General features: G+C 43.9%; 1 protein-coding gene across 1 annotated transcript; it reads right to left on the reverse strand.

Annotated features, from left to right (window-relative positions):
• Positions 1-26,516: 26,516 nt before the first annotated feature.
• On the reverse strand, positions 26,517-103,893 carry LOC115461927 (very long-chain acyl-CoA synthetase-like). The gene is made up of 3 exons (XM_030191981.1): positions 103,340-103,893; positions 41,737-41,946; positions 26,517-26,737 (listed from the first exon to the last, which is right to left on the reverse strand). Exons 1-3 carry the CDS (start codon positions 103,815-103,817, stop codon positions 26,517-26,519), a joined length of 909 nt encoding a protein of 302 aa, XP_030047841.1. The 5' UTR covers positions 103,818-103,893.
• Between the last annotated feature and the right edge of the window lie 18,607 nt (positions 103,894-122,500).

Below are 122,500 nucleotides of genomic sequence, written 5' to 3' on the forward strand. Positions count from 1 at the left end.
GGCAGAAAAAGACCTGCACGGTCCATCCAGTCTGCCCAACAAGATAATTCATATGTGCTACTTTTTGTGTATACCTTACCTTGATTTGTATCACTGTCTTTTCAGGGCACAGACCGTATAAGTCTGCTCAGCACTAACCCCCCCTTCCAACACCAGCCCCGCCTCTGCCATCCAATCTCCGCTAAGCTCCTGAGGATCCCTTCCTTCCGAACAGGATTCCTTTATGTTTATCCCACGCATGTTTGAATTCCGTTACTGTTTTCATCTCTACCACCTCCCGCAGAGGGCATTCCAAGCATCCACCACTCTCTCCGTGAAAAAATACTTCCTAACATTTTTTCTTGAGTCTGCCCCCCTTCAATCTCATTTCATGTCCTCTCGTTCTACCTGCCTTCCCATCTCCGGAAAAGGTTCGTTTGCGGATTAATACCTTTCAAATATTTGAATGTCTGTATCATATCACCCTTGTTTCTCCTTTCCTCCAGGGTATACATGTTCAGGTCAGCAAGTCTCTCCTCATACGTCTTGTAACGCAAATCCCATACCATTCTCGTAGCTTTTCTTTGCACCGCTTCAATTCTTTTTACATCCTTAGCAAGATACGGCCTCCAAACTGAACACAATACTCCACGTGGGGCCTCACCAATGACTTATACAGGTGGCATTAAAAACCTTTTTTCTTCTGCTGGTCACACCTCTCTCTATACAGCCTAGCAACCTTCTAGTTACGGCCACTGCCTTGTCACACTGTTTCGTCACCTTCAGATCCTCAGATACTATCACCCCAAGATCCCTCTCCCCGTCCGTACCTATCAGACTCACCCCGCCTAACACATAAGTCTCCCGGGGATTTCTACTCCCTAAGTGCATCACTTTTGGCATTTCTTCGAATGAATTTTAATTGCCAAATCTTAGACCATTCTGCTAGCTTCCTGAGATCTTTTTCATGTTTTCCACTCCCTCCTGGGTGTCCACTCTGTTGGCAAATAGGCAAACTTTACCTTCTAACCCTTCGGCAATGTCCACTCACAATATATTGAACAGAATCGGCCCCAGCACTGATCCCTGAGGTCCCTCCATTACTCACCTTTCCCCTGCTCCAAGCGAATTCCATTCACCACCATCCTCTGGCGTCTGTCCGTCAACCAGTTCCTAATCCAGTTCACCACTTCGGGTCCTATCTTCAGCCCGTCCAGTTTATTTAGAGCCTCCTGTGGGAACCGTGTCAAAAGCTTTGCTGAAATCTAAGTAGATTGCGTCTATAGCTCGTCCCTGATTCAGTTCTCCGGTCACCCAATCAAAGAATCAATGAGATTCGTATGGCACGATTTCCCTTTGGTAAAACCATGTTATCTCGGATCTTGCAACTTATTGGTTTCCAGGAAATTCACTATCCTTCCTTCAGCATCACTTCCATTACTTTTCCAATAATCGAGGTGAGGCTTACCGGCCTGTAGTTTCCAGCTTCTTCCCTATCGCCACTTTTGTGAAGAGGGACCACATCCGCCGTTCTCCAATCCCTCGGAACCTCTCCCGTCTGCAAGGATTTATTAAACAAATCTTTAAGAGACCCGCCAGAACCTCTCTGAGCTCCCTCAATATCCTGGGGTGGATCCCGTCCGGTCCCATGGCTTTTGTCCACCCTTTAGATAAATTTTGAAGTTGTTTATACACCACTCTCTTCCGTGAACGGTGCTATATCCACTCCATTCTCATTTGTACTTTTGCCAGTCCATCGCGGTCCTTCTCCAGGATTTTCTTCTGTGAAACAGAACAGTAGTATCTATTTATCAAATTTGCTTTTTCTTCATCATTATCCACATAGCAGTTCAAAGTATCTTTTAGTCTCACAATTCCATTTTTAGTCATTCTCCTTTCACCAATACCTGAAGAAAGTTTTGTCACCCCTCCTTACATTTCTAGCCATTTGTTCTTCCGCTTGCACTTTTGCCAGACGTATCTCTCTCTTGGCTTCTTTCAGTTTCATCCGGTATTCTTCCCCGTGTTCTTCTTCTTGAGTTTTTCTGTATATCTGGAACGCCAACTCTTTAGCCTTTATTTTCTCACCACTTGCTTGGAGAACCATATCGGTTTCCTTTTTCTCTTGCTTTTATTTACTTTCCTTACATAAAGGTTTGTGGCCCTATTTATAGCTTCTTTCAGTCTGGACCACTGTCCTTCCACTTCTCGTATGTCCTCCCAGCCCATCAGCTCCTTCCTTAGTATTCCCCCATTTTACTAAAGTCAGCACGCTTGAAGTCCAGGACTTTGAGTTTTGAGTGGCCGCCCTCCACTTCAGCTGTCATATCAAACCAAACCGTTTGATGGTCACTGCTGCCGAGGTGGGAACCCACTCGGACATTTGACACGCTATCCCCATTTGTGAGCATCAGATCCAGCGTCGCTCCTCCCTCATGGGTTCAGTCACTATTTGTCTGAGCAGAGCACTTTGAAAAGCATCCATGATCTCTCTACTTCTTTCCGATTCCGCAGCTGGAACCTTCCAATTTACATCCGGCAGATTGAAATCTCCCAGCAACAGCACCTCTCTCTTCTTTCCCAACTTTTGAATATCTGCGATCAGGTATTTGTAATCCTGATTCTACTGCATGAAAATACACTGTAAGAAATGTAGAACTGGTCTGACCTGAAGATTCCCGTCCAGCCTTTGAGACATACCTAAAAGCACTCTGTGGGAAGAGATCAGACAGGGCAGGGGATTGTTGGATTCCGTTTTTATAATAACATAGCCTAATTTTTAGTGGTGCAACCTTGAGATCCAAGTCAGGTTTCAAACCCTGCCTCAGAGAATGCAATGTAAACCCTGAGCAAGTCACACAAACTTCTGTACTGAAATTCAAACAGACAACGGGCCTTTAGCTCAATAATTAATCTGATTTAGTACAAACTATCAGATTCTGGGAATAACATAAATATTTTCTTTTTTTCAAATATTTGTTTCTCCTTTCCAACCACTGAAATCTGAGGTTAAAGGGATACTGTGATCTGAAGACTGTGCACTTGTGTTTACAACTGTGAAATAGCAAAGAGACCTGGGTGTTAATGTCGCAATATTTACCTCCTCGGTTGAGGAAGTCCCTACTGAACTGCTAATCTGACCTCATAACTACTTACACTAGCTATACAGCTGGTATAAATACTTGCATTTAGATTGCTTTAAAAATGCATAAATTGTAGTATTTCATAATTTACACATGTACTGGTCAATATGTGTGGAGGAGTGGCCTAGTGGTTAGGGTGGTGGACTTTGGTCCTGGGGAACTGAGGAACTGAGTTCGATTCCCGGCACAGGCAGCTCCTTATGACTCTGGGCAAGTCACTTAACCCTCCATTGCCTGCCGCATTGAGCCTGCCATGAGTGGGAAAGCGCGGGGTACAAATGTAACAAAAAAAATATGAAAAACTAGTAAAAAAGGCCCGTTTCTGTCAGAAATGAAACGGGCGCTAGCAAGGTCTTCCTCGGAGTGTGTGTGTGTGAGAGAGAGAACGAGACAGAGAGGGGCATAATTGAACGAAAACGCCTATCTCCATGGGCGTTTATCTCCGAGAACGGGTCCGTGAAGGGGCGGACCGAACCGTATTTTGGGAAAAAATAGACGCCCATGTTTTATTCAACAATGTGTGAGCTGGGCGTTTTTTGTTTTTCAGCGATAATGGAAAATGAAAGCGCCCAGCTCAAAAACGAATAAATCCAAGACATTTATTCGTGGGAGGGGCCAGGATTCGTAGTGCACTGGTCCCCCTCACATGCCAGGACATCAACCGGGCACCCCTAGGGGGCACTTTTACAAAAACCAAAAAAACAGGTAAAGAGCTCCCAGGTGCATAGCACCCTTCCCTTGTGTGTTGAGCCCCCCAAATCCCCCTCAAAACCCACTGCCCCAAGTCTACACCATTACTATAGCCCTAAGGGGTGAAGGGGGGCACCTACATGTGGGTACAGTGGGTTTGGGGGGGTTGGACGACTAATAAGCATTAAGCAGCACAATTGTAACAGGTAGGGGGGATGGGCCTGGGTCCACCTGCCTGAAGTCCACTGCACCCCCTAACAACTCCTCCAGTGACCTGCATACTGCTGCCAGGGAGCTGGGTATGACATTTGAGGGTGACCCTCCCTCTCCCCTGCCCCCCTGCAGCGACCCTCCTCTCCCCCTGCCCCCCCCCCTGCAGCCACCCATGTCCAGTGACTCTCCTTTCACCCTGCAGCCACACATGTGCAGCGTCCCTCCTCTCCCCCTGCCCCCCCTGCAGCCACCTATGCCCAGCAGCCCAACTCTCCCGCTGCAGCCACACATGTGCAGCGTCCCTCCTGTCTCCCCTGCTCCCCCTGCAGCCACCCATCTGGTCTCAGGACCCCCTCCCCACCTCCCTCTCCCCCCTCCAGCCATCCATGTCCAGCGACCCTCCTCTCCCCCTGCCAAACCATGTCCAGCGACCCCTCCCCCCCTGCTCCCCCTCGGCACATCACCCAAGCCTTTCCCCCCTCGAAGCACATCAACAACCCCCCCCCCCCCCCACCTGGGCATATAACCCCCTCGCCACCCGCAGCTGCCAATGGTAAACGCTGTCTGGCTGCTGCTGCTTCTCCTGTTCAGCAGCAGCGGCCGCTACAAAAAGAAAAAACCCCATACACTCCTCCGGGGTCTTACTCCAGGGGCAGTGACGTGGAGGCGAGACGAGGAGCGGCTGCAGAGCTGACAGCCAATGCCTGATGGCTGTCTGCCGTGCCACGCTTCAGGTTTAAAACATTTATGTTTTTTTTTTCTTTTTGTAGCGGCCGCTGTTGCTCAACAGGAGAAGCAGCAGCGGCCGGACAGGGTTACCATTGTCAGCTGGGGGTTGATGTGCCCCGGGAGGGGGGGGGGGGGAAGGGACTTGGGTGATGCGCGGGGGGGGGGGGGTGTTTGTCCTGCGGTGCCCGCGCTTGTCCTGTTGCAGGGAGCAGCGCACTGACAGCTGATCCCAGGCAGGGGAGGAGTAGGGAAACACGCTGGGAATCAGCTGTCAGTTATGTCAGCCTGGCTACAGAGCCTAGCTCAGCAACTGCAGAAGCCACGGACACAGGCAGCTACTTTAGAACGTTGGTGGTGAGAATTATTATATAGGATGATTTAACTGGCCAGTTAAATCATTTTTCATATTGACCAGTACATGTGTAAATTATGAAATACTACAATCTGTTTTGAAAATGAGCCGAAAAATCACATAAATAATACAGCTTCCAATTATAACACAACCAAGTCTACTAACGAAAAATACTACATGATAAAAGACAATAACAACAGAGAACTAGTCCCATCCTTTCATACTCCCTTATACAGATGTCTCCTAATCAGATCCCACTTATGCACATGCATTGTGAAATTTAAAAGCCTTAAGCTGACTTTTCTAAAAATGAGATAAGAATCAATGTTACATAAATCAACAGGTAAAGCTGTGGAGAGATCTGGGCCTTTGATTTTTTTTCTTAAATTTTATTTTTTTGCAAAGGTTTCTCTAGACACAGGGGACTTTTGTTAATCCATAAGCATAGTTGAGTAAACACTTTGCTTTTCACCTGGAGTATAAAGTTTCGTATTGTTTTGAAACTCAGGTTTAATCATTGACAGAAGGGATTATTTTTTTGTTTGGATTTTTTTTTCTTAACGTATGCAGCATGCTTAGACTTTTATTAAATAGGAAATTGTCAGGCCTGGTACAATGGGAGTTTGAAAATCTCTAAGAGCTATGTGTGGCTGGTCTCTCACTAAGAGGTGGGGGTGACCCTAGGGCAGTGGTGTGCTGGAGCCAGCTCGCAAGAGCAGGTTGTTAAATTTATTGGCATCTTGCGAGCCGGTTGTTGCGAGCCGGCTTGCCTCTCCTCCCCCCACCTGCGAGCTGCAGGCTCCCCCCGCTCCGCAGGTCGTCCATCATCTCTTGTCTGCCCTCAGCTCCCCGATAGCCCTCGTTCCTTCCTGCCGCTGCCCTGCCTTTAAATATTGTATTTTTCCTTGAGTCGTGGCGCCAGCATTGAAAGCAGCAGGCTCAGCTCGGCTCCACCCTTCCCTCGCATGGGTCCGCCCTTGCGGAAACAGGAAATACATCAGAAGAGGGCGGAACCATGTGAGGGAAGGCTGGAGCCGAGCCTGCTGCTTTCAATGCTGGCGCCGCGACTCGAGGAAAAATACAATATTTAAAGGCAGGGCGTCGGCAGGAAGGAAACGAGGGCTATCGGGGAACTGAGGGCAGACAGGAGATGATGGACAACCTGCGGAGCGGGGGAGCCTGAAGCTCGTGGGTGGGGGGAGGAGAGGCAAGCCGGCTCGTAAACAACTGGCTTGCAAGATGCCAATAAATTTAACAACCGGCTCTTGCGAGCCAGTGCAAGCCGGCTCCAGCACACCACTGCCCTAGGGTCACCCCCACCCCTTAGTGAGAGACCAGCCACACATAGCTCTTAGAGATTTTCAAACTCCCATTGTACCAGGCCTGACAATTTCCTATTTAATAAAAGTCTAAGCATACTGCATACGTTCAGAAAGAAAAAAAAAACCCAAACAAAAAAATAATCCCTTCTGTCAATGATTAAACCTGAGTTTCAAAACAATACGAAACTTTATACTCCAGGTGAAAAGCAAAGTGTTTACTCAACAGGAGATGATGGATGACCTGGGGAGAGGGGAATCGGGGGGGGGGGGGGGGGGGCTGGAAGAAGGCAGGAAATGTCTGGCGTTCAGTAGAGAAGGGGCTAGAAGGGAGATGGTTGACAGGGGCTGTTAGGGGGGGAGGCTGGAAGGAGATGGTTAACATGGGTGGATGGAGGGGAGGGCAGGGGAGAGAAGGGGGTTGCTGGACATGGGTGGATGGAGGGGATGGCAGGGGGGAGAGGAGGGTTGCTGGACATGGGTGGATGGAGGGGAGGGCATAAGAGTTGCTGGACATGGGTGGATGGAGGGGAGAGCAGAGGAGAGTTGCTGGACATGGGTGGATGGAGGAGAGGGCAGGGGGAAGAGGAGGGTTGCTGGACATGGGTGGGTGGAGGGGAGGGCAGGGGAGAGGAGGGTAGCTGGACATGGATGGAGGAGAGGGAAGGGAGAGAGAAGAAATGCTGGACATGGATGGAGGGGAGGGAAGAGTGAGGAAGGAGATGAGGAAAAAGGAAGAGAGGAGAAAAACTGCACATGGATGAAAAAAATAGGCAGAAGCTGGATCCACTGGACAGTCAAGTCTGTGGAGGACCCAGTTTTTACTTACGGATGTAGGGCAAGACATGAAGAAGAAAGGCGGAAAGTAAAGAAATAAATGGAAAGGAAGCCCTGGAAATGGAGTTAAGAGGACAGATAGCAGCAGAATCGGATACTGGGCCAGCATGATCAGAAAAACAAAGTCACCAGACAACAAAGGTAGAAAAAAACTCATTTTATTTTCATTATAGTGTTTGGAATATGTCCACTTTGAGAATCAGGTGCTCAACATTAAAAGTTTATATTTATTTACTTATTTATGGCATTTTATCCCACTTTAAACATGAATTAGATTGGAACCTGGGATCATTTTAATTTTTTTTTCCTGGAGTAATGCATTGCCCCCCACCCCGGCTCACTCCCCGGCTTATAGCCAGCTCTGCAATTTTGGGGGGGGGGGGGCCCAGAGGTGGACCGGGGAGAGAGCCTGTTGATAAACATTTACCAGCACACCACTGCCCTAGGGGTCCTACAAAAAAAAAAAATTAAAGGCGTGCCTGATGCCTTAAAAAAGGAGAAAATAGTAAACCAGCAAACCAGTGCACAAAACAATGTAAAATGTCCTGGTGGATGACAGAGGTAAAGCAGAAAGCTGATGCTTAAGGGAAGAAAAAGACAAACTTTGAAAAAGCAACTGTACACTAGGGGACTTGTCTAAATAAATCTCCATTTTTTGGTGATCCACGGTTCATAAGATGAAAAGCTCAAAAGCATGATCAAAGACAAAGTAGCTCAAAAGTTCAATATAGAACTCAGAGTCTTTGGGCCTAGCACTCCTCTAGTTCTCTTCTTCCTCTATGAGTCCCAAGGCAAGTATCTCAGTCTTTTCTACTCTTAGCAGATCTGATTCTCTTTCTGTAAGAAACCCACATCTTCAGACAGCCTGGTCAATAAGACAATACCAAAATGCCTTTTAATTATTTGAGATTACAGAGTGATAGATCTCTAAAATGGAGATATGAAAAATCGGGATTATTTGCTTTCTACACCAAGAAGGCAAGTAGGAAGGGTTTTAACCGAATTTCTCAAGCTGTCACTACTGCTGCTTCTCATCCACCAGATTAGCAGCGGTAGCGGTAAGCAAAAGCAGGAAGATTGCAGGGTCTCTAAGATACCCATGGCTGCCGATCCCGCCCCTTTGACGTCACTTCCAGATCTGGAACAGAGTCGGCAGGCCACGAGTAGGTAAGGCCCCACGATTTGGTTTATTATTATTTTTTCTTCTGATAGTTTGAAGCGGGAGGACAAGCAGTAGCATTTAGGGGGGGGGGGGATCCGGTAAAAAGGATAGAGCAGAGAGGGGATTGAAGAAAGGGCAGAGACAGAGAGGGCACAGAGAGGGGGAGAGAGGGAGGGCAGACCCCGGATGGAAGGGAGAGAAGGTAAAATTATGTATAATCATACCTGATAATTTTCTTTCCATTAATCATAGCTGATCAATCCATAGACTGGTGGGTTGTGTCCATCTACCAGCAGGTGGAGATAGAGAGCAAACTTTTGCCTCCCTATATGTGGTCATGTGCTGCCGGAAACTCCTCAGTATGTCAATATCAAAGCTCCATCCGCAGGACTAAGCACTTAGAGAATTACACCCACGAAGGGACACTCTGCCCAGCTCACCACCGCCGAAACGGGGGAGGGGAATTAACCCAGCTCATCCCCACACAAGTGGGGGAGGGGAATCCGTCCAGCTCATCCCCGCGGAGCGGGGGAGGGACACCACACCCGCCGATGCGGGGGGATCTGGCTTATCCTGCAACCGCAACCGCGGGAGGAGCTGACTGACCCTAACACCGCCGAAGCGGGAGGGGTACAAGCTGCCCTACAGCCGCACGAAGCGGGAGGGAGTGCCGGCAGAATTTTAAGTCTCAATCCAGCCCCGTAAAACGGAGGGGAGAGGAATGCAGCAGCTCACTGTAACACAAACTCGTCTCAACTCTTGAAGAATCCAAGTGAAAAAACTTGAACACGAAGTCTTTCTGAAGTAACTGAAGACTAAACTTGAACCTGAAATGCAACCAGAATAAAAACAGTACAGATATCTGGGAGGGGCTATGGATTGATCAGCTATGATTAATGGAAAGAAAATTATCAGGTATGATTATACATAATTTTACCTTCCATATCATCAAGCTGATCAATCCATAGACTGGTGGGATGTACCGAAGCAGTACTCACCCAGGGCGGGACATAGAAATCCCTGACCTCAACACTGAAGCTCCAAACCGGGCCTCCGCCCGTGCAGCCACAGTCAAACGGTAATGCTTGGAGAATGTATGAGCCGAAGCCCAAGTTGCCGCCTTGCATATCTCTTCCAAGGAGACGGATCCGGCCTCTGCCATCGAGGTCGCCTGAGCTCTCGTGGAGTGAGCCTTCAGCTGGATAGGCGGAACCTTCCCCGCGGCCACATAAGCCGCTGCAATGGCTTCCTTGACCCATCTTGCCACTGTAGGCTTAGCAGCCTGCAGACCCTTACGAGGACCTGCAAACAGGACAAAAAGATGATCCGATTTCCGGAAATCATTGGTCACTTCCAAGTATCTGATGATGACTCGTCTCACATCCAGATATTTAAGAGCAGAGTACTCCTCTGGGTAGTCCTCCCTACGAAAGGAAGGGAGACAGAGCTGCTGATTCACATGGAAGCGAGAAACAATCTTGGGCAGGAAGGAAGGCACTGTGCGAATAGACACTCCTGCCTCAGTGAACTGCAGAAAAGGCTCTCGACATGAGAGCGCCTGGAGCTCGGAAACTCTTCTGGCTGAAGTGATAGCCACCAAAAAGACTGCTTTCAACGTCAGGTCTTTCAGAGATGCCCTCGACAAGGGTTCAAAAGGCGGCTTCTGCAATGCTCTTAGCACCAGGTTGAGATTCCACGCAGGCACCACTGAGTGCAGAGGAGGGCGCAGGTGATTAACCCCCTTGAGAAAGCGCACCACATCTGGCTGTGAAGCCAGGGAAGCACCCTTCAGGCGGCCCCTGAAGCAAGCCAGAGCCGCTACCTGGACTTTAAGGGAACTGAGCGACAGGCCTTTCTCCAGACCTTCTTGCAGGAACGCCAACACTGAAGAAATTGGAGCAGTGAAGGGAGAAAGTGAGCCTGCTTCACACCACGCTGCAAAGATACGCCAAACCCTGGCGTAAGCAGTAGAAGTAGAGCGCTTCCTCGCTCTCAGCATGGTGGCGATGACCTTGTCTGAGAAGCCCTTCTTCCTCAGACGCTGCCGCTCAATAGCCAGGCCGTAAGACCAAAGGGGGAGGGATCCTCCATCACCACGGGACCCTGATGTAACAGGCCCTGCTCCACTGGCAGTCGCAGAGGATCGTCCACTGAGAGCCTGATCAAGTCCGCATACCAGGGACGCCTGGGCCAATCCGGACCCACCAGGATTACCCTGCCGGGATGCTTTGCCACCCGGTCTAGCACCCTGCCCAACATGGGCCAGGGCGGGAACACATAGAGGAGCTCTTGTGTCGGCCACTGTTGGAGAAGAGCATCTACTCCCAGGGATCGAGGGTCCTGTCCTCTGCTGAAGAAGCGCGGCACTTGGCAATTGGCCGATGACGCCATCAGATCTAGGCTCGGCTGGCCCCAGCGCTTCGTGATGTCCAAGAACGCCTGAGCAGATAGCTGCCACTCTCCGGGCTCCAAGGTATGGCGACTGAGAAAGTCCGCCTTGACATTCATGACTCCGGCAATGTGGGCCGCTGAAAGCTGCTCCAGGTTCGCTTCCACCCACTGGCAAAGATACATAGCCTCCTTGGCTAGAGGGGCGCTCTTGGTACCTCCCTGGCGGTTGACATAGGCCGCAGCCGTGGCATTGTCCGACAGGACCCGTACAGGCTTCCACACCAGTACCGGGATGAACTCCAAAAGCGCCAACCGAATGGCTCCGAGTTCCAGGAGGTTGATAGACCACTTTGCCTCTGCAGGAGACCAGAGCCCCTGCGCTGTCCTTCCCAAGCAGTGGGCTCCCCAGCCCGACAAAGAGGCGTCCGTCGTGACGACAATCCACTCTGGGGTCACCAGAGGCATTCCCGCAGACAATTTGTCTGTCTGCATCCACCAGCTCAGCGCCTTGCGCACTGCTGGGTCCAAGGGAAGTCGCACAGCATAATCCTCCGACATCGGAGTCCAGCGCTGCAGCAAGGAGTGTTGAAGTGGTCTCATATGAGCCCTGGCCCAGGGCACTACTTCCATCGTGGCCGTCATAGAGCCCAACAGCTGCACATAGTCCCAAGCCCGGAGAGGAGAGGCTCCCAGGAACTGGTCCACCTGAGCCTGAAGTTTGACAATCCGATTGTCTGGCAGGAACACTCTGCCCACTTGGGTGTCGAATCGAACTCCCAGGTACTCCAGGGACTGAGTCGGGCGCAGCTGGCTCTTCTCCCAGTTGATGATCCATCCCAGGGAGCTCAAAAGAGCAACTACCCGGTCCACAGCTTTGCCGCACTCTGCATAAGAGGGGGCTCGGATCAACCAGTCGTCCAGATAAGGATGGACTTGTACCCCTTCCTTTCGTAGGAAGGCCGCGATGACCACCATTACTTTGGAAAAGGTCCGCGGAGCAGTAGCCAACCCGAATGGGAGGGCTCTGAACTGGAAGTGTCGTCCCAGGACTGCAAAACGCAGAAAGCGTTGATGAGGAGGCCAGATGGGAATATGCAGGTACGCTTCCTTGATGTCCAAGGAAGCCAAGAACTCTCCTGCCTTCACTGCCGCTATAACAGAGCGGAGAGTCTCCATGCGAAAGTGCCGCACTTTCAAGGCCCGATTGACCCCTTTGAGGTCGAGGATAGGCCGGACAGAACCTCCTTTCTTTGGTACCACAAAGTAAATGGAGTACGTCCCTTGCCAAGCTGACTTTCTGGCACAGGAACGACCGCGCCCAGGCGGATCAGATTGTCCAAGGTCTGCTGCACTGCCACAGCTTTGACCGGAGACTTGCAGGGAGAGAGTACAAACCCGTCTTTTAAGGGTCGGCAGAACTCTAGCTTGTAGCCGTCTCTGATGACTTCCAGCACCCACGCGTCTGAAGTTATTGTGGTCCACTCGCCCAGAAACGAGGACAGCCGTCCTCCAATCTGCACTGGGGCGTGGACCAAGGCCCCGTCATTGGGTACGAGACCCTGGGGGAGGACCGGAGTGAGCACCTCCGGGACGGCGGTCTCTGCGAAAGGAATGCTGCTTGGGGGAGAAATTCCTCTTGAAGGAAGAGGGGGCAGAGGAACCCGACTTGCCCGGGCGGTACCGACGGGCTTCCTGCAACCGTCCTCTGGAGGTACCGGGACGAGTACTAGCCCGAGCCCTGACCTCTGGTAATTTCTTGCCCTTAGACGTGCCGAGATCGGTCACGATTTTGTCCAGCTCGACCCCAAAGAGCAGCTTGCCTTTAAAAGGCAATCTAGCCAGGCGGGATTTAGAGGCGTGGTCAGCAGACCAATGTTTCAGCCAAAGCCACCGCCGCGCAGAGATTGTCTGAGCCATGCCTTTAGCTGAGACCCTCAAGACATCATACAGCAAGTCTGCCAAATAGGCTAAGCCCGATTCCAGGGCCGGCCAATCAGCCCTCAAGGAATGATCCGAGGGGGAAGCCCGCTGCACCATAGTCAGGCACGCCCTGGCCACATAGGAGCCGCAAACTGAGGCCTGCAAACTTAAAGCAGCCGCCTCAAAGGACGACCTTAAGGCCGCCTCCAATCTTCTGTCTTGGGCGTCCTTTAGGGCCGTGCCACCTTCCACCGGCAATGCCGTTTTCTTAGTCACCGCAGTGATTAAAGAATCCACGGTAGGCCACAGATAGGCCTCACGTTCACTTACAGCCAAAGGATAGAGGCAGGACATAGCCCTAGCCACTTTAAGGCTCGCTTCTGGGACATCCCATTGAGCCGAAATTAAGGTGTGCATGGCATCATGCACGTGGAAGGTTCTAGGCGGGCGCTTCGTCCCCAGCATAATGGCAGAGCCAACAGGGGCTGAGGGAGAGACGTCCTCCGGAGAGGAAATCTTCAAAGTGTCCATGGCCTGTAACAACAGGTTGGGCAAATCCTCTGGGCTAAAAAGCCGCGCTGCAGAGGGGTCATCCGCTCCATCCGAGCGGGGATCCGTCTCCTCCAAGGAATCCGCAAAGGACCGTTGGGAGACCTCAGACACGCTGCCCTCATCTACATCGGAGGAGACAAAGTCCTCCAAGGCCTGGGAATCAACCCGAGGGCGTTTACCTCTGGGAACCTCAACCTCTTTACCAGACGAGGGAGCAGGGGCAGCGTTTTGCATGAGGAAAGCCTGATGCAGCAGCAAAACAAACTCGGGGGAGAAACCCCCCAGACTGTGCACTTCCGCAGCCTGGGCAACAGCCCTAGACGCACCCTCAACCGGCGCTCGCAAGAGCGGGGGAGAGACATGCTGCGCATCCAAAATGGCGTCCGGCGCGACACTCCGCGAAGGAGCCGCGCGGGAAGAACGGCGCTTAAGTTTAGCCGCTTTTGTGCCGTCGCCCAAATTAAGGGCGTTCATGGCATTAATGTCTCCAACCTCAAGTGCGGCCCACGAAGAAGCCATCCGAGCCGCGTGGCCGGCCAAGATGGCGGAGGCGAGGAGCGGGGGATGGGCGTTTATGGCGGGAAAAACCGCCACGCCGGAGGAAGGACCGGGACATTCATCGGCCACGAAACTGTCACCCAACAAGGGCGAATCAGGCTGTAAGACCCCCGCATCCCCTCTAGAAGCGCTCAAGCGATCCGGGGAGCGACCCTTTGCGCCCTCGCCCTCCGACGCCATATGCCACGAGGAGAAGAATCGGGGAACCCCCTGCCCGCTATAAAAAGGTAAAAATTACCTGCTGTCCGCTCCGAGCTGTAACGAACTGGTGTCCCAGTGAGTAGCTGCAATGAACGTTTAAATAAACGTCGAAATAAACGCCTTTAAGGACGTTTAAAAATTTTTTTTTTTTTTTTTAACGGAGCCAGCGGGAGGGGGGAGAAAAGGAGGGACCTGGCACCACCAGGTTTGCACTTGCTCAAAAGAGCCCTCAACCCCAGGCACTCAACAAAACCTAAAAATTAGGCTTGGAGGCCTAGCCAGAGCTGCTGCTGTGTGTGACCACCACCTGCTGAGATAGAGAACATACTGGGGAGTTTCCGGCAGCACATGACCACATATAGGGAGGCAAAAGTTTGCTCTCTATCTCCACCTGCTGGTAGATGGACACAACCCACCAGTCTATGGATTGATCAGCTTGATGATATGGAAAGGGCAGATGGTGGATGGAAGGGGCAGAGAGAGAGAGAAAGAGAGGTAGAGAGGGAAGACCCTGGGTGGAAGGGAGAGAAAGGACAGATGGTGGATGGAAGGGGCAGAGAGAGAGAGAGAGAGAGAGAGAGAGAGTGGGGGGGGGGGGAACATATCCTGGATGGAAGGGAGAAAGAGGGAGAGAGAGCAAACCCTGGATGGATGGATGGGAGAGAAAGGGCACATGGTAGATGGAAGGGGCACAGAGAGAAAGGGCACATCCTGGATGGAAGGGAGAGGAAGGGCAGATGGTGGATGGAAGGGGCAGAGACAGAGATAGGACAGATCCTGGATGGAAGGAAGAGGGCGGGATGGCAGACCATGGATGGATGAGAGAGAGAAAGGGCAGAGAGAGAAAGAGCAGACACTTGATGGAAGGGAGAGAAATGGCAGAGGTTGGAAGGGCAGAGACAAAGAGGGCAGATCCAGGATGGAAGTGAGAGAGAGGGCATACAGTGGTTGGAAGGGGGAGAGAGAGGACAGACAAGGGCATACAGCAGATGGAATGGACAGAGACAGAGAGAGCAGACACTGGATGGAAGGAAAAGAGGCGGCAGATAGTGGTTGGAAGGGAAAGAGGGCTGATGCTGGATGGAGGTGGCAGAAAGAGAGAGGGCAGACACTGGATTGCAGGGGCAGGGAGAGAGAGAAGGCAGACACTGGATGGAAGGGGCAGATGGTGGATAGAAGGGAGAGAGTGAAGAGAAGATGAGGAAAGCAGAAACCAGTGACAGCAAAGGTAGATAAAATATTTTTTATTTTTTCTGCTTTAGGTTATTTTATTTATTTATTTGTAGCATTTGTATCCCACATTTTCCCACCAATTTGCAGGCTCAATGTGGCTTACATTTGCCATAATGGCGGTTGCCATTTCCGGGTAACAGAATTACAAATGGTATTACGTTAAGGTGCATACATACATGGTAACAAACATGGAACATAAAATAAATGGAACAGATCATGGTATGTATATACACCATGTGCATACAAACATGGTAAAGAAGAATAAATTATGGTAGTGCATGAAGGTTCCTGAGTAATAAATTGGATTGTAACATACATTAGGTCATCGAATATAGAGAGACCCTATTCAAAGTATTATTGTAGCTGTGTTAATACATGTTTATAAATAGAAAATGGAAATAAGGTAATTTTTTATTGCACTAATTTTAATACATTTTGACTAATGTTCTGAGACCAAAACCCCCTTCCTCAGGTCAGGACAGGATACTGTAATAGCAGTATACTGTATTGACCTGCGGAAGGAGGTTTTGGCCTCAAAGCTTATCAATAGAAATCAAACAAAATAAAACATGGAAAAGAAAATAAGATGATACCTTTTTTATTGGACATAACTTAATACATTTCTTGATTAGCTTTCGAAGGTTGCCCTTCTTCCTCAGATCGGAAATAAGCAAATGTGCTAGCTGACAGTGTATATAAGTGAAAATATTCAAGGTCAGACTGTCATAGTAATGCTTGAATGTTTTCACTTATATACACTGTCAGCTAGCACATTTGCTTATTTCCGATCTGAGGAAGAAGGGCAACCTTCGAAAGCTAATCAAGAAATGTATTAAGTTATGTCCAATAAAAAAGGTATCATCTTATTTTCTTTTCCATGTTTTATTTTGTTTGATTTCTATTGATAACCTTAAGAGTGGACTAACACGGCTACCACACAGGCCTCAAAGCTAAATGTATTAGTCCAATAAAAAGGTACTGTTTTCCTTATTTGTTTTATTTCTATTTGTTAATTTGTAAAGTGGGGATTGGTATTTGCTCGTTTTTTCAAATTTACATCTGCTCTTTATATTTTGCACAATACTAGGGGTCATACATCACTATCACTGTTTCTGTGGTGTTGAATTGTATGCAGACTCCGGCTTCTTGGGGGTTCAGTTTAATTTTTGTCTAAATATTTCTATTGTTAGTTTATATTTTATTTAAAATTTGCTATACTGCTAATGCTCACTAGCAGGTCTCAGCGTTCACAATGATTAAAACCAGTTTGTGGTTACTTATTCTATAGTGGATAGGGTGTATCTGTGTTTGTGAAAAAGACATGGTTTTCTGTTGGCACTGACTATGCAGGATCGATGTTCTGTACTATTCTGGCTGGTTTAGTTTTACAATAGATGTTTGATGTTCTACTGCTCACTGCAATGTTTAGGATGCTGCCTTTTCCTAGGTACACTCTTGTGGTGACACATAGAAGTTACTGCTTAAGATATGGTAGAATTGCTCTGTAGGTCCTGAATGACATTTGTTGTGTTTTGTATTCTCAGTATGTATAATACTGGATTTTGGAGGGGGGTGTTAAAAAGTGATTGGCCCCGGGAGTCAAATACCCTAGGTACGCCACTGGAGCCATGGCTGCGTCAGTGGCTCATTTAAAGTCAGCCTCCACTGAAGAGATTTGCAAGGCTGCAACGTGGTTGTCAGTCCACACATTCACATCTCACTACTGCCTTCAGCAGGATACCCAACGCCACAGTCAGTTTGGGCAGTCGGTGCTGCAGAATCTGTTCGGTGTTTAGAATCCAACGCCACCCTCCTAGGCCCATTTCTGTTCTGTTCTAGGCTCACTCTCACTTAGTTGTGTTTCTTTTTAGGTCAATCTATATTATGTCCTCGCCGTTGTGAGGCCCAATTGACCAATCTTTCTTATTTTGAGTGAGCCTGGGGGCTAGGGATAACCCATGTGTAAGAATATTTGAGCCTGCTTGTCCTCGGAGAAAATGAGGATACATATCTGTAGTAGGTATTCTCCGAGGACAAGCAGGCTCAATATTCTTACAACCCTCCCTCCTTCCCGTTGGAGTTGTTTCACTTATATTGTTTTGCTTTTTATTAAACTGGTCACTGCACGTTCGTGTCGCGGGCGGGAAACCGCCCACGCGTGCGTGGTGGGTCGCCCACACACGGCGGAACGTTTGGGAAGTTTCTCCAGCTTTAAAGTTTCTTCCGTCTCATGGGCCGTTGCGGATGACGACCCATGTGTAAGAATATTGAGCCTGCTGTCCTCGGAGAATACCTTCTACAGGTATGTATCCTCATTTTACCCAGTGAACAGAGTTTCCGGGGAGGAATGTAGGGAGAGATGAGAGTGGAGAGGTACTGAGGCGCTGCAGAGTGAATGCACTGATTACTGCCTGGTTAGCACCACACACCAGAAAAATTCCAGCGTGCTTAGTGGACACACGTAAAAAATGAAATTACCACCCCGGCCATGCAGTAGCCGGGCAGTAGTTAAAAATTGACGCTCATAGGACACATGTACGTGGTTTAGTAAAAGGGCCCCTAAATGTGCACGTCTGACCTGTTACACAAGTGTTCTATGAAGTAAACTAGGCATCTGCTTTCCTTTATATGATAGGCAGATAGGCACCTTCCTTGCATCTAAATCTAAGCACCCCTTCACAGAATTGCCCTTGCAATATATTATATAATGCTGTGACTCCAAAAAGGTATTTTCAGGGCCAGTCTGACCCTAGGTAGTCTAAGCATCTGCCTAGAACAGCACAATTTAGGGTCGGTGCTGGAGCAGCAGTTGGTTACAATCAGCAAGAATTAATGTGGCCAGCACATACACAAGGCCACTGCTTCTTGCTCCCTTCAAAAAGAAAAAAGTTTGGAGGAGACTGGACACTGCAGGCCTTGAGGACACAGACGTGCACGGTCCTAAGCTGTCTGTACTGACTCATGTTTAAGTGCCACAAAGTCTAGGTAGATTTGGCAACAGTGGCACAGAAGCAACAACCACAAGAGGTGAGGGCCAACCCAGCAGGAGTAAGGGAGGAGGAAATGTTTGATACCTGGACAGGGGGGAGGATAAGAGAAGAGGAGATAAAATACTGGACACCTGTGAGGGAGGGTTTAGAGCACTATGGGATGGATTTTCAGACCCCGAGAAGTGGCTGGCTAAGATAGGTAAATTTTCAGTCACAATAGGCTACAATTAAAAATTATCCTAACTGTACACTTGGTTGGCTTTTGAATGGGAACCATTTTAATCCTTTGCTGAACTTCAACGAGAGTCTGCATTACCCCAAACAAAGAGTTCCCCCTGGATACAACTGCCGCATGGATAAATGGACATTTATGCACTGTTTGTGTGTGACAGGAGCATTCATTATAGAATTACAAACATGTAAAATATTAATGGGTCACACTGGCATATAAACATCTTTGTTATGAAGTAGCAACATAGATGTTTATGTGGTTGAACATAAGCATTTACACCAGATATTTTAGAACTAGAAATGTTTATTTCCCCTATTACATTAGTTCCCGACCCTGGTCCTAGAGACACCCCAGCCAGCAGGTTTTCAGTATATCCACAATGAATATTTATAAAATAGATTTACATGTAGAGGAGGCAGTGTAAGCAAATCTCTCTCATGAATATTCATTGTGGGTATCATGAAAACCTAACTGGCTGGGGTGCATCTAGGACCAGGTTTGGGAACCACTGCCCTAAGCTGTCACAGAGCCTGAGATACCCTCAACCACTGGGGGGCGACCTCCTCTAATTCCTCCAGTGGAGCTCTGCTCATCAAGAGCATTTTCCTGAAATCTAGATGGTTCCGGGTAGTAGCTATAAAACCTGATGTTGATCTTTCTGGACACAGATATACATTCCCCTTCTGAAATGGGGAATATACATTTTTTGGCCCACACTAATCCTATCCAAAACACATCCAGACCAGGCCCCCTTGTCACATGCATGTCTTAGAGTTTTAGACATATATATGCTTGATCTTTGCACGGAGGGCTACAAAATTGTTCACTGGGACAGGAAAGACAAAAGAGGTGGCAGCCTAGCCCTCATATACCGTTCACATCTCATAGTAGAATCCTGCACTGACCTCCTTTCCCCATCACTTGAAATTGCTGCAGTTAGCATTCATCACAGTTCACTCCGCAAACATCTGGTCTGTGTTCTATTCTACAGGCCTCCAACTAATTGGCATAATAATCAAACCGATCTCTTGGACTTTATATCTACTATCTGAACTGCCAACCCAAATAGCATCATATTGGGCGACCTTAATCTTCACCTTGATAATCACAACTCTCCAGAAACACTCCAATTTTTAGATTTCCTCCACCTCTGGAACTTGAAGTGTCCGGATGCTTGCCCTTCCCATTCCAAAGGACACACATTAGATCTCTTCTCCTATAAATTTCTAGATGACACCAATTTCCTCCTAAATGATATCCGTTGGATTGAAACGGCCTGGTCCGATCACTACAAGCTTCAATTCACCTTGAGCTGGTAAAGCTCGGGCTTGCATCAGCCCAGTCCAATCCGCACATACAACTCAAGAGGTGTAATAGACATTACACTGTTCTGGAATTCAGTGTATAGCAATGACTGGGCAGTGCAAGCCGATTCTGCCCTCTATCTCAGTGCCTGAGACAACAGATGTAGGAGTGTTCTGGATACTATTGCACCCATGCGACTCAAAACTTCCTATGTCCATAGCGCTACGCCTTGGTTTTCTTCAGAGCTAAAAACCTTGAAAACAAACACGGAAGCTTGAACGAGCATGGCGCAAACAGAAGTCAGATCAAGCGTTGGAAGCTTGGAAATCCTGCCACCGCAAATATAATTATGGCACCAAGAAAGCAAAACACCTTTATTTTTCCATGAAATTAAAATCTGCAGTAAATGATAGCAAAAAGCTAAACCATCTCTTGAACTCTTTTCTTGCCAATAAGCTGGAGACCACCCAAGACGAGCTTCCTTCAGCAGATCTGCTTGCTACTTATTTCAACGAGAAAATACGCATTCTTAGATCTACACTATCTAGTTCCCCCACAGCTGTGGACGATTTCCTAGGCACATTGGATCCATGCACTGATTACTGCCCAGCCGACTGCACGTGGACTGCCTTTAGTAGCATTCTTGCAGATGACGTTTCAAAAGCACTACTAAAGTTCTCTAACAAGTACTGTGGTCTGGACGTCTGCCCTAGCAACCTTTTAAAAGCGGCTCCAAAGCGCTTCATCACTGACCTGACTTCTTATCTAAATTATATGATGAAACAGGGCATCTTCTCCCCTGAGCATGGCAGTATACTTCTCGCACTCATTCCAAAGAATCCAAAGATCAAAGCCGATGTAGTTTCAAATTATCGACCAGTGGCGTCTATATCATTGATTATCAAAGTAATGGAAAGCATGGTAAATACTCAGTTAAATGAATTCCTGGAGACCTTTGATATTCTCCATTACTCACAGTCAGGATTCCGTGCCCAGTATAGCACTGAAACAGTCCTAGTTACCGCCCTGTCAAATTTTAAATGGGAGATATCTGTGGGAAAATAATATTACTGCTGCAGTTCGATATTTCTAGGGCGTTAAATATTGTGGACCATAATATCCTGCTACATCTATTAGATACCTTAGGCATCGGAGGGAGTGTGCTACATTGGTTTAAGGGTTTCCTGTCTTCAAGAACATACCAGGTCAAAGCCACGCTGGCTTTTTCCACTCCCTGGAAAGCCTCATGTGGGGTCCCCCAAGGCTCGCCTCTTTCACCAACACTATTCAATATCATACTGTTTCCCCTAGCAAACGCACTAGTTAACCTAGGCTTAAATCCATTTATCTATGCAGAAGACATAACCATCTACATCCCCGTCCATTCCTCATTGGCTGAAATCACAGATTTGATCGAAGCGAGTTTTTCCGTCATGGATCTGTGGGCAAAGGTGTTTATTTATTTATTTATTTGTAGCATTTGTATCCCACATTTTCCCACCGATTTGCAGGCTCAATGTGGCTTACATTTGCCATAATGGCGATTGCCATTTCCAGGTAGCAGAATTACAAAAGGCATTGCATTAAGGTGCATACATACATGGTAAAGAAGAATTCGTTATGGTATTGCATATTAGTTCTTGAGTGAAAGATTGGATTGTAATATACATTAGGACATCGACTATAGAGAGACCATAATCAACATAAGGCTTAAAGTGGTACTGCTTGATCATTCTTAACAAAGAGGTTATTCATTCAAGTGAAAAAGAGTTCGGTTTTCTAGTTCTTGTGCATTCTTATTATTTAGTATTTAGGATGGATGTTATTGGTATGCCTTCTTGAACAGTTCAGTTTTCAGTAGCCTTCTGAAGATAGTTAGGTCTTGCGTTGTTTTTATGGCCTTCGGTAGTGCGTTCCATAGTTGTGTGCAGATGTAGGAGAAACTGGTTGCGTATGTGGATTTATATTTTAGCCCTTTACAATTGGGATAGTGGAGATTGAGGAATGAGCGTGCTGATCTTTTTGCGTTCCTAGTAGGCAAGTCTATAAGTTCTGACATATAGGCCAGGGCTTCCCCGTGAACGATTTTGTGGACCAGGGTGAAAACTTTAAATGCAATTCGTTCTTTTAATGGGAGCCAGTGTAATTTTTCTCTTAGGGGCTTGGCGCTTTCGTATTTCGCTTTCCCAAATATGAGTGGCTGCTGTGTTTTGGGCAGTTTGAAGCTTCTTAATGATTTGTTCTTTACAACTGGCATAAATAGCATTGCAGTAGTCTAGATGGCTTAGTACCATTGATTGTACTAGGCTGCGGAATATTTCCCTTGGAAGAAAAGTTTGATCCTTTTAAGTTTCCACATTGAGTAGAACATTTTCTTTGCGGTATTTTTCGCATGGTCTTTGTGTGAGATTTCGGTCAATTGTGACTCCCAGAATTTTCAGACTGCCTGAGACCGGAAGGGTGTAGTCTGGGATGTTTATAGTATTGGGCTTGTTTGTGTTATATTGTGAGGATAGGATGAGACATTGTGTCTTTTCTGCGTTTAGCTTTAGTTGGAATGACTCCGCCCATGAGTTCATTATTTGGAGGCTGTGTTTGATTTCATTTGTGATTTGTGTTTGAATGGGATGTATATCGTGACATCGTCTGCATAGATGTACGGGTTGAGTCCTTGGTTGGATAGCGATTTGGCTAAAGGTGTCATCATTAAGTTAAAAAGAGTTGGTGAGAGCGGTGATCCTTGTGGTACTCCGCATTCAGGTTTCCATGGTGTCGATGTTTTTGAGTTTGAAATCACTTGATATGTTCTTGTTGTTAAGAAGCCTTGAAACCAATTTAGTACGTTTCCTCCAATCCCGAAGTAGTCTAGGATGTTCGAGAGTATTTGGTGGCTAACCATGTCGAACGCGCTTGACATGTCAAATTGTAAGAGCAGTACATTGTTCCTGGTTGCAATCAATTGTTTGAATTCAGTTATGAGGGTGGTTAGCACGGTTTCAGTGCTATGGTTGGATTGAAATCCTGACTGTGACTCGTGCAGTATTGTGAATTTGTTTAGGTAATTGATAAGTTGCTTGGTTACCATACTTTCCATTAGTTTGAATATCAGGGGGATGGGATGCTACTGGTCGATAGTTGGATGTGTCATCTAATTTTTTCTTTAAATCTTTGGGTTTAAGTTAAACAAAGAGAAGACTCAGTATCTTGTCCTCTCGTCCCTCCATATCAAATTCTCTTCAAGCACCCTTGTCATCAAAGACCAGTCACTTCCTATCTCAAAGAGCCTCCGGCTTCTAGGTGTTGAGCTGGACCCTCATCTGCAACTGGACCTGCATGTGCAAGCGGTCACCAAGAGGATGTTCTATGCAATGTGGAGGCTACAGCGTATTAGATTCTGTCTCACCAGAGAGCTCTTCCGCACTCTCGTTCACTGGCTAGTCCTGTCTCACCTAGATTACTGTAGTGGGATATATGCGGGCTGTCAGGAGCATTTACTGAGAAAGTTCCAAACTGCCCAGAATACTGCTTCGAGACTCATCTTGGGAAAATTGCGCCTGGTTCATGCGCAGCCTCTGTGTCTCAACCTACACTGGCTACCAGTGAAAGAACGAATCGCTTTCAAGATCTGCACAATAACTCATAAAATACTCTACGGATTAGCTCCGGAATATATGATTCCTTTAATAGATCTACCACCATGAAATGCCATAAAAACATCTCGCTCCTATCTCCAACTACATTACCCAACTTGTAGGGGTGTCAAATACAAGCTTTTTTTTTGCCTCGTCTTTCCACTACTCCAGCCAGAAGAATTGGAACGCTCTACCTTTGCATTTGAGATCGCAAGCTGATCACCATCTTTTCAAGAATTTGCTGAAAACGTTCCTATTCGAAAAAACATACTCCATCATTAACTCTGCTGTTTAGTCATTATCATTGTTGCTTGTGTTATCTCCTTACTCTTCAGAAGCAATCATGTATTGTACTTTTCTTCATTTTATAATTCATGTAAGCCACATTGTGCCTGCATTTGTGGGAAAATGTGGGGTAGAAATGAACCATAAATAAATTAATAAATAAATATATCCCAGCTTTGTGATAAAAAAAGACCCCCCCCCCCCCCCCCAAACACACATACAAAGAAGCAAAACAAAAAAAAAAGGAAGCATGGGGGAAGACCAATCTAGTTCCAATACAAGGGCAATCGTTTACTGACATATGCACAGCAAACTTGACACAAGCAACTCGTTGCAGCTCAGTTCTGAGTTCCTTCACCGCAGTATACTGATGGTATAACTTGGCAATCTTGTTTTGAATTGTTTAATGTTTCACCATTGTTATTCATTGGACTAATTTGTCTTGACTTCTGAGGCAGGCACACCTATGCACCAAAATGCAGGACTGCATCAAGTCTGCTGTGTATACTTCAATAAATGATTGCCCTTGTGTTGGAACTACCCTTCCGAAAGCTGCTGAAAACTTACCTCTTCAAACAGGCCTATCCAAACTAATCCACACCACCAACATTATCCATACCTCAATCCTTCCCCCACATCTCTTCCTCTTGTCCTACTCTGTACAACTCAGGGATACTCTGGGATACTCAGGGATACTCTGTCCTACTCTGTACAACTATGTTATCTCAGGGATACTTTGTAACCAGACATTGTAAGCCGCACTGAACCTGCTATTGAGCAGGAAAGAGCGGGGTATAAATGCTACAAACAAACAAACAAACAAATAAATAAATAAATAAATATACAGTGTTGAATATGTCTAGTAGCACTATAGAAATGATTAGTAGTAGTAATAGTAATACGTAGCTGAGCAGAAAAGACATCCGACTATGTTTAGGTTAATTTTTATATATGTATAAATCAGAAACTCTAATAGTTCAACAAAAACTTAAGAAACTGTTTTGTTTTGCTTTTTTGATTGTTTGAAGATAAGTTGCACGATAAAAGTATTGCATTGACCAGGAAGTTGTATCGAAGGTCTTCATACACGTCAAGCAACTGGATTAAGCTTACTCCTCAAGCTAAGTAACAGCTTTACATTTCTTTGCAATTTAAAGAAAAACTTTGAACAGCCCTTATTAGGAGGAGGCAGGGCGTGCTATGATGTCTATGGGGTGTTTTACTTCTTGACTCCTGAGTCTATGTATATACACCAAAATAACTGAGCACATATCATTAATATTTTATTTATTTTATTTATTTTGTGATTGTTTAGTTTTGATTTTATTGAACTATTAGAGTTTCTGATTTATACATATGCGATATATAAGGAAACTGAATTTAACGAAACCCCGATTATTACATTGATATAGGTTAATTTTCAGCCACAACCTAGACAAGAGAAAATGAACGCAAAACTACCTTTGTCAGCTGATTGTTTAGTGGCTTCCTTAAAACTCATTTTCTCGTACATCTGGAACAGTTGCTACTAATACTGGAAGCTATATAGACCCCTGGATTCTATATAAGTTTTCCAAAGTTGGGTGCGCAGGGCACATGTGCTTGTAAATTAATTAGTTAATGAGGTCTCAACGATCAATAAGTGGCGCATTGACTGGCATCAATTTGGATTTGCACACACATTTGGCCTAGTTGTTATTCTTTAACATCTGTGCCTAAATTTTATAGCGCACAACCCAAAATGGGGCGTGCCCATGGGAGGAAAATGGGAGGGTCAGGGGCATTTCAAAAATTTTGGTGCAGTGTTACAGAATACCAGGGTTATGCACCCAACTTGCATGAAAGGATATACACCAGGTTTCTGCAGGCTTAAGCCTTGCACCCAAAGTTGGGCATGAGAATCTGTGCTAACGCTATTCTATAAAGGATGTTCAGCCCACAGCATCCTTTATAGAACAGCACAGCGCGGATTTTTCCCGGCACCTAATTTTGAGCCTCATTTACTGAATCTGCCACAAAATGGAGTACACATAGTTTATATAAAATGATCAGATGCAAGGTAAAAAATCTTTTATTGTATGAGTACTTATTACTTGTTGGTTTTTCTCTTTAATAGAGTTTTTTTGCACGGGTATCTTATCAGTCTAGATAAAGAAAAAAGAAAAAAAGGACCATTGATAGGATTAGCTCTATTTACAACTTTGGCATTCTTTTGTAATAAAAGGGCTCATTCACCTGAAGATGCATTGAGGTCCAGTTAATTGAAGTTTAAACATTAAGGCAACCACACGCTGTGAGAACAATATTTGAGTTGCTCTTGGTATAACCCTTATAGAAGTAGAATACCATGCCATATTTTGTATTGTTGTTCGAATATTTTTACTGCTCTAATTGCCTCCTGCTCATGTTTGATCTATTCTTACCGTACACCACCTTGAGTAAATTCCTTCATAAATAAACATAAATAAATGTTGTTCTCCACCTTGGCCCAGAGAGATTATAATTTAATAAACCATAACTTACTCCTCCAGGAATAAACAACTAACTCCTTAGGCTAGACAGGAAGATTCTTTCAACAAAAGTCCGTATTCCCTCCCATCTAATTGTCACAAAAAACAATCCTCCCCCCACAACAGCTCATTCAGAGCCTCTTTCCCTAGACCCGAGCAGGACAACTGGTTCTCCTGGAGCCCACCCTTGCAGAATCTGTACTGGTTTTCCTGAATGTCCCCCTATACGCTAGCAGAAGGGATGCAAAAGTTCACCTACCACCAACATGGCTCACTGGTGCTGTCAACCAAGATGGCATAAATCTATGAATTTAAAGTATGCACTAAAATTTTGAAAAGTCATACCTTTGTCAATACATCCATGGATTCCAATCATGAGGGCAGCACTGTGATACAGCGGCAGGGGAGTATATACAATGTCCTCTGAGGTGACACCGCTTGCTTCAAACAGGCCACAAGCTAATGACAGACGTCTGTAAGTTATCACCGCAGCCTTTGGAAGACCTGTTAAAAAAAAAAAATTATCCAGCACTATTTAACATGAAAATACAGCAAACTTAAATGTTTAAATTTCAAAGCAGGCAAAACACTCAAGCAACTGATCGATATACATACTTCACTACGTGATACCTACAGGTGAGATTCAAGTGCACATGTACTGAGTTTGTGTGTCCCTCCCAAAAAATATAACAAGGATTGCTGCTATAATAGCTGGGGTACCAAGGGAAGCAACAGGCCTGCACATCAGCTCTGGAAAAAGCCTGGGTAGGTATTGATGGGCTAGAAGCTGGGATGTGGAGGAAGGTGAAGCATGTGAAAATATAGGGCCCTGATTACTAAGTTGCACTAGCGTTTTTAGCACATGCTAAAAATTAGTGGACGCTAACCATGTAGATGCCTATAGGAATATTATGGGCATCTACACGGTTAAAAACACTAACACACCTCTAGCGCAGCCTAGTAAACAGGGCCCAAAGTGACTCCCAGATGGGCAAAGGATTTAACAGGGATACTAGCATAAATTCAGATTTCTGCATTTCATTTAAAGTTAAGAGGGACTAGTACTAATTGATTTTTCCAAATTAAAAAGGGCAAAATACAAGGTTAGGTGTGGAACAGGGTGAACCATAGGAGTCATGGTCATCCCAAATTTTATCCCACCCAACATCAACAACACAGATGCTCAGGGAGTATTGCACTACCTCCGAGTCCTTGGATATTTAATTTAGTCTATTAACTTTTGGGTCGATATTCAAGGTGATTTAACCACCAGAAGCAGGTCCTGGCTGATTAAATTGTCTGTTCAGGGCTATCTGTGAGTTTTTAGTGGCAATTAATCCAGTGGCGTAGCTAGGGGGAGGGTCTTAGAGGCCCAGGCCCCCCAATCCTGATGGTCAGTCAAGTGCCTGTGTTTTAGGCACTACTGGCTGCACTCCAATTCCCTGCACCTCTGTCCTTCACCGCTCCTTACACCGCTATTCCGCTCCCTGCATCTCTGTCCTTCAATTTTAGGGGCCACCAATAGCGTCAGTGAGGCAACCACTCTGCCATCAGTAGCCCGGAAGCTTTTCCTATGCTACAATTTCTTGTCCCGCCTAGGTGGGACGCTGCAACAGAGGAAGAGCTTCCGGGGCTGTGTAAGACAGTGTGTTTACCTTGCTGACACTGCCGGCGGCCCAGAAAATTGAAGAAGGTCAGCGATGCAGGGAGCAGTGAAGGACAGTGGTACAGGAAGCCAGAACAGGAGATGTCAAAAAGCTGAAACCAGTTAGGTTGGTCTCCCTTTCCCTCTCCTCCATTCACCCAAAACAAAACAAGCAAACCTATGAGCAACTCTATCCACGTTGTCGTCCTTTATTGTTGGTAACATTTTTATTTGATTTTGCTTATATTTTCAAACCTCCTGGCTTTGCAGCATGCAGATGTACACAGGGAAGTATTGAGTAATTAGTTCTAAATTGTAAATCATTGTGTCATTTGGAGGGGCTGGTTATAGAGACCGCATGTATTCGAGCAGAGATTTTTTTCACCTAGTAAAGGGTCATCAAAACAGACATCATGTTATGAGAATCAGGTGTTTAACAATCAGACTTGCTATTTATAAGTACAATTTAAAAAATAATTAATTAAGTTGAAACTTGGGAGCACTTAACATCTTTTTTTTTCCTGTGCCCCCATCAAAAGAAAAAGACAGCATGTGGGAACTTGCTCCTTTTGTTTTCTGGATTGCAGTGGTATATTATAAAAATGCACTTGCCTTTTTTATTAATACTATTTCACAGAGAGGTATTGAATAATGAGGGAAGGGATTCCCTTCATGCAGAAGTTTTGTCCAAAGTCAGTCTGAATGTGGCAACATTGTCCAGTTCAGCACACTGTTAGCCACCATGTTCATACAAAGTTAATTATATTCAGGGGAAAATAAATCTGTTGGTGCAGGCTGCTTGCTATGTGAATATTCCATCACTGTTTCATTATTGCTACCAAGTATTAAATATTAAGGGCATTTGCTTTAAACTTTGTTCTAATTCGTTTATCCAGTCCTTACATGTATGTATGGTTTTGCTTTTTTAAACCCAAAGGTGAACTCTAAGGCTGGTTAAACAATTAGGTGTAAACTGTGTTGTTTCTGACTACTTGTTTTGGACTGCTTTGGGTCTTGATGATCTGTATATCTGCTGTCTAGAATTTTGGAAGATGGAAATGAGAAAATAAAAGTTAAACTTCGGATATACTGTGTAGAAGTTGTTGTTTGCTTTTGCAATGTGTGTATAGGATGCCTGTTCTGGTATGTGCATGCTAGTACATATGGCTACGATTCCTGAACATGCGGCAACATTAAAGGACAGACTTTTAAATGTCCAGTTGGGTATATATATGCTAATCTCAACTTTGTTAAAAGTTAAATGTTTCAGACATATCTATATATTTGCTCCCATGATATAACTGAATTCTATTATTCTATCTCGCTGTATTTTCAAATGTAAGCCACATTGAACCCGAGTTTGCTTGGGATAATGTGGGGTATAAATGTTAAAAAATTTTAAAAAAATCCTTTATCCTCCACCTTTTAAGACACTGCCTATCCAGCAGGATGGTGATGGCACAAGGAAAGCAAGTTTGGTCTAGTGAAGACTAACTCAAAATAACCTATTCCTTAGTTGGACTCTGGTATTACCATATTGAGAATGCAACCATACCAAGCTTCCGTGGTTATGTTCCACTAATAAGATGGCTGGAGTCACTGGGCTCATTTTCAAAGCACTTAAAGTTCCACAGCTTACTATGTAACTTTGTAAGTCTAAGTGCTTTGAAAATACAGCTCACTGTTGCCCCACAAGTTTTTAACTTTTCTTGGGTATCCAGATAATTTATTAGTGGGTTTTATTTTGGGGTAGAAAGTGATCTTGTATTTTGCTTCCTACAGTAGATAATCCCTTTTTATTTTTATGTCTTCTATGATATGATGTACTGCTTATAGAGAATGTGATTTCTACTATAATGGTTATGGGATAATGCAACTTCATTTAAAAATGTCAGTGCTTCCAAGGTTTCCATAAGTGTGCATGTTGTTTACGGCAGTTAGAAAAAGGCCTTTTTAAAAATGGGGCAGTAAATGGCTGTGCGCTAATATTAAAATTAGTGCACGGCTATTTATTGCCTGAGCCATTACTGCCACCTATTTAGAAGGTGATAAGGGTTCACGTGCTACTTGCGGCAATGTGGCTGTGCTGCCGATTACCATGGGAAACTGCGTGTGCGAACTTCGGAACTACCGCCGGGTGCCCGTGCTACCCCGGCGGTAGGGTTGATTTGGCACATGCTACCCCCGTGCAGTAGCCCTACTGTGGCATAATAAAAGGGCTCCTAAATGCTGAATATTGGACAACTGGCTATGCATTAGCCGGCTCTACAAAACCAGATATTCAATGCTGAAGCCCAGACAGGACCAGGCATTGAAGTCAGCAAATGATTACGTACCGCTGGCTATAGAACCCTTTAATAAATTCCCTTATTCCATCCTCCAGCTATTAGTTTCTCCCATTTTTATGTTCTTTGGAGGGTTGGTGGGTAACTACATCCTTTTATTAACAAGAACACTTTATTTATAACATTCTCTTTCATCAAATGCCCAAGAGGATGTGCAGCAATCGATAAAATAATAAAACAGCAGCAACATCAAATCAGTAATAACAACAATAGCAATAAAATAATCAATTAATGCTAGTATACACAAATTAGTTAAAACAAAATTAAATAACATTAAAAGCATAAATGATATAAACAGCCTGTTCATCAAAAAGAAATATAATTAAAATTAGCTACTATATACTTGCAGGAAAAGAATAGTTGCTTCCCAATAACAGGGGTTCTCTGTAAACAGCAAGACTAATTAGACACATTCAGAGCCGATGTCATCTAATGGCTTTAAAACAGATAGTGCTCTCAGAGCTCAGAAAGTCCTGGATGCAGAGACCTACTTTCAGTCTATACTTAAATTGACAGTTCCCTGGGCTGATGCAACGGTATGTGTATCTGATTTCCTGCTCTTTTTGGAGAATCCTTGTTAAAGGTAAGCAATTTTATTTATTTATTTATTGGGTTTATTTATTGGGATTTATTAACTGCCTTTATGGAGAGATTCACCCATGGAGGTGTACAGCAGGTACATTTTAACATAAAACTTACAATGTTGTTAACAGCATTTTGCTTTCTCTGACAACAAAAGGGATGAAATCAGCCACAATCATAGGCAATCCCAAAGCTGAGTGACACAAACATCCCACTGGGAAGGTACTTGGGAACAACCCAGAGCACATGCATTAAGAAGAAATATACTCCTGGTGCAGCAAACATTCTGCAGTGTTTTATTGACACCACACACTTTTTAAAATTGCTGTAATTTGCATGCCATTAGTTTACTGCTGAGTGTAAAAGATTTTTTAGTGCACAGGTTAGAGTAACAATCACTGTCCCAATGTACCACTTACTGCATCAAGGCCTTATTTTTTACTTTTTGAAAAAAAAATTGTATTCCTTTACAATTTAATAAACCAAGTGAAAACTTACAGCAAATGGAGCAAAATTGCTTATCTACTCTAGTCCACAATACAAAGGAACTCCAAATAGTAAAGAAAAAAAAAGAAAAGAAAAGAAAAAAGTGGCAGGAACACCAATTTCCAGCTTATCCATAATACAATAGGTAACATGATAATAGGGGAGCTCATTACAGGGGACTCCATCGGTCTACTGGCAGGGACAAATGTAGATACATGAGAAGGGTCAGGGAAAATGTACTTCTTGTCATTAAACTTAATTATATACTTAAGGCCTGGTTGTTTAAAGCAAGTGGGGAAAGCATGTGCAGCATGACTCATGCAATTCTTTCCAATCCCTTTGCATGTGTGTGTGCAAGTGGACCTGTTCTGTGTGTGTCTTTCAATTGGAAGACACAGGGAAGGGGTGGGTGTGTGTGTGTGGGAGGGGGTGGGGAGTTGAGCAGTGTAGCACCCAACCATTCTGTTCATTTGGAAGGAGTAAACAAATTAACCCAAGTGAGACAATATATGAAAGTATTAGATATCTCAAAGGAACAATGTTACAGTTTAATCACAAGATGCTACTGTCCCACAGACAGGGCTGGATTAACACCATTTTGGGCCCTAGGCAAAATAATAGAACAGGAGGGTAACAGAAGAAGTGGTTTATTACAAGTTTCCCGACATGGCCACGTTTCACCCTCAGGCTGCGTCAGGGGTAAAAAAAAACTAATAGGGGTAAAAAGCAAAGTGAACCCCTAAAAGTAGTCATACAACCACCTAAAAAAATACAAAATAAAATAAATAAATAAAATCTCACAATGCTTGGCCTCAATTGCCGTCTTTTATGCACATTCAATGATCTAAAAATATTGAAATTAATATTCACTTTGTTAAAAAGTAAGAATCAGTGGGTTTCCATGTTCTAATAGATAGCAACTCAAATCAATAGAAATCAATACAAAGTACCTAAAAACATCATACTGTTCTATGACAATCACATATATCCTGATGATGATATCATTAAAAAGAACTCCACTGATAAAGAGCACTGCATTACATGCCAGTTGTGCTGAGTGGGATTGCTAAATTCTTTGTAATGAGAAAATCATTAGGGTTTATTATGTATGCATATCCACCCATTCAAATAGCAGCATAAAGCACTGGATTGCCTGTGAGTTTGGCTGAGCGCCTCTGAATCAGTATTGCTACATCCACTGCAAAGTTTTTTTAATGACACAAGTATCAGGGTAAGCACGTTTGGTGCGTTGCAACAGCACAATTTCAACTGATGTTTGTACATTCAAACAACAGTAATGAGTGCTGGATTGCCTGTGAGTTGTGATCAGTTTTTTTCATGGCCACTATGGAGTTCTTTTTAATGATATCATCATCAGGATATATGTGATTGTCATAGAACAGTATGATGTTTTTAGGTACTTTGTATTGATTTCTATTGATTTGAGTTGCTATCTATTAGAACATGGAAACCCACTGATTCTTACTTTTTAACAAAGTGAATATTAATTTCAATATTTTTAGATCATTGAATGTGCATAAAAGACGGCAATTGAGGCCAAGCATTGTGAGATTTTATTTATTTATTTTATTTTGTATTTTTTTAGGTGGTTGTATGACTACTTTTAGGGGTTCACTTTGCTTTTTACCCCTATTAGTTTTTTTTTTTACCCCTGACGCAGCCTGAGGGCGAAACGTGGCCACTTCGGGTAACTTGTAATAAACCACTTCTTCTGTTACCCTCCTGTTCTATTTTTTTTTTTGTCTTTTTTGATCTGCTTTTGTTTTCTTTTGATTTGCTATTTCTGTGGCAGATCTTTGCCTTTTTTTGTTTCTGTCCCCTAGGCAAAATATACATTTGTGGGCTCTTACTATGTACCTCCATTTGGTGGAAGAATGTGGCCAAGGAAAATTGTGCACAAGATAATATTGTCCTCCTAAAAGTTAAATTGTTACTGAAATTGTATTTTGCTGCTTTATAGAGAATTGAGTATCTTGTCTCATTAATAAAACCCCTGTTGGTAACAGTGAAAACAGGCACCACACATCTTTCCTTGGTAACTCAATCTAATTTACTGTCCCTGTGGCTTTATTTTTCATTTTCTGCTGGCATGTACCTTAGTGAAGACACACTAATGTATTGGAACTGGTGCCTAGCAACTCTTTAATCTTCTAACCCTCTTCTCTATTGTAGATCCCCTATGGGTGAGGTTTTAAAAGCAGATGGTAAAAGGATTCAATCATGGTGGTAAGGTTCCCATGCTAAACACTCACCAATTAGGGGAAATACAGGAAAAATAAGAAAATTCTATATCATATATGGTAAGTAGCGTGCAATTCAAGATATTAGATGAATTTCCTTTGATGTTTCAGATTTTTTTAAAGAATGACAATACTGCACACTGTACTTTAGATTAAAATGATTCAAATGATTTATTGCACAAGATGCTTCCTTTTAAAATGCAATAAATATTGGTTATAAATATATTAAGGAACAGCTGTATTAAAACTGATTTTTGGATATGCAATTTATATCTCTCTAATAGTCTCTATGACCCTTTTCCTTTAGCTATAGAAAAGTATAAAAGGATATTTTTGTAGACTTTGCTATGATAGTTTTCTTTTCCCTTTTCCTTCTTTCCTCTTCAAACGGTGGGTACCATGAGGAGATGTGTGGCGCAATGACCCCTGGCCAGGGAGCAGGAACCAGGAACAGGGATACCTACTACACTACGCTTTAACAAATCAATAAACCCTAAACTCTAACTAACAGTCTGATTCAATTAGGTCTGTGATAACACTCCCTATCTACCTTCCAGAAAAAAAAACATATAATTAGGAATCCCTAGTCTTTCCCTCCCATGGTTGACAAATACAAGGAGTGTTGAGAGTAATTTTCTTTAAACTGGCCGAGAACATAAAAATTACCTGGGATTAACATAAATAACTCCCAGCAATACGAAATATACACTGCCGCCTGAATACGGTGCAGTCAATGTTCTCTCATAGGTGATTACCTATTCATGGTCACTGGGAATTTTTATACTTTTAAATCTCCTTCCCAGACCATTTAGATTTGAAGGAATATTTGAAAACAATATAGTCAGCGTTTATGCTGAGGTCTCACATATAACACTTTATTAAATCCACCCGTTTCACCAGCTCATTTACACATTAACAGTCTGGCAGGGTTTATGTTCATTGCCTTTCCACACCACTTCTCAGTCAGCTCAGGCCTCTCTAAAGCCCCTAAACCACGTCAGGCTTTTAGTTTAAGTACTAAGTCTTACTCATTCACTCCACACTCCTTCATGTCATTTAAAATACTCTCAGAACTGTTCTAAAACAGATTTGGTGTGACATCTGAGCCCAGAGCATTTACACAGGTCTGCCCAGTGTCTCACTCACCTCCCAGCAAGCCGTTACCAAGGCAATCAGGTCTCAGCTTGCTCAGCTGTTCTCCCAGAGTGATGTCACTTTAGAACCCTCTCCCCAGCTCTAGCCCTCAGCACGAGTCCAACACTCCAAATTCCCCCAGCACACAAACCCTGCATTTAAAAATTAATTAACACCAATTTCAAACATATACACATAACAAGCTTTTTTTAATTAATGGTAATATTAGTACCTGAGTGTCCCTTGAGCCCCAAAAATCCACTGGACCCCGGAGCAGGTAAACCCCTATAAAGGGGCACTGATAATTTTAATTTTTTTTTATTACCCCATCTACACTATTATATATCCATTCCTAAACTTCCATCCTTTTGGGGGCTGGTAACCACTTGTTGTTCAGGCATATTTTCAAGGCCGGTCTTCATGCCAGTAAGCATCTTTCTAAGCCTCCCTTCTCCATAAAAGAGTGCATTTCTGACATGCAAAGCCTACCCCAACTTCTCCCTGTACCAACGTGTGGATTCTTTAATTTTACTGCATAGCCATGTTTTGGCGTAAAAAGAAAACTGATTTTTCAGCTTATTCTGAGGGTGCCACACACACGCACACTATTCTAGATGTAGACAACCCCACTCTGTTTAAGCAATGTGTAGTATCCTCTGGGCCTAACCCTTGGACCCTTGGTGTAGCTGATGACATCATCACCACCTCTGATATTGAAACCAAATTAGAAAAGTACTGTTCCTTATATTCAGTTAAGTCAGAGCGTACGAGAAATGCTGCTTGTCTTTGGTTAATGGGGGCCATATGTAAGAAAATATTTAAAGGGTGTGCAGAATTGAAAGAGAAATTACAATCCAAAGAGAGAGAATGTATGGAAATAGATAAAGAAAAGGAGTTTTTATGCACAATAACTACTTGCTTAAGTTATCAAGCAGATTCTCTAAAACAGCAAGTCCAACAACAGGTAGCCTAAGAAAATCAAATGCAGACCCAAATTTCAGCTTTGGAAATACAAGCAAGCCAGGTTCCAGGCTTGAAACACTTAGTAAGACAGTTAACACTGCAGATTCCCACCCTAGGTGAAGATGCTGATCATACACATTGTCACAGGGAGATACAAGCCTTAAAACAAAAACTGCAGGATTCTCGCCTGCAGGTCTCACCTATTATAGGCCTCCCATATACCCCTCAGGACACATCGACAGCCACAGCTAACCTTGTGTCTGCTGTGATAAAGGTATCACAGTCTCAACCTATAGAAGGAGGTTTCACTCAAACTATTAGCTCACAACCCTTATCACAGACAGATATGGAAGTGATAGCTAAGCAGGTAGGCAAGGCAGACCCCAATAATTTTCCCCATGCTTGTGTTATGCTATGGAAGTTAGAGCAGGAAGAAAAACTTGATACAGAGGAACTGATTAAAATTGTTTGCCTCTGTATTAAGCTTAAATATGCAGAGCAAATGGAAAAAATATTAGTGTGGCTAAACAGATAGGCTTTTCCTTACTCAATTTGGCAACAGCTGCTTGTGTCTCTTTTGGCAGGAGAAGGTTTAAGGCCCAAAGTGCAGTTATCCAACAGGATAAGAATGAGAGTACTGAAGAATTTGTTAGAAAAGCAGTACTATTACTGGTGATGACTGGACTAGCTGAGGGGAGAGATTCAAGAGGGCAGTTACCAAAAGATCTTTTAGATGTGCACACAAGTACTGAGGACCTCAGGGAAATTTGTCAGGGCATGCATCCTGCTATTGCAAGAGCTTTATGTTCTTGGGCACCAGGTGAGCCTGCTTCTGCTAGAGATTTGTGTGTGAAGGCAATGAATGTTGTAGGAGTATTTACCTGAGATCTTTGCTGGTCTTGGCCTATATAAGCCAAACCATTCTGTTATGATATGTTATGATATGAAACAGACGTTCAAATATTTGAAAAGTATTATTCCGCAAATGAACCTTTTCCGGAGGTGCGAAGGCGGTAGAACGAGAGGACACGAAATGAGATTGAAGGGGGGCAGACTCAAGAAAAATGTCAGGAAGTATTTTTTCACGGAGAGAGTAGTGGATGCTTGGAATGCCCTCCCGCGGGAGGTGGTGGAAATGAAAACGGTAACAGAATTCAAACACGCGTGGGATAAACATAAAGGAATCCTGTTCAGAAGGAATGGATCCTAAGGAGCTTAGCCGAGATTGGGTGGCAGAGCTGGTGGCGGGAGGCGGGGATACTGCTGGGCAGACTTATACGGTCTGTGCCCTGAAGAGGACAGGTACAAATCAAAGTAGGGTATACACAAAAAGTAGCACATATGAGTTTATCTTGTTGGGCAGACTGGATGGACCATGCAGGTCTTTTTCTGCCGTCATTTACTATGTTACTATGTTATAACAATATGGACACTTCTGCCTGTGGTCTGCATACATTTGTATTCATCAGAAACCAGCTTTTCTACAAAGGAAAATTACTGCTAAGCACACCATGATGACTTCATCCAATGACATATTATTTGTTGCAAACTAGCCCAGTTATCTCCTGGGAAGAATGGAGGAGAGAGACACACATGGCTCCAGGAGTACAGGATCCTACAGGGAGGATTGCATGCCATCGATAACAGTTTCATTGCTACAACAAAGGCTCTCTTCATGACCATGAATCTGGCTAGACATTATTACACCATCTGTAATTGGTCCACAGGTATCATCTGACCCATAAAAAAGTTGGACTGAAGAAGAGGAGGAGAGGAGAGGACCAGAAGACTTGCAGGATGACAGAAAGCTCGGAAAGAGCAAGAGACTGATTTCCTAAACACCAGTGAACTGCATACCTTGTAACAAACTCACAAGGTTAGCTCAGCTACGATATACGGCCTTACCTAAAGACTGTGTCATCTGCATCCAGAATACAGATCTCGGGCTTATTCCTGGACTGAGAGACTCGCTTAGGCTTCAGCTTGAGTCTAGGAGGAATCCGCTTCTTTACCATTAGAAGTCTGCCACAGACAGCAAGGTGAGATAACAGGATATACTACCTATACGGTCATGGGGATAATTAGTCCTTGGCTTTTGTCTGAGACAGATGGGTTTTATGTCATGACTTACAGTCTGTGAATTTAGCTGCTAACTATGTATTTTGCATAAGAACGTGTGGTGTAAGTTCTCATAATAAACATTAGGATATCAGTATTGTGATCGGTTGTGTAATCACTCATCTAGTTAGTCCATTAGGATAATCATATATCATTATCTATATATTATGGTGATAATCTATTTTTATAGCAAGTTATTTTGTATTTTGCTTGGCATTTTGCTTCAGAACTCTCTCTCGCTATATATATATATATATATATTTCTTTACCTAATAAATAATATATATTCCATCTGTGGCATTGTTCCTTTTTCCAGCACATTGGGCCAAAGAGGTATGCTTCCCCTAGACACAAGTCCAGAATAATTGCTATTTAGTAGTGTTCTGTCAGCTATGTACGTCAGGATATATATATATATTAGTAAAAAAGGCCCGTTTCTGTTAGAAATGAAACGGGCACTAGCAAGGTTTTCCTTGGAGTGTATGTTTCAGAAAGAGCGTGTGTGAGAGATGGAGCGTGTGTGTCAGAGAGAGAATGTGAGAGAGAGACAGAGTGTATGTGTTTGTGCGAGAGAGAGAGTGTGTGAGAGACAGTGTTTGTGTTTCTGTGTGACATTGTGTGAGAGAGAGGGACAAAGACAGTGAGTGTGTGAGTGAGAGTGTATGTGGCAGACAGAGAATGAGTGACTGCGTGTGTGGTGTGAGGAACCCCCTCACCCCCTCCCTCTCCCCTGCCCCCTTGCAGCCAGGCATGTGCAGCGACCCTCCTCTCCCCCGTGTTCCCCCTGCAGCCACCCATGCCCATCAACCCTCCTCTCCCCCTGCTGCGTCCTTCCTGTCTCCCCTGCTCCCCCTGCAGCCACCCATGTGGTCTCAGCTCCCCCCCCCCCACCAGCATCCCTCCTGTCCCCCTGCAGGCACGCATGTGCAGCGTCCCTCCTCTCTCCCCTGTCCCCCCCTGCAGCCAGCCATGTCCAGTGACCCTTCTGTCCCCCTGCCCCCCCTGCAGCTACCCATGTCCAGTGACCCTCCTCTCCTGTGCAGCCCCCATGTCTGAGGACACTCCTCTCCTTTTTCCCTGTTCCTCCCCTGTGGCCAGCCATGTCCATCGACCCACCTGTCCCCCCTGATGACCACCAACCCTTCTGTCCCCCTGCCCGCCCTGCAGTGTCCGTCCTGTATCCCCTGTCCCCCTTGCAGGCACCCATGTGGTGTGTGGAGCCCCATCCCTATCTCCCTGTTCCCTGCCCCCCCTGCAGCAACCCATGTGCAGCGACCCTCCCCTCACCTCCCCCTGCTTCCTTCCAGCCACCCTTGTCCAGCGAGATCCCCCCTTCCCCCCCGCCAGCGCAGCACCCAAAGAAAGCCCCTTGTCCCCCCCTTCACGCATCACCCGACCCCCCCCCCCACTGTGGCACATCACCAAGCCCCTCCCCCCCTCATCAACCCCCCCCCGCCACCCGCAACCACTAATACAAACTGTGTTCGGCGGCTGCTGCTTCTGCTATTCAGCAGCAGCAGCCCGTACATAAAGAAACCCCCCCCCCCCCCAAAAAAATCCTCCTAAAACGCACCTCCGTTGAGAAGCATCTCACATTGGCTGAAGTCTCAACATGCGCTCCTCCTCTCCCCTCTGACGTCTCGGCGTTTCTCCGGGGTCTTCCGGCAGGGGCACTGATGTTGAGGGGAGAGGAGGAGCGGCTGCAGAGATGGTTCTCCATGGAGGTGCGTTTTAGGAGGTTGTTTTTTTGTTTGTTTGTTTTCTTTATGTACGGGCTGCTGCTGCTGAATAGAAGCAGCAGCAGCCGCCAGACAGAGGTCGTGGGTGGCGAGGCGGTCAATGTGGGGGGGGGGGGGGCTTGGTGAAGCGGCGGGGGAGGGGTTGGGTGATGCAGCGAGGAGGGAAGGGGGAAGGGGCTTTCTGATGCCCCGTTGCACGGGTTGTTGTGGCGATGCGGCAGGGGGGGGCACTTAGAGGTGCACCGTCGACACTGTTTGTGTGTGTTTGTGTGTGTGTGTTTGTGTGTGTTTTTTGTGTGTGTGTGTGTGTGTGTGTGTGTGTGTTTTTTGTGTGTGTGTTTTTTGTGTGTGTGTGTATGTGTGTGTGTGTGTGTGTGTTTTTTGTGTGTGTGTATATGTTTTTCTGTGTGTGTGTTTGTGTTTGTGCGTTTGCGTGTGTGTGCGTTTATGTGCGTTTGTGTGTGTGCGTTTGTGTGTTTGCATTTGTTTGTGTTTGTTTGTGTGTGTGTTTCTGTGTTTGTGTGTGTGCGTTTGTTTGCGTTTGCGTGTGTGTTTATGCGTGTGTGTGTGTATGCTTATGTGTGTGTGTTTGCGTTTGTGTGTGTGTTTGTGTGTGTGCGTGCGTTTGTGTGTGTGTTTGCGTTTGTGTGTTTGTGTGTGTGTTTATGTGTGTGTGTGTGTGTGTGTGTGTTGTGTGTTTATGCTTATGTGTGTGTGTTTGCATTTGTGTGCGTTTGTGTGTGTGTTTGCGTTTGCGTGTTTATGTGTGTGTGCGTTTGCGTGTTTATGTGTGTGTGCGTTTGTGTGTTAATGTGTGTGTGCGTTTGTGTTTGTGTGTGTGTGTGTGTTTGTGTTTGCTTATGTGTGTGTTTCTGTGTGTGTGTTTGCGTTTGTGTGTATGTTTATGTGTGTGTATGTGTTTGCGTTTGTGTGTATGTTTATGTGTGTGTATGTGTTTGCGTTTGTGTGTGTTTATGTGTGTGTGTTTGCGTTTGTGTGTATGTTTATGTGTGTGTATGTGTTTGCGTTTGTGTGTATGTTTATGTGTGTGTATGTGTTTGCGTTTGTGTGTGTGTGTGTGTGTGTGTTTGTGTGTGGGGGGGGGGTTGCGGGTGGCTTTTGTGGTCATGTGGTTGGGGAGTTTGCCAGCAGTCTGTAGCAATTCCTAGGCAGGGGGAGGAGTATGGAAACACTCCCCCTGCCTGGGTCGTTGTTTGTTGGAGGGGGTTGCCAGTTGGTAGGGGTGCCTTTATGGATCCCTTTACTCTCTGTGTTCCGCCCTCGAGGGCGGGGCAGAGAGACATGGTGAGTTGGATGGCTTCACCACCATGAACTTACGAACTGTTTAGGGATTTTGCAGATGGCTTCAGCAGGTTGTCTTCAGAATGTTGAGGTAGCGTTTTATGTACAGATGGGGCGTGGCTGAGGGCGGGTCTATGAGTGAGGGTGACTGGTCCTAGCCTATGAAGACTACAGGATTTTTGTGCTTCTCTGCCTTGGAGTGAGCTTCTCTGCCTTGGAGTGAGCTTCAGAACATTCAAGGTGGGATTTATTAATATAGATATATATATACATATTAGGAGTTGTCCTCCTGGATATATACCCCTACAATGTCCAAAAGTATCAGGGTAGTGAGGCAATTACCCGGTTATTTTTTTTTAATGAGGCAGATTGAAGAATGGTGGGATAGTTGGGGTGCAGTAAGGACAGTTTGTGGAGTGATGGGGTAGTTTTTGAGGTAAGGACAGTTTGCAGGGCAGTGAAAGAGTTATGGGGATGGTTTTCAGGGTAGGGAAGTTTTTTGTGGTGGTGGTGGGGGGGGGTAGTTTTATTTTGGGGGGGGGGATGAGGCAGTTGGGAGAGTACAGAACAATAATGAGGCAGTTAAAGCAGCGATTTCCTAACTGCTATGTTACACTGTATGTGTTTCTATGTTGCACAAGCTGGAACGTCACCCATAGAAAAGCACTGGGCCACTTTTTGGGGAGGCCTATTTCTCCAGAACAGCCAGTCCGACCAGACCCATGTTTAACTTAATCTATCTTTTTATAAATGTGCCCAGTTTCATCCCATTCTGTTATATTTTTGCAGAGTTATTTTGTCCCCAGACAGACATTCTTGACCCCTTTCATATAATTATTTCATTTTTTCTGGAATAAAAACCACTGTTATGCAGATTCTCCCATGATTACTATACATCATTCACCTTCTACAAATGCACCATTTTTACCTGTAGTTCCAGAAGTATAGATGTACATGCCTGGGGTTTTAGGCTTAACATTTGATCTGAAGGATTCCGAAATAGGCTCGTCTGAACATGTTTCAATTTTGTCACTTAAGCTCTCAATCCCATTTGTGGTGGACTCTCTGCTTAGATAAAATATTTTCACATTTTCCTTTTGCAGGCTTGGCATTATTTCTTGGACAGCAGCATTCAGGCCTTAAACAAAGAAAATTAAATTGAACAAATACTAATTTATATTTTTTATTGGAGAACGCACATAGGGCCCCATTCACTAAGCTGCGCTAGAGGTGCGTTAGTGCTTTTAGCGTGTGCTATGTAGGCACCCACAATATTCCTATGGGCGGCTACACAGCTAGCACATGCTAATTTTGTGCATACGCTAAAAACACTAGCGCACCTTAGTAAAAAGGGCCCAGAATTATAACAATACAAAATACGTACAGTACAATGAACAACATGTTTTATAACAACCTAAGGGGTCCTTTTACATGACCATGTTTCAGCAGGTGTTGCCTGCATCGGGGGGGGGGGGGGGGGGGTCTGCAGTCTCACAAGGTTGGAGTGGAGGAGTGGCCTAGTGGTTAGAGTGGTGGACTTTGGTCCTGGGGAACTGGGTTCGATTCCCACTGCAGGCACAGGCAGCTCCTTGTGACTCTGGGCAAGTCACTTAACCCTCCATTGCCTCAGGTACAAATAAGTACCTAAGCCACATTGAGCCTGCCACTAGTGGGAAAGTGCGGGGTACAAATAAAAAACAAAACAAAACAAGGTTAATACACATAATGCACTTTGGTATTGGATAAATAAATGCTTAGAAGTGGTTTTTGGAGCTTCCCTCCCAGCATTACAAGTAGACCTCGGATGCAGGCAACATTCGCCAAAACACAGCCTTGTTGGGTCAGCCAAATACTTCATGTTTTGACAATAAACCTTGGACTGGATGAGTTTGGTCTCCTTGGTTGCTTTTTTTTTTCTCTCCTTGATTTGTCACCGCTGTTTTTCTTGGATTCAATTTTGTAATAAGCCATTTATTTATTTATTGCATTTGTATCCCACATTTTCCCACCTTTTTGCGGGCTCAGTGTGGCTTACAATACATTATGAATCATGGAAATACAATTTGTTACAACTTGGTTATGGATTACATTGTGGTGAGTCGTTTGAGTCAAAGTTAAAGTATCGATAAGGAGTATAATCATGGAAAAAGCACTGAAACATTGGAAGGAAGCAAGGGAGACAAAAAGGGGCAATATATAATAACAGGAACACACTTGGTATACATTTTCTGTGAGTAAAGGTATGAGTGTGGTATGATTTCGGGGGATGAGAATACAGGAGTGGCTGTAATGATGCATAACTGAACAATGAGTGTGGGCTTTATGTGTTTTGGTTCTTTCCCTAAATTTTCTCAAAAAGATGGGTCTTCAATAATTTGCGGAAGGTGGTTTGTTCGTAGATCGCTTTCAGGTTGCGTGGTAGTGTGTTCCAGAACTGCGTGCTCATGTAAGAAAAGGTTGCCGCGTGCAGCGCCTTGTATTTCAAACCCTTGCAATTAGGGAAGTGGAGGTTGAGGAACGTTCGTGATGATCTTTTAGCGTTTCTGGGTGGTAAGTCTATTAAATCAGACATGTAGGTTGGGGCTTCGCCATGAATGATTTTGTGGACTAATGTGCATACTTTAAAAGTGATGCGTTCCTTGAGTGGGAGCCAGTGTAGCTTCTCTCGTAAGGGTTTTGCACTTTCATATTTTGGTTTTCCGAAGATGAGTCTGGCTGCTGTATTCTGGGCTGTTTGAAGTTTCCTCAGTATATGCTCTTTGCAACCTGCATATAGTGAGTTGCAGTAGTCCAGATGGCTGAGTACGAGGGATTGCACTAGGCTGCGAAAGACGGAACTTGGGAAGAATGGTCTTATTCTTTTCAGTTTCCACATGCTGTAGAACATCTTTTTGGTTGTATTGTTTGCATGAGTTTCGAGTGTTAGGTGGCGGTCGATAGTGACTCCAAGGATTTTTAACGTTTCTGAGATTGGAAGGTTTAGTTTAGGTGTGTTTATAGCGGTGAATTCATTCGTGTTGTACTGGGAAGTGAGTATCAGGCACTGAGTTTTTTCTGCATTTAGTTTCAAACGAAATGCATCTGCCCATGTGTTCATGATATGTAGACTTTGGTTGATTTCATTGAAGATTTCTTTAATGTCTTGTTTGAAAGGGATGTATATTGTTACATCGTCGGCGTATATATATGGGTTGAGGTTGTGGTTTGATAGGAGTTTTGCCAAGGGGGTCATCATTAGGTTGAAAATGGTTGGTGAGAGGGATGATCCTTGTGGTACTCCACATTCAGGTGTCCATGCAGCAGACGTTGTTGAGTTCGATGTGACTTGATATGACCGCTGGGTTAGGAACCCCTTGAACCAGTTTAGGACATTTCCTCCAATGCCAAAATATTCGAGTATGTGTAATAGGATTTCGTGGTCAACCATGTCGAAGGCACTTGACATATCAAATTGTAGAAGGAGTATATTGTTGCCTGTTGCAATCATTTGTTTAAATTTAGTCATGAGAGTGATTAATACTGTCTCTGTGCTGTGATTCGATCGGAATCCTGATTGGGCATCATGCAGTATTGAGTGTTTGTTTAGATAGTTTGTGAGTTGTTTAGTTACCATTCCTTCGGTTATTTTGGTTATTAGTGGTATGGATGCTACTGGTCTGTAATTGGTTATTTCGCTTGCACTTTTCTTTGTATCTTTGGGTATTGGGGTGAGTAAAAATTTTTCCTTTTTCTTTAGGGAAAAGTCCGTTTTTTAGCATGAAGTTTACGTGATTCGTTAGGTCTATTTTGAATTGTTGAGGAGCTGATTGCATGAGGTTGTTTTGGCATGTGTCTAGTTTGCAGTGGGATTTGGCAAATCTTTTAAGTGTTTCAGAGATGAGGTCTTCTGATATTAGTTCAAATTCGGTCCAAGTTCTGTCTGCTAGGTAAGTTCCGTCTTCTGGGTCTAGACAGTCTAGAAGTGTGGCGTATTCAATAGGGCTGGCGGGTATTTTAAGTCGTAGTTGTATAATTTTCTCCTTGAAGCATTTCGCAAGGTTGTCAACATCTGGGATGTTTTTGCTGTTGTTTGTAATTGGTGTGGTGTCTAATAGTTTGTTCACAAGATCGAAGAGTTTATGTGTGTCTTTGTAATTTGGTCCTATTATTGTTTTGTAATGTAGTCTTTTAGTCTGTTTTATGGTATATTTGTATTTCCTCCGAAGTAGTTTCCAGGCATTTAGTGTTTGTTCATCTCTCTTTTTGTTCCATGCGCGTTCTAGTTTCCTAACTTGTGTTTTAAGTTTTTTCAGCTCTTCGGTGAACCATGGGTTTAGTTTTTTCCTGTGTGATGTTCTGGTTTGGATTGGGGCAATTTTGTCTAATGTTGTTGTACATAATTCGTCCCATTCTTGGAGGAATTGGATGGTTTCAGCATTTGTTGACCATTCGTTCTAGTAGATCTGTTGCCAGAATGTTATGGGGTCTATTTTTCCTCTCGTGGTGTATGTTGTTCGCTCATGTTTATTGATTGTGCTTATATGTGTTTTTCGCCAGTAGAGAGAGACATTTGCTTTATGGTGGTCTGACCATATCGTGGGTGTCCATCTTGTGTCAGTAAGTATGATAGTAGAATCCGGGTCAAATTTGTGTGTTATGATGTCTAGTGTGTGTCCTTTTTTGTGTGTTGGTTGCGTGTTGGGTGCGTGCAGGTCCCAAAGTTTTAAGAATTCTTTGCATTCTTGTGTGCCTGTTGAGGTGTCGTCTTCAAGGTGTAGGTTGATGTCTCCTATTATAAGGATGTTTGAGGCAGATACACAAGTGTTCGAGATGAAGTCCATTAGTTGTGTTTGGGAGTCTTGCCATTTTCCTGGTGGTCTATAGAATAAGATTGCGTTAAGGTGTCTTATTAGGTTTGGATGATTAATTCTTGTCGAGGCAATTTCAAGTTGTGGTGAGGTACATTCACCCATGGTTGTGATGGTGAATTCGGGTTTGTAAATTATGGCTATTCCGCCCCCTCTTTTTCCATTTCGAGTCCAGTGGGTGATTTTGTATTCTGGTGGGCGTGTTTCTAAGATGGCGGGGTCTGTGGGGCTGTGGAACCAGGTTTCTGTGATAAATAGAAGGTCTAAATTGTCTGTGGTGATCCAGTCTAGTATATCTACTGAGTTGCTTACTGCTGATCTTGCATTGATGTATCCTAGTTGGATTGAGCGGTGTGGTTCTGTAGGGAGGTTCGTTGTGTTTCTTTTTATTAGTTGTCTATTTCTTTGGTGGTTGAGATTGTTGTTGTTTTCCTCTTTTTGTTGGTGGTGTTCATGTCCGGGAATTTTTCCTTTTAGTTGGTTGTTGTGTCTTTGGTTTGGTGGGTTGTTAAAAGGTTGTACACAGGGTTGGTGTATTGTGGGTGGTTTGTTATGGATGTTTTTTAGAGTGGGCATTGTGTGTGTGTGAGTGCTGTATGATTTGTGAGTTGTGGGGTTGTTATTGTCTGAGTTATGCGTTGTGTTTGCGTGTAGGAGTAGGGTGAGACAATGGATGGTTAGAAGTGTTTTACTGGTATTCATATCTGTGTTTAAGGCGCTGTTACATACATTCAGTTGGTTTACATTCAAAGCGAAGCAAAGCTTACATTTGCATTTAAGCTTAGCAACGTTCAGTTGGTTTACATTCAAAGCGAAGCAAAGCCTACATTTGCATTTAAGCTAGCAACATTTCATTCTGATCGTGCTTGGTTTATAATCAGAGCAAAGCAAAGCCTGTGTTTACAGTTGGAGCATAATATTGAGTGTTACATATTAGTCTAGCTATCTTACTGCGCACGGTGGTCAGAACAGGCCAGGTGAGATAATTACATTTAAATTAGGCTGTTAGCAGTGCAAATACAAGCTGTTCCCTTACCTTGTTTTTAAAGCGAAGCAAGGTAATTGTATTAGATCATTATATGGAATAATGATATTTGGTTGAGCGGCTCATTTGCATTCTATGAATAATGTTTAAGATATTTTTTAAAAAAAAAAGCATCTGCATTAACTTATTACAGGGGATGGTGCTTTTTGGCGTGGCAACTCATTTGTCTTCTATTTAAAGCAGTAAAGCAAAGCAAGTATAAACTTTTAAGTCCAAATTAAAAGCGATGCATGCAATAAAAGCCTTATATTTAAGCAAGCAGAGCAAAATATAGACTTTTAAATTAAGCTGAATGAGTACATGCAGTTAAAGCAAAGCAAGCATTTACTTTAGTTGTTACGGGTTGTGTTGTCCTTATTCCGTGGTCTTCTGATTGTTACCTGGTCCAGACTTCTGCTGGTATCCTGACCACTTTCTGCTCGCTGCCTGCCCAGACTTCTGCTGGTATCCTGACCACTTTCTGCTCGCTGCCTGCCCAGACTTCTGCTGGTATCCTGACTACTCTCTGCTCGCCGCCTGCCCTGACTTCTGCTGGTATCCTGACTACTCTCTGCTCGCCGCCTGCCCAGACTTCTGCTGGTATCCTGACTACTCTCTGCTCGCCGCCTGCCCAGACTTCTGCTGGTATCCTGACTACTCTCTGCTCGCCGCCTGCCCAGACTTCTGCTGGTATCCTGACTACTCTCTGCTCGCCGCCTGCCCTGACTTCTGCTGGTATCCTGACTACTCTCTGCTCGCCGCCTGCCCTGACTTCTGCTGGTATCCTGACTACTCTCTGCTCGCCGCCTGCCCTGACTTCTGCTGGTATCCTGACTACTCTCTGCTCGCCAACTGCCCTGACTTCTGCTGGTATCCTGACTACTCTCTGCTCGCTGCCTGCCCTGACTTCTGCTGGTATCCTGACTACTCTCTGCTCGCTGCCTGCCCTGACTTCTGCTGGTATCCTGACTACTCTCTGCTCGCCGCCTGCCCTGACTTCTGCTGGTATCCTGACTACTCTCTGCTCGCCGCCTGCCCTGACTTCTGCTGGTATCCTGACTACTCTCTGCTCGCCGCCTGCCCTGACTTCTGCTGGTATCCTGACTACTCTCTGCTCGCCAACTGCCCTGACTTCTGCTGGTATCCTGACTACTCTCTGCTCGCTGCCTGCCCTGACTTCTGCTGGTATCCTGACTACTCTCTGCTCGCTGCCTGCCCTGACTCCTGCTGGTATCCTGACTACTCTCTGCTCGCTGCCTGCCCTGACTTCTGCTGGTATCCTGACTACTCTCTGCTCGCTGCCTGCCCTGACTTCTGCTGGTATCCTGACTACTCTCTGCTCGCTGCCTGCCCTGACTTCTGCTGGTATCCTGACTACTCTCTGCTCGCTGCCTGCCCAGACTTCTGCTGGTATCCTGACTACTCTGGGCTGGGTGTCCACATCAATCTCCACCTCCACGCCACCTGCAGTCCGCAGTCCGCCAACCCCATGTTTCTGGAAGCCCTGTTGGCCGCCAGCACCTGGGGGCTCAACTCCCGGGGAACAGCGGTCGCCGCAGGTAAAGACTAGGGGTTGTTCGGCTGTCCGCTGGGGGCTGGTGTCTACCTTAACCTCAGCACTCCAGCTGGACCCAAGGGCTCAGGAGATTCCAGTTCATGACAGATGGGCGCCTTTCTCTTTTGAAAATGAGCCCAAAAGTCAACATGGATTTAGTGAAGGGAAATCTTGCCTCACCAACCTACTATATTTCTTTGAAGGGGTGAACAAACATGTGGATAAAGGTGAGCCGGTTGATATTGTGTATCTGGATTTTCAGAAGGCGTTTGACAAAGTACCTCATGAAAGACTCCAGAGTAAATTGGAGAGTCATGGGATAGGAGGTAGTGTTCTATTGTGGATTAAAAACTGGTTAAAAGATAGAAAACAGAGTATTATTATTTGTTACATTTGTATCCCACATTTCCCCACCTACTTGCAGGCTCAATGTGGCTTACATAGTACAGTAGAGGCATTCACCAGGTCCGGTAAAGAACAAATACAAGGTTATGTTGTGGTCTAATAAGGTTCATGTGTTTCAGGCATATTGGGATCAATGGGAGGAAAGGTAATGTAATGATTTTACAAGCTTTGGTTTTGCTGTGTTGCAGAGTGTAGGCACTTATATTGGGTTGGTAGGGTATGCCTTTTTGAACAGGTTGGTTTTTAGTGATTTCCTAAATTCAGATGGTCGTAGATTGTTTTCACTGCATTTGGCAATGCGTTCCATAGTTGTGTGCTTATGAAGGAGAAGCTGGATGCATAGGTTGATTTGTATTTCAGTCCTTTGCTATTTGGGTAGTGGAGGTTTAGATATGTTCGTGATGATCTGATTGTATTTCTAGTTGGTAGATCTATGAGGTCTGTCATGAAACCCGGGACTTTGCCATAGATAATTTTGTGGACCAGGGTGCAGATTTTGAAGGTGATACGTTCTTTGATTAAGAGCCAATGCAGTTTTTCTCAGAGGGGTTTGGCACTTTCGAATTGTGTTTTACCAAATATCAGCCTGGCTGCTGTGTTTTGAGTGGTCTGGAGTATCTTTGTGAGTTGTTCTTTATATCCTGCATAAATTCCGTTGCAGTAGTCTGCATGGCTTAGTACCATTGATTGGATTAGGTTCCGAAATATTTCCCTCGGGAAGAAAGGTTTTACACGCTTAAGTTTCCACATGGAGTGGAACATTTTCTTAGTTGTTGAGTTCACGTGGCTCTCTAGTGCAAGTTTGCAGTCAATTGTAACGCCGAGTATTTTCAGGTTATCTGAGATAGGGAGGGTGTGGTCTGGGGCAGGGGCGTATCTGCGTGGGGCCTCAGGGGCCTGGGCCCCCGCAGATTTTGCCCTGGCCCCCCCTACCGCCATCAACCCTCCCCCGTGCCCGTTCTTACTTTTGCTGGCGGGGGACCCCAACCCCCGCCAGCCGAGGTCTGCTTCCACCTGCCGCTGCCTTCAAAACTTCTTCTTCAGCCGGCGGGGGACCCCAAACCCCCGCCAGCCGCCCCGCGCTGTTTAAAATTCATCTTCGGCCTCCGTGGCCGTGCTGCTGGGATAGGCGGCGCTGTTGAAATCCACTTCGGAGTCTGACGTCGCAGCACGTACAACGTACAACGACGTCAGACTCCGAAGTGGATTTCAACAGCGCCGCCTATCCCAGCAGCACGGCCACGGAGGCCGAAGATGAATTTTAAACAGCGCGGGGCGGCTGGCGGGGGTTTGGGGTCCCCCGCCGGCTGAAGAAGAAGGTTTGAAGGCAGCGGCAGGTGGAAGCAGACCTCGGCTGGCGGGGGTTGGGGTCCCCCGCCAGCAAAAGTAAGAACGGCAGCGGGGGAGGGTTGGCGGCGGGAGGGGGGTGGAGAGACTAAGTCATTGGTGGCGGTGGGGGCTCGGCGGCGGGGGGGGGCGGCGGGGGGCGCTAAAATGTGCCCCCTCCCTCTGGCTCTGGCCCCCCCTACCGCCGGAGTCCAGATACGCCCCTGGGATAGATTACTAGCTGCGATCAAATTATACATATAAAAATCAGGGGCGTATCTGCGTGGGGCCACAGGGGCCTGGGCCCCCCGCAGATTTCGCCCTGGACTCCGCTACTGCCGTTAACCCTCCCCCGCCTACCGCCGTCAACCCTTTCCCCGCCTACCGCCGTCACCTACCCCCCGAGGTCCGCTTCCTCCTGCCAGTTTTTTAAAATATTACTTCAGCTGGCGGGGGACCCCAACCCCCCACCAGCCCAGCCGAGGTCTTGTTTAAGTTCTTCATCCTCGTGCTGTGAAAGCTGCATCCTTCCAGTTGGACGGAGTCTGACGTCGCAGCACGTTGACGTCCTGCACGTACAACCGGCAGGAGGAAGCGGACCTCAGGGGGAGGTGACGGCGGTAGGCGGGGAAAGGGTTGACGGCGGTAGGCGGGGGAGGGTTAACGGCGGTGGGGGGGCAGCGGCCAGGGGGGCTATAATGTGCCCCCTCACTCTAGCCCCTGCCCCCCCTACCGCCGAACCTCAGATACGCCCCTGGTCTGGGGTGTTTATGGTAGTGGGTTTGTACGTATTGTATTGAGACGAGAGGATGAGGCAGTGTGTTTTTTCAGTATTCAGTTTCAGTTGAAATGAATTAGTCCATGGTGTTCAAACCGAGCTTCATTTCACTGGTGATTTCTGTCAGATCGTGTCTGAAGGGAATGTATATTGTGACATTGTCTGCGTAGATGAATGGATTGAGGCCTTGATTGGATAAGGACTTGGCCAGTGGGATCATCATTATGTTGAAAAGTACTGGTGATAGTGGTGATCCTTGAGGTACTCCGCAATCTGCTTTCCATGGTGGTGATATGTTTGAGCTCGATTTCACTTGGTATGTTCTGGTGGTTAGAAATCCCTTGATCCAGCTGAGTATATTTCCACCGACCGCAAAGTAATCTAGGAGTCTTAGTAGTATATTGTGGTTTACCATGTCGAATGCACTCAACATGTCGAATTGGAGGAGAAGTATGCTTTTACCTGTAGCTATTTCCTGCTTGAATTTGGCCAGGAGAGTGACTAACACTGTTTCGGTGCTATGGAGGAGGCAAAATCCTGATTGTGATTGATGTAGTATTGAGAACTTGTCCATGTAATCAGTGAGCTGTTTGGTCCCCATGCTCTCCATCAATTTGACTGCTAGTGGGCTAGATGCAACTGGGCAGTAGTTGGCGAGTTCGTTTGTTTTTTTTCTTGGTATCTTTTGGTATTGGGGTGAGTAGGATGTTGCCATATTCCTCGGGGGAAAAGACCTTTTTGGAGCATGTGGTTTAGGTGGTATGTGAGGTCTACTATGAAGCGGTTGGGGGCGGATTTAAGTAGGTAGCTGGGGCAGGTGTCCAATTTGCAGTGGGTATTGGAGAACCTCTGAGTCGCATGGGTAACTGATTCGACGGTGAGGAGAGCAAAGTTTGACCAGGTACGGTCTGCTGGGTTTTCTCCAGAGGTTGGGTCCAAGCCATTGATGAAGTTTTCGATGTCGGTGTTGTGCTGAGGAAGTGTGTTGCGTAGTTTTGTTATTTTTTCATTGAAGTGTTGAGCAAGTTTGTCTGCAGATGGGATGTCTGTGTTGGTTGTGGTGACTGGGGTGGTGTTTAGTTGTTTATTTACAAGTTGGAACAGTTTCTTCAGGTCATTGTAATCCGGTCCTATTTTAGTTTTGTAATAAGAACTTTTGTTCTGTCTTATTGCATATTTGTATTTTCTTTGTATTTGTTTCCATGCGTTGAGTGTATATTCATTTTTTGGTTTTTTTCCATGCTCATTCGTGTTTCCTGGATTGTGTTTTGAGTTTTTTCAATTCGTCATTGAACCATGGTTTCGAGTTTTGTCTTCGTGATATTTTTGTTCTTAGGGGTGCTATTTCATCTAGTACGCTTCTGCATCTTTCATCCCAGTCAGAGAGGTAGGGTATGGAGTCCGTTCATGCAGACCATTCGTCGTCATATATCTGTTGCCAGAATTCTTTTGGGTCTATTTGGCCTCTTGTGTTGTAGGTTGTATGTTCTTGTACATGGTGTGATCCCTTCTTCTGCCAATTTAGGGATAGATTAAGTTTGTAGTGGTCGGTCCAAGGTGTTTCTGTCCATTTGATATGTTTATTAGTAGGTTGTGGTCTGTGGACAATTTGTGTGAAAAGAGGTCCAGCGTGTGCCCTTTGACGTGAGTAGCTTGCAGGTGTGGCCACTTGAGATCCCATGAGTGGAGGAATTCCTTACATTCTCATGCGTTGGTGGAATTTGGGTCTTCTAGGTGAAGTAGGGGTAAATGGTCAGTATTCTCAATTGAGAAAGGTAGTTAGTGGGGTTCCCCAGGGGTCTGTGCTCGGACCACTGCTGTTTAACATATTTATAAATGACCTAGAGATGGGAGTAACTAGTGAGGTAATTAAATTTGCTGATGACACAAAGTTATTCAAAGTCTTTAAATCGCACGAGGATTGGAAAACAAAAATGAGGATGTTATAATGCCTTTGTATAGCTCCATGGTGCGACTACACCTCGAATATTGTGTTCAATTCTGGTCACCGCATCTCAAAAAAGATATAGTGGAATTAGAAAAGGTGCAGATAAGGGTGACAAAAATGATAAAGGGGTTGGGACAACTTCCCTATGAGGAAAGGCTAAAGCGGCTAGGGCTCTTCAGCTTGGAGAAAAGGCGGCTGAGGGGAGATATGATAGAAGTCTATAAAATAATGAGTGGAGTTGAATGGGTAGATGAGAAGCATCTGTTTACGCTTTCCAAAAATACTAGGACTAGGGGGCATGCAATGAAGCTACAATGTAGTAAATTTAAAACGAATCGGAGAAAATTTTTCTTCACTCAACGTGTAATTAAACTCTGGAATTTGTTGCCAGAGAATGTGATAAAGGCGGTTAGCTTAGCAGAGTTTTAAAAATGTTTGGACGGCTTCCTAAAGGAAAAATCCATAGACTGTTATTGAATGGACTTGGGGAAAATCCACTATTTCTAGGGTAAGCAGTATAAAATATTTTGTACTTTTTTGGGATCTTGCCAGGTATTTGTGACCTGGATTGGCCACTGTTGGAAACAGGATGCTGGGCTTGATGGACCTTTGGTCTTTCCCAGTATGGCAATACTTATGTACGTATGAGCACGAGAGAGACCCCAGCGCCGGGCCCAGGGAATTCTGCCCCCCGCCCCCCCCCCCCCCCCCCCCCCCCCCTCTCGGCGGCCCTGTCCTTTTTTTAAAAAATGTGTAGAGGAAGTACAAATGAAAGTGTGTTCTCATAAGGAAGAAGATATTCATAGAGCTGTGCATATTGTTAAACCAAAAACCTGCATCTACTGTACTTCAATAAAAAAAAAAAGCAGTGTATAAAATACATTTATAAAATGCAGAACATAATAAGTAAACTATTCTTATATATAAGAAGGCATCATGAAATGATAAGTTTATGGTGTTCACTGTACACATTTGCTACCTATCAGGGTCACGCAGAAACCTAACCTCCTTTTTCCTATAGGATCAACTGGATCCAAATTCGCTTTTTCGGTATTCACGGGTTTTCCAGGAATCTAACCCCAGCGAATTGTGAGAATGGACTGTAGTTGTAAACAAAGGGTTATAGCATCAAAGACTAGTAGAGGATGTTTCTAAATGAAATGGAAGGCCAAACAGGAAACTGTAAAGCCCCGCAAAAGGGATGGGCCTCACACACATTATCTACCACAATAACATAAATTTGTATGAACCAGAGATAAAAGTATGTCCATAGCATAAGGTTTTCACTGTTCCAGAAAAGAGTTCAAAGGAAATTAGACTCGTTCTACAATGTTCTGGGATGAACACTGCACTGTGGTTGAGTGATAAAGACTGCAGTCTACTATGATATATCCAGGGCTTTTCTTGAGGGGGTACTGAGTACTGGCACCTTTTCCATTGTCTGCTAAAATTGACCCATGGACCCCAATTTTAATGAAAGAGCTCAGGCTTTACACACCAATTCTGCCTTGTCATAGATTCTGTGACTAGTTGCAGGGGGCCTGCTTATTGTGGGGTGGGTCCCTCAGTGATCACCCCACCCCTGAAGGGTGGCCTAGCATTTGAGTACCGGCACCTTTTTTGCTAGAAAAAACGCACTGGATATATCCAAATTAAAATATCCAAGTCACGGTACTGATCTGGCATTATAAATCTCCAAATTAACACAAAAAAGAAATTAAAATAAAACTAGTCCTTTATTAATAGCACTAAGACACAATAGATTGAGCCTAAACAAGCCTTTGGCCTTGTTCTTCACATACTTATCTTTTTATTTATTCATGGCATGCACATGGAGACACTACCCCCAAGACCAACCTCTATCTAATACAAATCAGTTCTAACTAATCCTTCTCCACCTCAGTTACAATAAAGTCTTGTTAGCTCCACTCCAAATTTAACCTAATTCACCATCACTTATCCCCCACAGTTAAAAGCTTGACTCCTAAGTCAAGCCTTCATAGCTTTCCAGAAATACAAGTAATTGTTTCCTGTCATAACTCCAGAGGCCATTTATTCCATACTAAAGTACAGCACCCCTGGGTATCTCTTAATACGATTCTTAATACGATACTATCAAGGGTTTAAATACAACAGACAAATCACACATTTTTATTTTACCAATAACATTACAAACAGCTTTTCGAAGAGCAATTGGTCTGAAACACTGAGCAACAGATTACTGCAGTTAAAACTCAAAAAGCAAAGAGCACAGATTGTTGATTTTTTTTTTCATGAGGCCTTTGAAACTAGGAAATGAAAATGGAACAGTCTATGCAAAGTTCATATTCTTCACTGCATTTGAGTATTACCTTTACTTTAATAACCTTTAGCCATTCCAAGTAATGTTATCTTTTACGGGATTATATTTAACTAGTGGCCTGGATATAACCTACCTCTTTAGCAACAGATACAGGTAATAGTATCCAGAATTTGAGATTAGCTCTCAGATCAACTGAACACATTTGTTTACAAATGGGCAAAGGGCTGCAACTACTAGGTTTAACAAGAGGTGAAGGGGTATCAGAGTTTATATGGGAAGAAAAGAATTTTGTCTCAAATATTTAGCTCAAACAAATTTGCTTCTGTAAAAGGACATTATATCTTCATATATTAATAAGGTGCATCTTGAAGATGGGTGTATATCCTCTGCTTGCATGCAGACCCTATCATAAAAATGAAAAACAACTTATGGGAGTTTAAATAACAATGCATTTTTCGGTTACCATGCCACAAATCTGCTGATGGTACATCCTATCAAACACAAAATGATTTCTGTCAGCACTAATTCTGCTTATTTTACCACAAAATCTGTAGGGCCCTGATGCAAGCCAGATCTGCATTCTAATGTGGAACATATCATCTGCAAATCCTCCTGCTGTGGTATGTTTGGCCATGGAAGGATGCAATTATAAGTCCCCCAGTTTTAAGTAGATCTAGAGGCGCTTGCAGTCTTGAAGAAACACTGCTATTTGGTTTGTAACTTATTAATGTTTCTGATAGTGTTTATACAGTGGGGGAAATAAGTATTTGATCCCTTGCTGATTTTGTAAGTTTGCCCACTGACAAAGACATGAGCAGCCCATAATTGAAGGGTAGGTTATTGGTAACAGTGAGAGATAGCACATCACAAATTAAATCCGGAAAATCACATTGTGGAAAGTATATGAATTTATTTGCATTCTGCAGAGGGAAATAAGTATTTAATCCCTCTGGCAAACAAGACCTAATACTTGGTGGCAAAACCCTTGTTGGCAAGCACAGCGGTCAGACGTCTTCTGTAGTTGATGATGAGGTTTGCACACATGTCAGGAGGAATTTTGGTCCACTCCTCTTTGCAGATCATCTCTAAATCATTAAGAGTTCTGGGCTGTCGCTTGGCAACTCGCAGCTTCAGCTCCCTCCATAAGTTTTCAATGGGATTAAGGTCTGGTGACTGGCTAGGCCACTCCATGACCCTAATGTGCTTCTTCCTGAGCTACTCCTTTGTTGCCTTGGCTGTATGTTTTGGGTCATTGTCATGCTGGAAGACCCAGCCACGACCCATTTTTAAGGCCCTGGCGGAGGGAAGGAGGTTGTCACTCAGAATTGTACGGTACATGGCCCCATCCATTCTCCCATTGATGCGGTGAAGTAGTCCTGTGCCCTTAGCAGAGAAACACCCCCAAAACATAACATTTCCACCTCCATGCTTGACAGTGGGGACGGTGTTCTTTGGGTCATAGGCAGCATTTCTCTTCCTCCAAACACGGCGAGTTGAGTTCATGCCAAAGAGCTCAATTTTTGTCTCATCTGACCACAGCACCTTCTCCCAATCACTCTCGGCATCATCCAGGTGTTCACTGGCAAACTTCAGACGGGCCGTCACATGTGCCTTCCGGAGCAGGGGGACCTTGCGGGCACTGCAGGATTGCAATCCGTTATGTCGTAATGTGTTACCAATGGTTTTCGTGGTGACAGTGGTCCCAGCTGCCTTGAGATCATTGACAAGTTCCCCCCTTGTAGTTGTAGGCTGATTTCTAACCTTCCTCGTGATCAAGGATACCCCACGAGGTGAGATTTTGCGTGGAGCCCCAGATCTTTGTCGATTGACAGTCATTTTGTACTTCTTCCATTTTCTTACTATGGCACCAACAGTTGTCTCCTTCTCGCCCAGCGTCTTACTGATGGTTTTGTAGCCCATTCCAGCCTTGTGCAGGTGTATGATCTTGTCCCTGACATCCTTAGACAGCTCCTTGCTCTTGGCCATTTTGTAGAGGTTAGAGTCTGACTGATTCACTGAGTCTGTGGACAGGTGTCTTTCATACAGGTGACCATTGCCGACAGCTATCTGTCATGCAGGTAACGAGTTGATTTGGAGCATCTACCTGGTCTGTAGGGGCCAGATCTCTTACTGGTTGGTGGGGGATCAAATACTTATTTCCCTCTGCAGAATGCAAATAAATTCATATACTTTCCACAATGTGATTTTCCGGATTTAATTTGTGATGTGCTATCTCTCACTGTTACCAATAACCTACCCTTCAATTATGGGCTGCTCATGTCTTTGTCAGTGGGCAAACTTACAAAATCAGCAAGGGATCAAATACTTATTTCCCCCACTGTATGCAGAGGATGTAAGCTCATTCTCGAAGGTATATTTTATTGATATATGAAGGCACAGGGGGAAATATTCAGCCCATAGTGGTAGCCAGCTTGCAAACTGCTTAGCGCTGCAGGCTGACCTGACCCCAGATTTTCAATTCCGAGGTATGTATGGCTTCTAGCACTGAATATCCGGGTATGTCCACTGATCTGGAAACGAACCAGGCAACAGCCAATATTCAGACCAGTGCCTCGTTAACTCATCACAAAAAGTTAGGACAGCCTTTTTAGTGTCCTAACTTTATGCAGTTACTTAGCCGGTTAGTGGACTGAATACTGCTGCTAACCAGCTAAGTTGCCACTCTGCCCTAACTACACTCTGGCTCACCCCTAACCTAGGTAGCTAGGGGATGGCCAGATAGTGGAGAAATTTAGCGGCACTAACCGGTTAAATGTCACAGAATATTAGCGACCATCTCGCTCAGCAGGGATCAAGTCCTTTTGAATATAGACCCCATGTCACACCCTGGGTCAGCGGGGAAGTGGTGAGCTTTTGTGCCATCGCCCGGAATGGGAGGCAGGCAGCCAACGTAGCCCCAGGTCTTCACCTGACCAACCGCCATTCCTCGAAGTTTGAACCTTGGGTTCAGGGAGCCAACAGGACTTAGGATCCCTCAAAGGTGGGGCTGGCAATGGCTCAGAGGCCGGCCAGTAGTAGGGGCAAAGTGGTAGACAGGAGATCCAGAGGGCTTTTAGAGACAATAGCAGGAGAATCGGGAACCAGGTGTGGATCCAGTCAGGCGGCAGGTAGATGGAGTAATCAAATACTAGGCGTGGGTCAGGTGAGGTCAGGTAGCAAGCAAGTGAAGTCAGATATCAGGTGTGGGCAGTGGTGTGCTGGTAAATTTTTAACAGGCTCTCTCCCCCATCCACCTCTGCGCCCCCCCATCCACCTCTGCGCGGCGCCCCCCCCCCCCCTTTCCCACACACAAAGAAATTGCAAAGCTGGCTATTCCCAGGAACAGAGTTAGCTGGTAAAGTATTAACATGCAATTTTATTATACATTATTGGTACAAAGGATATGCACATGGTTTTGCTTTTTAAACCCAAGGTAAATCCTAAGGGCGGTTGAACAATAAACTGTGTTGTTTCTGACTTTACTTGTTTTGGAGTGCTTTGGGTCCTCCTACTGATCTGTACATGTGCTGTCTGGAATTATGGAAGAAAGAAATAAGGAAATAAAAATTAAATTTTGGACATACTCTGTAGAAGTTGTTTTCTTTTGCAATGTGATGTGATGGATGGATGCCTGTTCTGGTGTATGAATGTGATAATATTTGAATAACTACCTATACTAAATGGCTATGGATTTCTGAACATATGGTATCTATCATTAAAGGACAAACTTTTAAATGCTCAGTTGGGTATATATCATATATATGCTAATCTCAAATGTTTCAGACATATATCCATCTATTTGTTCCCATGATATAACTGAATTCTATTATTCTGTCCCAGTGTATTTTGAAATGTAAGCCAACTTTGCTTGGAATGTGTAATAAATGTTTTTTAAAAAATCCTTTATCCTCCATCTTTTAAGACACTGCCTACCTGCTGGATAGTGATGGTGGCACAAGGAAAGCAAGTTTGGTCCAGTGAAGACTAACTCAAAATAACCTGGCTGTTCCTCAGCTGGGCCTATTACCATATTGAAAATGCGACCATACCAAGCCACAAAACAACCTTTTAGGGTAGATAGTGTTCACAATGAGCTCCTTTTATTACTGACCAGACAGAGATAAGAGTTTTCAGTTTTGTATTAAGTTATCACAAGAACAAAATATAAGAAAACCAATATGGGCTGCATTAGGGACTTATATAGCCCATTTATGTATAAACAAAAGAAATCTGTATGAAACAAAATATTTATTTTGACTAATAAAACCACTTCCCCCTGAAAAATGTTCAAAACAGAATAATCCATTTGTGTATCTAAAAGGTAACTTTCTACAAAACAGATCTGATTCCATGTGTGCCCCAATGAAAGGAGAGTTTAATAATAATTCTACTTCCATTTAATTTCAATATATATTCCATCAACTTTATAGATTACAACAACAACAGTTAGACGAACCCAGCAGGAAACAGGATATCCTCACTGAAATTTGGCCATTCATGCCCATTGCCATTATTGTCCTCTTTCTCCCATCCAGAGTAGTGCTGTATCTTGCCCCCCCCCCCGGGCCCGGCCCCCTAGCTGCAGCTTGCTGCTCATGTCAAACTAGCACTAGCAGCAGCAGAAAATAAAATGAAAAATGGTTTTAGTCAATTTAAATAAATACCTGGCTGGAATGGAACTGGAAGTGAAGATCCAAGATTCTTCTGGACAATATAGTAGACTGGTGGCCTGGCCGGCAAGGCAGGGGTATGAGGAGATGGTGGGCAGGCATATTGAATAAATGTGCCCTTGACCTGATGGTATTGATTATTGATAAAACAAGAGAGACAATGATACAGATTAAACAAGATATAGAAACAACTGAAGCTCTTCTAAAGCAGAAAGAATCAATAGATGGGTTTAATAAACAACAAGATGATATTAAACAAAAGATCAACCCGTCTGAGATATGAGACTCAACAAATGAAAGTTAAAAAAATTTCGTAGGGATGAGAAGGATTATGAGAATAATCTAGTGTATCCTTGGCTGCACAAAGATAATAGTGAACAGAAACCAGCGTTTGAAGGAGGAAGTGATGGATTGGATTCAGATTCCACCAGTTCAGGCAGTGATAATCGTTTTTTAGATCAAGGTCGAGGGAAACGTGGTCGACACAGAGGCAGAGGGTCCAGACATGGGTCCAGACAAGATCGAAATACGGGACCGGACAGGATCGATCGACCCTCAACGCGGTCGCAACAATGAGGAATTCGGAGGTAATAAATCTTTCCAGTTACTCTCTCTCCTCTTCTGAATATAAAGTCCTAGCAAAAGGTTTATCATTTGTTCCAACTGTATATTATGACCCGTTTCAAACCAGAATAGATGTGGAGAGGTTTTTACAGGCAATACATATTAAATCTTTCTTCAAGGAGCAGTCTACAGAGAGAATAGAGACTTTGAGAGTTAAGCTAAAATCGACATGGATTCCCCCTACTCCACCTGAACCAGCTATTACAATTTTCAAACAATTGATTATCAAGGAATTTGAAAAAATAGAGGCAAGTCCAATGAAAGATTTTTCTAATTGTACTCCAGAAGAAAAATTAGGGATCGATTCCTTAAGGGCTAATAAAGAGATTGTAATAAGAAAAGCCGATAAGGGAGGCTCTATCGTTGTTCAAGATAGAGTAGCCTATATCAATGAAATTGAGAGACAATTGCTTAATCAACATGATTATGAAGAACTCACGCAAGATCCGACGTCGTCTTTACAAGAAAAAATTTTTGCAATAACAGGAAGTGGATATTCAAAAAGTTTGATCACTCAGAAAGAATTTGCATTTCTAAATAAAAAAAACACCACGCATCCCCATTTTTTACACTTTGCCGAAAATTCACAAACGATTAAATGATCCACCTGGTCGCCCGATAGTGTCGAGTAATGACTCGAGCCATTATCGATCTATGTAGATACCTTCTTGCGTCCATCTGTACAGCAGTCCAGGTCGTATATTAAAGATACAACAGATTTTTTGGTACATTTGCAGGGTATTTCAAATCCGGATAGAGGCTGGTTTTTGGTAACTATGGATATCACCAGTCTATATACTTTCATTCCACAGGAAGAAGCGTTGAACACCCTGAAAAAAGTTTTGGATCAAAGGACAGATCGTACTGTACCTACATCTTTCATCCTGGAATTAACTTTATTAGCTTTAAAAAATAATTACTTCCAGTTTGAGGGTAAACTGTTTAAACAGATAACGGGGGTTGCAATGGGGGTTACCATCGCACTTTCGGTGGCTAATCTGTTTGTCACAGAATTTGAAGAGAAATATGTCTATGTATCCTCCTGGTTCAATAGAATTGAGCTATGGTTAAGGTTCATAGATGATATCTTCTGCTTATGGAAAGGAACACGAGAAGAACTTGAGGAGTTTGAAAAATTTTTAAATTCATGTCATCCGGCTCTGAAATTCACTATGAAATGTGATAAGAACACAGCATCTTTTTTAGATGTTCTAGTGAGTAAAGGAGAATCAAGCTTTCAAACCACTATTTTTCGTAAAGATACAGATAGAAATACTTTATTGTATTTTGATAGCTGTCATCCCAGAAAGTTGAAAGAGAGCTTGCCTTTCTCTCAATTTCTACGCTATAGACGTATCTGTTCGGATCTGCCAGAATATAAAAGCAAAGCAAAAGATTTAAGTAACAGATTAAGAGAAAGAGGTTATCCGAAGAAAGTGATACAACAAGCCTATAGAAGGGCTAAATATAATAATCATGATTATCTTTTGATACCTGAAAGAACCGAAGAGGTAAAAGATCAGGACGTCATGACATGTGTATTACGTCATTCTATGAGGGTAAACAAAGTTGCAGAAGCAATGAAGACACATTGGCACGTTATACAAACTTTACCAGGTTTTGAACAGAGTAAACTGAGACTGGCATATAGTAGAGGTCGCAATTTGAAAGAAATTCTGGCCCCTTCAGCTTTGAAACAATATATGCGAATACAGGATAGTGATATGGGACATAGAAAATGCGGGGAATACAACATGTGTGAAATTATGTTGGATACGAACGAATTTGTAGATCCCCAATCTAAGAAAAAATATAGTTTGCGACAAAATACCACATGTTGGTCAGACTGGGTGGTGTACGGCATTGTATGCAGTTGTAATAAATTGTACGTTGGTCAGACATCTAGAAGATTATCCACCAGGTTAGTGGAACATAAAAGTGATATCAACATAAGAAAGACTACAGCACCTCTAGCAGTTCATTGTAACAAAGAAGGGCATACCTTTGAAAGCTTGAAATGCTGTGTACTCCAACAATTAAAATGGCAGGTAGGAGGGGGCGATAAGAAACTCCTCTTACTTAGGCAAGAACAGCGTTGGATATTCCGCTTAAATACACTGATTCCGTTTGGATTGAATACCAAGATTGAATGGAATAAATTTTTTTGACAATACTGGTCAGCTCGGTAGAGCGTTGTTGATTGATATTGGAGAGGAGGAGCGTAGTGTGGAGGTGTCTGACGTCACCTCTAGATAAAGCGGAGCCATTTTGAGAATGACTGTGGAAGCGTGAGCAGATTGGAGAGGAGAGCACTTTGTGAGAAAAAAGAAAAAAGTATTATACTACTGTTCTGAGTAGCCGTGTTAGAAAAATCGTGTTGAAATGTTTGTGCGCTTTTTTTACAGATTCGATCAGTCAGACACCACGGCACCCTGAAGAAGGATACGAAACTGAGGCCAAGTCGGGCCGTGGAAGGTGTCTAGTCGACTGTAATTGAATAAGATAAGTGCAACTTTCCCGTACTAGATATATATAGACGGGTTTTGTTATTTTGGTTTAAATAGAGTAAAAAGATATTACAGTATTTGCAAGATAACAGAAAATAAGGAGGTTTTTTTTTACCCGTGATGATTTAAAGGACCTCCCGATGGTTGGTGTTATCAACAATAGGAGTGTGCCTTTATAATTTGAGGTTTTTTCCTCCTAATATTTAATTATTTTTCGGAATTGAATATCTTTATTGGCAGAAACAAATCAAGATCAGGTATACACAAAAAGTAGCACATATGAGTTTATCTTGTTGGGCAGACTGGATGGACCGTGCAGGTCTTTTTCTGACGTCATCTACTATGCTACAGATTTATCTCATGCATATTCATTATGGATGCCTTGAAAATCAGACTGCCATTGTGCGTTCTGAGGACTGGATTGAGAACACCTGTTCTATACCTATATACCCCTTCACCTTACACTTTACTAGCTGCAACCCTTTCTCCCTATAGGGTGACAGTTTGTAAGTATGTTGCGAAGTTTTGGGCCTAAAGAGTAATCCAGGGCTGTAGTGAGCTATGTGCAGGCAGTGCAGCTGCACAGGAGTGGGGGATTCAAAACTGTGTCCTATCCATTGCCTTCCCTGCTTGGTTGTGATGCAGTGGGCGGGATAGGAGCTCTAGGGGGTGTGTCACACGGAGCACGTTTCCAGCTCAGGACAGTCCTGGAGTGATCTTCTGAGGATCCTTGTATTGTTCAGTGGGTAACCTCAAAGTTGTCCAAATAATATTGTTTTCATTGATGTGCTGACTGGCATACACATTAAATGGCCAGACCAAAGCGAAATGCATGCCACAATCCAGTGTCTCAGACATTCTGGTCCCATTAATATCTTAGGAGAAAAAGGAAAGGAAACAAAAATGAGACCAAATGAGGAAACACTGTGCTGGATTAGAAGCTGTGGCAAAAGAAGGCAGTGGTAAGTGGAATTTTCCCTGTGCTAAGAAGGGTAATGATTGGAGTGCAACAAAAATATGTAGTGGGGTCTGTACAGTTCAATAGTGTTGTAAACAATATTTAAGAATTAATTTCAACAATTCCCAATCACTCAAAATAATGTTTAGTTTAAACCTCCTCTTTAGCACCACCTCGTTATTCTCACTTATTGCAACTACTCCAGCTCGCCATCTCATTCTTACACACTGCAACTATTCCAGCTCGCCACCTTGTTACTCTCACACACTGCAACTATTCCAGCTCACCACCTCATTACTCTCACACATGGTAACTAATCCAGCTCTAGGAATCAAGTTATATCTCTCATCCACATACCATCCTCAAACTAATTGACAAACGGAACGGGTTAATCAAACCCTGAAAGCCTACCTCCACATGTACGTCAATTCCAGGCAAGATAATTGGGCATCCATGCTTCCTTGGGCAGAATTTGTGTACAACAATCACATTCAGGACTCATCTCGGGTGCTACCAACCAACGCCCAGACATCCATCCTCAAAAACAGAAACACTCCCACCTAAGTCTAAAACATCTAAAACAGGACAACTTATCAAAATCCGCCCTTCACTCCAGACTGCCGAACCACACCTACCTGTCCGAGTGGGATACATCAATGCAAGATCAGCAGTTAATAAAACCGAAATAATCACAGACTGGATTACATCTGACAACCTCGACCTACTCTTCATCACAGAAACCTGGGCCCGAAACTCAAAAGATCCCATCATAAATGATCTATGCCCCCCTAGCTATAAAATATCACACTGGCCTAGAAAAGACAAAAGAGGCGGAGGCATTGCACTCATTTACAGATCCAAATTCTCTGCAGAACCCATCTTGGAGTCCATTTCACCATAACTCGAAATTGCTTCAATCAAATTTCATTGCCCCAAACTATACGACCATTTAACCTGCATACTGTTTTACAGACCTCCCAGCAACTGGAACCACCAAACCATATTCATGGACTTTATATCAAACACATGCATTAACAACTCCAATATATTATTAATTGGAGACTTGAACCTTCATCTAGAAGACTCCAACTCTGCCCACACTCGGGAATGTAAAGACTTCCTCCAACTATGTGACAACCTCCCTCCAATGCAACCAACCCACTCCAAAGGACACTCACTAGACATCATCACCCACAAACACTCCACAGACCAAAACTTCCTCTTATCAGACATCCACTGGTCTGCTTCCCCCTGGTCTGACCATCACAAAGCGACCCTGTCCATACAATGGCGAAATTAAGACCAGCCTAGAACCCACGATCCCATAACAATTAGCACCAGAGGACGGATAGACAAAGAAACTTTCTGGCAACAAATCTATGACAACGACTGGTCAACAGATCCAAACTCAAACCACTGGTTCACGGAATGGGATAATAGGTGCAGCCTTATTCTAGATGAAATTGCTCCAATATACTCCAAAACTCTGCATAGACGAAACCCTTCACCATGGTTTAACGACGAATTAAAAAATCTAAAGACACAAACCAGAAAACTTGAAAATACTTGGAGCAAATCAAAAAACACTCTCACCCTTAATGCATGGAAGCAGACACAAAAGAAATACAAAAATGCCATTAAACGAGCCAAAAGATCCTATTATACAAAACAAATTACATCCACCGGAACACACATAAAAAAACAATATCAAATTATAAAGAATCTGCTCAACACCGATCCAGTCACAATTTCATCCTCAAACTGTCCATCTGCCGACCAGCTGGCCAAATACTTTAACGACAAAATTATCAATCTGTGCAACACAATTCCCTAAGACCATGCAAGCATCGACAATTTCCTTGACAAACTGGACCCAAACATGGACGAAATCCCGGTAGACCGCTCCTGGACAAACTTCGTCCTCCTCACCACTGAGGAAATTTTCACAGTATTATCCAAACTCTCAAAGTCACACTGCCACCTGGACCCCTGCCCCAACTATCTAATGAAAAATGCACCAGCACGATTCATGTCAGACCTCACCATCCACTTAAACTTCCTACTTCAACAGGGCTCCTTCCCCACCAAGCACGGAAACATACTACTCACACCAATACCAAAAAATCCCAAGAAACCTATCGTGTTTGGAGAATTACTTTGCATACCTGCTATACATGAACTGCTGGGAGTTTGAGCCCTCTTTGAGCTACTTTGTTTGAAGAATTGCTTTCCATAACTGCTTTATATGAACTGCTGAGATTTTGGAACCTTTGGGGGGGGGAGGGTTGTTTTGTTTTGAATACTATGCTGTTGAACTGCTATGCTTCTTGAGAAATGCTATGGTGGGAACTACCTTTGGAAGAGCAGTTGACACAAAGGGATTACAATAAAGTATAATGATCTGACCTTGTGGATTGCCGTGTGCTCTTTAGTAGTGGATTACAGCACACAGCTCAGCTAAAGGGCCAAGGGACTCAAGAGTCTCCCGGTGCAGGAGACTTTTCTAAGAGTCTCCCGTGGTGGAGACCTTACAATGTTTATTATCACTTGATGCAGAGAAGGCATTTCACAGGGTACATTGGCCATTCACGCTTGCAGTTTTGGAAACAGGGGGTATAACAGGTACCTTTCTCCATTGGCTTCATCTTATTTACGTGGCCCCCTGTGCCTCAGTCCGAGTTAATGGCCAAAGGTCTCCTCCATTTCCTCTATCTCAAGGTACAAGGCAGGGCTATGCTTTAGCCCCTCTCCTTTTTGCGCTAGTGGTTGAACCCTTAGCAATCTATATTTGCACGCATGCAGATATTCAGGGACTGAAACGAGGGGAGGTTGAGACTTGAATCTTGCTGTTTGCTGACGACATATTGTTAACCCTTACTGTCCCGGGTGCCTCCTTTCCAGTAGTAACTTCGGTTCTATACAACTATGATTAGGTTTCAGGTTTTAAAATTAATATGGACAAATCAGAGGCTTGGATCCATATCCGCTGAATGCAAAACTTTGGTTGCCAGATAAATTTTACGGAAGCTTGCTCGAGGGACTCCACCGCTCCTTCAGTGGTCTTTATTGGTTTGGATTGCAGTTCGGAAAAAGTTTTTCCTAGGCCATATATATATTTTTACATATGTTTATTTGATTTGCCCCCCCAGTTTACCCCAGGGATTCTGGATTCCTGTTATGGTTCATGGGAGAAATTCGGTTTATGTGAGTTGAGGCAGGTCTAGGAAGACGGGGACTTTGTTTCATTTGAAGATATCCGTGAGGAGTATGGGCTCCTTGTTTCTCAGGCTTTTCAATATCATCAGGTGCGGGATTTTATTTTCAGAAAGAGAAGGGGGGAGTTGAGCTCATAAGAAACAAATTTGAAGCGGGCGATGGTGAGTGGGTGGGGGGGAAGAGGAGGAATTTCCAGATTATATCAGGCTCTCCTATCCCATAGTAAACCTGTCATGTATTACTTGCTGAAATGGGAACATGCCTTAAGTGTTTCTTATGAATATTCACAGTGGGAGCGGATCTTTAAGTCTCTACTTAAAGTGTCTATATCTAGTGCCTTAATGGAAAATAGGTATAAAATCCTTTATTGCTAGTACTATAACTCCCAAACGGTTGGCCAAAATGTTCTATTTGGAGTCAGCTTTGTGCTGGCGTCAATGTGGTGTCGAGGGAGATATGTATCACATATGGTGGGCTTGTCCCCACACCCAAAAGTTTTGGACTAATGTTTTGAAATTTGTTTTTAGTCTCACTAAGCTCACATACCCTATGAAGATGGACCATTGTCTTCTACCTGTTAAACTGCTGGGAGTGAAGGCTTGTGTACATCACCTAGTTACTTATGTGTTTGTTGCCAGCAAACTGGTGCTTGCTGCGGCTTGGAAGCAAACGTCCTTGCCAGGTCTTTCAGTGATTTTACGGAAGTTGGACTACATTCATCTGATGTCTAAATTAACAGCTTTACGAACTGGTTGTTTAATGGCTTATCATAATATCATAATGCTCTTCTTGCCCGGACTCTTCCCTGCTTGCCCTATAGTGGCAATTGGGGAAGGGAGGTCGGATCTCTGGGGGGGGGGGGGGTTGTTGGTTGGATTGGGGTTTTAGAGAATATTTGTATACTCTTCCGACAAGGTGGTGTTTGTTGGAATAGTTATCATTTTGCTTGTTGCTGATGTTGTACCTACATTGTTTACTTTTGGCTGTGATCTGCTGAATTCTCTAATAAAAGTTAGATAATTAAAAAAAAAAAAGAAAAGAAAATAGGATGCTCCCAATGCTAAAACCATAAAGGTTCTTTTACTACGGCGTGCTAGCATTTTTAGCTCATGTTACACATCAGCTAACACTAAACACTGAGACACCCATTTTATTCCTATGGGCCCTGCTGCAGATAACATGCACTGATCTTTAGTAAAAGACTCCTTAAGATTTTAAACTAACATCTTTTGAGCTTCTGTAGAAAAAGTCACTAGCAAAAGTTCTATTAATGTTAAAGCAGAGCTGCACAAAAGGGATTTTTTTCAGACAGCTTTTAGAAAAATAAACTACAGCTCTTGAGTTGTAGCTATTTTTTTCTGCCAACACAGGTCCATGAAGCCAATCACGTGCTCGTGTTTACATTTTTGTGCATTAATAAGCTCCTTTGTATGGCTACTCTTCTCGCGTGCTCTTTTTTGCATTTTATGCACTAATAAATTCCTTTGCACGACTACTTTTTTTCAGCAAAAAACAGGTCCGTGAAGCCTCAGTCATGTTCTTCTTTGCATGTTTGTATATTAATGAACTGCTTTACATGACTTTGCATTGCACCATCTTATTAATGCTAAATGCGCATCACTCCCATCCCACTAGACTCCAGGAACCCCAGGGGAGTGGATCAAAGCTGATAAGGGTGCCATTTAGAGTATTTTGGCCTCAGGGGGATAGAACCTCAGGGAGACTGCCAGGTGGGGGCCTTTGCTATGGGGGAAGCCACAAACTAGATAGGTTGGGTGTCTAAATGGCAGATGACGTTTTAATGTGAGCAAGTGCAAAGTGATGCATGTGGGAAAGAGGAACCCAAACTATAGCTACGTAATGCAAGGTTCCATATTAGGAGTCACCGACCAAGAAAGGGATCTTGGCATCGTTCTTGATAATACGTTGAAACCTCTAAGAAAGCAAATAGAACGTTGGGTATTATTAGGAATGGAAAACAAAAGTGAGGACATTATAATGCCTTTGTATAGGTCCATGGTGCGACCACATCTCAAATATTGTGTTCAATTCTGGTCACCGCATCTCAAAAAAGATATAGTGGAATTAGAAAAGGTACAGAGAAGGATGACGAAAATGATAAAAGAGATGGGACGACTCTTCAGCTTGGAGAAAAGACAGCTGAGGGGAGATATGATAGAGGTCTATAAAATAATGAGTGGAATGTGTAGATGTGAATTGTTTGTTTACTCTTTCCAAAAATACTAGGACTAGGGGGCATGCGATGAAGCTACAAAGTAGTAAATTTAATACGAATCAGAGAAACTTTTTTTTCACTCAACGTGTAATTAAACTCCAGAATTCATTGCCAGAGAATATGGTAAAGGCATTCAGCTTAGCGGGATTTAAAAAAGGTCTGGACAACTTCCTAAAGAAAAAGTCCATAGACCATTATTAAATTGACTTGGGGAAAATCCACTGCTTATTTTTGGGATAAGCAGCATAAAATGTATTGAACTTTTTTCAGGATCTTGCCAGGTATTTGTGACCTGGACTGGCCACTGTTGGAAACAGGATGTTGCGCTTGATGAACCTTCACTCTGTCCTAGTGTGACAATACTTATGTACTTATGGTTTGCTATGGGGGAGAGCTGGCATTAGGTACAATTATATTTCCTGTATAAGAGTACTACTCTGACTCTTAACATTCAGCTATATTAAACATGCATATACATTTCTAATGAGCTACATCACTAGTACTAACACTCTGAGTGCCATTTTGCTTCTAGTATTTTATAAAGATTCATAAATGCCTTCTGAAGAGGATGTAAGAAATCGTCTTGTACCAGAAATGTTTTTCAAGGCTGAGGATACAGAGGAACTGAAACAAACCTCAATGAACCTGGAAGATGTACAGAGCCAGATTGACAAGTTAAAGACTAGTAAATCACCTGGACCAATGAAAATGTCCAGGTAGTGACCAAAGCGAAACCGCCTATTTTGGGGGAGGTCCATGGCAGAGTCAGCATTTAACCAGCCAAGGTAATCGCATAAATAGTACTGCAGAAAAGTCAGCCCTGTCTTTATGTGGTTCACTATGGCTGGTGAAGTGCTCAATATTGCAATTAACCAGCTATGATTCTGCCAGCTCTGTATACCTGGAAATTCAATGCCAGAGCCCGGACATGGCCTAACACTGAATTTCTGTCCATATTTCTGCTGGTTGAATATCCAGAATCTTTATATCCCCAGTTAGAGATTTGACTGCCCAGCCACTGGGAGGGCATTTTAGACATTGTTACACCTATCTTACAAACAGTTCTATTCCTGAGACAGTGTTGCAATAACTAAGCGATGCCCTCAACCAGATACTTCACTGTTTGAATGGGTTGTGTGAATTGCATTGCAAAATAGATCTCCTAATCTGATGCACTGATAGGAAAGGCCTGTGCTATGGAGGAGATCAGTAAAGGCAGCTAAACAGAAACATATACCTAGCAACACAAACATGAATGTATTCCCCAGGTGGAGAAAACTACCACTGAAAAACTAGAATTGTTAGGAACATGTTCCAAAGATCAAACTAATTGAGACTGTGCACTCAGAGCTAATTTTGTGGCAGATGTCCTTACTGGTAAACGATATCTTGCACTGAAAGGAAAAATGCTGGTCTCAGTCCACCCTATCAAGCTGTTTTACTTCATTAGTACTAGTAGTATGTGCACTCAAGTGTTAGTATTAGTGAAGTAGCTTGCCTGGTGAAGTAAATCGCCTGGACCAGATGGTATTCATCCCAGAGTACTGATAGAATTGAAAATTGAACTTGCAGAACTATTGTTAGTAATATGTAATTTATCATTAAAATCAAGCATGGTACTGGAAGATTGGAGGGTGGCCAATGTAACGCCGATTTTTTAAAAAGATTCCAGAGAGGATCCGGGAAATTATAGACTGGAGAGCCTGACGTCAGTGCCGGGCAAAATGGTAGAAACTATTATAAAGAACAAAATTACAGAGCACATTCAAAAGCATGGATTAATGAGACAAAGCCAACATGGATTTAGTGAAGGGAAATCTTGCCTCACCAATCTATTACATTTCTTTGAAGGGGTGAACAAACATTTGGATAAAAGTGAGCAGGTCAATATTGTGTATCTGGATTTTCAAAATGCATTTGACAAAGTACCTCGTGAAAGACTCCAGAGGAAATTGGAAAGTCATGGGATAGGAGGTAGTGTTATATTTTGGATTAAAAACTGGTTAAAAGATAGAAAACGGAGAGTAGGGTTAAATGGTCAGTATTCTCAATGGAGAAGGGTAAATAGAGAAGTTCCCCAGGGGTCCGTGCTCGGACCGCTGCTTTTTAACATATTTATAAATGATCTAGAGCTGGGCATAACTAGTGAGGTAATTAAATTTGCTGACGACACAAAGTTATTCAAAGTAGTTAAATCACAAGAGGATTGTGAAAAATTACAAAAGGACCTTACGAGACTGGGACACTGGGTATCTAAATGGCAGATGACGTTTAATGTGAGCAAGTGCAAAGTGGTGCATGTGGGAAAGAGAAACCCGAACTATAGCTACATGATGCAAGGTTCCACATTAGGAGTCACCGAGCAGGAAAGGGATCTAGGTGTCATCGTTGATGATACGTTGAGACCTTCTTCTCAGTGTGCGGCGATGGCTAAGAAAGAAAATACAATGTTAGGTGCCCTTGGCCTGGATTGGCCACTGTCGTGGACAGGATGCTGTGCTCAATGGACCCTTGGTCTTTTCCCAGTGTGGCATTACTTATGTACTTATTAGGAAAGGAATGGAAAACTAAAATGAGCACGTTATAATGCCTTTGTATCGCTCCATGGTACGACCGCACCTTGAATATTGTGTTCAATTCTGGTCACCGCATCTGAAAAAAGATATAGTGGAATTAGAAAAGGTACAGAGCAGGGTGACAAAAATGATAAAAGGGATGGGATGACTTCCCTATGAGGAAAGGTTAAAGTGGCTAGGGCTCTTCAGCTTGGAGAAAAGACGGCTAAAGGGAGACATGATAGAGGTCTATAATATAATGAATGGAGTGGAAAGGGTAGACATGAATCACTTGTTTACTCTTTCCAAAAATAATAGGGCTAGGGGGCACGCAATAAAGCTACAAAGTAGTAAATTTAAAACGAATTGGAGAAAATATTTCTTCACTCAACGTGTAATTTGTTGCCAGAGAGTGTAGTAAAAGCAGTTAGCTTAGCGGGGTATATAAAAGGATTGAATTGCTTGCTAAAAGAAAAATCCATAAGCCATTATTAAAATAGACTTCAGGAAAATCCACTGTTTATTTCTAGGATAAGCAACATAAAATGTATTGTATTGCTTTGGGATTTTGCGATCTTGCCAGGTACTTGTAACCTGGATTGGGCACTGTTGGAAACAGGATGCTGAGCTTGATGGACCTTTGGTCTTTCCCAGTATGGCAATACTTATGTACGTATGTAGCTCATTAGAAATGTATATGCATGTTTAATTTAGTTGTATGTTAAGAGCTAGAGTAGGTGTCATATACAGGAAATAAAAATGTATCTAATTCCAGTTCTCCCCCATAGCAAACCAATCTAGATTGTGGCTCCCCCCACAGCAAAGGCCCCCACATGGCAATCCCTCCGAAGTTCAACCCACCTGAGGCTCAAATACTCGAAATGACACCCTACATCAGCCCCAATGCACTCCTCTGGAGCCCTTGGAGCTCCCACCTCAACAATCAGGCCATCCAAAATGGTCACAAGATCTCTAGCGGTAATATCATTTATCGTTTATTGAATTTAATATACTGCCCTTTTTGAGAAACAAACCAAAGCGGTGTACAATAAAAATGTATAAATGAAAGTAAAAGCAGAACAATTAATAGAATACCTAACACACTGCTCAGTCTTTCACAGCTCTCAATCAGGCTTCAGACCATGCTATAGCACTGAAACAGTCATAATCACCCTGATCACAAAATTCAGAAGAAGAATAAGCCAAGGCCAGTCAATACTACTACTATAATTCAATATGTCAAGCACCTTTGACCTTGTAGATCACACAATACTAATGACACTGCTCAACAACATAGGAATAACCGGAGCAGCTGCAGCCTGGTTCAACAGTTTTCTAAGAACTAGATCCTACCTTGTCAAGATGTCCAGTGAATTTTCAGCCTTCTGGATCCCTAAATGCGGGGTCCCTCAGGGTTCCCTGATATCACCAATATTATTCAATGTCCTGATGGCTCCACTTGGAAGAAACTGGAAAATATTGGTTTAAATCCATTCATATACACAGACGATGTCACCAGCTACATACTTTTCAACAATAGCATCACAGAGATAATGGATAAGGCCAAAAAATAACTTGACCTCATGGAAAAATTGGGCCACAACTGTCAAACTTAAACTGAACCAAGACAAAACCAAACTCCTGGTTTTATCCAGCCAGCACAATCCCACTACTTACCAAAACCTCATAATAGATCAACAATCTTACAGAATCGAAAAACAAATAAAATACTAGGAACCATTCTCGACAACCATCTGATCCTTCAAGACCAAGTTGCTGCAATCAGTCAAAAAGCTTCAAAACACTATGAAAACTGAGAAGAATCAGAGACTATTTCCCCAGACGGTCAATCTGTTTTATAGTACAGATGCTGATATTGTCCCAACTAGATTACTGTAATGCAGCATATGTAGGCTGCAAAGAAAACCTACTACAATCATTACAGATTGCCCAAAACACAGCAGCAAGATTGATATTCAAAAATTTGAAATATGATAGAACAACCTCACTACTAATAATACTGCACTAGCTCCCGATCAAGGCCACACCATTTTTCAAAACCAGCACAATCATATTCAAAATACTATTTGGCATGTCACCGGACTACATGCTAGACATAATCAAACTATCACTGGATGGACCGTACAGGTCTTTTTCTGTCGTCATCTACTATGTTACTATGAGAGGAATAATCGAAAGGGACGCCCAAGTTTTGTTGAGTACGTCTTCGCAAAACGTCCCGATGGAGGGGCGGGGAACCCTTGTTATCGAAACAAGATGGACGTCCATTTTTCGTTTCGATAATACGGTTGGAGACACCCAAATCTTGAAATTTAGGTCATACCTAGAGATGGTCGTCCCTAGACTTGGTCATTTCTGATTTTCGGCAATAATGGAAACCGAGGACGTCCATCTCAGAAACAATAAAATGCAAGCCCTTTGGTTATAGGAGGAGCCAACATTTTTAGTGCACTGGTCCCCCTGACATGCCAGGACACCAACTGGGCACCCTAGGGGGCACTGCAGTGGACTTCATAAATTGCTCCCAGGAACATAGCTCCCTTACCTTGTGTGCTGAGCTCCCCAAATCCTCCTAAAACCCACTACCCATAATTGTACACCACTACATAGCCCTTATGGGTGAAGGGGCACCTAGATGTGGGTACAATGGGATTCTGGTGGGTTCTGGAGGGCTCGCTGTTTCCTCCACAAATGTAACAGGTAGGGGGATGGGCCTGGGTCCACCTGCCTGAAGTGCACTGCACCTACTAAAACAGCTCCAGGTACCTGCATCCTGCTGTGATGGACCTGAGTATAACATCCGAGGCTGGCATAGAGGCTGGCAAAAAATATAAAGTCGTGCAAGTGCTCGTCAGGGAAGGCCTTTTTTTTCCATTATGGGTCGAGGACGTCCATGTGTTAGGCATGCCCACGTCTCGCCTTCGCTACACCTCCGATACGCCTCCTTGAACTTTGGCCGTCCCTGTGACGGAAAGCAGTTGGGGACATGCAAAATCGGCTTTCAATTATACCAATTTGGATGAGCCTGGGAAAAGGACGCCCATCTTCCGATTTGTGTCGAAAGATGGGCGTCCTTCTCTTTCGAAAATGAGCCCATATGTAAGTGCAAACCCAGGAACCAGGGGTTACCTACTACTTTACCTGCCTAACTGCAAAATCGTACAAGTCCACCTACACAGCGGGATTTAGCTACTTGGGCTCAAAGTGGTGGAACTCAATCCCATAATCATAAGAAGCATCATGAACTATCTTCAGTTCAGAAAAGACCTAAAGACCTCCCCTCTTCAGGAAATTCTATATGCACTAATCAATCTGGAACAATAATACAACCTCTAACTGTAATGCATCTTTTCATCTAAGAAATGAACTAAGACATATCTTCCATAAGCACTAATAGTTATCTTGCAAACCACTGTAAAGCACAGCACCATACAACCTTGTAAATGTAATTGAATCAATGTAATCTCTAACAGCTGTTAAATGTAAGCCACATTGAACCGAAACTCATTTTTAGATAACTGTGGGATACAAGTATGAACAAATAAATAAATTCCATAATAAAATAGGAAATAAACAATCATCCGAGAGAGAAAGAAAGATACAAGAACTGAGAAAGGTCAACACAATTTTTTTTTTAAATCCAGGGATATCTGTCCTAGTCCATCACTTCCAGCTTCTATGGTCCATCCTTGAAATCTCCTATAGCCTATATGAAAGCTTGACCCCCCCCCCCCCCCCCCAGCAGCAATGCCATGATATTTCTACTAGAAAATGGACACAAAGATTTCAAATGGTAATTGCTCCCACTCCATTAGAGCGCAGGGACCCCCAGTAAACCCAGGAAGTCAGTCAGTAGCTGGGGGAACACTATTTACAGTGTTTCAGTCTTAGGAAGGGATTTGGGCCAGTGTGTGGGAGGAGGGGGCATGCTGCCATGTGATGGGCAGTTGCCCACGTGTGGAGACCTTCACTATAGGGGAGTCACAATCATGGGTAGTTTGCAACAGGGGGGTCACAAGGCAGGCATAGATTTCCTATGTGGAATCCACATCTTCTCCATTGCAGGCCCACCCAGACCACTGCCTCTCCACACCTTACCCAAACTCCCTAGATATCTGTACTTACTTGGCTTCCCCATGAGCACATGGTCCCTGTGCTGAAATGGCATTTAAATGTAAAGGTTGAGACGCTGGTTGAAATAAAGACTTCCTGGTTCTATAAGTTGTTTTTGTTCTTCTGCAGAAGTTTAAATGTGGCCATTTACACATTAGGATGGTTCTAAAATACAGGCCAATGTCTAAGTGTTGTCTGGCAACAGAAATGCATAATCCTAAGGATTCGTTTACATTTCTTATTGAATATTAATTTAGGGCTCCTTTTAAAAGCTGTGTTACCGATTAGCAGTGCACTGAATTCAAAGAAGCCCATTTTATTCCCATGAGCTTCTCTGTATGCAGCACAACACTAATGATAGCACAGCTTTATAAAAGAAGTCCTTAGCCTTTTGTTTCTTTGTTTGAGTATCTAGATTTCAATGCTCTTGTTTATCAGATAGAAGACAGAGGATCTGGATAAAACTGTACATAAAGCACTATTTGAATCTTTAAACAGGAAAAAGGGAAGAAAAAAAAAACTAAATTACTATGTACAATGACAGGATTCAGCAAACCTTATGTTCTAAACCTTGGGAACAGGGGAATTTATTTTTTAAAAACTCCTGTTCTCAGGTTTTAAAATATAATTAAGGTTTGCTGAATCCTCTCATTATGCATATTAAACTAGATTTTCCCTTTTTAAAGATTCAAGTAGTGCTTAATGTACAGTTTTATCTGGGTTCTCTGTCTCGTAGAGTCCAGAACATGTTGCTTCATTAGAAAGAATGTTTTCTCTCTATTGGCAAGTTTCTTTCTTTCTCTTTTGTAGCATACTATACTAAGAATTTTATGGTGTTCTATCTTAAGTAATTGCAAGTCCCTGATTTCTGGTTCCCTTGTAGCTAAAAAATGTGGTGCTCTAAGAATGAAATCATTGAAAGCCATTGCCTCCCCCAGCTTACTCAGCGTAAATCGCAGTTACTGTTTCTTATCAGATACTGTATTTTAGAAACGGAAAATCTGCCAGGCTATAATGCAGAAATGGTGTTCACATGGACATGCGCATAAGATTTCCCAGCAGGGGCGTAGCTACATGGGGCCACAGGGGCATGGGCCCCCATAGATTTGGCCCTGGCCCCCCCCACGCCGCCAACCCCTTCGACCTCCCCCTTCCGGTGTTGCCGTTGGGTACCTTTGCCGGTGGGGGTCCACAACCCCCGCCAGCCGGTCCTCTTCTCCGGCGCGGCCGCGTTGCTGATCTGCAAGGCTTCTGTTTCTGTGAGTCTGACGTCCAGGACGGGTTGGCGGGAAGGGGGGGGGGTCGAAAGGGTTGGCGCCGGGAGGGGTCAAAGGTGGTGGTGGTGGGAGAGGGTCAAAAATAGCGGGGGAGGGGCTAAAATGTGCTCCCTCACCTCGGGCTCTGGACCCCCTCCCGCCAAAGTCTGGCTACGCCCTTGTTTCCCAGTAAGCGCAGGCCATAGGGCTCCTTTCACAAAACGGCACCACTGATTAGCAGCGTGTTGGATACAAAGAAGCCCATTCAATTCCCATGGGCTTTTTCGCATTCAGCACATACTAACTGGCAGTGCTGCTTTGTAAAAGGAGTCCATAATTTCTTGCACATCAATTTTTGAGAGGCGGTTATTTATGCACAGAAGAACAGGTACCAATGTGTGCTTGCACTTTCATTTTGTTCAAACACATGCATGTGATCTGTTACCACCAAATCACTCTTTTAAAGTTACAGGCACTTCTTTCTAGTTGCAGAGGAAGACGAAACTGCCAGTTAAATCTGAAAAACTAGCCTGAAATCTCTGCTAATCCTCCTATGCTGTCTAGGGCCTGGTGAAAAATTTCTCACATATTCCATATTTCAAAAGCCATATTTCATTCTCTGCATTGCAATGGAATACTTAAAGGCCACACTACTATACATTTTAATACAATGTGCAGTCATGTCTTCCATGGGCCTTTAATGTGCATGTACAACCCTCGGTAATCCTGCAGTTAGGCCCATAGTAGTTTTCTACATATGCCTCTCGTTGCAGCATCTTTACCACCAGTCTGAGTAGCGGAGCAAACTAGTGGTTAGTGCAGCAGACTGGATTCAATTCTCACTGCAGTTCCTTGTGGCTCTGGGCAAGTCACTTAACTCTCCATTGCCCCAGGTACAAAATGAATACCTGTATATACTATGTAAACTGTTTTGACTGTAACCACAGAAAAGCAGTATATCAAATCCCATTCTCCTATCTAAAGCCTGAAATTCTTCAGTTGAAGTGGGCCCTGCTGGGTAACGCTCCAAATTGCTTACAGGCTATTCCTCATTTTCATCATTTCCTCATTTCAAATAGAATGTTAGGTATTATTAGGAAAGGAATGGAAAACAAAAATGAGGATGTTATAATGCCTTTATATCACTCCATTGTGCGACCACACCTCGAATATTGTGTTCAGTTCTGGTCACTGAATCTCAAAAAAGATATAGTGGAATTAGAAATGGTGCAGAGAAGGGCGACAAAAATGATAAAGGGGATGGGACGACTTCCCTATGAGGAAAGGCTAAAGAGGCTAGGGCTTTTCAGCGTGGAGAAAAGGTAGCTGAGGGGAGATATGATAGAGAGCTATAAAATAATGAGTGGAGTTGAAAGGGTAGATGTGAAGCGTCTGTTTACTAGGACTAGGGGGCATGCGATGAAGCTACAATGTAGTAAATTTAAAACGAGTCAGAGAAAAGTTTTCTTCACTCAACGTGTAATTAAACTCTGGAATTCGTTGCCAGAGAATGTGGTAAAGGTGGTTAGCTTAGCGGAGTTTTAAAAAGGTTTGGACGGCTTCCTAAAGGAAAAGTCCATAGACCATTATTAAATGGACTTGGAGAAAATCCACTATTTCTGGGATAAGCAGTATAAAATGTTTTGTATTTTTTTGGGATCTTGCCAGGTATTTGTGACTTGGATTGGCCACTGTTGGAAACAGGATGCTGGGCTTGACGGACCTTTGGTCTTTCCCAGTATGGCAATACTTATGTACTTATCATCAGAGCCAGGTGGTAAACTAAATTTTATTTTCTTCTGTGGATGTTTCTTGAGAGATGAAGTAAAGGTTTATAACTTGACATTTCTTCAGAAATGTCAACTTGAGCTGTGCATACAAGAAGTATCCCTAATTACACCCTGTTTAAAAGGACATCACATGTGATACTCGCCAGCGAACTTCTATCAACAGAAGACCACCTCTACTTCAGGAAGAAGGTAAAAGCTTTGCTTGGCTCTTCTCTCAAGCCTTTAATGGAAGAAATAACTAATTTGTTGATCGTATATGTACTAACACTGACTGCTCATACCATAGGCGCCCGGTATAAGAGGCTTGGACAGGCTAAGCCTCCCCTGCTGTGCTCTGAGAGGTTTAAATTGTTGATTTACCTCCATCCTCACAGCAGGAGCTGCAGTGAAAGCCCTCTAGCCTTGTGTAACCAATTGTTGAAATTGGTTTATGGTTTGTTTACCTTACTGTTGGGAGAGCAGGGGGAGGGGGGGTTGGCTGGGTTGCCAGGGAGATATTTAACTAGGATGACTTCCTGACCTGCACTGAGAACAGATAACAGCAGAATTGGACAACCAGACAACAAAGGTAGAAAAGATCATTTTATTTTCATTATAGTGTTTGGAATATGTCCACTTTGAGAATCAGGTGCTCAACATTAAAAGTTTATATTTATTTACTTATTTATGGCATTTTATCCCACATTAAACATGAATTAGGGTGTTTTGTGGCTCTACATGAGAATTGTGATGATATGATCCCTTGTTTCATATTGTTGACGGTCTGCATTTTCCGTATGGGTGGTATATTAGTGTATTAGGTTCTGCCCAGTGTAATATTTATGGTACAGTAAGGTTCTGAGTGTGTTTTTGCACAAAGTTGTGCATATTGTTTTGCAGTGAGCGATTGTGCTTAGAATATGCTTTGAGCAACCACTTTATTCTTTGACATAGGATACATATCTAATATCTAAATTTAATAAAAGGTATTAATTGTGACTTATTTTTATTTATTTTTTTTTCTGTGTGTTATCAGACAATTATGGATTTAAGCTCCACCCCTGGCCCCACCCCTAACCACGCCCCCTTTAGCCTCCCCAAACAGTTGGGCCACCGACCGCCTATGGCTCATACTGTAGCAGGTCTTGCTTATCCAGTCCTAGCCTAGCTGAGATTATATTCATGCACCTCTCTGACTTCATGTGCAGCTTTCCTTAAATTAGTCCCCTTATTCTATCTTATCTATGTGTTCCACCTTTGATTATACTCTATGCTATCTATTCAAATGTTTTAAGTTTTTTTTGTTCTTGTTTTTGCAATTTTATCAAGTAAAGCAGAGCAATCCGACATGTAAAACAGAAAATAGGAACAATATAGGCAAACTCATACTCTTTGGTATGTAGCAGTAAAACCAATGAGCACAGCATATTCAGATGTTTTATTGTGTATTGTGCTGGCAATTTTAAGTAGCATACTATGCTGTACTCTGTACTGTTATTCGAATATTTTTGCTGCTGTAATTGTTGGGTTGTTTTTTTTAATCTCTGACATATTCTTGTTCTATACCGCCTTGGGTGAATTTCTTCAAAAGGCAGTAAAGTGGTGTGGTAGCTGTGTTAGTCTACTTTAAAAGATAATAAATAGAAATAAATCAAAACTTAGAAAAGAAAATAAGATGATACCTTTTTTATTGGACTAAATACATTTTTTGATTAGCTTTCAAAGGTAACCCTTCTTCTTTAGATCAGAAATAAGCAAATTTTGACAAATATCAGAATATATAACTGAAACCAGTGGTGTGCTGGAGCCGGCTCGCACTGGCTTGCAAGAGCCGGTTTTTAATTTATTGGCATCTTGCAAGCCAGTTGTTGCGAGTCGGCTTGCCTCTCCTCCCCCCACCCCGCGAGCTGCAGGCTCCCCCGCTCCGCAGGTCGTCCATGATCTCCTCTCTGCCCTCAGCTCCCCGATAGCCCTCGTTTCCTTCCTGCCGCCGCCCTGCCTTTAAATATTGTATTTTTCCTTGAGTCGCGGTGCCAGCATTGAAAGCAGCAGGCTCGGCTCGGCTCCAGCCTTCCTTCACATGGTTCCGCCCTCGCGGAAACAGGAAATACATCAGAAGAGGAAGGAAACAAAGGCTATCGGGGAGCTGAGGGCAGACAGGAGATGATGGATGACCTGGGGAGCGGGAATCGGGGGGGGGGGGGGCTGGAAGAAGGCAGGAAATGTCTGGCTTTGAGTAGGGGAGAGGCTAGAAGGGAGATGGTTGACATGGGTGGATGGAGGGGAGGGCAGGGGGGAGAAGAGGGTTGCTGGACATGGATGGAGGAGAGGGAAGGGAGAGAGAAGAAATGCTGGACATGGATGGAGGGGAGGGAAGAGTGAGGAAGGAGATGAGATGAGGGAAAAGGAAGAGAGGAGAAAAACTGCACATGGATGACGAAAATAGGCAGAAGCTGGATCCACTGGACAGTACGGAGGACCCAGCTTTTACTTATGGACGTAGGGCAAGAAATGAAGAAGAAAGGCGGAAAGTAAAGAAATAAATGGAAAGGAAGTCCTGGAAACAGAGTTAAGAGGACAGATAGCAGCAGAATCAGATACTGGGCCAGCATGATCAGAAAAACAAAGTCACCAGACAACATTATAGTGTTTGGAATATGTCCACTTTGAGAATCAGGTGCTCAACATTAAAAGTTTATATTTATTTACTTATTTATGGTGTTTTATCCCACTTTAAACATGAATTAGATTGGAACATGGGATCATTTTAATTTTTTTTTCCTGGAGTAATGCATTGCCCCCCCCCCCCCCCCCCCAGGCTCACTCCCTGGCTATAGCCAGCTCTGCAATTTGCAGAGGGGGGATGCAGAGGTGGACTGGGGAGAGAGCCTGTTGTTAAACATTTACCAGCACACCACTGAGAGAAACACAAAAGCATTCCAATGACTGTCTCACAAAAAAAGGGTGGGGTTGGTTAAGTGAGAGACAGGAAGAGAGAGATGTTTTATTTATAATTTTCATCCAAATTTAACAACTCACAAGAGAAGATTACAATATGAGAAAATTTACAATATTTCTAATATCTATTACAATTGAAATGTTTACACTCTACTTTCGACCAGAAATATAAAGTAATAGGATCCAAGAAGAGAACAGGGGGAAAAAAAAAAAAAAAAAGACAAAGTTTTTACAGTGGGGTTATTGTTACCAAGTAAACCTTCCCTAAGCATATCATACAGTATGGTCTGGTAATCCTACTACTACATTCACATCCTCTTTTGAAACTAAAAACTCCTCTAACTGTTTAGCATCAAAAAACTGAAATGATTTGGCTTGATATAATACTCTGCATATACAAGGAAATTTTAACATATAATTTGCTCCAAGTGCCAGAGTCCTCTGACGTAGTGCTAAAAAAGCACTCCGTCTTTTTTGGGTCTCTAGCCATATCAGGGAATATTCTTATTTTAGATCCAAAAAAAGTAGATTCTAAATGTCTAAATGAAAGTCTTAAGACTGCGTCGCGGTCCATTTCTAAAGCAAAAACAACCAAAGCAGTCAACCTCTGAGAAATTACTTCCAAAGATGATTCAAGAAATGATGTCAAGTTCATCGCTTCTCCTCTGTTCGGTTGGAGAGTCTCTGAATTTGATTTATTTTGTAGATATTGTACCCGAACAATAGGAGGTAAGGAATCACTTGGCATTCCTAATACCTCAGTCAGATATTTTTTCACCATATCAATCGGGGAAATTAAGGGAGATCTTGGAAAGTTCGTGAATCTCAAATTAAGTTTTCTTGATTTATTTTCAAGATATTCTAAACGTCGTAACATATAATTTTTATCCCTAATTGATGTTTGACTGATAACTTCCAAAGATTGCATTTTCTCTCCCAATTGTTCTATTTTAGAAGTATGTTGATTAGTTGTCTGTGCGTGCTGGAGGGCAACTTGAGATAACAACTTAATTTCAGCTGAGTTCTTTATTGTTTGTTGTTGTAAAGAGGAATGCAAAGCAGCAGTTTGATCCCAAAGTGACTCTAATGTCACCAGGGCAGGTTTTTTAACACATTCCTCTTGAAAAGCCAGAGGGGGGGCATTAGCAATTTGCCTCAGGCCCAGATGCATCAACCAAACGGAAAAAAAGCAAAATCGTTAAAGCCATTACCGAATTTAAAAAAACGACCAATGCTCCAAAAAAACAAGTCGCACAAGTTCGGTGCGGTATTGTAAAGAACTATGCACTAATCCCCGTCGGTAATTGGCTCGTAAAGCATGCGCAAAGCAGCCAAGCGTTATGCTGGCTGCTCTGCGCATGCCAGAAACGTAAGAAAAAAAAGAACACAAACACGTGGCTCCCCACTTTCCCCTGCATGTCTCCACAAACATTAAAGGATCGGGAGGGGGCAAAGGCGCTCATCATCAGCGTCCTGTATGGATGGCCTTGCCTTGCCTTGCCCCCCCCCCCCCTGTGTCCACCCTCCTCTGACGTCAGTTATCTACCTAAAGGGCAGGAGGCGGAGCATTGCCGACTGAAGAAGAGAGAGACAGGAAGGGAGGGGGAGCCCAGCAACTGCAAAGGTTTCATTTTTAAAAGCTTTTATTTCACAAACGGAGCAGCGGGGAGCAGTGGGGACTTCGGGGGGGGGGGGGGGGCAAGGCAAGGCAAGGCCGTCCATACAGGACGCTGCTGATGAGCGCCTTTGCCCCCTCCCGATCCTTTTTTAATTTAGTTTCCTTTTTTATTTTAGGCACAGGGAAGCAGGGAGCCACTTTTCTTTTAAAACATGCCAGCAATTTGGTTTTTCATCGTGCAGGGGGCAGTGGGGAGATGACAGCTCAGGCTTTAACGACAGGTCTGAGCTGACGTTAAATTTCTGGCGGTAAGTGAATCGTTGCTATCGTCGGTATGGTTAATGCATTCCAAATTGTCTACATTTCAATGGTAGTTTCTCATTTGCATTCCAGTTTCGTTAGCTGCTACTGCCGTCGAAAAATAGGCTTTAGTGCATGGAAAGGATAGGAAATTCTTCCTTAAGGGCTCATTTAATGATGAAAAACGTTTAGTGCATCTGGGCCTCAGTGTACTCACAATCTGCTCTTCCACCGGTTCAGCCCTCGATGTTAACACTGCTGAAGAAAGGCTCCCTCCCTGCTCTCTCAGCTCCTCTGTGGGAAGCTGTGACATAGGACTTTCTCCAGAGATGGCTGATAAGAGAGTAACAAAGCAGTATAATTTTATGGATTATAGGGCAAGATGCACTAAAGACTCGTTAAAGCCCTTTCCTTACCGATTCCCTTAGCGAATCGGTAAGGAACGGGCATGCATCAAGGAATAGGAATGCAAATGAGCTGCTCATTGTAGCTCACTTGCATTCTCTATTCCCTCGTTAAACAATCAGCCAGTCGGCCGGTCGAGCATGCGCAGAGCAGCCAAGCGTTATGCTGGCTGCTCTGCGCATGCCAAATACGCCTCCCTGTGCCGCTCGAAGACGCCGCGCTGCTCACCCCCTCCGATGCGGCTCGACAGAGGACAATGCAGTTGAGGACGCCCATCCAAAAAAAAAAAACGTCCATTTTTGGCCATCATTCCCCCTGCAATAATAAAAACGTCTTTTTTGGCAATGCTTCACTCAGCTGAGAGACCAGGAAGTCTCTGAGCCAATCACAGCGCGTTTAATTCGGCTGACCGCGTTGTGATTGGCTCAGAGACTTCCTGGGCTCTCAGCTGAGTGAAGCACTGTCAAAAAAGACATTTCTATTATTGCGGGGGGGGGGGGGGGAAGTGATGAGCCGGGGAAATCTCTTCTTCTTCAGGGTTCAGCAGCAGGGTTAAAGACTGCGGGGGGGGGGGGGGGGGGATGACGTTTTTTTTTTTTTTTAAAGCAGACCGTTTTTTTTGTTCCCTGATTTTTTTTTTTGTTACTTTGGGCCAAGTTTTATCCCGCACAGCCTCAACCACAGGTACAGACCTCTCGTTAGATTTTCCAGCGTTAAGGCAATCGGAAAAGGTTAGTGCATCTCATTACAATAGGGTTTCTACACAATTTGCTCATCTGCATTCCGTTTTCGTTAGCTGCTACCGTCGTCGGAAAAAAGTCTTTAGTGCATGCCAGGGTTTACTACTTGCTTGTTAATGGCTCGTTAAGTTTAGTGCATCTGGCCCATAGTGGGATAGAAAGCCCAGATCTTTGTTAAGTCCTGTCTGGTGAGTGAAAAAAAATGTCATTATGTTGACTTCAAAGGTCTTGGATTGTCTTAAAATTTCCTTTTAGTGTTACCATAAGATCATTCATGCAGTGTTCTGATTTTGTAAAGTGCTGTCCCACAGAGGTGGCATCATGATTGGCATTGGAATGTTTATCATTATGTCTATATAAATTGAGCCTTGTCTTTAGCATATGGCTTGTTTCTCCAATATAGCACACTTTCTTCATACTTTTTACACTGAATGATATATACCACATTTGAGGATGAGAATGTGAAGGATCCCCCAATGCTGAATGTTTTTCTCATGCGAGTGACTGTGGGATCCTGTAAGATTTGTTGGCACAGTTTGCAGCTAGGTATATTGCAGGGATGTGTGCCTTTCTTGTACTGGGAGTTTGCTTTTCACTAATCTCTGTTTTCAAATTAGATGGCTGTCAGAAGGCCAGCACTGGTGGGCCTGGAAATATCTCTCAGTAATTCATCCTCTTGGCATAGTGTCTGTAGATCTTTTATGATTCTTCTCAATTTTTCTAGCTCTGGATTGTATGACACTACAAGAGGGATTCTCTCTGTGGCTTTCTCTTTGTCTTGTAACGCAAATCCCATACCATTCTCGTAGCTTTTCTTGCACCGCTTCAATTCTTTTTACATCCTTAGCAAGATACAGCCTGCAAAACTGAACACAATACTCCAGGTGGGGCCTCACCAACAACTTATACAGGGGCATTAAAACCTCTTTTCTTCTGCTGGTCACACCTCTCTCTATACAGCATAGCAACCTTCTAGCTACGGCCACCGCTTTGTCACACTGTTTTGTCACCTTCAGATCCTCAGATACTATCACCCAAGATCCCTCTCCCCATCCGTACATATCAGACTCTCACCGCCTAACACATACGTCTCCCGTGGATTTCTACACCCTAAGTGCATCACTCTGCATTTCTTCGCATTGAATTTTAATTGCCAAACCTTAGACCATTCTTCTAGCTTTTTCAGATCCTTTTTCATGTTTTCCACTCCCTCCCTCCTGGGTGTCCACTCTATTACAAATCTTAGTATCGTCCGCAAAAAGGCAAACTTTACCTTCTAACCCTTCGGCAGTGTCACTCACAAATGATCCCTGAGGCACTCCACTACTCACCTTTCCTTCATCTGAGCAAATTCCACCACCACCACCCTCTGGCGTCTGCCCGTCAACCAGTTCCTAATCCAGTTCACCACGTTGGGTCCTATCTTCAGCCTGTCAAGTTTATTCAAGAGCCTCCTGTGGGGAACCTGTCAAAAGCTTTGCTGAAATCTAAGTAGATTACATCTATAGCATGTCCTAATTGCCTCCTGCTCATGTATGATCTATTCTTACTGTACACCACCTTGAGTGAATTCTTTCAAAAAGGCAGTAATAAATCCTAATAAATAAAAATAAGCATTAGGCTACTCTTGTCATTATTGTTGTTGTTGTTATTGTTCTCCTTGTAAAATATTGTGGTCCTTCAATAATAAAAGATATACTTAGACCATGCCATTGAGACCACCTTGCAAAGCTGTGAAAATTGCTTGAGGCTAAGCCCATAAAGGTTTATGACTTGAAGAAATACAGTATATGATGAAAATCTGTATTGAGGAATATGTAAACATTAAACTTAAGTTCAAAAGGAGGGACTGAGGGAGGGCACTAGAATTCATAGGCAGAATATCTGGAGTTTTAAGTAAAGATATGCCAGTATTTTTCTTTTCTTTCTTGTAAAGACATTTGTTTTGGTGCTGACCTTAGGTTTTGCTTGCTTTGCAAATAGGTTCTGTTTTCAGAGAAATGCCTACAAACCCCATTTCTCCCCTCCCCCTCCAGGTAAATCCTGCCAGCCTGTATAGCCCCTTGTCCCACTGATTATCCTAGGGACACTCCAGAACCAGTTGTATATGTTCAGCAAAAGCATTGTAGTTCACTGTTTGTGTTCTTTGCAAATTTGCAGTAATAAAATTTTTACTGTCTCTCTCTCTGGTTCCTTTGTGTTTATCCATGACACTCCCAATGTTTGTAGTTGGGGGAGGGACCAGAGAGGGTCACATGGACACCAGGGACTACTTTTGTGGGGTTGGGGGAGGAGAGGCTCTGAGCCTGGCTTGGACCACCAGGGAATATTTTTGTAAAGGAGGGACTGGAGGAGTTCAAGGGCCCACTTGGGCTACCAGGGAATATTTTTGTAGGATTGAGGGAAGGGCCAGGGCTGACAGGGAAATTTTGCAGAGTGGGGTCAGGGGTGGGGGAGGTTCAACAGGTCAGTATTTTAAAATGCATCCCTTCCTGTCAGTGTGTGAGCTAATCCCCACTCAGACACTGACAACGAGGGGGGTATTTTACTTTTGATGCAGCAAATGGGATGGTGTGTTCTGTTTTTTTCTGATAGTGCATGTTTTCTCAAAAGGGAATGTGCATGCAATTAGTTTTCTGCATTAGGAGTAAAAAGGTATTTGGGGTTTTTTTTGTGTGGATTTTACTACACTGTGCTCTGAAGCTCAGCGCATCATTCTATCCATTTACTCAATTACACCCCCCACTCACTCATGAACATACATGTGCAGATGATCAAACACCCCACAGTGTTCTGAACAGTGCTCTAAAATTAGAACCAGAACATCCCAGGGCAATAATGCCCCTATGATCAAAGCTAATAGCATGCAAATACATGCACATTATTAGATCTGATCACTGGGGTACTTCTGCAGAAGTTGTTTGAGACAGGTCCGGGCTGTCTAAATCCGGACCTGTCAAACATTCCCCCGACAGAAGAGACCCTCCCCAGCCTGGCCACACGCGACCCGCCAGAAGATGAACCCCCTCCCCCCCCCCCCCGACAGAAGAGAGGGCTGGCCCTCTAGAACTCCCCTGTTGATCTACCGCCCCACCCCCAACAGAAGGCTGGAGATCCAGTGAAACTCCCTTATAGAGTAAGTAAGCCCCGCCTAGCACATCCCAGGATGCACTGGGCAGGGTGCCACCATTTTGGAGGCAGTGCTGGTTGGAAGAGGGACTGCTACTACCTCCTCCATCATTTGAAGGTGCGAGGGGGTCGGGGCCACTACAACACTGGGGAGTGAGGGTGAGGAGGGCTAGCGATCCCACTGGACCACCAGGGTCTTTTTAGTGTTTGGGGGGCTAGGGGGCACCTTAGGTTTGACAGGTCCAGGAAAAAATCCCTCACTTGTCAAACCTCTTTTGCTGGTCTCCCCCATTCCTTCCTTGCTCAGCAAACCGTAATGCCAGCTCTGAGCTGGCGTAGGGTTTGCACATGGGCAGCACGCCAAACAAGGGAGGAATGCAGGAGACCCTCAGCTGTATGCATTTGCACACAATTAGTGATCAGAGCTGACAAGCGCATTGCTTCACGCACTCACCAACTCTGATCATTGGGCGGGTGCAAATGAGGGTGCTAGAACAGCACTATTGGCCTCTAGCACCCACATTTGCTTTCGATCATCTGCACTACAGAGCCTACTCAGCCATTTGCAACCCCTACCCTACCCTCTAACCACAAACCACACCTTTAGCTACCCCCCCCCCCCCATTCTCAAAATATTTAATTTGTGTACTTGAATATTTTTCAACCTGCATTTTCCATCTGTCTTCCTGTGACTCTCTGTCATCTGTGGCTGGTCTTTTATTTCTCATCCTTTCTTAGATCCCTCTTGCTCCGGATAGGGATATGTATTAATTTGCACACGTTCCATTTGTTTCTATAATATACCTTAAAAAATTATTTGCTCAGAATTGATTTAACATGCATTAACCTATGAATTAATGTGTGTAAATACAATCTGCATGTATTAAAAAGTTAATGTGCACTTTTATCAAGAGTTAAGCACTTTTATCAAAATAACAAACCAGAAGAAAAGAAGAAAAAAAATGGGGAAAAAGACCAAAAATCCAAAAACAAGTAAGCAGTGAAATTAATTTGTTCATTCACATATTTCCACTTTGGGACCCTTTTTACTAAAGCTTAGGGGCCCTTTTATTAAAGGGTGGTAAGGCTACTGTGCAGGTAGCGTGCAGCAAAACAGCACTACCGTAGGATGTGGCCAGGTGCCCTGAGGTACACGCCATTTCCCGTGCTAGAAAATAGAAATTATTTTCTAGCATGGTGGGCAGGAAGTAAGCCATTAAGGACACCAATGGGGAAAAAAAAGTTAAAAGTAGCAATTCCATGTGCCAACGCTATCACAGGCCTCTTTTTACTATGGCTCTGTAAAAGGATTCCTTAGTGCGTGCTAACAGAATTAGTGCACACTAAGGGCTAGATTCTATGTATTGTATATTAGAGATACTACTATTACTACTACTTATCATTTCTATAGTGATAGTTATGAACTATGAAATATGAACCATGATTAAGACCTGTAAAAGCTAAGGCTCAACAGGGCATATAGGCTGACAGGCCTAAGTGAGTGTCTCTTAGTTGACCTCTTTACTGAATCAGAGCTCATGGTCTGCTAGCACCTAAGTAAACACTATAAACTTAGTTGTCCACCCTAGAGAGGAGTCAAAAGGGGTAAAGGTCATAAATCATGAGGCCCAGGAACTTATGATCTGATAAGACATTCCTATGTGCAAACGGGCCTGGGAAAGGTGCAATTATGGATGAACAGAAGAATGTGAGATTCAGTGACGTAGGATAGATGGCAGGGTCGTGCCTAGGGTCTCTGGCGCCCCCCTGCAGACTATCAGTTGCCCCCCCCCCCCCCCGGTGAAATGATCGCTCACCACTTGCCACACTGACAGGAATTGTCAACAATATTCTTAGAAACAAATTGCTATACATTGCAAAATAAGATAGCAGATGTAAATTCTCAAAGTGGACATATTCCAAATACTAAAATGAAAATAAAATGATTTTTTTCTACCTTTGTTGTCTGGTGACTTTCTTTTTCTGATCATGCTGGCCCAGTATCTGATTCTGCGGCTATCTGTCCTCTTAACTCCGTTTCCAGGGCTTCCTTTCCATTTATTTCTTTCCTTTCCTCCTTTCTTCTTCATTTCTGGTCCTCAGCTTCTGCCTATTTTCTTCATCCGTGTGCAGTTTTTCTCCTCTCTTCCTTTTCCCTCATTTCATCTCCTTCATCTCTCTTCCCTCCCCTCTATGTCCAGCAATTTCTCCTCTCTCCCTGAGCCCTGCCCTGCAATCCATATCCATCCATGCTCATCTGTCCCCTGCCCCCTCCATTCATCCTGACCCTATCCAGCAATTCCCCTCTCTCCCTGAGCCCTACCCTCCCATCAATCCATGCCCATCTGTCCCTTGCCTCCATTCATCCCTGACCCTATCCAGCAATTCCCCTCTCTCCCTGAGCCCTGCCCTGCAATCCATATCCATCCGTGCCCATCTGTCCCCTGCCCCCTCCATTCATCCCTATCCAGCAATTCCCCTCTCTCCCTGACCCTATCCAGCAATTCCCCTCTCTCCCTTCCATGAACCCTGCCCTCGCATGCTCCTATCTCCCCTGCCCTCACGCTCCTATGTCCCAACTGCCTGCCCTCTTCTCCCCCCCCTTCCAACATCCCTTTCCTTTTTTTTCTATCCTCATCCTTCTCGATCATTCTGCTGCTTTTGACACTGTTGATCACAGCCTACTCCTTGATACGCTGTCCTCACTTGGATTTCAGGGCTCTGCTCTTTCCTGGTTTTCTTATCTCTCCCAGCGTACCTTTAGTGTATACTCTAGTGGATCCTCCTCTACTTCTATCCCACTGTCAGTTGGTATACCTCAGGGATCTGTCCTGGGACCTCTTCTTTTCTCCATCTATACTTCTTCCCTTGGTACTCTGATCTCATCCCATGGTATTCAATATCATCTTTACGCTGATGACTCCCAGATCTACCTCTCCACACCAGAAATCTCACCCAAAATCCAGGCCAAAGTATCAGCCTGCCTGTCTGACATTGCTGCCTGGATGTCTCAGCGCCATTTGAAACTAAACATGACCAAGACTGAGCTTCTTATCTTTCCCCCTAAACCAACCTCTCCTCCTCCCCCATTCTCTACTTCTGTGGATAACACTCTCATCCTTCCTGTCTCATCAGCTCGTAACCTTGGGGTCATCTTCGACTCCTTCTTCTCTGCACATATTCAACAGACTGCTAAAACCTGTTGTTTCTTTCTCTATAATATCAGCAAAATTCGCCCTTTCCTTTCTGAGCACACTACCAGAACCCTCATCCACACTCTTATTACCTCTCGCTTAGACTCTTGCAACTTGCTTCTCACAGGTCTCCCACTTAGCCATTTCTCTCCTCTTCAATCTGTTCAAACTTCTGCTGCACGACTAATATTCCGCTAGTGTCGTTATGCTCATATTTGCCCTCTCCTCAAGTCACTTCACTAGCTTCCTATCCATTTCCGCATACAGTACAAACTCCTCTTATTGACCTATAAGTGCATTCACTCTGCAGCTCCTCAGTACCTCTCCACTCTCATCTCTCCCTACATTCCTCCCCGGGAACTCCGTTCACTGGGTAAATCTCTCTTATCTGCACCCTTCTCCTCCACTGCTAACTCCAGACTCCGTTCCTTTTATCTTGCTGCACCATATGCCTGCAATAGACTTCCTGAGCCAGTACATCAAACTCCAACTCTGGACATCTTCAAATCTAAGCTAAAAGCCCACCTTTTTGATGCTGCTTTTAACTCCTAACCCTTATTCACTTGTTCAGAACCCTTATTTTATCATCCTCACTTTAATATTCCCTTATCTCTTGTTTGTCCTGTTTGTCTGTCCTAATTAGATTGTAAACTCTGTCGAGCAGGGACTGTCTCTTCATGTTCAAGTGTACAGCGCTGCGTATGTCTAGTAGCGCTTTAGAAATGATAAGTAGTAGTAGTAGTAGTGAACATCAAGACTCCCATGGGCAGACCGAGAGGAAGCAGTTAGCACACACATAAGGTAAAACAGAATAAAAGTACGGCATGATAATAATGGGACAATGTGGATTAGCCTACGTACTAAGATTTTGTTAATTATTACATGTATTTATGGAGTATGTTCTCTTGAGGACGCCTACGAGGCGAAACGTGGCACCGCGTAGAGAACAGATAAAAGATCAGTTTAACCGCTGACAACATGATCCTTTCAGCAGAATTTTAGAGCACAGATTGAGCACCGATTCATACACGGCATCATACACAGCACCGGCAGCACTAACAGAGAAACAGAGCACCAGGACCTGCGATAAGATAAGAACCCTTATTTTATCATCCTTACTTTAATATTCCCTTATCTCTTGTTTGTCCTGTTTGTCTGTCCTAATTAGATTGTAAGCTCTGAGCAGGGACTGTCTCTTAATGTTCAAGTGTACAGCGCCGTGTATGTCTAGTAGCACTAGAAATGATAAGTAGTAGTAGTAGTAGTAAGTAAGAAAGTCTTAACTGTTTTATAAAGACATATACATAAGACTCAGCACAGTGGAAGGAAGGCAGGACCCTGTGCAATGATGTATATACTATTAGTAGTGCTTTAAGCCGGTTCAGTGGAACCTAGAATTTGGCACTCTAACACACTGAGCACTGCATAATAAAAAACAAAAAAATTACTTATAACATTGGATGAACTGGTATAAAATATATCATAATTATTGAATTAGAATACCAGAGAGTATTTCAGTTGGAACCCGGAAGGTATTAGAGGTTAAAATTTAATGTCAAGAAGTGAAGAGTGATGCACTTGAGATGCAGAAACCCAAAAGGGAGATACCGAAAAGGAGGGGAGAGTTTAGTAAGCTCGACTCAGGAGAGAGACCTTGGGGTGCTGGTGTCAGAGGATATGAAGATGAAGAAACAATGTGACAAGGCAATGGCTGTGGCCAGAAGGATGCTAGGCTGCATGGCGAGGCATATAACCAGTAGAAGAAAGGAGGTGTTGATGCCCCCTCTACAAGTCGTTGGTGATATTGTGTTCAGTTTTGGAGGCCATACCTTGCTAAAGATGAAAAGAGACTGGAAGCGGTGCAAAGAAAAGCTACAAAAATGGTGTGGGATTTGTGTTGCAAACAATACGAGGAGAGACTTGCCGACCTGAACATGTATACCTTGGAGGAAAGGAGAAACAGGGGTGACATGATACAGACGTTCAAATATTTGAAAGGTATTAATCTGCAAACAAAACTTTTCTGGAGACGGGAAAGTGGTAGAACTAGAGGACATGAATTGAGGTTGAAGGGGGGCAGACTCAGGAGTAATGTCAGGAAGGTTTTTTTCATGGAAAGGGTGGTAGATACGTGGAATGCCCTCCTGTGGGAGGTGGTGGAGATGAAAACGCTAATGGAATTCAAATATGCGTAGGATAAACATAAAGGAATCCTGTTTAGAAGGAATGGATCTACGGAATCTTAGTGGAGATTGGGTGGGAATCTTAGTGGAGATTGGGTGGCAATGTCGATAATTGGGAAGCAAAACCAGCGCTGGGCAGACTTCTACGGTCTACACCCTGATCATAACTGAATAGATATGGATGGGCTGGAGTGTAAATGTTAAGGGGCTTCGATGTTAGCTTCAGAACTTTTAGTAGAATAGTGCTGGGCAGACTTCTATGGTCTGTGCCCAGAGAATGGCATGGACAAATCAAACATCACATACCATACATGTAAAATGAGTTTTATCTTGTTGGGCAAACTGGTTGGACCGTTCAGGTCTTTATCTGCCGTCATTTACCATGTTACAGTCCTGCCAGAGAGTGCTGTTTCAGTTCACACTTTCAATAATAATGGGCAGGCAAGCTTTGCAGGATACCAGGGTATCTGTCCCTAGCAACTGAAAACACAATATTGAAGCACCACACCTCACTGGTAGCAATGCTGTTGAAAGACTCCAGCTCAGCTTAGAGGGAGGGAATAGTGGTGTGCTGAGGCATCCTGCAGTGATTTCTGGTTGTGTGCACGCTAAATATGTGCTACAAACTAAAATGTAATTTTTTAATTAATTAATTAGGATTTATTTATCACCTTTTTAAAGGAATTCATTCAAGGTGGTGTACATGAATAAATCAAACATAAGCAATAGATAATTACAGCAGTAAAATTATTCAAATAACAATAAAAAGCATGGCGTGGAGGGGCATAATCGAACAGGGCGCCCAAGTTTTCATGAGGGCATCCTCGCAGGACAGCCCCGTAAAGGGGCAGGGCGACCCATATTATCGAAACGAGATGGGCGTCCATCTTTCGTTTCGCTAATACGGTCGGGGATGCCCAAATCATGAAATTTAGGTCGACCTTAGAGATGGTCGTTCCCGGTTTTCGGAGATAATGGAAACCGAGGACGCCCATCTCAAAAACAACCAAATCCAAGCCATTTGGTCATGGGAGGAGCCCACATTCGTAGTGCACTGGTCCCCCTGATATGCCAGGACACCAACCGGGCACCCTAGGGGGCACTGCAATGGACTTCAGAAAAAGGTCCCAGGTGCATAGCTCCCTTACCTTGGGTGCTGAGCCCCCCCAAAACCCACAACAGTACACCACTACCATAGCCCTTAGGGATGAAGGGGGGCACCTACATGTGGGTACAGTGGGTTTGTGGTGGGTTTTGGAGGGCTCACATTTACCACCACATGTAAGAGGTAGGGGGGGATGGGCCTGGGTCCACCTGCCTGAAGCACACTGCACCCACTACAACTGCTCCAAGAACCTGCATACTGCTGCGATGGACCTGAGTATGGCATTTGAGGCTGGCAAAAAAGTATTTTTAAAGATTTTTTTTTGAGGGTGGGAGGGGATTAGTGACCACTGGGGGAGTATGGGGAAGTCATCCCCGATTCCCTCTGGTGGTCATCAGGTCAGTTTGGGCACCATTTTGATGCTTGGTCGTGAAAAACAAAAGGGACCAAGTGAAGTGATCCAAGTGTTCGGCAGAGACGCCCTTTTTTTCCATTCTTGGCCAAGAACGCCCATCTCCTAAGCATGCCCCAGTCCCGCCTTCGCTACACTGCCGACACGCCCCTGTGAACTTTGGTCATCCCCGTGACGGAAAGCAGTTGAGGGCGCCCAAAATCGGCTTTCGATTATGCCGATTTGGGCAACCTTGTGAGAAGGACGCCCATCTCCCGATTTGAGTCGGAAGATGGGCGCCCTTCTCTTTCGAAAATTCACCTGATAGTATACTACTTACAATATCAACACAATACGTAATAGAACATTTTCACAGACAGCGTAGGGCAGTGGTTCCCAAACCTGGAGGCACCCCAGCCAGTCAGGTTTTCAGGTTAAATATTCTTGAGAGAAATGTGCATGCACTGCCTCCACTGCATGAGAATCTCTCTCATGAATATTCATTGTGGATATCCTAAAAACCTGACTGGCTAGGGCACCTCCAGGACCAGGTTTGGGAACCACGTCGGGTATATGCAAAGATGGAACATAGAGAGGTAAGAGGAGTTAGAAAATAAGGGGACTAATTTAAAGAAAGTTGCACATGGGGTCAGAGAGGTGATTAAATATTAAATACTAGTAAAAAAGGCCCGTTTCTGACACATATGAAACGGGCGCTAGCAAGGTTTTCCTCGGAGTGTGTATGTTTGGGAGAGTGTATGTGAGAGTGACTGTGTGAGAGTCAGAGTGAAAGTGTGAGTGTGTGTGTGTGAGAGAGAGAGTGAGTCTGGGTGTGAGTGTGTTTGTGAGAGAGTGTGTGTGTGAGAATGAGAGTGTGTGCAAGTGTGTATGTGAGACACAGTGTGAGAGAGAGTGTGTGTGAGACACAGATTCTCTGTGAGAGTGAGTGTATGAGATCAAGCGAGTGTGTGAGTGACTGTGTGGCACATAGAGAGTGAATGTGATACAGTGTGAGACAGAGTGTGTGAGAGTGAGAGTCAGAAAGACATTGTATATGAGAGAGAGAGTGTGAGCCCTGCCCTCCCAATCCATGCCCATCTGCCCCCTGCCCCCTCCATTCATCCTTTTCCAGCAATTCCCCTCTCTCCCTGAGCCCTGCCCTCCCAATCCATGCCCATCCATGCTCCTCTGTCACCTGCCCCCTCCATTCATCCCTATCCAGCAATTCCCCTCTCTCCCTGAGCCCTGCCCTGCAATCCATATCCATCCATGCCCATCTGTCCCCTCCATTCATCCCTATCCAGCAATTCCCCTCTCTCCCAGAGCCCTGCCCTCCCAATCCATGCCCATCCATGCTCCTCTGTCACCTGCCCCCTCCATTCATCCCTATCCTGCAATTCCCCTCTCTCCCTGAGCCCTGCCCTGCAATCCATATCCATCCATGCCCATCTGTCCCTCCATTCATCCCTATCCAGCAATTCCCCTCTCTCCCTGAGCCCTGCCCTCCCAATCCATGCCCATCCATGCTCCTCTGTCCCCTGCCCCCTCCATTCATCCCTTTTCAGCAATTCCCCTCTCTCCCTGAGCCCTGCCCTCCCAATCCATGCCCATCCATGCTCCTCTGTCACCTGCCCCCTCCATTCATCCCTATCCAGCAATTCCCCTCTCTCCCTGAGCCCTGCCCTGCAATCCATATCCATCCATGCCCATCTGTCCCCTCCATTCATCCCTATCCAGCAATTCCCCTCTCTCCCAGAGCCCTGCCCTCCCAATCCATGCCCATCCATGCTCCTCTGTCACCTGCCCCCTCCATTCATCCCTATCCTGCAATTCCCCTCTCTCCCTGAGCCCTGCCCTGCAATCCATATCCATCCATGCCCATCTGTCCCCTCCATTCATCCCTATCCAGCAATTCCCCTCTCTCCCTGAGCCCTGCCCTCCCAATCCATGCCCATCCATGCTCCTCTGTCCCCTGCCCCCTCCATTCATCCCTTTTCAGCAATTCCCCTCTCTCCCTGAGCCCTGCCCTCCCAATCCATGCCCATCCATGCTCCTCTGTCCCCTGCCCCCTCCATTCATCCTTTTCCAGCAATTCCCCTCTCTCCCTTCCATGACCCCCCCTCGCATCCATGCTCCTCTCTCTCCCATGTCCCAGCCTGGCCCGCCCTCTTCTCCCCCCCCCCTTCGCATCCATGCTGTCGTTTCTCCCCTGCCCTCCCGCTCCCATTGTTCAACTTTACTGCCCACCCTCTTCTCTCCCCCCAACATCCCTTTTTTTTTTCTTTTTAAATTTACCTCCGTGGCGGTTCCGGCAGCGCAGCATCAGGGAAGGAGGCGGCGCTCCCGACGTCTAGCCTTCCCTTCGCTGTGTTCCGCCTTCTTCTTGTTGGAATGTATTGTATTTTTACATGCATTGCCTGTCACCTATTATTTCTCTGTGATTACTCTGTGACCTCTGATGTGAATTACTTAGAGAGGTCACACAGCTATGCAACTTCCTGTGGGGGTTTAGATACAGCAGATGCAGCACATGGAGCACATGGAGCTCATGATCTCTCCTAACCTGAGAGAATCTATGGTGGTGTGAGCATCCATTACCATCTAAGCACATGGAAGGAGCTGATAATACAAATGTATAATAATATGTATATATAAGCCTGTCTGATTATAATCTAACTACAAACTGTGAGTAAACAGATGTTTTGTTACTTCAACTTTAAAGTGACTCAGCAGTGAATTATTCAGGGGTGAATGAGAGAGAGATGAAGAAAGAAATTAACATTTCTAAAGCTGAAGCTGTGTGTACTAAAATCTGCTAATTATTTACTACAAATAATCCAACAAAAGGGTTATGGGCCCAGGGTCAGGAATTGAAAAAGAAGAGAAATATTACCAGGCAGAAAAAAAAGGCCACATTTTTCTCTTAAGTTTTAAAGGAAAGATTCAGTCTGTCTCTCTCTCCCCCCACACAGCAGACAGAAGGCTAAGAAAATGGCTGAGGGAAGAAATTCACCATTTTTCTATTCTCTCAAGGTGCCTAGATTAACTGAGTTTAATTATCGGCAGTGGGAATTAAGATTCATATGTCTCCTTCGAGCAAAAGGATTAAATATATGCTTAGACCAAGACAGAACAGCTGAAAAATATGGCTGAATGGGACAATGCAAACTATTATGTGAAGTGCATGCTTTTGGAAGCTCTCTCAGAGAAACAAGCCATATTAGTGGAGGGAAAAGATACACCAAAGGACATTTTATATAAACTGAGAACTATGTATGCAACTACATATGCAAAGCAGCAACCAATTTGGCTGGCAGAGTTGAATGAAACCAAATTAAGGGAAAAAAGTAAATGTAATGATCACATTATGCATCTTATGTCTTCATTTCAAAAGTTAGAACTTTCAGGAATTCCCATGTGTGATGCATTGAAAAGAGCATTTCTTTTTACCTCACTATCAAAGAAGTTTGATGTTTTTAGGTCTGTAAATGAGGCCATTGAAGGGCAATCTTTTGAACAGGCAACATCAAAACTAAGGCAGGAATGCATAATAAATGATTCTGAGGAGATGTGTTCTCAAAGTCAGTCAGAGAGAAATGAAACAAATTTCTTGGCAAAGAACAGAGGAAGGCGGAGCTATGGGAAAACTCCACCCAAGGGCAAGCTGATTTGCTACTCATGTGGAAAGGAGGGACATGTATCTAAATGGTGTAAGGAAAACACAAAACACTCCCTCTAGCTCACCTAAGCCAATGGAACTAAAGAATTTTCAAACCAGGAAATGTATGAAGGACAAAGATAAACACAAGGGCTTTCTAATGGCAGAAAAATCTTTGACTATGGTAATAATAATTCAAATGAAAGTACTTGGATTTTGGATTCGGGGAGCACATGCCATTTAACCAATTGTAAGAATTTCTTTCAGGAAATGTGTCCAGAGGAAGGTATTCTTAAAACTGCAAACGCAGGGACTGCTAAGATCCAAGCAAAAGGTATTGGATTCTTAAAATGCAAAGTGTCTAACGAAGTTAAAGAAATTCCTGTAAGTGATGTCTTGTATATTCCCCAAGCAGTTTGCAATATGCTTAGTGTATCTACATTAGATAAGAAGGGATTTGTGATTCATTTTGAAAACAGTAAGTGCACAATCTCTAAAAATGATGAAGTGTATGCTGAAGCTTTTATGCATAATGATGTTTATAACTGAGCATTTCAGGTGAAGCCTCACATATGGCGCAAGTAAGGAAGAATGATGGTAAATGTAGTCTGGAAATCTGGCACCGCCGCCTGGGACATCGTGATTTTAAGGTGATCCAGGATCTTTACAGTAAGCAACTAGCCACTGGCATTCAGATAAGTGCAGATGCTGGTAAAATGGAGAAATGCATAGACTGTGTTACTCAAAAAGGTGTGAGACCCTCATTTCCTGCATACACAGGAAATAGGAGTAATAAAGTGCTGGACTTAATACACAGTGACTTATGTGGACCGTTAATATCCCATCATTGGGAAATAACAGATTTGTGCTAATATTCTTGGATGATTTCTCTAGATATTGTGTGGCCTATTTGCTGAAAGAAAAAAGTCAAGTCACAGACATGCTGAAGAAATACGTAGCCATGGTGAGAAACAAATTTGAAAGAAAACCAAAGGTTCTTCAGACCGACAATGGTGGTGAGTTCACTTCACAAAGCATGCGCACATTTCTAGAACAAGAAGGCATTCAGCATATCACAACAGTAGCTTATACACCAGAGCAAAATTCTGTTGCAGAGAGAAAATTTAGGTCACTTGTGGAAATGACCAGATGTATGCTGTCAGATAGCAATCTCCCTAAAAGACTATGGGGGGAAGCCATTCTCACAGCAGTGTACCTACAAAACAGAATGCCAACTAAAGGCGCTGAGCGCACACCACATGAGACATGGCATGGTAGGAAGCCAAACCTGTCACACATAAGAACATTTGGAAGTACAGCATATGCTCATGTACCAAAGCAAAGAAGGCATAAGCTGGATTCCACAACAGAAAGGGGCATTTTAGTTGGCTATACTCCAGGACACAAAGGATATAGAATTTTGAATCTGAAAACTGGCATTGTTGGCATAAGACATGTTACATATTTTGATGAAAACAAAAGGGTTGATAAAGGCTGGATTATCCCAGATGAGCCTTATCATCCAGAATATGAAACTAGAACCATAATAGACATGCCAGTGTATATAAATGCCATACCAAGGCAGATGTCTGAAAGCAACTCACCTGTATCTAACGAGGAACAGGCAGAGGAAGCAGACACAGAAAGGATCATTGAAGAAGACAGTACAGTTGGAGAAGGGGAATCAATTGAAGAAGTACTCTCAGATTTTGAGGATGCGGAAAGGTCAGACCAACCTGTTGTCAGACGCTCATCCAGGGAAAACAAAGGTGTTCCACCCCCAAGACTGTCTTACCTAACAAAGTCAGCAGAAGCTCAAGAGCCCTTAACATGGGATGAGATTGAGAAAATGCCAGCAGAAGAAGCTGCTGAATGGCATAAAGCTGCACAAGAAGAAATTGATGCATTGGATAAAAATAATACTTGGATTCTTACAAAATTACCTCCTGGCAAGAAAGCTATAGGATGCAAATGGGTATTCAAGTTAAAAAGGAATGCACAAGGAAAAGTGGAAAGGTATAAAGCCAGATTAGTGGCAAAGGGATATCTTCAAAAATATGGAGAAGATTTTGATGAAGTGTTTGCACCTGTAGTGAAACACACGACAATAAGAACACTTCTGAGCATTGCAGTCTCAAAAGGCATGCAAGTCAACCACATTGATGTGAAAACAGCATTTCTTCACGGAGATATAACTGAAGACTTGTACATGGAACAGCCAACAGGTTTCATAAATACAAAACAAAGACAGCTAGTGTGTAAATTAAACAAAGGTCTTTATGGATTAAAGCAAAGTGCAGAATGTTGGAATGAAAAATTGCATGAAATATTGACAAATTTAGGATTTAAGCAAGGTGAAGCAGATAAATGCTTGTACACTAGGTGCACAAATGGACAATATGCATACATTTTAGCTTTTGTTGATGATCTGCTCATTGCAAGCAAAAGTGAGCAAGAGTACAAGGACATTGTAAAATATTTAAACCTCAATGTTGAGATAAAAGAACTTGGTAATGTGTCATACTATCTTGGTATAGAAATTGAGAAACAAAATGATGGTTCTTATCTTCTAAGCCAGAAGCAGAAAATAAATGAGCTTATTGAAAGTTTAGGTATGCAAGATGCCCAAGTTGTAAGCACTCCCATGATCACTGATTTTCTGAAGGATGAAACAGTAAGAGAACCTTTACCAGATAACATCCAATATAGATCAGCCATAGGTAAGCTTTTATATCTAGCTACCACATACAGGGCTGATATAGCAAATGCAGTAGGAATTTTGAGCAGAAGGGTCAGCTCACCTACCAAATCAGATTGGACTGCAGTTAAAAGAATGGTAAGGTATTTAAAGGGTACCATTGATTGTAAATTAAAGATTTCAGCCAATAGTAATCCAAAACTAATATGTTACTGTGATTCAGATTGGGCAGGGGATCATTCTGATTATAAAAGCACAAGTGGATATGTGTTTATGTATGGAAATGTACAAATTTCATGGGCCAGTCATAAACAAAGTATTGTGAGTTTGTCTTCTACAGAAGCTGAATACGTGGCCGTATCGGAAGCGTGCAGAGAACTGATGTGGATTGAAAAACTTTTGCTGGATTTCGGAATAGCTGAAAAGAGACCAATCCAGATAATGGAAGATAATCAGAGCTGCATCCGACTGTCACAGAATGACAAGGTTCAGTCACGCACCAAGCACATCGCAACGAAATACCACAACGTGCGAGAGTTGGCGAAAGAAGGGGTCATCAGTCTACACTGTTGTCACACCAGTGAGATGACAGCTGACATCATGACCAAACCGTTACCCAGAGAACATTTTGTGAATCTGCGTATAAAGCTTGGACTTTGTATGAATAAATAATTGCATGACAGTTATGCATGAGAAGGGGTTTGTTGGAATGTATTGTATTTTTACATGCATTGCCTGTCACCTATTATTTCTCTGTGATTACTCTGTGACCTCTGATGTGAATTACTTAGAGAGGTCACACAGCTATGCAACTTCCTGTGGGGGTTTAGATACAGCAGATGCAGCACATGGAGCACATGGAGCTCATGATCTCTCCTAACCTGAGAGAATCTATGGTGGTGTGAGCATCCATTACCATCTAAGCACATGGAAGGAGCTGATAATACAAATGTATAATAATATGTATATATAAGCCTGTCTGATTATAATCTAACTACAAACTGTGAGTAAACAGATGTTTTGTTACTTCAACTTTAAAGTGACTCAGCAGTGAATTATTCAGGGGTGAATGAGAGAGAGATGAAGAAAGAAATTAACATTTCTAAAGCTGAAGCTGTGTGTACTAAAATCTGCTAATTATTTACTACAAATAATCCAACACTTCTGACGTCATCCTTGACGTCAGAAGAAGGCGGAACACAGCGAAGGGAAGGCTAGAGACGTCGGGAGCGCCGCCTCCTTCCCTGACGCTGCGCTTCCGCAACCGTCACCACGGAGGTAAATCTAATATAATAAAACGCACCATGCGTGGGTGCGATCCGTTTGTTTGTTTTTTTTCCGCCCTCGACGTCATGACGTTTGACGCGAGGGCGGGGCAGAGACGGCTGGCTGGCTTCACACCATGAATCCACGAACCCTACAGGGAGTGTTTGAGTGACTTCAGAACGTTGTCTTCAGAACGTTCACGGTGCGTTTTATTATATTAGATAGCGTGTGGGGTCTGGGGTTGGAGAGTGGACATGTTCTGCAGTAATCAGCGCAGCTACACTGTTGCGTGCTGATTGGTGTGTGGTTAACTCATGAGCCCTTCTCACCAACAAAACAGGTGGCAATAGGAGCTAAAAAGTAGTATGAAGCCATTAATACAGACAATAGAAAAATCAGCCATATTACCCCTGCAGTAAAAATGGCCTCAGAGTACGGGAATGACCTGCGTAAGGGTGCGCTATGGCCACTTTTTATCGCAGTTTGGTAAAAAGGGTCCTGTAGTGCAGGAAAAAAACAAATCGAAAAAAGGCTAGTGCAGTTTACTATATCAGTTCCATAGCCCTTATCCACTGGAGGAGCATCACCATCACACAAATACTTGGAAAGCTCACACCAAAAGAGAACAAGGCATTAAATATTGAAATTAAACACATTTTTAGGAAAACAACACAGTCTTATCTATGGGAGGGGCCAGGTCATTTTGGAATACTGGTGTTCTAGCAAAACCCACCACCGGCCTTAGAACTTAACTCGCCAGTTTCACAGAAGCTCACCTGGATCTGCTATAAGAACTGTAGCACCACTGCACTGGAAACAATGCAACAAGGATTTGGATCTAATGTTAGTATTCAGGAAGGCAGCCGAACATCCTAACTTGGCCAAGCCCAACCAAATCCACACGAAAGCCGGCTCATTGCTTAAAAGAAGGGCGACACAGTCCCCTTGCTTCAGCTGGCCATATCTCAGCAAGGCACGGGCTGCTTTGTTGCTCCTTCTGTCCACTTCGGAGTAGGAATAGACTTCATCTTTAAAGAGCAGGAAGGGCTTGTCGGGCACCTTCTGTGATTGCTCTAGGAATCGGTCCAGGATTGTGAAGTAAGGGATCTTTCTCTCCCGCCTCTTCAACTTGGCTCCGAAAAAGAAGATGCCAAGGAAGAAACATAAGTCCTGAAACGCATAGGGCCAGACAGAGCTCACAAGCAGCGGGAAGAAAAGCAGCCCTGCCAGGGCAGTGTACAGGAGCGTGTACATCGCCAGCGGTTGCACAGAACTAACTACTCTGTCTGATGAAGGAACTCGCACAACAACAATCAGTGCACACTAAACGTGAGGGCGGAGGATTGGAACACCGAAGGGGCGGGGCTCCAGCACTTAAGGAGGCACCGCAGGGTTACCGCGCCTCTTAAAGGTTGCGAGTACGACGTATGAAAAAAGGGGGGAAAAAAAACTTTGTACTTTTGGAATGGGAGTCTGGGACCAGTGAGGTTACTGCGCCTCTTAAAGGTTGCGAGTGCAATGTATGAGAAAAAGGGCATAAGCTTTTTAAATTCGTACTTTTTGGAATGGGGGTCAGCGTTCCCCATCTACTCATTTTAACTTTGCACACGTATACAAGGTATTTCAGAATTCGTTAGCATTGTTCATGGAGTGAAATGCTGCAGCGGAAGCAACGTGTCCTGTGTCAAACTTATTATAAACGACTAGCAAGCCAAAAGCAATTCGAGCTAGTATCAACATTTGTAAATGATTTCTGTTCGTTTTAACCTTTAACCACTTACACAGTACTTTGTTTTTTTAATTTCTTTATACTGCCTGAAAGCCCAGAAGTTACCGAAGCGATGTAAATTCAGGTTCAGTAGGTATTCTGCAGGATATCTGTGATTTTAATGCCAGTAGTAATCTGAACCAACTCTTCAAATGTAAACAAGCCCTCAATTGACCTCTGTCTGGTAGATAAAAACTAAAGTCTGTAAAGAACCAGGGTCTACTACAAAGGGAAGAAATGAGAAAAAGAATGATCCAGATAAGTCAAATATACTAAATACACAAAGAATTTTTTTTTAAAAACCAACAAAATATTTTTATATATAAATTTTTTGATAAGGGTGGAGAGATCTCAGAGTTTATACTCACCCAAGCGAGACTACACCGAAATGATTTACGCCTCAGGGTGGACAAGTTTCTCGATCATAGAACTTCTCCACTGATTGTTATTTTTTTGTGTGAGCAAAAACACCCTCATGTGCTCATAGAATTATTCAATATTTTGAGACCTCTGGATCAATTCCCTCATTTACTCCATCCAGAGTCTTGCACCTAAACCAACAACAAATATGTATATAAAATAATGAGTGGAGTGGAACAGGTGGATGTGGATGTGAAGCGTCTGTTCACGCTTTCCAAAAATACTAGGACTAGGGGGCATGCGATTAAACTACAGTGTAGTAAATTTAAAACAAATCGGAGAAAATTTCTCTTCACCCAACGTATAATTAAACTCTGGAATTCGTTGCCGGAGAAAGTGGTGAAGGCGGTTAGCTTAGCAGAGTTTAAAAAGGGGTTGGACGGTTTCCTAAAGGACAAGTCCATAAACCGCTACTAAATGGACTTGGGAAAAATCCACAATTCCAGGAATAACATGTATAGAATGTTTGTACGTTTGGGAAGCTTGTCAGGTGCCCTTGGCCTGGATTGGCCGCTGTCGTGGACAGGATGCTGGGCTCGATGGACCCTTGGTCTTTTTCCCAGTATGACATTACTTATGTACTTATGAATATCTCTCCTATAGTTTTTCTTTTACCAATTCTTTAAAATGCTGATGTGCTCAATTTACATAGCACTCTTATTTGGAGTATAAGGCAATATAATCAATTCAGGCACTTAGCGTATAGGCCGGTGATCCGCTCCAGGGCTGACTTCAATCCATGATAACAACGTCCTGTCCCATGAAGTAATACATCACCACAGCACCTTCTCAGAAAGCAGAGCGTATGAGCCTGATGACTATTCCAGATCTAAAGCACTCATACGCTATAAGTTTCCCCAATAAACCATAGCGAGTTCGACTCTGCAGGGTTTCGTTTTCACTTCTTCAGGAACTGAAAGTATGATTTAACAAAATTAAGCTGCAAAAAGTGCCACACTCCAATTTGTTGTTGGTTTAGGTGCAAGACTCTGGACGGAATAAATGAGAAAACTGATCCAGAGGTCTCAAATATTGAATAATTTTATGAGCACATGAGGGGGTTTTTGCTTACACAAAAAAATAACTGGGGAAGTTCTATGATCGAGAAACTTGTCCACCCTTAGAGGCGTAAATCATTTCAGTGTAGTCTCGCTTGGGTGAGTATATACTCTGAGATCTCTCTACCCTTATCAAAAAATTTATATATTTGGCTTTTTCAAAAAATTCTTTGTCTATTTAGTATATTTGACTTATCTGGATCATTCTTTTTCTCATTTCTTCTCTCCATAGTAGACCCTGGTTCTTTATAGACAGTAGTAATCTGAATGCAGGGGTAACAACCATTGGGCTCCTTTTACAAAGCCACACTAGCAATTCTGGTGAATAAAATAAGGCCAGCTAGAGCAAGCATTAGGATGTCTGAAGACAGGATTTCTCACTATTCTTTCTTAAAACAGAAGGAAACCCGAGCATACAGTGGCGTAGCCAGACTGCCAATTTTGGGTGGGCCTGAGCCTAAAGTGGGTGGGCACAAAATTATCTCTGCCCCACCATACCTCCTCCTCAAAATATAAATACTTTAGCTAATGAGGAGTCCAAGCTTATGGGCCTCACAGCCAAACTGGAACCGAATCATACACTAGGGAAGGGAAAAGAAACAGAACAGAATCTCTTCAGCAAGTACTACTCAAGCAGTGCACACACACTGCACTAAACAGAGCCACAAACAAGGGGTCAAAAGACCCTACACACAGGCACAAACAAACTGAAGGGGAAAGGACGAACCCACTTAGACTCACATAGTAGAAACCACAAGTAAAAGATAAGAAAACCACACAGGGAGGCAGCAAGGGCTGGGCTTAGAACCACAGCTATAAACGAATAGTCCTAACCAAGTCAAACAGACATCACACAGAGAGGTAGCTAAATGGAAGAGCTGTCCACTTATGCCACACAGAGAGGCAGCTCAAGGCTGAGCTAGTAGTCACAGCTAACAGAACCACCCACTCAAACAGAACCAAACAGAGAGGATGCTTAGGGCTGTGCTAGTAGACACAGCTAAACAGAAGAGCTGTCTACTCGTGCCACACAGAGAGAGAGACCGCTCAAGGCTGAGCTAGTAGTCACAGCTAACAGGAAGAGCAACCCACTCAAACACAAACAGAAACCAAATAGAGAGGACGCTCAGGGCTGAGCTAGTAGTCACAGCTAGCAGGAAGAGCAACCCACTCAAACACAAACAAAAACCAAACAGAGAGGACTCTCAGGGCTGTGCTAGTAGACACAGCTAAATGGAAGAAAAGCCCACTCGTGCCACACAGAGAGACAGCTCAAGGCTGAGCTAGTAGTCACAACCCACTCAAACTCAAAACAGAAACCTCACGGAGATGCAAAGAGCTCCTAGCTATCAGAGAATGTGTCCGTTCTCTTGAGGCTAGAGTAGCAGACTTGGTGGAGCTGAGGGAGACAGAGAGGTACATAGAGGAGACCTACAGGGATATTGTAGAGAGGTCCCACCTCCAGTCTGGTAGCCCCTGTGCTACCTTGGAGGAGGGAGATCTCCTAGAAGGAGAGTATCACCCTGGTGAAGTAGAAGTACTCCTGTAGTCAGGACCTGCCCACCAGGGGATGTATTATCCTCTCTCACCTAGGATATGTCTCCAAGTGCTGCCCAGGAGGGAAAGGTTAGGACAGCTGTTGTAGTTGGTGATTCGGATATAACAAAAGAGAGGGAACAAAGTACAAACTAAAGTCCAAACAAAAAAAACAGCACCACGGGCCTTTAAAAATGGAACACAGTTCTTTAATGAATGAGCCTTGACAAAAAGACCCGACACGGGCCGTGTTTCGGTGACTAGCACCTGCGTCAGGGGTCACAGTGATGACGTGGAAAACTTGGGGAATAACTCGAATATATTCCTCTACAATATATTATTCCTTACCCCACGTCTCATGTAGTAAAAGCTACAAAGCACCAAGGCACTTTCACTTTCTGTATCAAAATGGATGATACAGAAAGTGAAAGTGCCTTGGTGCTTTGTAGCTTTTACTACATGAGACGTGGGGTAAGGAATAATATATTGTAGAGGAATATATTCGAGTTATTCCCCAAGTTTTCCACGTCATCACTGTGACCCCTGACGCAGGTGCTAGTCACCGAAACACGGCCCGTGTCGGGTCTTTTTGTCAAGGCTCATTCATTAAAGAACTGTGTTCCATTTTTAAAGGCCCGTGGTAGTTGGTGATTCGATCATTAGGCATATAAGTAGCTGGGGGGCTGCTGGACATGAGGATCGTGACTTGCCTGCCTGGTGCGAAGGTGGCAGACCTGACGCGTCACCTAGGTAGGATTTTAGATAGTGCTGGGGAGAAGCCGGCTGTCTTGGTACATGTGGGTACTAATGACATAGAAAAATGTGGGAGAGAGGTTATGGAAGCCAAATTTAGGCTCTTAGGTAGAAAGCTCAAATCCAGATCCTCTAGGGTAGCATTTTCTGAAATGCTACCCATTCCACGTGCAGGGCCAAAGAGACAGGCAGAGCTCTGGAGTCTCAATGCATGGATGAGACAATGATGCAAGGAGGAGGGTTTCAGAATTAGGAACTGGGCAACATTCTGGGGAAGGGGAAGCCTATTCCGAAAGGATGGGCTCCACCTTAACAAGGGTGGGACCAGGCTTCTGGCATTGGCATTTAAAAAGGAGATAGAGCAGCTTTTAAACTAGAAATGGGGGGAAGACTGACAGTCACTCAAAAGCGCATGGTTCGGGATAAGGTATCTTTCAAAGATATCACCAAAACAGGGAAGATAGGGTATACTGATAGTGAGAGTGCAAAAGAGACCATAGTAGATCAGGTGTCCTTAAATAAAAAGCAGACAAACGATTGCAAATTAATACTGTCAAATACTGAGCATTATGTAAATAGGAACAACAAACATAGTTTGAAATGTCTATAGGCGAATGCCAGGAGCCTAAGAAATTAGATGGGAGAGTTAGAATATATTGCACTAAATGAAAAACATAATAGGCATCTCTGAGACCTGGTGGAAGGAGGATAACCAGTGGGACACTGTCATACCAGGGTACAAATTATATCATAGTGATAGGGTGGATCGAATTGGTGGAGGGGTAGCATTGTATATTAACAAGAGCCTTGAATCAAATAGATTGAAAATTCTGCAGGAAACAAAACACCTCTTGGAATCACTGTGGATTGAAATTCCATGTGTAAAGGGGAAAAGGTTAGTGATAGGAGTGTACTACCGTCCGCCTGGCCAGGATGAACAGATGGATGCAGAAATGTTAAAGGAAATTAGGGATGCAAACAAATTGGCAACAAAATAATAATGGGTGATTTCAATTACCCCGATATTGACTGGGTAAATGTAACATCGGGGCATGCTAGGGAGGTAAAATTCCTTGATGAAATAAAGGACAGTTTTATGGCGCAGCTGGTAAAGGAGCCGACGTGAGAAGGAAAAATTCTAGACCTAGTCCTTTACCAGATCATGTGCTCCACTAAGGACTAGGTGGAGCACATGATCTGGTACGGGAGGTGATGGTGCTGGGGCTGCTTGATAACAGTGATCATAATATGATCGGATTTGATATTAGCTTTGAAGTAATTCTACATAGGAAATCAAATACATTAGCGTTTAACTTTTAAAAAAGGAGACTATGATAAAATGAAGAAACAGCATAAGGGACGTCAAGTCAAATGCAAAGCGCTGATAAGGAAGGCTAAGAGGGACTTTGAAAAAAAGATGGCGTTGGAGGCAAAAACATATATTTTTTAGGTATATTAAAAGCAGGAAGCTGGCAAAAGAATCGGTTGGACTGCTAGATGACCGAGGAGTAAAAGGGGTGATCAGGGAAGACAAAGCCATAGTGGAGAGATTAAATGAATTCTTTGCTTTGGTCTTTACTGGGGAAAGTTTGGGTGGGATACCGGTGCCGGAAGTAGGAGAAACTTAATGAATTCTCTGTAAACCTGGAGGATGTAATGGGGCAGTTCTACAAACTGAAGAGTAGCAAATCTCCTGGACCGGATGGTATTCATCCCAGAGTACTGATAGAACTGAAAAATGAGCTTGTGGAGCTATTGTTAGTAATATGTCATTTATCTTTAAAATCGAGCATGGTACCGGAAGATTGGAGGGTGGCCAATGTAACGCCGATTTTTAAAAAGGTTCCAGAGGAGATCCAGGAAATTATAGACCGGTGAGTCTGACGTCGGTGCCGGGCAAAATGGTAGACACTATTATAAAGAACAAAATTACAGAGTATATTCAAAAGCATGGATTAATGAGACAAAGTCAACATGGGTTTAGTGAAGGGAAATCTTGCCTCACCAATCTACTACATTTCTTTGAAGGGGTGAACAAACATGTGGATAAAGGTGAGCTGGTTGATATTGTGCATCTGGATTTTCAGAAGGCATTTGACAACGTGCCTCATGAAAGACTCCAGAGGAAATTGGGAGTCATGGGATAGGAGGTAGTGTTCTATTGTGGATTAAAAACTGGTTAAAAGATAGAAAACAGAGAGTAGGGTTGTCACGATTGTGACTGTTTTCCTTGGCTGTGCTCATCTCGCCCTCTGGTGGCCAGAACCGGTGGCTGCCATAGACTGTCTTGCTGTCTCCCTACACATTTCAGACTTTCTTTCTGGTCCGGTCCAGATATTCTAGCCCTCCAGACTTGGTTTGAAGTTTGGCAGCTAGCCTCACCCTTAGCTGCCTTGGGATTGCTGCAGCTGAGCCTCAGCTGCTGATGGGCTTTATTAACCACCTGGAAACTTCTGCTTTGCCTTTGCAATGCCAAAGGTCACGGTTAGTTGGTGTGCTGTTAGGAGCACTTCTGCCTGCTTTGCTTGAGCTTCCGTGATTTACCCTTTTCGCTTCCCTGCTTTTCCCTTTTGGTGCTGTTAGGAGCACTTCTGTCTTGTGGTGTGCTGTTAGGAGCACTTCTGCCTCGCTTTGTCTGAGCTTCCCTGCCTTTCCCTTTTAGCTTCCCTGCTTTATCCTTTTGGTGCTGTTAGGAGCACTTCTGCCTTGCTTTGGTTCGTGCCTGTATGCCTTGTCTTGGTCCCTCTAGTGTTTGTCTCCCTTGTCTGTCTTGTGTTGTTTCTCTAGTCCCCTCTGCCTTTACCTTCAGTCCCTGTTTAATCAAGCTTGTTGCTGTATCCTGTCACCTGAGGGAATACCCTCAGTCCTGAGTCCTGATTCCTGGTCCCTGTTTAGTCAAGCTTGCTTTAGAGTCCTATACCCTGTGTGAGTTCCTGTATCCCATAAGTCCTGACGGCTGCCCGCACCTAGGGGCTCAACCCCTAGGGAGCGGCGGTCAAGCGCAGGTGAAGTCTTGCTCCAGTCCTGTGTTCCAGTCTGATAGTTCTAGTCCTATGTGTTCCTGCTTGTTTATCTACATCTTCAGCTTCTGTCTTGTTTGTTTGTTAGTCCAGTCCTGGTTGGGGCATTTTGCCTGCTGCTGCCGCTCAACGGCAGTAGCCCAAGGGCTCACATACCTCTAGTATCCGAGACCGTGACTGATTGCAAAGGCCATGAACTCAGCAAGATCACCCTACCAGCTGGGTTCCAGCTCAGTTATTGTTCTTGATCCTTCCATGACACTTCATAAGAATAGTGGTAAACTTTTGTCTCATCCAATTTTGAAGAAAATATATAGAGAGAGATAGCAGAATTAGAAAAGCTACAGAGAAGGGCGATGAAAATGATAATGGGGATGATACGACTTCCCTATGAGTAAAGACTGAAGTGTCAAGGGCACTTCAGCTTGGAGAAGAGACGGCTGAAGGGAGATATGATAGAGGTTTATAAAATAATGAGTGGAGTGGAACAGGTAAACGTGAATAGTTTGTTTACTCTTTCCAAAAATACTAGGACTATGGGGCATGCAATGAAGCTACAAAATAGTAAATTCAGTGCTTTTTTGTAGAAAAAAAGGTGCCGGTACTCATTGTGGGTGGAGTTACCACATATGACCCCACCCCTATTATAGCCACACCCACATTAGCCACACCCCTTATACCAGCCATAACGCATATAAACAGACATCATTGAAAATATACTAGTATAGGAGAAAAAAAATAACGTTTTTTTTTTCATTATAAATAATTTCTGTAAGCTGTTACAGCTCCAGTATACCCCAGGGGCGTATCTGGACTTCAGTGGTAGGGGGGGCCAGAGGTGAGGGGGCACATTTTAGGCCCCCCCCCCGGTGCCACTGACCCCCCCGCCACCATTGCTGACACCCCCCCACCGCCGACACCCCCCCCCCCGCCATTGCCGACACCCCCTGCTGCTGCCAGCACCACCTCCAACAAGTTTGACCCCCCCTCGACCCGCCCGCCATCCGTCGCCATCTGTACCTTTGCTGGTGAGGGACCCAACCCCCGCCAGCCGAAGTCTTCTTCCTGCGTTTGGTTTCTTCTGAGTCTGACGTCCTGCTGCACGTACAACATGCAGGACGTCAGACTCACAGAAACAGAACTAAGCCTTGCAATCTGCAGCAACCCTCCTCTGCCCTCCTCTCCATCCACCCATGTCCAGCAACCCTCCTCTGCCCCCTGCCCTCCCCTCTATCCACCCCATGTCCAGCGACCCTCCTGTCCCCCCTGCCATCCACCCATGTCCAACAACCCTCCTCTGCCCCAGTGCAGGTCTTTTTCTGCTGCCATCTTCTATGTTACTATGTTAAATGTAATATGACAGTTTTGGGAAATGTGCATCCTCCCTCGCCCACTACCTTGGGGGCAATGGTATTACCGGGAGTTGATCTCAAATGTTCTGCCCAGGGCCCATTCAGTCCTAACTACCCACTGTTAATACCCATCTCATAGAAAATAATGATTTGTGGGTTTTTTTACTAGAAAAAAAATCTTTAGTGCAGTCTTTGCAGTGTAAAGTCAAGGCCGATTTTCAAAAGAAGCTCTTAATATATCGAGAAGGATAGTGTACGTTCTCTCCTCTCCCTGAGGGGAGCGTGATGTGACGTTGCAGGGAACCTGGAAGAAAATTGGGAAATACTGGAATCTTGCAGTTTTGATTTCTCACAAAGCAAATCACGAAAGCAGGAAAATGTAACATCTTGCTGGGACAAAAGTTAAAAATAGTGTGTAACATTAGTGGCAAAAGAAAAACGTGCCCTTGCACACAGGGCAGACGGTGATGTTAAGTGAGCTGGCCTGAGTCGTTTCCAGGTATCCGTCTTCCCTGACTGCAGCTGAGTAATGTCCCTGAAATGCACGTTTTTCTCCCTCAGACTCTTCCTGAAAAGTTTGTGCCATCTGCTTCAAAAAAACCTCAGAAAGGGAGGAGTTTTAGTGAGTAAAGTGCAGCTTCAAAAAGCCACAGAATCAGAGGAGTTTTAGTGAGTAAAGTGCAGCTTCTAAAAGCCACAGAATAAGACCATGGGAATGTCAGCACTTTTTCTCACAAGTTGCAGACAGAATAAAGGAGTGGGCAGCCTTGGGAATAAAGGACAAAGGGAGGCGAAACCTTGAAAAGGTGATGAGTCTGGGGGATGTTTATCTGGGATGATGTGAGGAGGTTCTTGCCGGCTCTGTGAACACAAGCTTTTAAGGGAGGTAGTGCAAGTTTTTTTTGTGTGTTGGTCGGTTGTTTCAGTTTCATACTTACCCCAAGGATTCTGACTTCCTTCAGAGGTACTAGCTTATGCGATGATTGAAGGGATGTAATAAATGTTACATTTTCATTCTTTATTGCTACTGTAGAATTGAAGAATTCCTGGAAAGTATGGAGCACGATGGCTTTGTGCTGCTTGATCCCTTGTTTGCAGTATAGGGATACACCCTCATCTCTGGCTCATGAGAACACGTTTTTAAGTGTGTGGGGGATGTGCAGAGAATCGCTTTCTCGGACTCAGCAGCGCGAACGATGCAGGCAGCGATTGAAAGAGGCTGTCTGCGTCGGAGCTTCCCTCTGCGAGTCCCGCCTATGCGGAAACAAGAAGTTGTAACAACGTAGGCGGGACTCGCAGAGGGAAGCTCCGACACAGACAGCCTCTTTCAATCGCTGCCTGCATCGTTCGCGCCTCTGAGTCTTTAAAAAAAAAGTGCAGGACTCGCCGGGAGTGTCGCCGGGGGGCAAAAAAAGGGTGCTGGTACACCATACCGTTGCATACCGGCACAAAAAAAGCACTGAGTAAATTTAATACGAATTGGAGAAAATTTGTCTTCACTCAATGTGTAATTAAACACTGGAATTCATTGCCAGAGAATGTGGTAAAGGCGGTTAGCTTAGTGGAGATTAAAAAGGGTCTGGACGGCTTTCTAGAAGAAAAGTCCAAAGACCATTATTAAATGGACTTGGGGAAAATCCACTATTTCTGGGATAAGCAGCATAAAATGTATTGAGCTTTTTTGGGATCTTGCGAGGTACTTGTGACCTGGATTGGCTACTGTTGGAAACAGGATGCTGGGCTTGATGGACTTTTGGTCTTTCCCAGTGTGGCAATACTTATGTAACTATTGTTCAAAATGTCTCCCTCCTGGAAATGGTTAACTCGGAAGCTCTGATGTGTGCAAATCTATTCCTGGACAATTAATTATGTATGCCTAATCTAATCTAATACTGATATTTTTTTACCACCTTTCCCCAACAAATTGGTCCCAAAGTGGTTAACAGAACAGAAAAGCATTTAAAAATAAATTAAGCTTTAGTTAGAAATTTCTGAAGAGACAGTTTTCAAATTTTTGTGTGAAAGTAGTAAGAGCAGCTTGACTTTAGTGAGATAGGAAGGGTTTTCCATACTTGTACTGCTTTATAAGCAAACGATTATTCTACAAACCTCTTAAAGAGGACAGCTTTAAAGGATGGAAAAACTAAATCACAATTTTACTTCAGCCGAATTGTTGTGATGCCATTTGAGAAACTCAAATGTGGGATACAAATGCAACTAAATAAAAATAAATAAATAAAGAAATTCTGCTGGAACCATTCCACTAAAAATGTTGAAAATGAAACAAGCCTGTTTAAAACTTTGTAGCGCTATAGAAATGCTAAATAGTAGTAGTAGGAGTAGTCTGGTCTTTGGGGTTGAGGCATATTGCTGGATACACCTGGTGGCGCCGGATCCCTCTCTCCCCGCCCCCCCCCCCCCCCCCCCCCCCCCCCGATGGCCCCACAGCTGTTTGGGCTTCTGAAGAGTGCTGGCCTGTTCCTCCTATATTTATTTATATATATACATATATATATTTTTTTTTTTTAAGGCCAGGACCGGCATTGAGTTGCGGTCCTCTGAACTCCAGCAGTGACAGGTGTGTAGGGGGCGTGGCGATATCGGCCTTTTAGCGGGTGTGTGTGGTAATTCGTGTCTAATCCATCTGAGGCAGTTAAGCACTGCTCCCGGTGTGGGAACTGGCGAGCAGCGTCGGGATCGTGTGACCAGGCCACACTGGGAGAGTCATCTTTACGACCCGCTTTGGAGGACAGTGCAGCATCAGTCTTTTTTGGCGGGAACACCTGAAGACCCATCTCTTTAACAAGGCATACCACAAAGATCAACCAATGTGAACACACACAATTACTCCACATAGATTCAAAACTGTCTTATAATATCTGCTTGTTATGCTATTATCTTGCTTTATCATAATCATATTGCTTGTTATACTATTATCTTGCTTTTTCATTATCATATTGCCCAAGATTCCTCTGTAATACTAAATGTCATGTCTTCGATTTTTCAAGATGTATTGTAAGCCACATTGAGCCTGCAAAAAGGTGGGAAAATGTGGGATACAAATGCAATAAATAAAATAAAATAAATAAAATAAAATTAGTACATGCCTGTAAGAGAAGCTAGTGATGTTCAACAAAAAGGAGTGATACATAATCAAACCTTTTTTTTTAAAAGATCAGGCATGCAGCTATATTCTGTACAAGTAATTTTTTCAATACGCAATCGGTAACTCCCCATAAAGGAATTACAATAGTCAAGTTGCGATAAGCTCATGGCTTGAACCAAGAGAGCAATAAGCACTTCTTAACCATGTTACTCACTAGGGGTTCAAACATTAACAAGGAGCCTAATATGACTCCAAGAACTTTGGACGTGGAGTCCATTAGGTTGGAAAATGTGGGGTACACATGGAGAAATGAAAATAAATAAAAACGGTAAGTGAGGATCGCCTGGTGACTTGCCTGCCTGGTGCGAAGGTGGCGGACCTCATGCGTCACCTAGATAGGATTTTAGATAGTGCTGGGGAAGAGCCGGCTGTCTTGGTACATGTAGGTACCAGTGACATAGGAAAATGTGGGAGAGAGGTTCTGGAAGCCAAATTTAGGCTCTTAGGTAGAAAGCTCAAATCCAGAATCTCTAGGGTAGCATTTTCTGAGGTGCTACCCTTTCCTCGCGCAGGGCCCAAGAGACAGGCAGAGCTCCGGAGTCTCAATGCGTGGATGAGACGATGGTGCAGGGAGGAGGTTTTAGATTTGTTAGGAACTGGGCAACATTCTGGGGAAGGGTGAGCCTATTCCGAAAGGATGGGCTCCAGCTTAACCAGGGTGGGACCAGGCTGCTGGCTTCGGCATCTAAAAAGGAGATAGAGCAGCTTTTAAACTAGAAATGGGGGGAAGGCTGACAGTCGCTCAAAAGCGCATGGTTCGGGATAAGGTATCTTTCAAAGATATCACCAAAACAGGGAAGATAGGGTATCCTATCCTTAACCCTCCATTGCCCCATGTAAGTCGCATTGAGCCTGCCATGAGTGGGAAAGCGCGGGGTACAAATGTAACAAAAATAAAATAAATAAAAAACCTGATAGTGAGGTTGCAAAAGAGACCGTAGTAGATCAGGTGTCCTTAAATAAAAATAAAAATCAGACAAAACATTGCAAATTAATACTGTTAAGTACTAAGCATGATGTAAATAGGAACAACAAACATAGTTTGAAATGTCTATATGCGAATGCCAGGAGCCTAAGAAATAAGATGGGAGAGTTAGAATATATTGCACTAAATGAAAAATTAGATATAATAGGCATCTCTGAGACCTGGTGGAAGGAGGACAACAAGTGAGACACTGTCATAACGGGGTACAAATTATATCGTAGTGATAGGGTGGGTCGAATTGGTGGAGGGGTAGCATTGTATGTTAAGAAGAGCCTTGAATCAAATAGATTGAAAATTCTGCAGGAAACAAAACACATCTTGGAATCCCTATGGTTTGAAATTCCATGTGTAAAGGGGAAAAGGATAGTGATAGGAGTGTACTACCGTCCGCCTGGCCAGGATGAACAGACAGATGTAGAAATGTTAAAGGAAATTAAGGAACCAAACAAACTGGGCAACACAATAATAATGGGTGATTTCAATTACCAGTACACAATTCTACAAACACTTAATTCGGTATTCGAAGTCAAGTCTTGAGTGGTTCAATAAAAAAATGGTGGAGAAAAAGACTTCAGAACTATCGGAGACACTTCCGTTTGGATGGCTTCCTAAAGGAAAAGTCCATAGACCATTATTAAATTGGACTTGGAGAAAATCCACTATTTCTGGGATAAGCAGCATAAAATGTTTTGTACTTTTGCGGATCTTGTCAGGTATTTGTGACCTGGATTGGCCACTGTTGGAAACAGGATGCTGGGCTTGATGGACCTCTTTGGGCTGTCCCAGTATGGCAATACTTATGTACTACTGTAATAGGACAAGAAGGATTTTGGACTCCTAGCCATAGAATCTTGTCTTAGCAGGGTTTAATTTAAGTTAATTGCAATTAGACCAGTTTTCAATTTTGGAAGTACAGGTTAACAATCTTGAATGTGATTCATCTACATCTGGAAGTAATTCCTGTAGAACAAAAGTATCGTTGGGGTAGGAGTACAGGAACTCGCCTTTGTCTAATTTCAAAGAACTCAGGGGCCTTTTTACTCTAAGCTGCGTCAAAAAGTGGCCTGTTGTAGTCTGGATGTGTGAAATTGGTGCGTACTGGGCCATTTTTTACTGCGACTGAGAAAAAGGGCTTTTTTTTAACTTGAACTAAATGGCCATTTACTAAATTTAAAAGTAATGCATGGCTATTTACTGCCTGAGCCCTCACCGCTACCCATTGACCTAACGGTAAGGGCTTGTGTACTACTCACGTAGTAAGCATGCAGTGTGTGCCAATGTGGCTGTACTGCCGATTACCTCCAGGAACGCTCCCCATGGTAGAACATAGAAAAATATTTTCTACCGCGGGAAACAACGTGTGCCAGATTTGAAATTACTGCTGGGTGCCTGTGCTAGCCCGGCGGTAGTGTCAATTTGGTGCATACTACCTTCATATTAGCCCTACCACTGCTTAGTAAAATGGCCCCTTAATGAGCACATGAAGATGTTAAGCACAATAGGTTGCAAGGGCGAGCCTCCATGAAGGAGGTTGGGACAGTGGTGTACCAAGGGGGGGGCGGGGGGCGGTGGGGACGGTCCGCCCCGGGTGCACGCCGCTGGGGGGTGCCGCGGCGCGCACCTGTGGGCTCCAACTTCGCGAACTTTGCTCATTCACTGCAGCTCCCTCTGCCCCGGAACAGGTTACTTCCTGTTCCGGGGCAGAGGGAGCTTCAGCGAATGAGCGAAGTTCGCGAAGTCAGAGGCCACAGGCGCGCGCCGCGGCACCCCCCCCAGCGGTGTGCACCCGGGGGGTGTGTCATTTCGCCGGGGGGGGGGGGAGGTGTCATTTTGCAGGGGGGGGGGGCGCTGCACCCGGGGGGGGGGGGTGCATCGGCGATCCGCCCCGGGTGCCATCCATGCTAGGAACACCACTGGGTTGGGAAGCACTAATTTAAAGGAGTAATTTATAGATTTTTCTGCAGATAAGTGCTGTGTACTTTTATTCAGAAGATTCATGGTCCCATTCTAAGGTTAGGACTTTGCTCCCCAGGTGGGCTGGGGATACTGCAAATGGATTAGTCACAGCTCCATGGGGAAGGGGAAACTGTGGCCAAGGTGTCTGGACAGCTAATCAGAGGCTCAGGGTTGTCAGGTTCTGAAGAGATTCATCTTCCAGTTCAGGATAACCACATGAAGGTAGATGTGTGGGGAAAGGGAGTGTAAAATGGGGGAGGGAGAAACCCCAAGTACTGCAAATGAAGGCTAATGGGTCTCCAGTGCCTGGGGGCCAATGTTTCTCCCCCTCCCCTGCAAATATACACCATGTTACAAAGAGCCCCATGCTTTTGTTTTTTGAACTTTCTTCCCCCCTTTCTTTCACCACCACATCCCAGCTGGTACCACTGGATGGCACCACATCCCACTCTGGTTCAGATTGAACTGGATGAAACAGGAGCAGGAGGCAACTGTCAGCCAAGTTTAAAAAAAAAGAGAGAGAAAGTTTTGTTAGCATTTTCAGTAAAATGAAAACAGATTCAGACTGCTGGAAAGCAGAGAAGAAAGCAGCCTGAATGGAAGCTGGAGTCACACAGATAGCAACTGAAGAGACAGAAACAAGCTGGTCACATACTAAGGGGTCCTTTTACAAAGCTGCGGTAAGCACTAACGCCTGCATATCACAGCAAAAAATGGTGTACCGCAGGGCACACTGTGGCTTCCCATGGTAACTTTGCCATATACGTGCACTACTCACGTGATAAAAAATAAAATTAAGTTTTGGTGCAGGGGGCATGTCTGAGGGTGTTCTGTGCTAGTCAGTACATTGCCACACACTAACCAGTTAGCGCATGTTTAACAGGTGAGGCCTTCCTACATAACTGGTGGTGCTAAGGGATCATGAGCTGATCTGTTTTAATGACCACATGCTAACAGCAAAATTAGAGCATGGCCATTAATACCAAAATAGGAATTTTGGCCATTTTACCCCAGCAGTAAAAATGACTTTAGTGCATGGGAATGACCATAGACGGTCGCTAGCCCAACTGTTTGGGGAGGCTAAAGGGGGCGGAGCTTACCTCCATACGCTCCGTGGCAGCGACATCAATGAAGAAAAAGACTACAGGTTCGCCGCCAGCTTCTCCCTTCTCTCTGCACACAGTGTCCCGCTCTCGCGGAAACAGGAAATGCATCACCGCAGAAGGCGGGACACTGTGTGCAGAGAGAAGGGAGAAGCTGGCGGCGAGCCTGTAGTCTTTTTCTTCATTGACGTCGCTGCCACGGAAATAAAAGATCAATATGCGCGGGGCAGGAGGGTGGGCTGCATCACAAGCAGAAGTCGACGATTGGGCTGGGGAGGCTTAGCCTCCCCAAGCCTCTTATACGGGGCGCCTATGGGAATGACCCACATAAAGGTGCGCTAAGGCCACATTTTACCACTGTTTGGTAAAAGAGTCCCTAAGTATGGAATAACATCTGTGGATAAAAGAAATTGTGTGTATATGCAGGTACCACAGAGTGAAAGTGACATTTTTCCAAAGAGAATTTAAAGGGGAAATGACAAATTTTATTTTTTGATTAGAAATAAGGTCTCACATAAGGAATCCAGCAAGTGAAGTATATGCGTAAAAGCAGAAGACATGTGAGCTCAGTGAAAGTCACTAAGGGCAGGCCTGGCCGATACCAGCACTTAACTTTATCCTTATATTCAGCAGTATATTTGTTTAAAAAGTGCCACTGGGAAAAAAGAAGAAGAAAAAAAAAAAATATATATATATATATATACACACACACACACACCAAGAAACGCTGGTGTTTATACATTTAAAATTAGGCCCAGTATTTAGCAGGCCTAATTTTCAAAGCATAATGTATCCATTTTAGAGCAGAATATCACTGCTAAATATACAAGAACCAGCTCTGCCTTCAATGTCTTTCAATGCTGTCTCCTTTTTACATGTAAAATCCGCACTTAGCCCAATTTCATCCACAGAAGTGCTGATAGCTCTTATATGTGACTTATATGTTGTCTACAGTGAATGCATAATTCACTTCAAGTATCAGCCCCTAATGGTGTATTTCTGACTAGAAATTTAAAATAAAAAATACTGAGATTTACAAAGATCATCTCGCAAATTTCTCAACCTGCACTACCCCAGCTGCAAAGGACTGAAGTACAAATTGATGCATGCTACTACCTTCTCGTACATGAGCACGCAGCTATGGAATGCATTACCCACAGACTTGAAAGCAATCAACGAAACAACTATCTTTCGTAAATCTCTGAAAACGTTATTCTTCAACAAGGCCTACAAAGAACACCTATAACCTCACCAAGTCACCTCACCAACCCATTCAAACATGAAAGATCACCTTATACAACAATCTTAAGCACTACCCTCCTTCTTCCCTTCCCTTCCTTGATCGCTACACATTACTAACTGTATCTGATATCCTGCTATGACAATATTAACAAATCTATGTAAGCCACATTGAGCCTGCAAATAGGTGGGGGAATGTGGGATACAAATGCAATAAATAAATAAAGTGGTAAAAGAAAGTGTTATTAGTGAGAGAGTACTGAGAATTTACCTGCACGAGGATAATCCCAGTTCCAGAATGTAGAAACAAAGGGAAAGGAACCTGTGTTCACAGTTCATTGTAACTTTGAACTGCAAACTATAATTAAAGGAAAAATGTGTTTGATAGGGTTACTAGGTATGCCATATTCTGTACGAGGAAAATAAGGGTGATTAGAGACAATAGACAGTACCAAATATGAACAAACTAATCTCATTGTTTACATGTGAGAACTGAGAAATCTGATAAGGAAAAACATCAAAGTGTTATTGTCAGTAGTTTTAAGGTTTTAGTGCAAAACAAAAGTAAGTTCACATTGAAAAACACCTGTCTTCAGGAAGGGCTAAAAATTCCACAAAGAAATTTCCTTGCCAACCTTGAGTTTTATAGGGAAAATGACATTGCATCACCCAAAATCTCTAGAAACACATTCCATATATATAGATCTAAGATAATCAAACTGCTCCCAGGTCTATCCTGGGAACATGTCATCACTCCCACTATCCCCCAGATTATATATAGCATGACTGAACTTGCATGCTTAAATCTGGTCATATTCTGGATTTGCATGGGCAATTTAATGACCTTAACAAGCCAATCAGCACTGATAATTGCCAACTAACAAGCAATTATTGACACTGATTGCCATTAATTAGAATTTACGCTCACAACTTGCTAAGGACTCCTTTTACTAAGCAGCAGTAAGCCCAACGCTGTCTTACCGCTTGCTAAACAGGAAGTACCGCCGGGCTACCGCAGCAGTCCGGTGGTACTTCCCACCCCTAGTGTGCCGTCATATCCAGCACTACAAAAATATACTTATTTTTGTAGCGCTGGAGTGAACCCAGCGGTAATTGGGCCGTGCCCCTCGCTGCTCGGTTACCGCCGGGTTAGTGTGGGCGCCCTTAAGGTGGTGGTAAGGGCTCACCCCAAAATGGCCATGCAGCAAGTGCTTTACTTGCTGCATAGCCATTTCCTGCAGGAAAGACAGACTTCCTTTTTACCCGCTGTGGTAAAAGGGGGCCTCGGCGCATGTGAAAAACATGCGCTGATGCTAGCACAGGCCCCCTTTTGCCGCAGCTCGGTAAAAGGGGCCCTAAGTGTATTCTGTAAAGTGGTGCGCAAGATTCTAATGCAAGCTATCAAAAGGGGGTGTGGCCATGCATGTGGAATGGGCAGGTCATGGGCGTTCCAAAAATTATATGCAGGGTTATAGAACACTCCTGCTCTGTGCCTAACTTAGGTGCTAGTATTTACACCAAGTTTTACTTGGCATATAAGGAAGCGCCTAGAGTTAGGTGTAGGAATGGCCACTAGGCATC

The sequence above is a fragment of the Microcaecilia unicolor genome, chromosome 1, assembly GCF_901765095.1.
Source record: "Microcaecilia unicolor chromosome 1, aMicUni1.1, whole genome shotgun sequence".
Taxonomy (NCBI): Eukaryota; Metazoa; Chordata; class Amphibia; order Gymnophiona; family Siphonopidae; genus Microcaecilia; species Microcaecilia unicolor.

Coding starts and splice junctions, on each gene's coding strand:
- LOC115461927 (XM_030191981.1), bottom strand. CDS start 103,817: ATGTACACGCTCCTGTACACTGCCCTGGCAGGGCTGCTTTTCTTCCCG. Junction 41,947..103,339: donor AGTTCTTATAGCAGATCCAG/GTGAGCTTCTGT, acceptor TCTTTGTTTAAG/GCCTGAATGCTGCTGTCCAA. Junction 26,738..41,736: donor CTATACTTCTGGAACTACAG/GTAAAAATGGTG, acceptor TTTTTTTAACAG/GTCTTCCAAAGGCTGCGGTG.